This window comes from Dendrobates tinctorius, unplaced genomic scaffold, assembly GCF_039654945.1.
Source record: "Dendrobates tinctorius isolate UK_male_01 unplaced genomic scaffold, ASM3965494v1 ptg000236l, whole genome shotgun sequence".
NCBI lineage: Eukaryota > Metazoa > Chordata > Amphibia > Anura > Dendrobatidae > Dendrobates > Dendrobates tinctorius.
In genome coordinates this window covers 611,720-755,898 of record NW_027361903.1, presented here as the reverse complement: position 1 = coordinate 755,898, position 144,179 = coordinate 611,720, and the positions used below count along the sequence as shown (strand labels likewise).

The 144,179-nt window shown below is 48.6% G+C and overlaps 2 protein-coding genes across 2 annotated transcripts; both read right to left on the bottom strand.

The window, feature by feature from the left end:
• Window positions 1–27,682: 27,682 nt before the first annotated feature.
• Window positions 27,683–31,096, bottom strand: LOC141060365 (uncharacterized). The gene has a single exon (XM_073556572.1). The coding sequence runs from the start codon at window positions 31,094–31,096 to the stop codon at window positions 29,723–29,725; it is 1,374 nt and encodes a 457-aa protein (XP_073412673.1). The 3' UTR covers window positions 27,683–29,722.
• HSPA12A (heat shock protein family A (Hsp70) member 12A) lies at window positions 31,027–130,108 on the bottom strand. The gene is made up of 12 exons (XM_073556571.1): window positions 129,986–130,108; window positions 94,429–94,517; window positions 88,001–88,128; window positions 77,925–78,111; window positions 57,626–57,730; window positions 57,401–57,517; window positions 47,298–47,448; window positions 46,666–46,752; window positions 44,255–44,359; window positions 42,105–42,363; window positions 33,403–33,506; window positions 31,027–32,679 (listed from the first exon to the last, which is right to left on the bottom strand). Exons 1-12 carry the CDS (start codon window positions 130,011–130,013, stop codon window positions 32,045–32,047), a joined length of 1,995 nt encoding a protein of 664 aa, XP_073412672.1. The 5' UTR covers window positions 130,014–130,108; the 3' UTR covers window positions 31,027–32,044.
• Between the last annotated feature and the right edge of the window lie 14,071 nt (window positions 130,109–144,179).

Below are 144,179 nucleotides of genomic sequence, written 5' to 3'. Positions count from 1 at the left end.
TACTACACCCGATACCCCAATACTGAGCAGCTGCTGCCGTATGTGTCCCTATTACTACACCCGATACCCCAATACTGAGCAGCTGCTGCCGTATGTGTCCCTATTACTACACCTGATACCCCAATGCTGAGCCACTGCTGCCATATGCGTCCCTATTGCTGCATCTGATACCCCAATACTGAGCAGCTGCTGCATGTGTCCCTATTACTCCACCTGATACCCCAATACTGAGCCACTGCTGCCGTATGCGTCCCTATTACTGCATCTGATACCCCAATACTGAGCAGCTGCTGCCGTATGTGTCCCTATTACTACACCAGATACCCCAATACTGAGCAGCTGCTGCCGTATCGGGTGTAGTAATAGGGACACATACGGCAGCAGCTGCTCAATATTGGGGTATCGGGTGTAGTAATAGGGATACATACGGCAGCAGCTGCTCAGTATTGGGGTATCAGGTGCAGTAATAGGGACACATACCCCAATACTGAGCAGCTGCTGCCGTATGTGTCCCTATTACTGCACCTGATACTGCACCTGATACCCCAATGCTGAGCCTCTGCCGTATGTGTCCTTATTACTGCACCTGATACGGCAGCAGCTGCTCAGTATTGGGGTATCAGGTGCAGTAATAAGGACACATACGGCAGCGGCTCAGTATTGGGGTATCAGGTGCAGTAATAGGGACACATACGGCAGCAGCTGCTCAGTATTGGGGTATCGGGTGTAGTAATAGGGACACATACGGCAGAGGCTCAGCATTGGGGTATCAGGTGTAGTAATAGGGACAAATACCCCAATACTGAGCAGCTGCTGCCGTATGTGTCCCTATTACTGCACCTGATACCCCAATGCTGATCCTCTGCCGTATGTGTGTAATGTGCAGTAATAGGGACGCATATTGCAGCAGAGGCTCAGTATTGGGGAATCAGGGGCAGTAATAAGGACACACGTCAGAGGCTCAGTATTGGGGTGTCAGGGGCAGTAATAAGGACACATACGTCAGAGGCTCAGTATTGGGGTATGTGTCCTTATTACTGCCCCAGACACCCCAATACTGAGCCTCTGCTGCCGTATGCGTCCCTATAACTGCATCTGATACCCCAATACTGAGCCACTGCTGCCGTATATGTCCCTATTACTGCATCTGATACCTCAATACCGAGCCACTGCTGCCGTAGGTGTCCCTATTACAACACCTGATACCCCAATACTGAGCCTCTGACGTATGTGTCCTTATTACTGTCCCTGATACCCCAATACTGAGCCTCTGACGTGTGTCCTTATTACTGCCTCTGATTCCCCAATACTGAGCCTCTGCTGCCGTATGCATCCCTATAACTGCACCTGATACCACAATGCTGAGCCGCTGCTGCCGTATGCGTCCCTATTACTGCATCTGATACAGCAGAGGCTCAGTATTGGGGTATCAGATGCAGTAATAGGGACGCATACGGCAGCAGTGGCTCATCATTGAGGTATCAGATGCAGTTATAGGAACACATACGGCAGCAGAGACTCAGTATTGGGATATCAGGGGCAGTAATAAGGACACATACATCAGAGGCTCAGTATTGGGGTATCAAGTGCAGTAATAGGGACGCATACGGCAGCAGAGGCTCAGTATTGGGGTATGTGTCCCTATTACTGCACCTGATACCCCAATACTGAGCAGCTGCTGCCGTATGTGTCCCTATTACTCCACCTGATACCCCAATACTGAGCCTCTGCTGCAGTATGCGTCCCTATTACTGCCCCTGATATCCCAATACTGAGCCTCTGCTGCCGTATGTGTTATGATTGAGTCACCGAGGAGGAAAAAACAAAACACAAGCTCGGCCCAGAAAATCAGAGAAGTTGGAAACTAGCGGATTGCAGACCCCTAATCCTATCACACAACTAGCAGTAGCCGTGAAGTGTTCCTACTGTGATCCTAGACACCTCGTCACAGCCGGAGATCTACATAAACCTAAAGAGAGAAAAGGGAAAAACTGACTGCCCCAGAGCAGACCCCCAAAGCAGTAGGCAGCCCCCAACATATAATGATGGTGAAGCAAGATGAAAACACTAACACAGATAGAAAGATAGGTTGAGCAAACAATGGGCCCCAAGCTAACTAAAAAGGACAGGACAGAAAAGCTGCTGTCTGCAATCCGAGAAAACCCTGCTAAAAAATATTACCAACACAACTGATAAGCAAAAAGGACCCTGAAGTCACTAGTCTTCAAACCCTATATCAGCACTCAGAATATTCTGGAAGCAGAGCAAAAGAGAACACTAATAAAGGAAAAAGAATCCAGCACACCCCCGGCCGGGGATGGCTGAACTCCAAAAAACAAAGTAAATAAAACCAAAACTAATAAGTTCAATAGCAGAGCAAAAACTTATCTTTGGGAAGCAGGAATCAGACTGGTCTCCAAGAATCCAGCAGAGAAATCACCAGCCACTCAGAAGGGCGTCGGCTGCCTTATATCCAGTCTGAAGTTCCCGTTACCCAGTCACCATCCACCAGATCAGGTGTTTGGTTTCTTTCATCTAAATCAGCCTCACTACCTTCCTTCACCAGAAGAGGGAGATCCTCGGACACAAAAGATGAATGAACAGATGAGCTCACAACACGTATGCGTCCCTATTACTGCATCTGATACCTCAATGCTGAGCCACTGCTGCCATATGCGTCCCTATTACTGCATCTGATACCCCAATACTGAGCCTCTGCTGCCATGTGTCCCTATTACTGCACCTGATACAATACTGAGCCGCTGCTGCCGTATGTGTCCCTATTACTGCACCTAATACCCCAATACTGAGCTGCTGCTGCCATGTGTCCCTATTGCTGCACCTGATACGGCAGCGGCTCAGTATTGGGATATCAGGTGCAGTAATAGGGACACATACGGCAGCAGCGGCTCAGTATTGGGGTATATGTCCCTATTACTACACCCGATACCCCAATACTGAGCCGCTACTGTCATGTGTTCCTATTACTGCACCTCATACCCCAATACTGAGCCACTGCTGCCGTATGTCCTTACTGCACCTGATACTCCAATACTGAGTCGCTACTGTCATGTGTCCCTTTTTCTGCACCTGATACCCCAATACTGAATACCTGCTGTCGTATGTGTCCCTATTACTACACCCGATACCCCAATACTGAGCCGCTACTGTCATGTGTCCCTATTACTGCACCTGATACCCCAATACTGAGCCGCTGCCATATGTCCCTATCAGGTGCAGTAATAGGGACACATACGGCAGCAGAGGCTCAGTATTGGGGTATGTGTCCCTACTACTGCACTTGATACCCCAATCCTGAGCCGCTGCTGCCGTATGTGTCCCTATTACTGCACCCGATACCCCAATACTGAGCCTGTTGTGAGTTCATTCTCTGGTTCACCAGTTGTGAGTGCTCCTTCCAGACTCCTTCTGGTGGCAACAGGAGGTAGAGGCTGATTTGATCGGTGGAGATCTGCCACCTGAGAATGAGGATGACGATTGGACCTCAGGAGTCTCAGATTGGATTTAAGACAGCCGACACCCTATTCAGTTGCTGATGATTCCTTCTGGCTTGTCAACTCTTGGTTTTCAGCTCTGTTCCAGTCATCTAGAGCTAAGTTTTCCTGCTAATGTTCACACTTGATTTTGTTGGTCTATTCAGTTTTTAGTGTGGTCAGCCAGCCCCGGCTGGGGGCTGTGCTGAATTTCCACTCTTATTTATCAGTATTTTGCCTATTTGATTTTTGTTCCTTACTAGTTCGGTCTCTTTTTGCTCTGTCTCAGAATATTTGAGTGCTGATATAGTGGGAGAAGTCTAGTGACTTAAGGGTTAATTTTGCTATCAGAAGTGTTGGACATTATTTTTGTAGGGTTTCTTGCTGGTTGCAGTGTCTTTTCTTTCCTTTCTAGTTAGTTTGGGCCCCATCATTTGCTCAGCCTATTTTCCTGCCTGTGTTTGTGCCTTCATTTTTTTCACCATCAATACATGTGTGGGGGCTATCTATTCCTTTGGGGTCTGCTCTGGGGCAGTTAGTCTTCCCCTTTTTCATGCTTCAGGCTTATTTAGTCTTCCGGCTGTGACGAAGCATCTAGGAACATCATAGGTACTTTCCACGGCTGCTGCTAGTTGTGATAGGATCAGGGGTCTGCAAACTGCATAGTTACCAACCTCTCTGGTTTTCTGTGACTTAGCTTGTTTTACTTTTTTCTCCTTGGTGACCCATTCATAACATGAGCCGCTGCTGCCGTATGTGTCCCTATTACTGCACCTGATACCCCAATACTGAGCCTCTGCTGCCGTATGTGTCCCTATTACTGCACCTGAAACCCAATACTGAGCCACTGCTGTCGTATGTGTCCCTATTACTACACCTGATACCCCGATACAGAGCAGCTGCTGCCGTATGTGTCCCTATTACTACACCTGATACCCCGATATTGAGCAGCTGCTGCTGTATGTGTCCCTATTACTGCACCAGATACCCCAATACTGAGCCACTGCTGTATGTGTCATTATTGCACCCGATACTGAGCCGCTGCCATGTGTCCCTATTACTGCACCTGATACCTCGATACTGAGCCGCTGCTGCCATGTGTCCCTATTACTGCACCTGACACCCCAATACTGAACCGCTGCTGCCATATGTGTCCTTATTATTACACCTGATACCCCCAATACTGAGCCGCTGCTGTCATGTGTCCCTCCCTATTACTGCACCTACTGTGTGGTCTCTAGATGGCAAAACAACCCTCTAAAATATAGTAATACCGTATGCAAGTGCCTTAGAAAAACAGTGCCCACATTGTGCCCTTTAGAAACCTAGAAAGTAATAATGCCCTCTGTGTGCCCCCTTTGGCATTCACAGTAACCTAAATTCCCCTATAACAATACTTGCCCACTTTACATTTAATTGTCCTGTTTCTCCCCCCTGTCCAACTTCCCTCTACACAGTATGATGACCCCTCACTGTATAACACCACCCACACAGAATACTGACCATTTGACGCCATAAAACAGTTTGGGGGGCTGCTAACACTGTACGATGGCCCCGTCACAAATCTCCACACTGTATGATGGCCCCCTAGATAGCCTCCATATAGCATAATACACCAGACAGTCCTCAATAAAAGGAAATGCTCAAGGAAATGCTGTAGATATAGTATATCTTGACTTCAGCAAAGCATTTGACAAAGTCTCTCATAGAATCCTTATTGAAAAAATGATTAAGTATGGAATGGACAAGGCAACTGTTAGGTGGATTCATAACTGGCTTAGTGATCGGACCCAAAGAGTGGTCGTAAATGGCTGCACATCCAGTTGGAAGAATGTCTCAAGTGGGGTACCACAGGGCTCTGTCCTGGGCCCTGTATTGTTCAACATCTTTATCAACGATTTAGATGAAGGAATTGAGGGTAAACTGATTAAATTTGCTGATGACACAAAGCTAGGAGGGATAGCTAATACTAGAGAAGCGAGAGAGAGGATTCAAAAAGATTTAAATAAACTGGAGAAGTGGGCAGCAACTAACAGAATGGTTTTTAACAGGGAGAAATGCAAAGTACTACATCTGGGCAATAAAAATGGAAAAAGCATATATAGAATGGGAGGAATAGGGCTAAGTGACAGCACATGTGAAAAAGACTTGGGTATACTAATAGATCACAGACTGAATATGAGTCAACAGTGTGATGCAGCAGCAAAAAAGGCAAATGCAATTCTAGGATGTATTAACAGAAGCATACAGTCTAGATCACGTGAAGTCATTATTTCCCTCTACTCCTCTTTGGTCAGACCTCATCTGGAATATTGTGTCCAGTTTTGGGCACCACATTTTAAAAAAGACATCAACAAACTGGAGCAAGTTCAGAAAAGAGCGACCAGAATGGTGACCGGTCTGCAAACCCTGTCTTATGAGGAAAGGTTGCAGGATTTGGGAATGTTTAGTTTGCAAAAGAGAAGAATGAGAGGAGACTTAATAGCTGTCTACAAATATCTAAAGGGCTGTCACATTGTAGAAGGATCAACTTTATTCTCATTTGCACAAGGAAAGACTAGAAGCAATGGGATGAAACTGAATGGGAGGAGACACAGATTAGATATTAGAAAAAACTTTTTGACAGTTAGAGTGATCAATGAGTGGAACAGGCTGCCACGAGAAGTGGTGAGTTCTCCTTCAATGGAAGTCTTCAAACAGAGGCTGGACAGACATCTGACTGGGATGATTTAGCGAATCCTGCTTTGAGCAGGGGGTTGGACCAGATGGCCCAGGAGGTCCCTTCCAACTCTACGATTCTATGATTCTATTATAGTACAGTATAATGCACCCCCCCATAGGCACTCTATATAGTATAATACACCCCCCCAAGCAGAGTCTATATAGTAAAATGCATCCCCCATAGGCAGACTATATAGTATAAAGCACTCCCCATAGGCGGACTCTATACCGTTTAATACACCCAGCAGGCAGACTCTATATAGTATACTGCACCTCCCATTGGCAGCACTATATAGTATACTGCACCTCCCATAGGCAGACTCTACATAGTATAAAGCACCTCCCGTAGGCAAACTCTATATAGTACCAGCTGTAGAGCCCGGCGCTGCCCGGGCATAGTAACTAACTGTGGTTAGATACAGCAAATTATAATTATCCTCCATCCCATAGTCCCGTGCCCATATACCCATCATACATATCCACGATCCCATAGGCCCGTGCCCCTATACCCATCATACATATCCTCCATCCCAGTCGAGTGCCCATATACCCATCACACATCCTCCATCCCATAGTCCCATGCCTATATACCCATCATACATATTCACCATCCCATAGTCCAGTGCCCATATACCCATCACACATCCTCCATCCCATAGTCCGTGCCCATATACCCATCATACATATCCGCCATCCCATAGTCCCGTGCCCATTTACCCATCATACATATCCTTCATCCCATAGTCCAGTGCCCATATACCATCACACATCCTCCATCCCATAGTCAACCATTATGACATCATGAGCGGCGGGGCTTGTAACCTATGATGACAGCGGCGCCAATGCAACCATTATGACATCATAATGAGGGGCGGGGCTTGATACACACACACACTTCCCCCATTATGTAGATAGGGCAAAATTGTTTGGTGAATTGGAACGTGCAGGGTTAAAATTTCGCCTCACAACATAGCCTAGGACGCTCCCGGGGGCCAGACGTGTGACTGTGCAAAATTTTGTGGCTGTAGCTGTGACAGTGCGGATGCCTATCCCGGACATACACACATGCATACATACATACACACACTTGAGCCTTATATATTAGATAATACACCCCACCAGAGGCAGACTCTATATAGTATAATGCACCTCCCGTAGGCAGACTCTATATAGTATAATGCACCTCCCATAGGCAGACTCTATATAGTATAATGCACCTCCCATAGGCAGACTCTATATAGTATAATGCACCTCCCGTAGGCAGACTCTATATAGTATAATGCACCTCCCGTAGGCAGACTCTATATAGTATAATGCACCTCCCATAGGCAGACTCTATTGTATAACACCCCCCCCCCCCAAAAAAAAAAAAAAAAAATAACTCTCTTCTTCCTCCGCTGTTGTGAGTGCCCGCACATCTCCAGATAGCGGGCGCCGAGTAACAACGTCATCGCGACCCCTGTCCGTGTCTGCATCATGGAAGTCAGACGTTGAGAGTGGGAATGATGGGAGAGAGAGCATAACTCTCCCACTCTCATCAATGCAGTCAACTGTATCGGCATCCAGCCGATACAGTTAAACTTGCGATGATAAGCTGGGGCCCCATAGTGGCCCGGTGGCCGAGCAGGGAGATCGATTCTCCCTGCTCTACTGCAGAAAATAACTGTATAGGTGAACTGTGCCCTCCCCCTCAGTAGATACGCTACTGGTGGTGCCTATAATACTGTATGAAGGACCATGTGGTGGCCATAATACTGTGCGGAGGACAATATGGTGCCCATAATACTGTATGGAGGACGGTGATGGCAATTATACTGTATGGAGGACCATGTGGTGCCCATATTACTGTACAGAGGACCATGTGGTGCCCATATTACTGTACGGAGGACCATGTTGGATATTACACTGTATGGAGGACCATGTGTCACCTATTACTGTACAGAGGACTGTTACGGAAATGTATATGTATTTCATCTAGATCTCACTTGCCTGCTACAGGCTATATGCTATATACTCATGTACTCTTATATACTCATATGCACACAGATACATATTCACAGCTTGAACTTTGTAACTAGTTGGTGGAAATGACCTGCTACCCCCCCCCCATGAGCCAGTCTGGGGAGCTGATATCTCATGATAGCATTGTCCTGTGACATTTGTCCCAGACATACAGAAGAGGAAGTTAGGCCAGATGGTCCAAGCCGATATTGGAGTCTTGCTGACATTGTAAGACAAGGGACAGTAAATCATCTGATGTTTAAGTCACCTCAGGTCGGACACCCATATATGTTCATGTATTTAAACTGACCAATTAGATAAGAAGTTCAGCCTTTATGTTGATGAGTAACCACTCCTTTCTGTACGAACTGATAAAAACCATGAATGTGAATAAACTTCCAGAGTTTTGCTGGAATGGATAGCTACTAACTAGGCTTAGCGTCTTTCCTTCCTTGAGTGCTCAATAAGACTCTGTCTAATCAGGACAGGCTGCAGCACACACAGATATATCTATATCAATCAAAAATCTATGACAGGACCATGTGGCACCCATATTACTGTACGGAGGACTTTTATGAATGGGTCACCGAGGAGGAAAAAATAACACAAGCCAAGTCTCAGAAAACCAGAGAGGTTGGTAACTATGCAGATTGCAGAACCCTGATCTTACCACACAACTAGCAGCAGTCGTGGAGCGTACCTACGATGATCCTAGACGCCTCATCACAACCGGAGAGCTACATAAGCCTAAAGCAGGAAAAGAGGAAAACTAACTGCCCCAGAGCAGACCCCAAAGGAAAGACAGCCCCCCACATGTATTGACGGTGAAACAAGATGAAAACACAAAGGCAGAAAAATAAGCTGAGCAAACGATGGGGCATGACTAACTAGAAAGGACAGGAAAAGAAAGACACTGTCTGCAATCTGCCAAAAACCCTACCAAAATAATGTCCAACACTTCTGATAGCAAAATTAACCCTGAAGTCACTAGACTTCTCCCACTATATCAGCACTCTGAAATATTCTGAGACAGAGCAAAAAGAGGCCAATCTAATAAGGGACCAAAAGGCAAATACAGATAAATAGGAGTGGAAATACAGCACAACCCCAGCAGGGGCTGGCTGACCACAAAAAACTGAATTGACCAACAAGAGCAAGTGTGAACAATAGCAAAAACAAACTTAACTTGAGAAGACTGGAACAGAGCTGAAGTCCAAGAACTGAGAAGCAGACTGAATCACCAGCACCAGGATAGGGCGTCGGCTGTCTTATATCCAGTCTGATACTCCAGAGATCCAATCGTTATCCTCATCATCAGGTGGCAGATCACTACCAATAAACCAACCTCACTACCTCCTGTCACCACCAGAGGGAGAACGGAAGGAGACCTCTCAACTGGTGGAGCAGAAAATTAGTTCACGACAGTACCCCCCCCCTTGAGGAGGGGTCGCCGAACCCTCATCCATGCCACCAGCCCGATCAGGATGGGCCCGGTGAAAAGCACGAACCAATTTATTGGCATGAATATCAGAGGCAGAGACCCAAGAATTATCCTCCTGGCCATAACCCTTCCATTTGAACAAATACTGGAGTCTCCGTCTAACCAAACGAGAATCCAATATTTTCTCTACCTCATATTCCACATTGCCTTTAACCAATACAGGGTCAGGAGGTGCCGCCACAGGAACTACTGTCTCAAACCTCTTCAACAGTGACCTGTGAAATACGTTATGGATTTTGAACGTAACTGAAGAGCCAATCGAAAAGAAACAGGATTAAGAATCTCCAAAATCTTATAAGGTCCAATAAATCTTGGCTTAAATTTTGGAGATGCAACCTTCATAGGAATATTCTTAGATGACAACCAAACCATATCACCCACTTTAAACCGGGGACTAATGGTCCTATGCCGGTTGGAAAAACGCTGGGCCTTTTCCTGAGAGAGTGACAACTTATCAACCAATTGGTCCCATATCTGCTGCATTCTCACAACCACAGTGTCCACACCTGGGCAGGACGAAGATTCCACTTGCCCTGAAGAGAATCGAGGATGAAACCCAAAATTAAAGACAAAGGGTGACAGAGTGGCAGAACTAGCTCTATTGTTCAGCGCAAATTCGGCCAAGGGCAAAAATGAGACCCAATCATCTTGATCAGCAGATATAAAACATCTTAAATAAGACTCCAGGGTCTGGTTTGTTCTCTCAGTTTGCCCATTGGTCTGGGGATGAAACGTTGAGAAGGATAACTAATTTCCCAGACTGGAACAAAATGCTTTCCAGAATCTGGAAACAAACTAGACCCCTCTATCGGACACAATGTTCTCAGGAATCCCGTGTAACCAAATCACCTGTTGTAAAAACAAGGGTACCAACTCAGCAGAAGATGGCAACTTTGGGAGTGGTACAAGATGGACCATCTTCGAAAATCTATCACAAATCACCCAGATAAGTCATTCTCTGAGCCAGGAAGATCAGAAATAAAATCCATTGAGATATGGGTCCATTGCCTCTTGGGCACCGGCAGGGGGATCAGCAACCCACTAGAACGAGAACAGGGTTTAGACCGAGAACAAGTCCCACAGCACTGTACAAAATTCCTGACATCATGAGACAAGGCAGGCCACCAAAACGACCGACTCGCCAAATCTCTGGTACCAAAAATACCTGGATGACCAGCCAATGCGGAGCAATGGACTTCAGACATCACTCTCTTTCTCCACTGGTCAGGAACATACAATCTTCCCATAGGGCAACGCTCAGGTTTATCCTCCTGAAATTCCTCCAGGGCGCGTCTCAAATCGGGCGAAATGGCAGAAAGAACTACCCCCTCACCTAGGATATTAGTAGGCTCGGTCACATTAAGAGAATCAGCAAAGAAACTCCTAGAAAGGGCATCTGCCTTAACATTCTTAGTGCCCGGAAGAAAAGAGACCACAAAATTAAAACGCGTGAAAAACAAGGCCCATCTAGCCTGTCTAGGATTCAAGCGTTTGGCCGACTCCAGATAAATCAGATTCTTGTGATCGGTGAGGACCACAACTTGATGTTTAGCTCCCTCCAACCAATGTCTCCACTCCTCAAATGCCAATTTCATGGCCAGCAATTCCCAATTCCCCACGTCATAGTTGCGTTCAGATGGGGAGAACTTTCGAGAAAAGAAGGCACAGGGATTCATCTTAGAAGTCACAGGGTCTTTTTGGGACAAAACAGCTCCTGCACCAATCTCAGAAGCGTCTACCTCCACCTGAAAAGGAAGTGAGACATCAGGTTGCCGTAAAACTGAAGCTGAATTAAATCTCCGCTTAAGCTCCTGAAATGCTGAGACAGCCTCAGGAGACCAATTCAGCACATCAGCTCCCTTCTTGGTCAGATCAGTCAGTGGTTTGACAATACTAGAAAAATTACCTATACATTTACGATAGAAATTAGCAAAACCCCAAAACTTCTGGAGAGCCTTCAAAGAAGTAGGCTGCGCCCAATCATAAATGGCCTGTACCTTGGACGGGTCCATTTCAATAGTCGATGGAGATAAAAGAAATCCCAAAAATCAAATCCTCTGTACACCAAAGAGGCATTTCGATCCCTTAACAAACAGGGAATTCTCCCTCAAAATCCGGAACACAGTCCGGACATGTTCCACATGGGAATCCCAATCACTAGAAAAGATCAAAATATCATCCAGATAGATGATCAAAAACTTATCCACAAAGTCTCGGAAAATATCATTCATAAAGAACTGGAAGACAGAAGGGGCATTAGTGAGCCCAAAAGGCATCACCAGGTACTCAAAATGTCCCTCCGGAGTTTTAAACGCCGTCTTCCATTCATCCCCGTGCTTGATGCGAATAAGATTATACGCCCCCCTGAGGTCAAGCTTAGTAAACCAGCAGGCACTCTTAACTCTGGAGAATAAATCAGACATCAGAGGTAACGGGTACTGATATTTAACCGTCATCTTGTTAAGGGAACGATAATCAATACACGGTCTTAATGAACCATCTTTCTTGGCCACAAAAAAAAAAACCAGCGCCTAAAGGTGACGAGGATGGTCTAATATGACCCTTCTCCAATGACTCCTTTATATAGGATCGCATAGCATCATGCTCGGGTACTGATAAGTTGAAAAGCCGACCCTTGGGAAATTTACACCCAGGCATCAACTCAATTGCATAACTCCTAAGAGGAGGCAAAGACGCAGACTTACTCTCACTAAATACATCATAAAAATCAGCCAGATAATCAGGAATATCATGCGACTGAGGAGAGGTGGAGAAACCAGGAGCGTCCCTAAGAACACACTGACAACCCCAACTCACCACAGACACAGATTTCCAATCCAAAACTGGGTTATGAGTTTGCAACCAAGGAAAACCCAGAACAATAGTATCATGCAAATTATGCAGCACCAAAAATTTACAATTTTCTTGGTGGTCTGGGGCAACTCGCATTATCACCTGGGTCCAATACTGAGGTTTATTCTCTGTCAAAGGAGTAGCATCAATACCCCTCAAAGGAATAGGCGTCCGCAGAGGCGTCGTGGACAAACCACAACGTTTAGCAAAGTCCAAATCCATCAGACTCAACGCTGCTCCTGAATCCACAAAAAGCCTTAGTGGAAAATGTTGACAAGGAGCAGATCAGAGTAATTGCCAAAAGAAACTTAGGTTGTACACTGCCAACAGCAAATGTGTGTGCAAAACATTTCTCTCGTTTAGGGCAGACAGAAATAGTATGAGAGGCGTCTCCACAGAAAAAACACAACTTATTACGCCTTTTAAACTCCCGACGTTGCGCCCTAGACAAAACCCCATCACATTGCACAGGTTCAGACATTTGTTCAAAAGGTGGCAGCGCCTCCCGTGTAGTTTTACGTTCCTGTAAACGCCGATCAACTTGAATGGCTAATGACAGAGCCATCCAGACCAGAGGGAACAGGAAATCCCACCATAACATCTTTTACAGTCTCTGATAAACCCTTCCGAAAAAGAGCTGCCAATGCACTATCATTCCAGGTAGTAAGGACCGCCCACTCTTGGAATTTTTGACAGTATAACTCTGCAGAATCCTGACCCTGGTCTAATGCCAACAGGCTTCTCTCAGCTTGATCAACGGCATTAGGTTCATCATACAACCCCAAGGCTTGAAAAAATGCATCCACATTAGTCAGAATAGGATTTTCAGGTGTCAGAGAAAAACAAACAAAGGCAGGAAAATAGGCTGAGCAAACGATGGGGCCCGACTAACTAGAAAGGAAAGGAAAGACAGTCTGCAATATGCCAAAAACCATACCAAAATAATGTCCAACACATCTGATAGCAATATTAACCCTGAAGTCACTAGACTTCTCCCACTATATCAGCACTCTGAAATATTCTGAGACAGAGCAAAAAGAGGCCAATCTAATAAGGGACCAAAAGGCAAACACAGATAAATAGGAGTGGAAATTCAGCACAACCCCAGCAGGGGCTGGCTGACCACAAAAAACTGAATTGACCAACAAGAGCAAGTGTGAACAATAGCAAAAACAAACTTAACTTGAGAAGACTGGAACAGAGCTGAAGTCCAAGACCTGAGACGCAGACTGAATCACCAGCACCAGGATAGGGCGTTGGCTGTCTTATATCCAGTCTGATACTCCAGAGATCCAATCGTTATCCTCCTCATTAGGTGGCAGATCACTACCAATTAAACCAACCTCACTACCTCCTGTCACCACCAGAGGGAGAACGGAAGGAGAACTCTCAACTGGTGGAGCAGAAAATGAGTTCACAACAGAGGACCATGTGGCGCCCATATTACTGTATGGAGGACTACACTGTCTGGTTTCAGAGCTATTTATCACTCATGTAATGTAAGTGAAATCTTTGGCATTGTACTGTACCTATTATCTGTGCATCCTGAATCGTGGTATGTGTTAAGGGGCCACTGAGACTGTTTCAATCAGAGCCACAAAAACCTGGAGCCGGCCCTGCCTCTGCCCTTCTATGGTTCTATGAGGCCAAAGTTGTCAGAGATGGATAGAAAACAAGCTGGTGGGACGGTGCAGATAATTGGCCGCCCTGGCGCCCCGGGATTTGGTTTTTGCAGTCATTCTGTACTGACAGAGATCCTTTACCTGCAAATTACAATGCGGACCACCTGGGCGTTTATGGTCTACTAGCTGAAGAGCCCGGCGCTGCCCGGGCATACTAACTATGGTTAGTTATAGCAAAATATAATTATCCTCCATCCCATAGTCCCATGCCCATATACCCATCATACATATCCACTATCCCATAGGCCCATGCCCATATACGCATCACACATCCTCCATCCCATAGTCAACCATTATGACATCATGAGGGGCGGGGCTTGACGTCCACACACTTTTTCCCCATTATGTAGATAAGGGCAAAATTGTTTGGTGAATTGGAACGCGCGGGGTGTCACGGGGTCCTTCTCTGGTATCGCACAGAGCAAGCGAAGAGTGAACAATTCCAAGACCTTTATTCAGGCAAAAATACGAAAAGGTCCATATTCAGTCCACCACACAAAGGATAAGATAGTCCAGAATCAGGATAAAATGTCCAGGGAACGAGATTCCAAAACTCTAGCACCAGTGGATAAAATGGGTCCTTCTCTCTCTGAAGTGCTGTCTGTGCACGATCCTGTCCACACCGGAACTGACTTGCCCAGCTCCTGTTCTCTCTCCACCCCCTTCCTTGTCCAGGGAAAGTGAAACAAGTTGGGGCGGTTTCCAGGCCTCCCAGAGGAGAACAAAGGGCCTTAGGGATTAATGCACTACAGGGGGGTCATCAAGAGACAGATACAGTGAGGCTGTAGACTTACAATGTAATAAGAAAAACACTGTGAAAATAACTGTAATAGAAAAATAGAATATACAAAAAATGACATCCACATAACATCACACCATCACAACCTCCCCCCCCAGTAAGTGAGCACGCCATGAGGTCTACACAGACATCTGGCCTGCTCACTTTAGTCCACATTGCTCAGTTATTTATAGCTCCTTGTACGGTGGCAGGGGTAGGTCGGCCTGGGGAGCTTATGGTTCTTCTTGTCGAGACAGTCCATCAGCATTCTGGTGTTGGCTTCCCCGCTTGTATTGGATGGAGAAGCTGTAAGGTTGTAAGGACAAGCTCCACTGCAGCAATCTTCCATTGTCCCCTGATACGCGATTCAGCCATGTGAGGGGGTTGTGGTCTGTAACGATTGTAAAGTCTCTGCCATACAAGTATGGCTGCAATTTTTTTAGCGCCTATACGATGGCAAGGCACTCCTTTTCAATAGTGGCATAGGCAACTTCCTGATCCAGTAGTTTCCGACTGGCAAAAGCAACAGGATGTTCTTCTCCGGCGGCGTTCACTTGGCTAAGTACTGCCCCAATCCCAAAGGTGGATGCTTCTGTCTGCACGAGGAACCTGCATTTGTAATCCAGGGCAGCCAAGACAGGAGCAGTGACGAGGGCAGTCTTTAACGCTGAAAAGGCATCCTCGCATGCCGTCGTCAACGTCACATTCCTAGGCATGTTCTTGCGGGTCAGGTCGTTTAGGGGCTTGGCCAAGGTGCTGAAGTTAGAAACAAATTTGCGATAGTAACTAGCAGTTCCTAAAAATGCAAGTACCTGCTTTTTAGTCTGGGGTCTACACCAGTTGCTAATGGCTTCCACCTTGGCAGGCTCAGGCCTTAGTGTCCCACCCCCTACTCTATGCCCGAGGTACTGCACCTCAGCCATCCCTATTTGGAACTTATCAGGGCGAATGGTCAGTCCTGCAGTAAGGATACAGTACAGCACTATGCAAGTGTTTAAGATGTTCCTCCCAGGTTGTGCTAAAAATGGCAATGTCGTCTAAGTAAGCACAGGCAAAGTCCTGACATTGTTGTAACAGTCGATCCACCAGTCTCTGGAAAGTAGTGGGGGCAGTTTTCATCCCAATGGGCATTCCCAGGAACTCATAAAGCCCAAACGGAGTAATGAAGGCTGAGCGCTCCCGAGCGTCCTCCGTTAGGGGTGTCTGCCAGTACCCCTTGCTCAAGTCTAACAAATTGGGCACTGGCCAGACGATCCAATAGATCATCAATCCTGGGCATGGGATAAGCATCACTCTTGGTGGCATCATTTAGTCGTCTGTAATCAACGCAGAATCGTGTTGTACCATCCTTCTTGGGGACCAGGACGACAGGAGAGGCCCAAGAACTGTGAGATGGCTGAATAACTCCCAGCTGTTTCATCTCCTCCAGTTCATTCTTTATCATGCTTTGAACAGCCTCTGGAACCCGGTAGGCAGCCTGCTGGATGGGGCGTTGTCCGGGGGTTTCCACATGGTGACTGGTGAGAGTAGTCTTCCCCGGCTTTGAGGAGTAAGCAGCAGCCCTCGGCCTTAGTACGGCGACAATATCGTCCTTTTGTATATCCGATAAGTGGGAGCGCAGGGGCACTTGTTCCAGTGATCCTCCCGCTTGGGCAACCTGGAGATCTGGGAGATACTCGTCGGCGGCATCACTAGGGGGGTGGCAGACAGAAAGAACAGGCAGAGATCGGTCGTGGTAGTCTTTCAGCATGTTAATGTGGACGGTTTTCTGTCGTCGACCACTAGAGTCCAGGGCAATAACAGTGTCATTAATTTTCTTGACAACCTGATAAGGGCCTTCCCACACTGCTTGAAGCTTGTTGGCAGGGGAAGCAGTAATCATGAGCACTTGCTGTCCTTCCATAAATACCCGGGTCCTGGCATTACGGTCATACCAGGTTTTTTGTCTGGACTGGGCCATTCGCTGATGTTCTTTAGCGAAGGTAGCTAGCTGGGCGAGACGGTCTCTGAGCTCTAGAACATAGGGAACGATGGGCATTCCAGTATCTGAGATGTCTCCCTCCAAATGTTCTTTCAGAAGAGTGAGAGGCCCACGGACCTTCTGGCTAAACAGTAGTTCGAAGGGAGAGAACCCTGTGGACTCTTGGTGAACCTCCCGATAGGCGAAGAGATGTGGCAGGTACTTTTCCCAGTCTTTTTCAACGTCAACAAAAGCCCTCAGCATATTTTTTAGGGTCCCATTAAAGCGTTCACATAGTCCGGTGGTATGGGGTGGTGCGAATGGCTCAAACACCACAGGTATGCCATAGGGACTGGACCAGATCTGACATGAACTGAGTGCATTGATCCGACAATCTTTCACTAGGAAACCCTACCCGGGTAAAGATGGTAACAAGGGCCTCGGCTACCTTTACTGCTGTAATACTGGACAGGGCCACAGCTTCAGGATACCTAGTGGCATAGTCCACCACGGTCAGGATATATTTTTTTTCCCTGACCTGCTGGGGTGGGCCAGAGGACCTATGATGTCGGCTACACCTTGAAATGGTCCCTACACTCCTAACATTCCCTATACAGGCTCCTCACCTGTCGCCGCACGCGTGCCTAAATACCCTAGCTCGCCCTAAACCTAAACCCTCACTAGGGAATAGGTGCGGAGACTAATCCCACCACTGCACTAGAACACACATCTTGCAAAAGAGAAGACTGAGAGGAGACTTAATAGCTGTCTACAAATATCTAAAGGGCTGTCATATTGTAGAAGGATCAACTTTATTCTCATTTGCACAAGGAAAGACTAGAAGCAATGGGATGAAACTGAATGGGAGGAGACACAGATTAGATATTAGAAAAAACTTTTTGACAGAGTGATCAATGAGTGGAACAGGCTGCCACGAGAAGTGGTGAGTTCTCCTTCAATGGAAGTCTTCAAACAGAGGCTGGACAGACATCTGACTGGGATGATTTAGCGAATCCTGCTTTGAGCAGGAGGTTGGACCAGATGGCCCAGGAGGTCCCTTCCAACTCTACGATTCTATGAATAAGAATGCAGTCCAGTAACAGGATAAGACGAGCACTGGAGACGGATCCCCATCCAGAAAAGCCAGTGGTTGGTGTGGTATGATGAAGAGATGGCGATTCTGGACCCCGGCGTCTCTCAGGAGTACAAGGAGGAGGCTGCCCGTCGGGCACAGTGGAGACAAGCAATGGAGCTTGAAAAAGGGAGTAACACAATGTGGAGTGTAACCCCAACAATCCGGGAGCCTGTACGGATCACCCGGACAGAGTTTAAGCCATTTGATGAGGCTTCCGGAGATGTGGAGGGGTTCTTCAAGGACTTTGAGCAGCAGTGTGCTGTGATGGAGGTGCCCCACTCTAGCTGGATGCGTTTGTTAGTGGGGCTCCTGAACGGAAGCATGGCGGAGGCTTACCGAACCATTGATGCACTGCGGAATCGGGATTATAACATTGTAAAGCGGACTATCCTGGATTACCATGCTATCACCCCAGACTCATATAGGGCCAAGTTCCGAGACCTCCCATGCACCACGGGGGGATCGTTTAGGATGTATGCACATAAGATGTCCGAGGCATGTCAGAGATGTCTGGAAGCAGAAAACGCCTTTACTGTGGAAGATGTTATACAGGCGTTCCTTATAGAACAATTTGTTGCCAAGTGCCCTGCAGAGGTACGGGAATGGGTCCGGGAGCGCACGCCGTGTACTGTGCATAGAGCTGCAGCCCTGGCCGATGAAGCCCTTACTATCCGGCCGCAATGGAGGAGGCTTCTGGACAATGTACCACGGCCTGCTCCCGTTCCCCGTCCCCCTCCAATTATATCTGCCCTTCCACCTAGTCGCAAGCCGATGACAATCACGCCTCACAATCCTAGGCCCCAACAGTTCCGACCACGACCTGGGGGTATCACAGAGAGGAGGTGTTATGGGTGTGGGCAACCTGGACACTTGCAGTCTGGCTGTCCCTCCAGGATTCGGAGGGAGCCCCACGCAGCCCTACCTCGTCCAGTGCATCTGGTACACTCCACCACACCTGAGGAAGAGCTACCACCACCCCCACCAGAGTGGACCACCGACCATGGCACCATAGATACCCCTTCTGGAATGTACGGACTCCGGCCTCTGTCCTTAAGCTACTCAGAGCAACGGCAACGCCACCTGCAGGATGTCTTTATTGATGGATACAAAGTGTCAGGATTTAGAGACTCGGGGGCATTCTTGACTATCGCTGACCCCCGTGTGGTTCAACCCGAGGCAATTTACCAGGGTCTGGGAATTCCCATTGTCCTGGCGGGGGGTGCCCGCAAATATATACAGCGAGCTTCTGTGCGTTTGGATAATGGTTGTGGAGAAAAACTATGTTGGATTGGAGTTATGGGAGGACTTCCTGCAGATATCCTCCTTGGGAACGACATTGGGGAGTTACAGTGCCAATTTGTGGGAGCAGTCACCCGACTACAGGCCCTTCAAGCACTACGTCATCCGGACCCCACCGCGGAGCAACCACCACGAACCGCATCAGAGTCGGTAAGCAATTCTTTTGCTGCTACTACATTGGGAGAGTCTTGGGACAGAGAGGAGTTTAGGAGAGAAATAGAGGGTGACACTACCTTAGCAGCCCTTAGGCGAAAGGCAGAAACTGGGCACATGGGAGAAAATGGGGATGGCTTCACTCGAGAAAAACGGACTGTATTATCGTGTAACAAAGGGCAGTGACCAGGGCAACCCTGATGCAACGACCAGGCAACTCATTGTCCCTCAGAAGTACAGGGCACAGCTACTTCAACTGGCCCATGATATCCCCTTGGCTGGGCATCAAGGGAGAAAAAGGACTGAAAAGAGACTCACCCAAAGTTTTTACTGGCCGGGCATCTCGCAGTCGGTAGCCCATTATTGTCGCACCTGCGATGTGTGCCAGCGAATGCGGCATCCAGGAGCTCGACAAAAGGTACCCCTGCAATCCCTGCCCATAATTGAGGAACCATTTCAACGTGTAGCCGTCGACATCATAGGTCCTCTGGCCCACACCAGCAGGTCAGAAAAATATATATTCTGACCGTGGTGGACTATGCCACTAGGCATCCTGAAGCTGTGGCCCTGTCCAGTATTACAGCAGTAAAGGTAGCAGAGGCCCTTGTTACCATCTTTACCCAGGTAGGGTTTCCTAGTGAAATATTGTCGGATCAAGGCACTCAGTTCATGTCAGATCTGGTCCAGTCCCTATGGCATACCTGTGGTGTTTGAGCCATTCGCACCACCCCATACCACCCGCAGACCAGCGGACTATGTGAACGCTTTAATGGAACCCTAAAAAATATGCTGAGGGCTTTTGTTGACGTTGAGAGACTGGGAAGAGTACCTGCCACATCTCCTCTTCATCTATCGGGAGATTGCCCAAGAGTCCACAGGGTTCTCTCCCTTCAAACTACTGTTTAGCCGGAAGGTCCGTGGGCCTCTCACTCTTCTGAAAGAACATTTGGAGGGAGACATCTCAGATACCGGAATGCCCATCGTTTCCTATGTTCTAGAGCTCAGAGAGTCTCGCCCAGCTAGCTACCATCGCTAAAGAACATCAGCGAATGGCCCAGTCCAGACACAAAACCTGGTATGACCGTAATGCCAGGAACCGGGTATTTATGGAAGGACAGCAAGTGTTCATGATTACTGCTTCACCTGCCAACAAGCTTCAAGCAGTGTGGGAAGGCCCTTATCAGGTTGTCAAGAAAATTAATGACACTAACTATGTTATTGCCCTGGACTCTAGTGGTCAACAACAGAAAACCGTCCACATTAAACATGCTGAAAGACTACCACGACCGATCTCTGCCTGTTCTAGCTGTCTGCCACCCCCCTAGTGATGCCGCCAACGAGTATCTCCCAGATCTCCTCCAGGTTGCCCAAGCGGGAGTATCACTGGAACAAGTGCCCCTGGGCTCCCACTTATCAGATATACAAAAGGACGATATTGTCACCGTACTAAGGCCGAGGGCTGCTGCTTTCTCCTCCAAGCCGGGGAAGACTACTCTCACCAGCCACCATGTGGAAACCCCCGGACAACGCCCCATCCAGCAGGCTGCCTACCGGGTTCCAGAGACTGTTCAAGGCATGATAAAGAACGAACTGGAGGAGATGAAACAGCTGGGAGTTATTCAGCCATCTCACAGTTCTTGGGCCTCTCCTGTCGTCCTGGTCCCCAAGAAGGATGGTACAACACGATTCTGCGTTGATTACAGACGACTAAATGATGCCACCAAGAGTGATGCTTATCCCATGCCCAGGATTGATGATCTATTGGATCGTCTGGCCAGTGCCCAATTTGTGAAGACGTTAGACTTGAGCAAGGGGTACTGGCAGACACCCCTAACTGAGGACGCTCGGGAGTGCTCAGCCTTCGTTACTCCATTTGGGCTTTATGAGTTCCTGGGAATGCCCTTTGGGATGAAAACTGCCCCCGCTACTTTCCAGAGACTGGTGGATCGACTGTTACAACAATGTCAGGACTTTGTATACAAAAACACTTGGAGTAAAGACATCCACCAAGAAGAATAATTAAAATAGTTTTATTCTCAAAGATTCATGAGAATGCCATCACAGCCCCCGACGAAGGGGCTACACGTGTGGCATACTAATCAGCTATGGGTAAGCGATTTTGAATGGTTTCCAATATGTGGCCTCCAAATTGAGATTTTGAGCTATTATGCTGTGACGGTTTACTACTGAGTGGGGGTCACTATGTGGGATGTTTTGGATATTTTAGAGTAAGACTTGAAGCACTGGCACTTTATTCATATCTATATATCCAATATACACTTTTTACTCCATTGCTCTTAGTATTGCTGCATGGGTGTTTTTTCTGCACCTGAATTCTTCATCATATGGAGCTCTTTAATCATGTGACCCGTCTTTATGTGTTTCTTGTTTAAATCATGAATCTTTGAGAATAAAACTATTTTAATTATTCTTCTTGGTGGATGTCTTTACTCCAAGTGTTTTTGTATACAAGGTATTGGGAGTTATTCCACAGCTAGGGCATGTAATGGGGTGGTCACCATGGGTCAGGGCCACCTATAATCATATGTTCACTGCCCTTGAAATCTTGTTTGCTAATGTCAGGACTTTGCCTGTGCTTACTTAGACGACATCGCCATTTGTAGCACAACCTGGGAGGAACATCTTAAACACTTGGGCATAGTGCTGGACTGTATCCTTACTGCAGGACTGACCATTCGCCCTGATAAGTTCCAAATAGGGATGGCTGAGGTGCAGTACCTCGGGCATAGAGTAGGGGGTGGGACACTAAGGCCTGAGCCTGCCAAGGTGGAAGCCATTAGCAACTGGTGTAGACCCCAAACTAAAAAGCAGGTACTTGCGTTTTTAGGAACTGCTAGTTACTATCGCAAATTTGTTTCTAACTTCAGCACCTTGGCCAAGCCCCTAACCGACCTGACCCGCAAGAACATGCCTAGGAATGTGACGTGGACGACGACATGCGAGGATGCCTTTTCAGTGTTAAAGACTGCCCTCGTCACTGCTCCTTTCTTGGCTGCCCCGGATTATAAACGCAGGTTCCTTGTGCAGACAGATGCATCCACCTTTGGGATTGGGGCAGTACTTAGCCAAGTGAACGCCGCCGGAGAAGAACATCCTGTTGCTTTTGCCAGTCGGAAACTACTGGATCGGGAAGTTGCCTATGCCACTATTGAAAAGGAGTGCCTTGCCATCGCATGGGCGCTAAAAAAATTGCAGCCCTACTTGTATGGCAGAGACTTTACAATTGTTACAGACCACAACCCCCTCACATGGCTGAATCGCGTATCAGGGGACAATGGAAGATTGCTGCGGTGGAGCTTGTCCTTACAACCCTACAGCTTCTCCATCCAATACAAGCGGGGAAGCCAACACCAGAACACCGATGGACTGTCTCGACAAGAAGAACCATAGGCTCCGCAGGCCGACCTACCCCTGCCACTGTACAAGGAGCTATAAATAACTGAGCAATGTGGACTAAAGTGAGCAGGCCAGAGGTCTGTGTAGACCTCATGGCGTGCTCACTTATTATGGGGGGGGGGGAATGTCATTATTGTATATTCCTATTTTTCTATTACAGTTATTTTCATAGTGTTTTTCTTATTACATTGTAAGTCTACAGCCTCAATGTATCTGTCTCTTGATGACCCCCCTGTAGTGCATTAATCCCTAAGGCCCTTTGTTCTCCTCTGGGGGGCCTGGAAACTGCCCCAACTTGTTTGACTTTCCCTGGACAAGGAAGGGGGTGGAGAGAGGACAGGAGCTGGGCAAGTCAGTTCCGGTGTGGACAGGATCGTGTAAAGACTGCATTTCAAAGAGAAGGACCCATTTTTATCCTCTGGTGCTAGTTTTGGCATCTCGTTTCCCTGGACATTTTATCCTGATACTGGACTGCATTCTTATTCTGGACTATCTTATCCTTTGTGTGGTGGACTGAATATGGGCCTTTTCGTATTTTTGCCTGAATAAAGGTCTTGGAATTGTTCACTCTTCGCTTGCTCTGTTGATTGTGTGATACCAGAGAAGGACCCGTGACAACCGGCCCTGCCTCTGCCCTTCTATGGTTCTATGAGGCCAAAGTTGTCAGAGATGGATAGAAAACAAGCTGGTTGGACAGTGCAGATAATTGGCCGCCCTGGCGCCCCGGGATTTGGTTTCTGAAGTCATTCTGTACTGACAGAGATCCTTTACCTGCAAAGTACAATGCGGACCACCTGGGCGTTTATGGTCTACTAGCTGAAGAGCCCGGCGCTGCCCGGGCATACTAACTGTGGTTAGTTATAGCAAATTATAATTATCCTCCATCCCATAGGCCCGTGCCCATATACCCATCACACATCCTCCATCCCATAGCCCTGTGCCCATATACCCAACATACATCTTCCTTCCCATAGTCAACCATTATGACATCATAATGAGGGGCGGGGCTTGACGCGCACACACTTTTTTCCCTATTACGTAGATAAGGGCAAAATTGTTTGGTGAATTGGAACGCGCAGGGTTAAAATTTCACATCACAACATAGCCTATGATGCTCTCGGGGTCCAGATGTGTGACTGTGCCTAATTTTGTGGCTGTAGCTGCGACGGTGCGGATGCCAATCCCAAACACACACAAACACTTGAGCTTTATATATTAGATGGGTGGTCCAGAAGAACCTGAAGCTTTCAGGACAACTATTTAAATCATTGTTGCATTTGGCTTTAATAATTTGCACCTCTTGCCTTCTATAGTGTCTGAGTTATTGGCTGCAAAATGAGTTAACTGAAAATCTGTCAGTGAGCTCATTATCAAACCATGTTCACACGTTTAGCATTTCTAAGCCAAAATCAGGCGCGGTGATGAGTTTCTATGATACTCTTCCTCACTTACATCTCCACAGACACAAGGCTGTAAGTTCAGGTTTGGCCTCCCGAGGTCAGTCCGGGCATTACCGTTACTCCAGACACGCGCCATGATGTGACGGATCCCGGTGCGGGGCAGCACAACTGACAATTCACAAAACAAGTGGAAAAGACGAACTTTTACCAAAGTTTTCAAGTTAAACTGGACACGATGACCGAGGTTGCAGAGCGGAAGAAAATGCTACCTGACGCGCGCTGTGTGGACCGGTGGTCAGTATCGAGGGCTGACAACCTGACGTGCGCTGTGTGGACCGGTGGTCAGTATCGAGGGCTGACAACCTGACGCGCGCTGTGTGGACCGGTGGTCAGTATCGAGGGCTGACAACCTGACGCGCGCTGTGTGGACCGGTGGTCAGTGTCCGGGGTTGACAACCTGACACGCTGTGTGGGCTGGTGGTCAGTATCGGGGCTGTCCTAATACAAGGCACATCACTCCGAGTATGGATACTGGGTGCACAGAAAAAGGGTACCAATCCCAATACTATATAAAAATAGAAAAACTGGCACTCCCAATTGCAGAGAAAAGAAATTTTCGTTTTATTCACAGCTTTAATTTTCCACAAGACATGTAATCTTATATATCGTTTCTGTCCTTACACTGGACCTTCTTCAGACTAGATGCCATGTAACAGAAACAAAAAAAAGATACAAAATATTATCAATACCTGAAATAAATGACAGACATTATCAATAAAACTGGTTTCCTTAATCGAACAAGAACCAATTAAGTCACATCAGATATAGTGCCGCATAGACTAACAAGTTGCTCACAAATGAGTCAAACAATACAATAGATAAACAATAGATTATTCCCATGGTAAGGCTTATATGCCGTTTAGTCTTTTCAGTATTTTATACATTCTGATTTTTTGCTTTTTATATATTTTCAGATTTTTAGTTAGTTTTATTTTTGCTTTTTTGACAAAATTTTTTTTTTACTATTGCATATTGAGTACTTGCTTACCCCTCCTATTGATATCATGAGTGCAGTAATCATTTATTAACTAGTATTACTCTATTTAACCATACTAGGGTGTCTCCAGTATTTCCTATTGATGCTTTTATACAATTTTTTTTCATTTTTTTCACTTGTCATATTTGGTACATATAATGGTAAACTCGTGTCTGATATGCTATATCAATGTACTGCTTTATTATTCCTGTATCAATTTTCTACTGTGATTATGTAGTTATGATATTTTCTTGTATGCTGTGGTTGATGTATTGTTTGACTCATTTGTGAGCAACTTGTTAGTCTATGCGGCACTATATCTGATGTGACTTAATTGGTTCTTGTTCGATTAAGGAAACCAGTTTTATTGATAATGTCTGTCATTTATTTCAGGTATTGATAATATTTTGTATCTTTTTTTTGTTTCTGTTACATGGCATCTAGTCTGAAGAAGGTCCAGTGTAAGGACAGAAACGATATATAAGATTACATGTCTTGTGGAAAATTAAAGCTGTGAATAAAACGAAAATTTCTTTTCTCTGCAATTGGGAGTGCCAGTATCGGGGCTGTCAACCTGACGCGCGCTGTGTGGGCCGGTGGCCAGTATCGGGGCTGTCAACCTGACGCGCGCTGTGTGGGCCGGTGGCCAGTATCGGGGCTGTCAACCTGACGCGCGCTGTGTGGGCCGGTGGCCAGTATCGGGGCTGTCAACCTGACGCGCGCTGTGTGGGCCGGTGGCCAGTATCGGGGCTGTCAACCTGACGCGCGCTGTGTGGGCCGGTGGCCAGTATCGGGGCTGTCAACCTGACGCGCGCTGTGTGGGCCGGTGGCCAGTATCGGGGCTGTCAACCTGACGCGCGCTGTGTGGGCCGGTGGCCAGTATCGGGGCTGTCAACCTGACGCGCGCTGTGTGGGCCGGTGGCCAGTATCGGGGCTGTCAACCTGACGCGCGCTGTGTGGGCCGGTGGCCAGTATCGGGGCTGTCAACCTGACGCGCGCTGTGTGGGCCGGTGGCCAGTATCGGGGCTGTCAACCTGACGCGCGCTGTGTGGGCCGGTGGCCAGTATCGGGGCTGTCAACCTGACGCGCGCTGTGTGGGCCGGTGGCCAGTATCGGGGCTGTCAACCTGACGCGCGCTGTGTGGGCCGGTGGCCAGTATCGGGGCTGTCAACCTGACGCGCGCTGTGTGGGCCGGTGGCCAGTATCGGGGCTGTCAACCTGACGCGCGCTGTGTGGGCCGGTGGCCAGTATCGGGGCTGTCAACCTGACGCGCGCTGTGTGGGCCGGTGGCCAGTATCGGGGCTGTCAACCTGACGCGCGCTGTGTGGGCCGGTGGCCAGTATCGGGGCTGTCAACCTGACGCGCGCTGTGTGGGCCGGTGGCCAGTATCGGGGCTGTCAACCTGACGCGCGCTGTGTGGGCCGGTGGCCAGTATCGGGGCTGTCAACCTGACGCGCGCTGTGTGGGCCGGTGGCCAGTATCGGGGCTGTCAACCTGACGCGCGCTGTGTGGGCCGGTGGCCAGTATCGGGGCTGTCAACCTGACGCGCGCTGTGTGGGCCGGTGGCCAGTATCGGGGCTGTCAACCTGACGCGCGCTGTGTGGGCCGGTGGCCAGTATCGGGGCTGTCAACCTGACGCGCGCTGTGTGGGCCGGTGGCCAGTATCGGGGCTGTCAACCTGACGCGCGCTGTGTGGGCCGGTGGCCAGTATCGGGGCTGTCAACCTGACGCGCGCTGTGTGGGCCGGTGGCCAGTATCGGGGCTGTCAACCTGACGCGCGCTGTGTGGGCCGGTGGCCAGTATCGGGGCTGTCAACCTGACGCGCGCTGTGTGGGCCGGTGGCCAGTATCGGGGCTGTCAACCTGACGCGCGCTGTGTGGGCCGGTGGCCAGTATCGGGGCTGACAACCTGACGCCCGCTGTGTGGGCCGGTGGTCAGTATCGGGGCTGACAACCTGACGCGCGCTGTGTGGGCCGGTGGTCAGTATCGGGGCTGTCAACCTGACGCGCGCTGTGTGGGCCGGTGGTCAGTATCGGGGCTGTCAACCTGACGCGCGCTGTGTGGGCCGGTGGCCAGTATCGGGGCTGTCAACCTGACGCGCGCTGTGTGGGCCGGTGGCCAGTATCGGGGCTGTCAACCTGACGCGCGCTGTGTGGGCCGGTGGCCAGTATCGGGGCTGTCAACCTGACATGCGCTGTGTGGGCCGGTGGTCAGTATCGGGGCTGCCACCATTACAGAGCACAGACGCCAGGTTTCGTTCTGCGGGTTTATTGGTGCAGGGTTTGGCGCAGGAGGATTTTCCGCTGCTTCGTTATCTGACGCTTCAATCGTCTCCGGAAACAAAACAGATTCAGCGGAAGTTTCTAAGCAAGAGAGAGAATATTGTGGTTTTGACGCCCCGAGAGGGCGAGTCTGGGGCGACGGCAGCGCACGGCCGCCCGGCAATCACTACAGCAGGGATTCTTCTTGCATAATTCTACAATTTTGTATCAGAATTAAAAAAATCAGCAAAATATAAATTACAGCAAAATCCAGAGCAAAGTACAGAAAGCGAGATCTGTACAATATATATAAATATACAAAACCAAAGAGCGCCCCCGCCAGGACGCAGCCGGAACTGAGAACGGAGCAGCCAAGACCCAGGGAGCAAATCACAGTCCAGAAGGCGAAACGTCTGGGAAATTGTGCAAATCTCCAGGTAAAGCGATGAAACGCGGAAATCCTCTACTGGTCCTGTACAGTTTATCAAAACTTATCCTCCAGTCACCTCCAGAGCTGCAGTCACTAGTCTGCTGTTACATTGTGTTTTATCCTCCAGAGCTGCACTCACTATACTGCTGTTACATCATGTCTTATCCTCCAGTCTCCTCCAGAGCTGAACTCACTATACTGCTGTTACATCATGTCTTATCCTCCAGTGCTGAACTCACTATACTGCTGTTACATCATGTCTTATCCTCCAGAGCTGAACTCACTATACTGCTGTTACATCATGTCTTATCCTTCAGTGCTGAACTCACTATACTGCTGTTACATCATGTCTTATCCTCCAGTCACCTCCACAGCTGCAGTCACTATTCTGCTGTTACATCATGTCTTATCTTCCAGTCACCTCCAGAGCTGCACTCACGATACTGCTGTTACATCGTGTCTTAGGGTCCCATTACACAGAGCGACGCTCCAGCGATCGCGACAATGATACGACCTGTAAGGATCGTTGGTGCGTCGCTATATGGTCACTAGTAAGCCGTCAAACCGGCAGATCTACTCAACGACGCAGCAACGATCCGGCGGTCGTTGGGACCTTGTCACACAGCAGCGATTCTGACGACTCAGACCTCGATAGCGTGAGTTCTGAGTCGCCAACGAGGTCGCTCGTTATGGTGTAAAACACAGTGATGCATGCCGGCCAGCGGGACACGAACGATCAAAAAATGGCCTAGGACATTCGAGCACGATCAGCGATATCGCAGCGGGGGGCGGTCGCCGCTATATGTCACACGTAGCGAGGTCGCTGTTGCGTCACAAAACCTGTGATGTTTCAGCGATCTCGCTATGTGTGACATACCCTTTATCCTCCAGAGCTGCAGTCACTATTCTGCTGTTACATCATGTCTTATCCCCCAGTCACCTCCAGAGCCGGAGTCACTATTCTACTTTTACATCATATCTCATCCTCCAGTCAACTCCAGAGCTGCAGTCACTATTCTGCTGTTACATCAGGTCTTATCCTCCAATCACTTCCAGAGCTGCATTCACTATTCTGCTGTTACATCATGACTTATCCTCCAGTCAACTCCAGAGCTGCAGTCACTATTCTGCTGTTACATCATGTCTTATCCTCCAATCACTTCCAGAGCTGCATTCACTATTCTGCTGTTACATCATGTCTTATCCTCCAGTCACCCCCAGAGCTGCAGTTATTGCTTATAGTAGACACTGCTATTACAGGTCACCTGAGCTCCCACAATGCTTTGCACTGCATTGCGGCCTATAGTAGCATGCCTAGTACTAACACTACGCCTCCCACAATGCACTATGGCAGAGCAGTCATTGTCCCTGTGACATGATGTTCTGCAGCCCAGAGCTGTCAGGATAACTGTTGCAGCTTTGGATGGAACTGGAGAAGAGGATGTGATTTAGGATCAGTACAGGAGAAGGAAAGGATTTACAAAAACAAAAGAAAGAAACAAAAAGATAAAAACAGAACCTGCCACATTAAGGCAGGGCGACCGGACGCGGAGATGGGATCGGGCGAGACCGGGGGATGGGACCGGGGATTGGGATGGGGCCTAGCGAGGGGATAGAACTGGGCGCAGGGATGAGACCAGGATATGAGACCAGGAGAGACCGGGGGACGGGATAGGCACAGGAATTGGGATGGGGCGAGGGGATGAGATTGGGGTATGGGACAGGGCGTGGTGATGAGACTGGTGGATGGAACCAGGCACGAGAATGGAATGGGGCACAAGGATGGGACCAAGGGAGGGAATGAGACCAGGGGAGGGGCTGAGACTGAGGGATGGGACCAGGGGAGAAGCGATGGGACTGTGACTGGGACGGGGCGAGGAGATGCGACTGAGGATTGGGATGAGATTGGGGGATGGGACTGGGTGCGGTGATGGGAAGGGACGAGGGGACGAGGGGATGAGGATGGGATGGGGCATGGTGAAGGGGCAGGGCGCGGGGATGGGACCGGGAACAGGGATTGGTATGGGTCGAGGGGATGAGACCGGGGGGGATGGGACGGGACTGGGTATGGTGATGGGGCCGGGTGAGACCAGGGGAGGGAATGAGACTGGGGGATGGGACTGGGCGCTGTGATGGCATGGGGCGGGGGGATTGGCACTTGACGGGCGTGAGGGTGGGACAGGGCGAGGGGATGTGACCGGTGGATGGGACAGAGCAGAGATGGGATCAGGCATGGAGACTGCCCCATACCAAGGGGATGGGACCAGGGATTGGGATGGGGCAAGGAGATGGGGCCTGGCGAGGGGATAGAACTGGGCGCAGGGATGAGACCGGGGTATGAGACCAGGAGAGACCGGGGGATGGGATGGGACCAGGCAAGACCGGGGGACGGGATAGGCACAGGAATTGGGATGGGGCGAGGGGATGGGATTGGGGTATGGGACTGGGCGCGGTGATGTGACAGGGCGTGGTGATGAGACTGGTGGATGGAACCAGGCACGAGAATGGAATGGGGCACAAGGATGGGACCAAGGGAGGGAATGAGACCAGGGGAGGGGATGGGGCAGAAGTGATGGGACTTTGACTGGGACGGGGCGAGGAGATGGGACGAGATTGGGGGATGGGACTGGGTGCGGTGATGGGAAAGGACGTGGGGATGAGCATGGGATGGGGCATGGTGATGGGACCGGCGTGGGGATGGGATCGGTGAAGGGGACAGGGCGCGGGATGGGACCGGGCACAGGGATTGGTATGGGTCGAGGGGATGAGACCGGGGGATGGGACGGGACTGGGTATGGTGATAGGGCCGGGTGAGACCAGGGGAGGGAATGAGACTGGGGGATGGGACTGGGCGCTATGATGGCATGGGGCGAGGGGATTGGGACTAGACGGGCGTGAGGGTGGGACAGAGCGAGGGGATGAGAACGGTGGATGGGACAGAGCAGAGATGGGATCAGGCATGGAGATTGCCCCATACAAAGGGGATGAGACCGGGGGAAGGGACGAGGCGAGGGGATGGGGCCTGGCAAGAGGATTGGACTGGGTGTGGTGATGGGACGGCGCGAGGAGATTGGGATGGGGCAAGGGGATGAGATCTGGGGAAGGGAGGGGGCGAAGGGATGGGACTGGGCGCGGTGATGAGACCGATGGATGGGACAGGGAGGTGGGATTGGACCGGGAGCGGTGATGGGACCGGGTGAAGGATGGTGCCAGGAGAGGGAATGGGATCACACAAAGTTTTCCACATTTTTAGGGTGACCGTGTCTCTTTAATTGACTTATCCGATCCAATCTGCGGCCAAAACATGTTCTCTCTTGGCGTCCAGGGTGCGGGGGAGGAGCTGCGGATGTGGGGAAGCTGTGCTGTGAGAAGCGGGAGTCCATAAACAGTGAGGAGCGGTAAGGGCACAGCGTGGGAGGAGGTGCCATGCTACATCACTGCGGCTGGAGCCAGGACATGCTCGGAGCTGGCACACACCAGGTCCACTCGATCTGCCGAGGTGTCATTGTGTACGTGGGTCGCTCGGATACTTGTCCACAATGCCTGTGTATTCTCATGTGATGGAGGTGCGGGTGGGTCGCTGGCGGCAGCCAGAATTCTAGGAATGTGGTTTTGTCCTCGGCAGGGTGGATTTGGCGCCATTGTGTAATGGCCCCGTACGAGCCGATGACTGAGCGATGTCCTTGTTGGCATGGCGGCGGCTTCACTGCTGGCGCTTCCGGCCACATTCCGGTAATGATGGCGTCTCCGTAGGATAGTGCAGTAGTATAAGGCAGGACGTACGGTATGACCACCACATCCGCAGCAGACCCCATCGCTCACCTCGACCAGAGGAGCTGGTAGTGAAGAGCTCCTCTAAAGGACAGAGCTTGACTCGGTGCTGGAGGACAGTTGCAGGAAGGCGGAGGACAAGGGGGCGGAGTCTAATTTAAGAAATCAATGTTGACTTTGACACTTTTAGTGGTGGCAACGTCAATGGCGGTGGCCTTGATTTCAGTGTCCCCAAACTGCAGGATGGTCTGAATCTCCCTGCGGTTCAGGACGGGCGACCCCTCCACTCCTGTCAGGTCGAGCCTCAGTGTGCCGCACTTGCGCACCCCGGGGTCACTGATAAAGTTGGCACCTTCCATCTCGGAGCTGTAGATGTTGATGATGATCAGGAGCTGGCTGGGCTTGGCCGGGGTGTAGCTCCGTTTCACCGTCTCTCCCAGAGCTACAGACTGGTCGACGAGGATGAACTTATCGAAGATGTCGGTGCACCACCGTGTACCGTCCTTCACCAGGAGCTTCTCTGCCGGATGTTTACCCTCCACGTACCGGTTCAAGACCCCAACACCATACGTCATTGGAGAGCGGCGAACTTTAATGACTGCCGGATCCAGACCGAACAAGACGGCCCCTTTTAGGATGGTTAATCCCACATCATGGGGGATGATGACACGACACTGGTCTCCAAAGGCTTTCTGTACGGCCTGCTGCAACAAGGGGGACTCGGCAAATCCCCCGACCAAGAAGAGGAACTTCACTCCACTCAACTCTGGCTTCTGAAAGAGGTCCGCTGCAGGCCAGACAAGGAGAGGGGAGATGAATGGGACGAGAACTCGCAGGAATATAGATATACACAGATTACAGAGTGGGGGGCTCACCCTCAAAGGACAGCTGTGACCCCCCGGCTCCCCAATACCCAGGACACTCTGCCAAACTCTCAGGGGTTCTCAATGGGGAAAGCGGAATAAGTCCAAATGTACCTTCCCTCCAGACGCCTCTTCTCCTCCATCCCTCCCCTACACAGTCCTGTGTCCTCCTCCTCCCTCCAGACTCCTCTGTCCTCCTCTTCCCTCCAGACTCCTCTTCTCCTCCATCCCTCCCCTACACAGTCCTCCTCTTCTCCTCCATCCCTCCCCTACACAGTCCTGTGTCCTCCTCCTCCCTCCAGACTCCTCTGTCCTCCTCTTCCCTCCAGACTCCTCTTCTCCTCCATCCCTCCCCTACACAGTCCTGTGTCCTCCTCCTCCCTCCAGACTCCTCTGTCCTACTCCTCGCTCCAGACTCCTCTGTCCTCCTTCCAGGACTCCTCTGTCCTCCTTCCAGGACTCCTCTGTCCTCCTCCCTGCAGACTCCTCTGTACTCCTTGCTGTGTGGTCATATAATGGGTGACTGATATCAGCCGCCCTCTTATTACGCTCCAGCATTAAGACGCCGTGGTCTGGAGCGGACACTGGACTCCTGATGATGTCACCTATCGCTGGTTCTGTTCGTTTTCTGTTCAACTGGGACTTACACAAGTGCTGGATTATGTGGTCCACGGTGGGCTTGAACAGAGCGTTCATGGCGTCAGGATTCATCCGGAGCATTCCCTGAGAAGACCACTTCACAAAGTCCACACTGGGGAGGAAGAGACAACGGTGAGAGACAGCAGAGACATCACTACTCCCATCATCCCCGACCCCTGAGCTCACAATCTAATCTCCTATCACACAGTGTATCACTACTCCCATCATCCCCGACCCCGGAGCTCACAATCTAATCTCCTATCACACAGTGTATCACTACTCCCATCATCCCCGACCCCGGAGCTCACAATCTAATCTCCTATCACACAGTGTATCACTACTCCCATCATCCCCGACCCCAGAGCTCACAATCTAATCTCCTATCACACAGTGTATCACTACTCCCATCATCCCCGACCCCAGATCTCACAATCTAATCTCCTATCACACAGTGTATCACTACTCCCATCATCCCTGACCCCGGAGCTCACAATCTAATCTCCTATCACACAGTGTATCACTACTCCCATCATCCCCGACCCCAGATCTCACAATCTAATCTCCTATCACACAGTGTATCACTACTCCCATCATCCCCGACCCCAGAGCTCACAATCTAATCTCCTATCACACAGTGTATCACTACTCCCATCATCCCCGACCCCAGAGCTCACAATTTAATCTCCTATCACACAGTGTATCACTACTCCCATCATCCCCGACCCCGGAGCTCACAATCTAATCTCCTATCACACAGTGTATCACTACTCCCATCATCCCCGACCCCAGAGCTCACAATCTAATCTCCTATCACACAGTGTATCACTACTCCCATCATCCCTGACCCCGGAGCTCACAATCTAATCTCCTATCACACAGTGTATCACTACTCCCATCATCCCCGACCCCGGAGCTCACAATCTAATCTCCTATCACACAGTGTATCACTACTCCCATCATCCCCGACCCCAGATCTCACAATCTAATCTCCTATCACACAGTGTATCACTGCTCCCATCATCCCCGACCCCAGAGCTCACAATCTAATCTCCTATCACACAGTGTATCACTACTCCCATCATCCCCGACCCCGGAGCTCACAATCTAATCTCCTATCACACAGTGTATCACTACTCCCATCATCCCCGACCCCAGATCTCACAATCTAATCTCCTATCACACAGTGTATCACTACTCCCATCATCCCCGACCCCAGAGCTCACAATCTAATCTCCTATCACACAGTGTATCACTGCTCCCATCATCCCCGACCCCAGATCTCACAATCTAATCTCCTATCACACAGTGTATCACTGCTCCCATCATCCCTGACCCCGGAGCTCACAATCTAATCTCCTATCACACAGTGTATCACTACTCCCATCATCCCTGACCCCGGAGCTCACAATCTAATCTCCTATCACACAGTGTATCACTACTCCCATCATCCCTGACCCCAGAGCTCACAATCTAATCTCCTATCACACAGTGTATCACTACTCCCATCATCCCCGACCCCGGAGCTCACAATCTAATCTCCTATCACACAGTGTATCACTACTCCCATCATCCCTGACCCCGGAGCTCACAATCTAATCTCCTATCACACAGTGTATCACTACTCCCATCATCCCTGACCCCGGAGCTCACAATCTAATCTCCCATCACACAGTGTATCACTACTCCCATCATCCCTGACCCCAGATCTCACAATCTAATCTCCTATCACACAGTGTATCACTACTCCCATCATCCCCGACCCCTGAGCTCACAATCTAATCTCCTATCACACAGTGTATCACTACTCCCATCATCCCTGACCCCGGAGCTCACAATCTAATCTCCTATCACACAGTGTATCACTACTCCCATCATCCCTGACCCCGGAGCTCACAATCTAATCTCCTATCACACAGTGTATCACTACTCCCATCATCCCCGACCCCAGATCTCACAATCTAATCTCCTATCACACAGTGTATCACTACTCCCATCATCCCCGACCCCAGAGCTCACAATCTAATCTCCTATCACACAGTGTATCACTACTCCCATCATCCCTGACCCCGGAGCTCACAATCTAATCTCCTATCACACAGTGTATCACTACTCCCATCATCCCCGACCCCAGATCTCACAATCTAATCTCCTATCACACAGTGTATCACTACTCCCATCATCCCCGACCCCAGAGCTCACAATCTAATCTCCTATCACACAGTGTATCACTACTCCCATCATCCCCGACCCCAGAGCTCACAATCTAATCTCCTATCACACAGTGTATCACTACTCCCATCATCCCCGACCCCGGAGCTCACAATCTAATCTCCTATCACACAGTGTATCACTACTCCCATCATCCCCGACCCCAGAGCTCACAATCTAATCTCCTATCACACAGTGTATCACTACTCCCATCATCCCTGACCCCGGAGCTCACAATCTAATCTCCTATCACACAGTGTATCACTACTCCCATCATCCCCGACCCCGGAGCTCACAATCTAATCTCCTATCACACAGTGTATCACTACTCCCATCATCCCCGACCCCAGATCTCACAATCTAATCTCCTATCACACAGTGTATCACTGCTCCCATCATCCCTGACCCCGGAGCTCACAATCTAATCTCCTATCACACAGTGTATCACTACTCCCATCATCCCTGACCCCGGAGCTCACAATCTAATCTCCTATCACACAGTGTATCACTACTCCCATCATCCCTGACCCCAGAGCTCACAATCTAATCTCCTATCACACAGTGTATCACTACTCCCATCATCCCCGACCCCGGAGCTCACAATCTAATCTCCTATCACACAGTGTATCACTACTCCCATCATCCCTGACCCCGGAGCTCACAATCTAATCTCCTATCACACAGTGTATCACTACTCCCATCATCCCTGACCCCGGAGCTCACAATCTAATCTCCCATCACACAGTGTATCACTACTCCCATCATCCCTGACCCCAGATCTCACAATCTAATCTCCTATCACACAGTGTATCACTACTCCCATCATCCCCGACCCCTGAGCTCACAATCTAATCTCCTATCACACAGTGTATCACTACTCCCATCATCCCTGACCCCGGAGCTCACAATCTAATCTCCTATCACACAGTGTATCACTACTCCCATCATCCCCGACCCCAGAGCTCACAATCTAATCTCCTATCACACAGTGTATCACTACTCCCATCATCCCCGACCCCAGATCTCACAATCTAATCTCCTATCACACAGTGTATCACTACTCCCATCATCCCCGACCCCAGAGCTCACAATCTAATCTCCTATCACACAGTGTATCACTACTCCCATCATCCCCGACCCCGGAGCTCACAATCTAATCTCCTATCACACAGTGTATCACTACTCCCATCATCCCCGACCCCAGAGCTCACAATCTAATCTCCTATCACACAGTGTATCACTACTCCCATCATCCCTGACCCCGGAGCTCACAATCTAATCTCCTATCACACAGTGTATCACTACTCCCATCATCCCCGACCCCGGAGCTCACAATCTAATCTCCTATCACACAGTGTATCACTGCTCCCATCATCCCCGACCCCGGATCTCACAATCTAATCTCCTATCACACAGTGTATCACTGCTCCCATCATCCCTGACCCCGGAGCTCACAATCTAATCTCCTATCACACAGTGTATCACTACTCCCATCATCCCTGACCCCGGAGCTCACAATCTAATCTCCTATCACACAGTGTATCACTACTCCCATCATCCCTGACCCCAGAGCTCACAATCTAATCTCCTATCACACAGTGTATCACTACTCCCATCATCCCCGACCCCGGAGCTCACAATCTAATCTCCTATCACACAGTGTATCACTACTCCCATCATCCCTGACCCCGGAGCTCACAATCTAATCTCCTATCACACAGTGTATCACTACTCCCATCATCCCTGACCCCGGAGCTCACAATCTAATCTCCCATCACACAGTGTATCACTACTCCCATCATCCCTGACCCCAGATCTCACAATCTAATCTCCTATCACACAGTGTATCACTACTCCCATCATCCCCGACCCCTGAGCTCACAATCTAATCTCCTATCACACAGTGTATCACTACTCCCATCATCCCTGACCCCGGAGCTCACAATCTAATCTCCTATCACACAGTGTATCACTACTCCCATCATCCCTGACCCCGGAGCTCACAATCTAATCTCCTATCACACAGTGTATCACTACTCCCATCATCCCCGACCCCAGATCTCACAATCTAATCTCCTATCACACAGTGTATCACTACTCCCATCATCCCTGACCCCGGAGCTCACAATCTAATCTCCTATCACACAGTGTATCACTACTCCCATCATCCCCGACCCCGGAGCTCACAATCTAATCTCCCATCACACAGTGTATCACTACTCCCATCATCCCTGACCCCAGAGCTCACAATCTAATCTCCTATCACACAGTGTATCACTACTCCCATCATCCCTGACCCCAGAGCTCACAATCTAATCTCCTATCACACAGTGTATCACTACTCCCATCATCCCTGACCCCAGAGCTCACAATCTAATCTCCTATCACACAGTGTATCACTACTCCCATCATCCCTGACCCCAGAGCTCACAATCTAATCTCCTATCACACAGTGTATCACTACTCCCATCATCCCTGACCCCGGAGCTCACAATCTAATCTCCCATCACACAGTGTATCACTACTCCCATCATCCCCGACCCCGGAGCTCACAATCTAATCTATCACACAGTGTATCACTACTCCCATCATCCCTGACCCCAGAGCTCACAATCTAATCTCCTATCACACAGTGTATCACTACTCCCATCATCCCCGACCCCGGAGCTCACAATCTAATCTCCTATCACACAGTGTATCACTACTCCCATCATCCCTGACCCCAGAGCTACAATCTAATCTCCTATCACACAGTGTATCACTACTCCCATCATCCCTGACCCCGGAGCTCACAATCTAATCTCCTATCACACAGTGTATCACTACTCCCATCATCCCCGACCCCAGAGCTCACAATCTAATCTCCTATCACACAGTGTATCACTGCTCCCATCATCCCTGACCCCAGAGCTCACAATCTAATCTCCTATCACACAGTGTATCACTACTCCCATCATCCCCGACCCCGGAGCTCACAATCTAATCTCCTATCACACAGTGTATCACTACTCCCATCATCCCCGACCCCAGAGCTCACAATCTAATCTCCTATCACACAGTGTATCACTACTCCCATCATCCCCGACCCCGGATCTCACAATCTAATCTCCTATCACACAGTGTATCACTGCTCCCATCATCCCCGACCCCGGATCTCACAATCTAATCTCCTATCACACAGTGTATCACTGCTCCCATCATCCCTGACCCCGGAGCTCACAATCTAATCTCCTATCACACAGTGTATCACTACTCCCATCATCCCTGACCCCGGAGCTCACAATCTAATCTCCTATCACACAGTGTATCACTACTCCCATCATCCCTGACCCCAGAGCTCACAATCTAATCTCCTATCACACAGTGTATCACTACTCCCATCATCCCCGACCCCGGAGCTCACAATCTAATCTCCTATCACACAGTGTATCACTACTCCCATCATCCCTGACCCCGGAGCTCACAATCTAATCTCCTATCACACAGTGTATCACTACTCCCATCATCCCTGACCCCGGAGCTCACAATCTAATCTCCCATCACACAGTGTATCACTACTCCCATCATCCCTGACCCCGGAGCTCACAATCTAATCTCCCATCACACAGTGTATCACTACTCCCATCATCCCTGACCCCAGATCTCACAATCTAATCTCCTATCACACAGTGTATCACTACTCCCATCATCCCCGACCCCTGAGCTCACAATCTAATCTCCTATCACACAGTGTATCACTACTCCCATCATCCCTGACCCCGGAGCTCACAATCTAATCTCCTATCACACAGTGTATCACTACTCCCATCATCCCTGACCCCGGAGCTCACAATCTAATCTCCTATCACACAGTGTATCACTACTCCCATCATCCCCGACCCCAGATCTCACAATCTAATCTCCTATCACACAGTGTATCACTACTCCCATCATCCCTGACCCCGGAGCTCACAATCTAATCTCCTATCACACAGTGTATCACTACTCCCATCATCCCTGACCCCGGAGCTCACAATCTAATCTCCCATCACACAGTGTATCACTACTCCCATCATCCCTGACCCCAGAGCTCACAATCTAATCTCCTATCACACAGTGTATCACTACTCCCATCATCCCTGACCCCAGAGCTCACAATCTAATCTCCTATCACACAGTGTATCACTACTCCCATCATCCCCGACCCCGGAGCTCACAATCTAATCTCCTATCACACAGTGTATCACTACTCCCATCATCCCTGACCCCAGAGCTACAATCTAATCTCCTATCACACAGTGTATCACTACTCCCATCATCCCTGACCCCGGAGCTCACAATCTAATCTCCTATCACACAGTGTATCACTACTCCCATCATCCCCGACCCCAGAGCTCACAATCTAATCTCCTATCACACAGTGTATCACTGCTCCCATCATCCCTGACCCCAGAGCTCACAATCTAATCTCCTATCACACAGTGTATCACTACTCCCATCATCCCCGACCCCGGAGCTCACAATCTAATCTCCTATCACACAGTGTATCACTACTCCCATCATCCCCGACCCCAGAGCTCACAATCTAATCTCCTATCACACAGTGTATCACTGCTCCCATCATCCCTGACCCCAGAGCTCACAATCTAATCTCCTATCACACAGTGTATCACTGCTCCCATCATCCCCGACCCCAGAGCTCACAATCTAATCTCCTATCACACAGTGTATCACTACTCCCATCATCCCCGACCCCGGAGCTCACAATCTAATCTCCTATCACACAGTGTATCACTACTCCCATCATCCCCGACCCCAGAGCTCACAATCTAATCTCCTATCACACAGTGTATCACTGCTCCCATCATCCCTGACCCCGGAACTCACAATCTAATCTCCCATCACACAGTGTATCACTACTCCCATCATCCCTGACCCCGGAGCTCACAATCTAATCTCCCATCACACAGTGTATCACTACTCCCATCATCCCCGACCCCGGAGCTCACAATCTAATCTCCTATCACACAGTGTATCACTACTCCCATCATCCCCGACCCCAGAGCTCACAATCTAATCTCCTATCACACAGTGTATCACTGCTCCCATCATCCCTGACCCCAGAGCTCACAATCTAATCTCCTATCACACAGTGTATCACTGCTCCCATCATCCCTGACCCCAGAGCTCACAATCTAATCTCCTATCACACAGTGTATCACTACTCCCATCATCCCCGACCCCAGAGCTCACAATCTAATCTCCTATCACACAGTGTATCACTACTCCCATCATCCCCGACCCCGGAGCTCACAATCTAATCTCCTATCACACAGTGTATCACTACTCCCATCATCCCCGACCCCAGAGCTCACAATCTAATCTCCTATCACACAGTGTATCACTGCTCCCATCATCCCTGACCCCGGAACTCACAATCTAATCTCCTATCACACAGTGTATCACTACTCCCATCATCCCTGACCCCGGAGCTCACAATCTAATCTCCCATCACACAGTGTATCACTACTCCCATCATCCCCGGAGCTCACAATCTAATCTCCTATCACACAGTGTATCACTACTCCCATCATCCCCGACCCCGGAGCTCACAATCTAATCTCCTATCACACAGTGTATCACTACTCCCATCATCCCTGACCCCGGAGCTCACAATCTAATCTCCCATCACACAGTGTATCACTACTCCCATCATCCCTGACCCCGGAGCTCACAATCTAATCTCCCATCACACAGTGTATCACTACTCCCATCATCCCCGGAGCTCACAATCTAATCTCCTATCACACAGTGTATCACTACTCCCATCATCCCTGACCCCGGAGCTCACAATCTAATCTCCTATCACACAGTGTATCACTACTCCCATCATCCCTGACCCCAGAGCTCACAATCTAATCTCCCATCACACAGTGTATCACTACTCCCATCATCCCTGACCCCAGAGCTCACAATCTAATCTCCTATCACACAGTGTATCACTACTCCCATCATCCCTGACCCCGGAGCTCACAATCTAATCTCCTATCACACAGTGTATCACTACTCCCATCATCCCTGACCCCAGAGCTCACAATCTAATCTCCTATCACACAGTGTATCACTACTCCCATCATCCCTGACCCCAGAGCTCACAATCTAATCTCCTATCACACAGTGTATCACTACTCCCATCATCCCTGACCCCAGAGCTCACAATCTAATCTCCTATCACACAGTGTATCACTACTCCCATCATCCCTGACCCCAGAGCTCACAATCTAATCTCCTATCACACAGTGTATCACTACTCCCATCATCCCCGACCCCGGAGCTCACAATCTAATCTATCACACAGTGTATCACTACTCCCATCATCCCTGACCCCGGAGCTCACAATCTAATCTCCTATCACACAGTGTATCACTACTCCCATCATCCCTGACCCCGGAGCTCACAATCTAATCTCCTATCACACAGTGCATCACTACTCCCATCATCCCCGGGCCGGTGTCGGACTCACTTGCTCTTGCGGAGGGCGTGCTCCACACTGTGGCCTCGGAACTTCTTGTAGTAGTCGATGAAGGAGAAGGGCAGCGTGATGTTCAGGGGGTTGGTCCTGTCGGGCGCCGCTGCTCTTTTCCGCGACTCGAAGGCGATCATGAGGTCGACCCAGGCGGCCGGACGCTTCACCTTAAACTGCTCGATGAAATCATCTCCAAAGATTTTACACAGAAGTTTCTCAAATTCAAAGTCAACGCCGAGAGACCCGTAGGGGCCGCCTGTGAACGGACAGGGGTGTTAGGAGCGTCCGCTCATCCGGAACACAGCGACATGTAGAAAGCGGAATAATCTGGAAGCGCAGATACATGGACACAATACATCAGCCTGGAGTCCGGTGCCCGCTGGGAGGACGGGATCGGAAGCTCTGCCCGGAAGGCCTCATTGACAGGGAGGCAGCACGGCCCCACTACAAGCCAAGTCACGGGTCATTTACCCGCAGCACAGGGGGCAAGGGACCGTACACGTGTGTGGGTCTGTGAGAAACACGTGCAGCACACAGATGGCATCAGTACAGTGTGTGTACCGTCCGTGTGCCGGCCTCGTACCGTCCGTGTTAAACAGTGTAAAGTACAGGAGAAGCTTTGTCATTTCTTTATTTATCCATCTGTGAAAAATATTAGTGACTGATGGTAAAAACAGACACCCGGACCGTACACTGATGACACCCGCACCGTACACTGATGACACCCGGACCATACACTGATGACACCCGCACCGTACACTGATGACACCCGGACCGTACACTGATGACACCCGGACCGTACACTGATGACACCCGGACCGTACACTGATGACACCCGCACCGTACACTGATGACACCCGGACCGTACACTGATGACACCCGGACCGTACACTGATGACACTCGGACCGTACACTGATGACACTCGGACCGTACACTGATGACACCCGGACCGTACACTGATGACACCCGGACCGTACACTGATGACACCCGGACCGTACACTGATGACACCCGGACCGTACACTGATGACACCCGGACCGTACACTGATGACACCCGGACCGTACACTGATGACACCCGGACCGTACACTGATGACACCCGCACCGTACACTGATGACACCCGGACCGTACACTGATGACACCCGGACCGTACACTGATGACACTCGGACCGTACACTGATGACACTCGGACCGTACACTGATGACACCCGGACCGTACACTGATGACACCCGGACCGTACACTGATGACACCCGGACCGTACACTGATGACACCCGGACCGTACACTGATGACACCCGGACCGTACACTGATGACACCCGGACCGTACACTGATGACACTCGGACCGTACACTGATGACACCCGGACCGTACACTGATGACACCCGGACCGTACACTGATGACACCCGGACCGTACACTGATGACACCCGGACCGTACACTGATGACGTCCGGGCCACACGCTGATAATGTACTGTACGCTGACGACACCCAGACCCTACACTGACGACACCCGGACCGTGCGCTCACGACACCCGGACCGTGCGCTCACGACACCCGGACCGTGCGCTCACGACACCCGGACCGTGCGCTCACGACACCCGGACCGTGCGCTCACGACACCCGGACCGTACGCTCACGACACCCGGACCGTACGCTCACGACACCCGGACCGTACGCCAATGACGACACATGAACGCACAACGACACCAGTACCATTTTTCACGTACTTGTTTGAACCCAGAAGTGTGAATGAGGACATAAAGGAACATTTTCAGCCACTGACAGTGAACAGAAGTCTGGAAATAAAGTATATAAGATCTGTGAAGAACCCTGTTCAATAACGACCAGACACTGGCCCTTTATATGGACGGACCTGTAGTGAAGGGGCGTGGGGCTGACACGGACCGCCTGACAGCTGACATTAGGGGGCGATGATCACCTCCGATGCAAGTTACAGGAGGAGATGGAGGGATCGCTGACGTCATCCTTCAGGGGGCACACACAGAGGTGATGGGACCGATGGGACTGGGCCCAGAGAAGTCAGTGTTCACATCACTGTGCAGAGATCCGTTATAGGAGAAAACCGGCACAAGACCACCACACCGACTCCGCTCTGGATTCCCTCAGGACCCCAAACTACGTACCTGACGCCTTGTACAGCTCCTTCAGGTGACCTTCCGGTAAGCGGATCTGGTGGACGGTCAGGTCTACCGTGCCACCTCCACAGTCCACCACCACGTACCGATCCCCTGCGAAACATAGGACGTGAGTGGACCCCAGGGTGTGTAACAGACAGATACAGGACACGTGAGCGGAGGGAGAGGACCCCGGGGGAAACTGATACAGGACACGTGAGCGGAGGGAGAGGACCCCGGGGGAAACTGATACAGGACACGTGAGCGGAGGGAGAGGACCCCGGGGGAAACTGATACAGGACACGTGAGCGGAGGGAGAGGACCCCGGGGGAAACTGATACAGGACACGTGAGCGGAGGGAGAGGACCCCGGGGGAAACTGATACAGGACACGTGAGCGGAGGGAGAGGACCCCGGAGGTAACTGATACAGGACACGTGAGCGGAGGGAGGACCCCGGGGGTAACTGATACAGGACACGTGAGCGGAGGGAGAGGACCCCGGGGGTAACTGATACAGGACACGTGAGCGGAGGGAGAGGACCCCGGGGGTGACTGATACAGGACACGTGAGCGGAGGGAGAGGACCCCGGGGGTAACCGATACAGGACACGTGAGCGGAGGGAGAGGACCCCGGGGGTAACCGATACAGGACACGTGAGCGGAGGGAGAGGACCCCGGGGGTGACTGATACAGGACACGTGAGCGGAGGGAGAGGACCCCGGGGGTAACCGATACAGGACACGTGAGCGGAGGGAGAGGACTCCGGGGGTAACTGATACAGGACACGTGAGCGGAGGGAGAGGACCCCGGAGGTAACTGATACAGGACACATGAGCGGAGGGAGGACCCCGGGGGTAACTGATACAGGACACGTGAGCGGAGGGAGAGGACCCCGGGGGTAACTGATACAGGACACGTGAGCGGAGGGAGAGGACCCCGGGGGTAACCGATACAGGACACGTGAGCGGAGGGAGAGGACCCCGGGGGAAACTGATACAGGACACGTGAGCTGAGGGAGAGGACCCCGGGGGTAACCGATACAGGACACGTGAGCGGAGGGAGAGGACCCCGGGGGTAACTGATACAGGACACGTGAGCGGAGGGAGAGGACCCCGGGGGTAACCGATACAGGACACGTGAGCGGAGGGAGAGGACCCCGGGGGAAACTGATACAGGACACGTGAGCTGAGGGAGAGGACCCCGGGGGTAACCGATACAGGACACGTGAGCGGAGGGAGAGGACCCCGGGGGAAACTGATACAGGACACGTGAGCGGAGGGAGAGGACCCCGGGGGTAACCGATACAGGACACGTGAGCGGAGGGAGAGGACCCCGGGGGTAACTGATACAGGACACGTGAGCGGAGGGAGAGGACCCCGGGGGAAACTGATACAGGACACGTGAGCGGAGGGAGAGGACCCCGGGGGTAACCGATACAGGACACGTGAGCGGAGGGAGAGGACCCCGGGGGTAACCGATACAGGACACGTGAGCGGAAGGAGAGGACCCCGGGGGTAACTGATACAGGACACGTGAGCGGAGGGAGAGGACCCCGGGGGTAACTGATACAGGACACGTGAGCGGAGGGAGAGGACCCCGGGGGTGACTGATACAGGACACGTGAGCGGAGGGAGAGGACCCCGGGGGAAACTTATAAAGGACACGTGAGCAGAGGGAGAGGACCCCGGGGGTGACTGATAAAGGACACGTGAGCGGAGGGAGAGGACCCCGGGGGTAACTGATACAGGACACGTGAGCGGAAGGAGAGGACCCCGGGGGTAACTGATACAGGACACGTGAGCGGAGGGAGAGGACCCCGGGGGTAACTGATACAGGACACGTGAGCGGAGGGAGAGGACCCCGGGGGTGACTGATACAGGACACGTGAGCGGAGGGAGAGGACTCCGGGGGTAACTGATACAGGACACGTGAGCGGAGGGAGAGGACCCCGGGGGTAACTGATACAGGACACGTGAGCGGAGGGAGAGGACCCCGGGGGTAACTGATACAGGACACGTGAGCGGAGGGAGAGGACTCCGGGGTGACTGATACAGGACACGTGAGCGGAGGGAGAGGACCCCGGGGGTGACTGATACAGGACACGTGAGCGGAGGGAGAGGACTCCGGGGGTGACTGATACAGGACACGTGAGCGGAGGGAGAGGACTCCGGGGGTAACTGATACAGGACACGTGAGCGGAGGGAGAGGACCCCGGGGGAAACTGATACAGGACACGTGAGCGGAGGGAGAGGACCCCGGGGGTAACTGATACAGGACACGTGAGCGGAGGGAGAGGACCCCGGGGGTGACCGACAGACACAGTACACGTGAGCGGAAGGACAGGGATCATTTAGGGGTTTTTGCCCTTTTGTTGTGCGTTCCATAGAGACACCAGAGAAGACCCCAATAATCGCCCCTACCTTCCTCCAGCTCCGCCCACAACTCTCCAATTACGTTTTCCACCATGAAGATCCGGCTTTGCCTGTTCCGGCGCCCGTGGTCCTTAGCTGAAAGTAAAGAGAATCATCAACGTCTGCGGAGATGAAACCATCTGAGAGACAGAAATCCCGGGAGTCGGCATCTGGTAGAATGAGTGCGGAGAGACCTTCAAACCGAGTGCTGGTCCATAAGTCACTAACCACTGTTCTCCCCGTGTTTGCGTGGGTTTCCTCCGGGTTCTCCGGTTTCCTCCCACATTCCAAAGACATACTGATAGGGAATCTAGATTGTGAGCCCCATCGGGGACAGTGATGATAATGTGTGCAATCTGTAAAGCGCTGCGGAATATGTTAGCGCTATATAAAAATAAAGATTATTATTATTATTAACCACATGGGAGAACCGGACACTACACCACTGAGCAACAGTGGCCGGGACACTTAGCCACTGAGTACTAGAGCTTGGAGACCTTAACCACTTTTCAGTAGACAACTGGGCACTAAAACACTAAGAAACAGTGACCGGGACGCTTAGCCACCGAGCATTACCAGGGCCCTGGGCCGGATAGACGCCTCTGCTATATCCCCTTCCGGGGTGGAGTAGCGCACAGCACCTGGGTCGGTGGGGCTGATCCCGTTGATGGCGGCCTTGCTGCTCAGGTCGATCATCTGGTGGAGTCGCAGTTTGCGGCAGTAGATGGACGCCCCCTCAGGTTCCAGAGCGATGATCAGTTGTTCAGGGTTCTCTGGAGACACCATCCCGGCCTGCGAGACACCACAGCCATTACACTGTACACAGGGCAGCAACCACAATATCTTACAGGGGTCATGCAGAAGGAGATAAAGATGGCAGCTTTCCTCCATAATCAGTGCCCTCCAGTCCCAGGCTGGGTCTGGTGTTACCAGTCAGACTCTCAAGCAGCTGGACACAGACCGGAGCGGCACTGATTCTGCAGGAAAGCTGCCATGTTTTATAACCTTGATGAGGTTTTGTGCCTCAATCCGTGAGCTGAATATTAACGCTACGTCTGAGCAGAGTCATCGCTATGAGAAATCGTGTGGATTGTGAGCAACGCAGCGGCGGAGATATACGAAAAGCATCAGGTACGATTATTGGCATCGCTCACCCACGCGGCTCTGGTGCGACTATGATGGCAGCAACCAAGTGTGCCGGGAGCGCGAGCCGTTTACCAGCAAGAAATGAAGCTTCTCCCATCATTAGCAGGTCTCTACAATGAAAGGATTCGAGATAACGCTTCTACAGACCGTCGCAGAGCGCCACCGCCATTGTCCGGACCCCTGTGCCATAATCAGTGCAGCATCCATGGTTCCCAGATCATCGATCGGCCAAGGCCTGGGGCTCTGGAGGCAAGTGATCAGTGCAGCATCCATGGATCCCAGATCATCGATCGGCCAAGGCCTGGGGCTCTGGAAGCAAGTGATCAGTGCAGCATCCATGGATCCCAGATCATCGATCGGCCAAGGCCTGGGGCTCTGGAGGCAAGTGATCAGTGCAGCATCCATGGATCCCAGATCATCGATCGGCCAAGGCCTGGGGCTCTGGAGGCAAGTGATCAGTGCAGCATCCATGGATCCCAGATCATCGATCGGCCAAGGCCTGGGGCTCTGGAAGCAAGTGATCAGTGCAGCATCCATGGATCCCAGATCATCGATCGGCCAAGGCCTGGGGCTCTGGAGGCAAGTGATCAGTGCAGCATCCATGGATCCCAGATCATCGATCGGCCAAGGCCTGGGGCTCTGGAGGCAAGTGATCAGTGCAGCATCCATGGATTCCAGATCATCGATCGGCCAAGGCCTGGGGCTCTGGAAGCAAGTGATCAGTGCAGCATCCATGGATCCCAGATCATCGATCGGCCAAGGCCTGGGGCTCTGGAGGCAAGTGATCAGTGCAGCATCCATGGATCCCAGATCATCGATCGGCCAAGGCCTGGGGCTCTGGAAGCAAGTGATCAGTGCAGCATCCATGGTTCCCAGGTCATCGATCGGTCAAGGCCTGGGGCTCTGGAGGCAAGTGATCAGTGCAGCATCCTTGGATCCCAGATCATCGATCGGCCAAGGCCTGGGGCTCTGGAGACAAGTGATCAGTGCAGCATCCATGGTTCCCAGATCATCGATCGGTCAAGGCCTGGGGCTCTGGAGACAAGTGATCAGTGCAGCATCCTTGGATCCCAGATCATCGATCGGCCAAGGCCTGGGGCTCTGGAGGCAAGTAATCACTTTGATCCTCAGACCATCATCTGCTGAAGGAGCTGCCATTAGGGGATCTGCTACCGCAAAAGTGGTGCTGGACGACCTTAGGTGAGTGATGCATGTCTACTTCACATGATGCCTGCAAAAGGTAAGCCCATGCCACCACATAACGTCGTCCCACACTACTGCAAAACGTCGGCCCACGCCACCGCATAACGTCGGCCCACGCCACCGCATAACGTCGTCCCACACTACCGCTAAACGTCGGCCCACGCCACCGCATAACGTCGGCCCACGCCACCGCATAACGTCGGCCCACGCCACCGCATAACGTCGGCCCACGCCACCGCATAACGTCGGCCCACGCCACCGAATAACGTCGGCCCACGCCACCGCATAACGTCGGCCCACCCACCGCATAACGTCCCTCCTGCCATCTTCTTCCCTGAGGCCCAGCTCTGATGGTGGTGACAAAGGTCAGCATGGGTGGGTGGACTCCGACTGTGGGCGCAAGACCCCAACCACAATATGCTCTCTGTGCATACACAAGTGCTTCTCACAAAATGAATTTATTTCAGTTCTTCACTACAGACAGTGCCTCTCCTCTATTCTATAGTCATTACAGAGTGATCTATCTCACGGGTTTATTTCTGGTAATGTTGAGGATTATGGCTTACAGCCAATGAAAGCCCGCGGCTCCTGGATACCCGATGTTTACATTAGAAACCAGCGTCGCTGGTCCTGATCGCTGGGGCTGTCTATGTGACAGCAGCGATCGGCCTAACGATGTCCCAGCGACCCCATCATGTCGGATCGTTGGTCGGATCGCTGGGACATCGTTATGTGTAACGGGGGCTTATGGATAGATGCTAGTTAACTGCCGGCCATACATCGCCTACAAATACATATCTCCACTACGGGGGGTTACGCCCCTGCCCAGATCTTCAAGAACTTAACGGACGGAACGGATTGCGGTCCAGGATCCGTATCCACTCCCTCTCATCCCGAACCTCTTTAATCAGATTGTGGGAGCCACATGGTTTTCTAAACTGGATCTCAGGGAGCGTATAATCTAATCTGAATTATGGAGGGGGATTAGTGGATTCTTGGTTCGTCGGTCTCCTAATTATTTGGTACACTGGAGGGGTTACAGTCCTGAAGAGAGAATGTTGGCGCCGGCATCTGATGTCCATGCGGTCAGGTCTTTTCACGTCGCACACCCCGATAGACCCAGCACTGAGCTTCCAGGGGTCCCTCTTAGCAGGGGGGAACTGTAACAGGTTTACGCTGACCGAAACGGGCCAGTAGATCACGCTGTATAATTTCACATATTCCTGCAATGATCAGAAGCACTTCACCATCATATTAAAAAGTGCAGGTATCTGCTAGCAGTGTGGGGGTTAATCTGTTCCGTTGAGACCTCATGGAACTTTCCTGCTTTGATGGTTTCAGCTGTTCAGTGTTGGTCACTTCCCTCAGCTATATATAAGCCTAGTTCTGGAGGGGTTCGTTGTTAGGAGGGGTTTGGAGTTTTGTTCTGTTGCTTGATGATGTGTCTGTGTGCATATCCCCATCCTTTCCCATTTTGTTTTTCCTTCCTTTCCCTCCCGATGTTCCACTCTGCTGTTTATGAGTGCATATTTGTATGAGTGGCAGTTTTATTTATTCCTGCTAGGTCTTCCCTTGTTTGTCTGGTTTGTGTATTCTTATATACCACAACTCCCCACTTCCCTGGGTGGGGGAGGGGAGAGAGGAGGTCGGATTCAGGAGCTCCGCAAGATACGTAGCCCCGGAATCGTCACCATTAGAAATAATCTGGGGAGCAGGGAGTTATGGCACGCCGCGCTTTCAGGATAGAGGAGACCCTAGGCCCGAGATATCCAACAGCACAGACATGACAGCGCCATTCTCCAAATCACAGCGGTGGCGCCATTAACAGACCTTCCATGAGGGAATGTCGCACCGGTCCTAAACCCAGGATTGTGGTGTTGGGGTATAATATCTGGTAGTCAGAGCCCTCTAGCCTTAATAACCCTAAGGTCACTAAAAGCACGGCGTCATATTGATTTGTTGTGGACCCAGAGGTTCGGCCATTTCTCCAGAATTCAGAAGCCACATCCCAGCAAAACAACATGAGGCCCCATATTCCTCCTGTGAGGGCATGCACGGCCTGAACCTGCTCCCTTGGCTGCAGCGGCTCCGGACTTTTCGTCATTGGTCCATGATTACACAGCAGCTGCCGGCAGCATTTCCGGACTCGTCTCCATCAAGCACATCAGTGACGTCATTGGTCGGTGACTATACAGCAGCTGCCGGCAGTGTTGTCGGCCTTGTCTCCATCAGGGACGTCACTGACTTCACTGGAGCTGCCGGCTCAATGGAGCACATCGGGGACGTCATTGGTGGGTGATTACATAGGACCTGCCGGTGTTTCCGGACTTGTGTCCATTGAGCACATTGGGGACATTATTGGTTGGTGATCACACAGGAGCTGCTGGCAGCGTCTCTGGACTTGTCTCCATTGGGCACATCGGAGATGTCATTGGTCAGTGATTACACAGGATCTGACAGCAGCATGTCCAGGCTTGTCTCCATCGATCACATTGGGTACGTCATTGGTCAGTGATTACACGGGATCTGACAGCAGCATGTCCAGGCTTGTCTCAATCGATCACATTGGGTACGTCATTGGTCAGTGATTACACAGGATCTGACAGCAGCCTGTCCAGGCTTGTCTCCATCGATCACATTGGGTACGTCATTGGTCAGTGATTACACAGGATCTGACAGCAGCATGTCCAGGCTTGTCTCCATCGATCACATTGGGTACGTCATTGGTCAGTGATTACACAGGATCTGACAGCAGCATGTCCAGGCTTGTCTCCATCGATCACATTGGGTACGTCATTGGTCAGTGATTACACAGGATCTGACAGCAGCATGTCCAGGCTTGTCTCCATCGATCACATTGGGTACTTCATTGGTCAGTGATTACACAGGATCTGACAGCAGCATGTCCAGGCTTGTCTCAATCGATCACATTGGGTACGTCATTGGTCAGTGATTACACAGGATCTGACAGCAGCATGTCCAGGCTTGTCTCAATCGATCACATTGGGTACGTCATTGGTCAGTGATTACACAGGATCTGACAGCAGCATGTCCAGGCTTGTCTCCATCGATCACATTGGGTACGTCATTGGTCAGTGATTACACAGGATCTGACAGCAGCATGTCCAGGCTTGTCTCCATCGATCACATTGGGTACGTCATTGGTCAGTGATTACACAGGATCTGACAGCAGCATGTCCAGGCTTGTCTCAATCGATCACATTGGGTACGTCATTGGTCAGTGATTACACAGGATCTGACAGCAGCCTGTCCTGGCTTGTCTCCATCGATCACATTGGGTACGTCATTGGTCAGTGATTACACAGGATCTGACAGCAGCCTGTCCAGGCTTGACTCCATCGATCACATTGGGTACGCCATTGGTCAGTGATTACACAGGATCTGACAGCAGCCTGTCCTGGCTTGTCTCCATCGATCACATTGGGTACGTCATTGGTCAGTGATTACACAGGATCTGACAGCAGCATGTCCAGGCTTGACTCCATCGATCACATTGGGTACGTCATTGGTCAGTGATTACACAGGATCTGACAGCAGCCTGTCCAGGCTTGTCTCCATCGATCACATTGGGTACGTCATTGGTCAGTGATTACACAGGATCTGACAGCAGCCTGTCCTGGCTTGTCTCCATCGATCACATTGGGTACGTCATTGGTCAGTGATTACACAGGATCTGACAGCAGCCTGTCCTGGCTTGTCTCCATCGATCACATTGGGTACGTCATTGGTCAGTGATTACACAGGATCTGACAGCAGCCTGTCCAGGCTTGACTCCATCGATCACATTGGGTACGTCATTGGTCAGTGATTACACAGGATCTGACAGCAGCATGTCCAGGCTTGTCTCCATCGATCACATTGGGTACGTCATTGGTCAGTGATTACACAGGATCTGACAGCAGCCTGTCCTGGCTTGTCTCCATCGATCACATTGGGTACTTCATTGGTCAGTGATTACACAGGATCTGACAGCAGCATGTCCAGGCTTGTCTCCATCGATCACATTGGGTACGTCATTGGTCAGTGATTACACAGGATCTGACAGCAGCCTGTCCAGGCTTGACTCCATCGATCACATTGGGTACGTCATTGGTCAGTGATTACACAGGATCTGACAGCAGCATGTCCAGGCTTGTCTCCATCGATCACATTGGGTACGTCATTGGTCAGTGATTACACAGGATCTGACAGCAGCCTGTCCTGGCTTGTCTCCATCGATCACATTGGGTACGTCATTGGTCAGTGATTACACAGGATCTGACAGCAGCATGTCCAGGCTTGTCTCCATCGATCACATTGGGTACGTCATTGGTCAGTGATTACACAGGAGCTGCCGCAAGTGTCTATATACTTGTCTCCATTGAGCACATCATTGGTCGGTGATTACACAGGATCTGATGGCAGAGTGTTTGGGCTTGTCTCCATCTAGCACATCGGTTACATCATTGGTCGGTGATTACACAGGAGCAGCCGGCAGAACCTTCCTCAGACGACCATTAATGACCTCAGTGACAGCAGCTGAAGCCGGGATTCTGGACGCAGCTCACCTTGGAGGCCTCGGGTACAGGTCAGCGACGCCTCCGTCCGGTGAATTCCATCGTTCACTTCTCCTTCATGTGGTGGAGAGAGACGGCGCCCCGTGTCCTCTGTACAACGGTTTGTTGCCAAAAGGAAGCAATCACAGCTTGGCTTTCATTTACCAGAGCAGCCAATCACAGCTTGGCTTTCATTTACCAGAGCAGCCAATCACAGCTTGGCTTTCATTTACTAGAGCAGCCAATCAGAGCTTGGCTTTCATTCACCAGAGCAGCCAATTAGAGCTTGGCTTTCATTTACCAGAGCAGCCAATCAGAGCTTGGCTTTCATTTACCAGAGCAGCCAATCACAGCTTGGCTTTCATTCACCAGAGCAGCCAATCACAGCTTGGCTTTCATTCACCATAGCAGCCAATCACAGCTTGGCTTTCATTTACTAGAGCAGCCAATCAGAGATTGGCTTTCATTCACCAGAGCAGCCAATCAGAGCCTGGCTTTCAGTTTACCTCAGCAGTGCTGCGGAGCCTGCGGCCATGGCGCCTCCTGTGGCCGGAGCCTCTGCAGGGCGGCTGTGATGAGCTGGCGCAGTATGACGGACGCTGTCCACACAGAAGCGACCACAGAAACACGCGACCTCCCACTCCTGTAATAAGGCGTGAGCGTGCATGTGCAGAAGTGACAGAAAACCCTCAGACTAAGTGTTGGCTTGTTGTGTTCACTATAATAAAGTGTGACTCCTGATGATATCAGTGCGGTGATCCCTACTTCTCCGCAGACACTTCTCTCTTTATTTGTTACGGTGTTCGCTTATTTATATGCACTCAGTGATCCCACCGGAGTATATATTGAGGATGGCGCCGCTTATCCCTTTTACTCAGATATAATGGAGTCACCGCACAGATCAGTAGAAAAGTCACACGGGAAGCAACCGACGTGAGGCAAAGCCAGAGCGCGGGGCCCGGCTACAGGGATGGGGACTGGGGCTACAGGGATGGGGATTGTGGCTACGGGGACTGGGGCTACGGGGACTGGGGCTACGGGGACTGGGGCTACGGGGACTGGGACTACAGGGACTGGGACTACAGGGACTGGGGCTACGGGGATGGGGACTGGGGCTACAGGCATGGGGACTGGGGCTACGGGGACTGGGGCTACGGGGATGGAGACTGGGGCTACAGGGACTGGGGCTACGGGGACTGGGGCTACAGTGATGGGGATTGTGGCTACGGGGACTGGGGCTACGGGGACTGGGGCTACAGGGACTGGGGCTACGAGGACTGGGGCTACAGGGACTGGGGCTACAGGGACTGGGGCTACAGGGACTTGGGCTACGGGGACTGGGGCTACAGTGATAGGGATTGTGGCTACGGGGACTGGGGTTGCAGGGACTGGGGCTACAGGGATGGGGACTGGGGCTACAGGGACTGGGGCTGCAGGGACGGGGACTGGGGCTACAGGGATGGGGACTGGGGCTACGGGGATGGGGACTGGGGCTACGGGGACTGGGGCTACGGGGACTGGGGCTACGGGGACTGGGGCTACGGGGACTGGGGCTACAGGGACTGGGGCTACGGGGACTGGGGCTACGGGGACTGGGGCTACGGGGACTGGGGCTACAGTGATAGGGATTGTGGCTACGGGGACTACAGGGATGGGGACTGGGGCTACAGGGATGGGGACTGGGGCTACGAGGATGGCGACTGGGGCTACGAGGATGGCGACTGGGGCTACAGGGATGGGGACTGGGGCTACAGGGATGGGGACTGGGGCTACAGGGATGGGGACTGGGGCTACAGGGACTGGGGCTACGGGGACTGGGGCTACGGGGACTGGGGCTACAGGGACTGGGGCTACGGGGATGGGGATTGTGGCTATGGGGACTGGGGCTGCAGTGACTGGGGCTACGAGGATGGGGATGAGAATTGTGGCTACGGGGACAGGGGCTACACTGATTGTAGATCTGATATTCATCGCTGTTCTAGTTACTTTCTGCTGTTACTAATAGCATATAAACAGTGTATATATACACACACACACACACGGCATCCAGTGCAGCCTGTTGACTTGAAGCCTTTGTTTTTCATTCCACATGTTATTAACACCTGACGCCGCACGTTCCTGTCACAGCCGAGCAGGGAGCGAGGCGTACCACAGCGACCACGAGGCCGCTAACCCGGCGTACGAGGGTATAAACACATGCGCGTCTGACCGGGCCGGGTTATAATTCCCTCTGATCAGCTCAGATGTAACACTGAATTTGCACAGAAACTGAAACTGTCAATCGTCACCTCAAAGCAAGAACGTTCTTGGATTCCGCAAATAGTCAGGTGGCAGAGGCGACCCGTGGCACAAGACGGCAGAGGCGACCCGTGGCACAAGACGGCAGAGGCGACCCGTGGCACAAGACGGCAGAGGCGACCCGTGGCACAAGACGGCAGAGGCGACCCGTGGCACAAGACGGCAGAGGCGACCCGTGGCACAAGACGGCAGGGGCGACCCGTGGGATAACACGGCAGAGGCGACCCGTGGGATAACACGGCAGAGGCGACCCGTGGCACAAGACGGCAGAGGCGACCCGTGGCATAAGACGGCAGAGGTGACCCGTGGCACAAGACGGCAGAGGCGACCCGTGGCACAAGACGGCAGAGGTGACCCGTGGCATAAGACGGCAGAGGTGACCCGTGGCATAAGACGGCAGAGGCGACCCGTGGCATAAGACGGCAGAGGCGACCCGTGGCATAAGACGGCAGAGGCGACCCGTGGCATAAGACGGCAGAGGCGACCCGTGGCATAAGACGGCAGAGGCGACCCGTGGCATAAGACGGCAGAGGCGACCCGTGGGATAAGACGGCAGAGGCGACCCGTGGGATAAGACGGCAGAGGCGACCCGTGGGATAAGACGGCAGAGGTGACCCGTGGCGTAAGACGGCAGAGGAGACCCGTGGCACAAGACGGCAGAGGTGACCCGTGGCGTAAGACAGCAGAGGAGACCCGTGGCACAAGACGGCAGAGGTGACCCGTGGCGTAAGACGGCAGAGGTGACCCGTGGCACAAGACGGCAGAGGAGACCCGTGGTGTAAGACGGCAGAGGTGACCCGTGGCATAAGACGGCAGAGGTGACCCGTGGCATAAGACGGCAGAGGCGACCCGTGGCGTAAGACGGCAGAGGTGACCCGTGGCGTAAGACGGCAGAGGAGACCCGTGGCACAAGACGGCAGAGGAGACCCGTGGTGTAAGACGGCAGAGGTGACCCGTGGCATAAGACGGCAGAGGTGACCCGTGGCACAAGAAGGCAGAGGTGACCCGTGGCGTAAGACGGCAGAGGTGACCCGTGGCGTAAGACGGCAGAGGAGACCCGTGGCACAAGACGGCAGAGGTGACCCGTGGCATAAGACGGCAGAGGTGACCCGTGGCATAAGACGGCAGAGGTGACCCGTGGCATAAGACGGCAGGGGCGACCCGTGGGATAAGACGGCAGAGGAGACCCGTGGCATAAGACGGCAGAGGTGACCTGTGGCATAAGACGGCAGAGGAGACCCGTGGCATAAGACGGCAGAGGAGACCCGTGGCATAAGACGGCAGAGGTGACCCGTGGCACAAGACGGCAGAGGCGACCCGTGGCATAAGACGGCAGAGGTGACCCGTGGCATAAGACGGCAGAGGCGACCCGTGGCATAAGACGGCAGAGGTGACCCGTGGCGTAAGACGGCAGAGGTGACCCGTGGCATAAGACGGCAGAGGTGACCCGTGGCGTAAGACGGCAGAGGTGACCCGTGGCATAAGACGGCAGAGGCGACCTGTTGGGTCACTTTCCTGGAGACACATTTGAGAAGCCTCACCTTGTAGGCCGCCTGCCTCATGAATTGCTTTGCCGGCTGCTTCCAGATGGCGGGGACAGTGATGACCCATCGGACCTCACTGTTTTCCATCTCTTCTCCGGCCTGGTCACTCAGCTCCTGAAATCCAAAGAATATGGAAGATGAATCAGATTTCAGGGTCACGTCATTTTCTCCACACACGTCTGGACCCCTCCGCTCCCCGATCTGTACATGTGGCCTCCTCACCTTCAGAGCTTGTTCCTTGAAGTATCGCAGAGCAAAGGCGAAGATCTCCAGCGCCTTCACTCGCTTTCCATTAGCCGCTACAATATCCGTTTCCATCGTCAGGTCCTGAAAAGATGGAATAGAAATGATGATGTGTGCGACGGGTGTAATGTGTGTGCGACGGGTGTGACGAATGTGTGACATGTGTAATGTGTGTGTGATGTCTCATGTGTGACGGGATGTGTGTGACACCAGATGTCTGTGATGTCTGATGGGACATGAGTGTGTGAGGTGTGCAGCGTTGAGAGCATGTGACATGTGCGAGTGTGTGACATTTGTGGTGTGAGAGCATGTGACATGTGCGAGTGTGTGACATTTGTGGTGTGAGAGCATGTGACATGTAACGTATGTGGTGTGAAATGTGCATGTGACGTGTTGTGTCAGTATCGCACATGTGAGAGCATGTGACATGTGAAGTATGTGACATTTGTGGTGTGCGAGTTTGTGACATGTGCGAGTAAGTGATGTGTGAAATACGAGTATCTTACGTGTGAGCATGTGACATGTGCGAGTACGTGACGTATGACAGGCGAATGTGTGACATGTTGAAGTATTTGACCTGTGCGAGTATGCGACGTGTGTGAAATGTGAGAATATAGAACACGTGACAGGTCGTGTGATGTTTGACTTGACATGTGATGTATGTGATGTGTGACATGACAGTATGTGATATGTGATGTAAACTGTGTTCCAAATTATTATGCACAAAGCGTTTCGGAGTGATAAGGGTAGAATTGTTACTCATTGCTGGTGATGTGTGTCAGGGTCTTTATATCACTGAAAGCAATTGCAGAGACCTGTGCACATTAGTTTGGCCGGTGTGTCCAAATAAAGGCAAGACTACTGAAGAAGGCTGTTCCACATTATTAAGCAGCCGACATTTTTTTGCCAAAATGGGAAAGAAAAAGGATGTGTCGGCTGCTGAGAAGCCACAAATTGTGGAGTATTTAGGTGAAGGCACGACTACAATCAACATTGCCAAGACACTTCATCGTGATCATCGCACAGTCAAGAAGTATGTCGCTGATTCCCAGCACACACGTGTGTGTGCAGATAAGGAAACATTGAGGACTCTTTCCAACAGGCAATTGCGTCAGGTTAAAAAAGCAGCTGCAAAAATGCCTTGTCCTAGCAGCAGACGAGTTTTTGAAGCTGCTGGTGCCTCCAACGTCCCCCGAACAACAAGATGCAGGGTCCTTCAGAGGTTTGCAGCTGTGCGTAAGCCATCCTGTCCACCACCTCTATCCACTGCACACAAGCAGAAACGGCTCCAGTGGCCAAACGATACATGAAGACTGATGAGTGCCGTGCAACACTCGATGGTCCGGATGGATGGAGTGGAGGATGGCTGGTTGATGGACACCCCATGAAAACACGGCTAAGGCGCCAACAAGGAGGAGGTGGAGTAATGTTTTGGGCTGGAATCATGGGGAGAGAGATTGTCGGCCCCTTTAGGATCCCTGAAGGGGTAAAGATGAACTCCATAATCTATGTGGACTTTCTAGAACAGCACTTCCCGCCATGGTTCACGAGGAAGAACCGTGCTTTCCGCAGCAAGATCATTTTCATGCCTGATAATGCAGCGTCTCCTGCTGCAAATAACACATCTGCATCTCTGGCTGCTATGGGCATAAAAGAGGACAAACTTATGGTGTGGCCACCATCTTCCCCGGACCTCAACCCCACTGAGAACCTCTGGAGCATCATCACAAGGAGTGTCTATGATGGCGGGAGGCAGCTCACATCTAAGCCACAGCTCTGGGAGGGGATTCTGTCCACATGCAAAACAACTGAAGCACAAACCATCCAAAAACTGACAAATTCAATGGACGAGAGAGCTCAGAAGCTTCTTTCCAACAAGGGTCCTATGTGCAGATGTAACATCACCGAGAAGAAAGTTTTGACTTGAAAACTGTTTGATTTCATTCTGTAATACGCTGATAATGCTGATAACTCCACAACTCACCATTGTTTTGTTCAAAATAAAAAGGCCGAAAACTCTGCTGCGCATAATAATTTGGAACCTGCATTGTGAGAGTTTCTTATTTTTAGAAATATCCTGTTTTCATAGGCAGATTGTTCAAAAACATTGCAATTATACTAGAATATTAGATGACGGGAAAATAACAATGACTGCAATTCATAGAGGGAATTTACAGAAAATAGGAGGAAATATTTTCTGCATAATAACTTGGAACACAGTGTATTGGACATGAGCAGGCTGATGTGATATGACATGTGATGTGATGTCTGACGTGTGATGTCTGTGACGTGATGTCTGACATACAGTGTGTGACATGTGAAGCATGTAATGTATGTAACATGTAATTTATGTCATGTCTCGTGTGACTTACGTAACATGTAATGTCAGATGTGATGTATGTAACATGTATGTGACATGTAACGCCTGACATGTGATGTCCAACATGTGATTTATGTGACGTATGTGATGTTTGACGTGATGTCTGTAACATGTAATGTATGTGACGTGGGAGGTCTGTGACGTGGGAGGTCTGTGACGTGGGAGGTCTGTGACGTGGGAGGTCTGTGACGTGGGAGGTCTGTGTGATGTCTGATGTGGGAGGTCTGTGACGTGGGAGGTCTGTGTGATGTCTGATGTGGGAGGTCTGTGACGTGTGAGGTCTGTGTGGTGTCTGTGTGATGTCTGTGACGTGGGATGTCTGTGACGTGGGATGTCTGACGTGGGAGGTCTGTGACGTGGGAGGTCTGACGTGGGAGGTCTGTGTGGTGTCTGTGACGTGGGAGGTCTGTGACGTGGGAGGTCTGTGACGTGGGAGGTCTGTGTGAGGTCTGTGACGTGGGAGGTCTGTGTGATGTCTGATGTGGGAGGTCTGTGACGTGTGGTGTCTGTGTGATGTCTGTGACGTGGGATGTCTGACGTGGGAGGTCTGTGACGTGGGAGGTCTGTGACGTGGGAGGTCTGTGACGTGGGAGGTCTGTGACGTGGGAGGTCTGTGTGATGTCTGTGACGTGGGAGGTCTGTGTGATGTCTGTGACGTGGGATGTCTGACGTGGGAGGTCTGTGACGTGGGAGGTCTGTGACGTGGGAGGTCTGTGACGTGGGAGGTCTGTGACGTGGGAGGTCTGTGACGTGGGAGGTCTGTGACGTGGGAGGTCTGTGTGATGTCTGTGACGTGGGAGGTCTGTGACGTGGGAGGTCTGTGTGATGTCTGATGTGGGAGGTCTGTGACGTGTGAGGTCTGTGTGGTGTCTGTGTGATGTCTGTGACGTGGGATGTCTGACGTGGGAGGTCTGTGACGTGGGAGGTCTGTGACGTGGGAGGTCTGTGACGTGGGAGGTCTGTGTGATGTCTGATGTGGGAGGTCTGTGACGTGGGAGGTCTGTGTGATGTCTGATGTGGGAGGTCTGTGACGTGTGAGGTCTGTGTGGTGTCTGTGTGATGTCTGTGACGTGGGATGTCTGACGTGGGAGGTCTGTGACGTGGGAGGTCTGTGACGTGGGAGGTCTGTGACGTGGGAGGTCTGTGACGTGGGAGGTCTGACGTGGGAGGTCTGACGTGGGAGGTCTGTGACGTGGGAGGCCTGTGACGTGGGAGGTCTGTGACGTGGGAGGTCTGACGTGGGAGGTCTGTGACGTGGGAGGTCTGACGTGGTATGTCTGTGACGTGGGAGGTCTGTGACGTGGGAGGTCTGTGTGAGGTCTGTGACGTGGGAGGTCTGTGACGTGGGAGGTCTGACGTGCGATGTCTGTGACGTGCGATGTCTGAGGTGGGAGGTCTGTGACGTGGGAGGTCTGTGTGATGTCTGATGTGGGAGGTCTGTGACGTGTGAGGTCTGTGTGGTGTCTGTGTGATGTATGTGACGTGGGATGTCTGACGTGGGAGGTCTGTGACGTGGGAGGTCTGTGACGTGGGAGGTCTGTGACGTGGGAGGTCTGTGTGGTGTCTGTGACGTGGGAGGTCTGTGACGTGGGAGGTCTGTGACGTGGGAGGTCTGTGACGTGGGAGGTCTGTGTGAGGTCTGTGACGTGGGAGGTCTGTGACGTGGGAGGTCTGACGTGCGATGTCTAACGTGCGATGTCTGAGGTGGGAGGTCTGTGACGTGGGAGGTCTGTGACGTGGGAGGTCTGTGTGATGTCTGTTGTGGGAGGTCTGTGACGTGTGAGGTCTGTGTGGTGTCTGTGTGATGTATGTGACGTGGGATGTCTGACGTGGGAGGTCTGTGACGTGGGAGGTCTGTGACGTGGGAGGTCTGTGACGTGGGAGGTCTGTGACGTGGGAGGTCTGTGTGGTGTCTGTGACGTGGGAGGTCTGTGACGTGGGAGGTCTGTGACGTGGGAGGTCTGTGACGTGGGAGGTCTGACATACAGTGTGTGACATGTGAAGCATGTAATGTATGTAACATGTAATTTATGTCATGTCTGGTGTGACTTATGTAACATGTGATGTCTGATGTGTGATGTATGTAACATGTGATGTCTGATGTGTGATGTATGTGTCATGTGATGTCTGATGTGTGATGTATGTAACATGTGATGTCTCATGTGTGATGTATGTAACATGTGATGTCTGATGTGTGATGTATGTAACATGTGATGTCTGATGTGTGATGTATGTTACATGTGATGTCTGATGTGTGATGTATGTAACATGTGATGTATGTGTCATGTGATGTCTGATGTGTGATGTATGTAACATGTGATGTCTGATGTGTGATGTATGTATCATGTGATGTCTGATGTGTGATGTATGTAACATGTGATGTATGTAACATGTGATGTATGTAACATGTGATGTCTGATGTGTGATGCATGTAACATGTGATGTCTGATGTGTGATGTATGTAACATGTGATGTCTGATGTGTGATGTATGTAACATGTGATGTATGTAACATGTGATGTATGTGTCATGTGATGTCTGATGTGTGATGTATGTAACATGTGATGTATGTGTCATGTGATGTCTGATGTGTGATGTATGTAACATGTGATGTCTGATGTGTGATGTATGTAACATGTGATGTCTGATGTGTGATGTATGTAACATGTGATGTATGTAACATGTGATGTATGTAACATGTGATGTCTGATGTGTGATGTATGTAACATGTGATGTCTGATGTGTGATGTATGTAACATGTGATGTCTGATGTGTGATGTATGTAACATGTGATGTATGTAACATGTGATGTATGTAACATGTGATGTCTGATGTGTGATGCATGTAACATGTGATGTATGTGTCATGTGATGTCTGATGTGTGATGTATGTAACATGTGATGTCTGATGTGTGATGTATGTAACATGTGATGTCTGATGTGTGATGTATGTAACATGTGATGTCTGATGTGTGATGTATGTAACATGTGATGTCTGATGTGTGATGTATGTAACATGTGATGTCTGATGTGTGATGTATGTAACATGTGATGTCTGATGTGTGATGTATGTAACATGTGATGTCTGATGTGTGATGTATGTAACATGTGATGTCTGATGTGTGATGTATGTAACATGTGATGTGTGATGTGTGATGTATGTAACATGTGATGTCTGATGTGTGATGTATGTGTCATGTGATGTCTGATGTGTGATGTATGTAACATGTGATGTCTGATGTGTGATGTATGTAACATGTGATGTCTGATGTGTGATGTATGTAACATGTGATGTCTGATGTGTGATGTATGTAACATGTGATGTCTGATGTGTGATGCATGTAACATGTGATGTATGTGTCATGTGATGTCTGATGTGTGATGTATGTAACATGTGATGTCTGATGTGTGATGTATGTAACATGTGATGTCTGATGTGTGATGTATGTAACATGTGATGTCTGATGTGTGATGTATGTAACATGTGATGTCTGATGTGTGATGTATGTAACATGTGATGTCTGATGTGTGATGTATGTAACATGTGATGTCTGATGTGTGATGTATGTAACATGTGATGTCTGATGTGTGATGTATGTAACATGTGATGTCTGATGTGTGATGTATGTAACATGTGATGTCTGATGTGTGATGTATGTAACATGTGATGTCTGATGTGTGATGTATGTGTCATGTGATGTCTGATGTGTGATGTATGTAACATGTGATGTGTGATGTATGTGACATGTGATGTCTGATGTGTGATGCATGTAACATGTGATGTCTGATGTGTGATGTATGTGTCATGTGATGTCTGATGTGTGATGTATGTAACATGTGATGTATGTAACATGTGATGTCTGATGTGTGATGTATGTAACATGTGATGTCTGATGTGTGATGTATGTAACATGTGATGTCTGATGTGTGATGTATGTGACATGTGATGTCTGATGTGTGATGCATGTAACATGTGATGTCTGATGTGTGATGTATGTGTCATGTGATGTCTGATGTGTGATGTATGTGTCATGTGATGTCTGATGTGTGATGTATGTGTCATGTGATGTCTGATGTGTGATGTATGTAACATGTGATGTCTGATGTGTGATGTATGTAACATGTGATGTCTGATGTGTGATGTATGTAACATGTGATGTATGTGTCATGTGATGTCTGATGTGTGATGTATGTAACATGTGATGTCTGATGTGATGTATGTAACATGTGATGTCTGATGTGTGATGTATGTAACATGTGATGTATGTGTCATGTGATGTCTGATGTGTGATGTATGTAACATGTGATGTCTGATGTGTGATGTATGTAACATGTGATGTCTGATGTGTGATGTATGTGTCATGTGATGTCTGATGTGTGATGTATGTAACATGTGATGTCTGATGTGTGATGTATGTAACATGTGATGTATGTAACATGTGATGTCTGATGTGTGATGTATGTAACATGTGATGTATGTAACATGTGATGTCTGATGTGTGATGTATGTAACATGTGATGTATGTAACATGTGATGTCTGATGTGTGATGTATGTAACATGTGATGTCTGATGTGTGATGTATGTAACATGTGATGTCTGATGTGTGATGTATGTGTCATGTGATGTCTGATGTGTGATGTATGTGTCATGTGATGTCTGATGTGTGATGTATGTAACATGTGATGTCTGATGTGTGATGTATGTAACATGTGATGTCTGATGTGTGATGTATGTAACATGTGATGTCTGATGTGTGATGTATGTAACATGTGATGTCTGATGTGTGATGTATGTAACATGTGATGTATGTAACATGTGATGTCTGATGTGTGATGTATGTAACATGTGATGTATGTAACATGTGATATCTGATGTGTGATGTATGTAACATGTGATGTATGTAACATGTGATGTCTGATGTGTGATGTATGTAACATGTGATGTATGTGTCATGTGATGTCTGATGTGTGATGTATGTAACATGTGATGTATGTAACATGTGATGTCTGATGTGTGATGCATGTAACATGTGATGTATGTAACATGTGATATCTGATGTGTGATGTATGTAACATGTGATGTATGTGTCATGTGATATCTGATGTGTGATGTATGTAACATGTGATGTATGTGTCATGTGATATCTGATGTGTGATGTATGTAACATGTGATGTATGTGTCATGTGATGTCTGATGTGTGATGTATGTAACATGTGATGTATGTAACATGTGATATCTGATGTGTGATGTATGTAACATGTGATGTCTGATGTGTGATGTATGTAACATGTGATGTAACATGTGATGTCTGATGTGTGATGTATGTAACATGTGATGTATGTGTCATGTGATGTCTGATGTGTGATGTATGTAACATGTGATGTATGTAACATGTGATGTCTGATGTGTGATGTATGTAACATGTGATGTATGTGTCATGTGATATCTGATGTGTGATGTATGTAACATGTGATGTATGTGTCATGTGATGTCTGATGTGTGATGTATGTAACATGTGATGTATGTAACATGTGATATCTGATGTGTGATGTATGTAACATGTGATGTCTGATGTGTGATGTATGTAACATGTGATGTAACATGTGATGTCTGATGTGTGATGTATGTAACATGTGATGTATGTGTCATGTGATGTCTGATGTGTGATGTATGTAACATGTGATGTATGTAACATGTGATGTCTGATGTGTGATGTATGTAACATGTGATGTATGTGTCATATGATGTCTGATGTGTGATGTATGTAACATGTGATGTATGTAACATGTGATGTCTGATGTGTGATGTATGTAACATGTGATGTATGTGTCATGTGATATCTGATGTGTGATGTATGTAACATGTGATGTATGTAACATGTGATGTCTGATGTGTGATGTATGTAACATGTGATGTCTGATGTGTGATGTATGTAACATGTGATGTATGTGTCATGTGATGTCTGATGTGTGATGTATGTAACATGTGATGTATGTAACATGTGATATCTGATGTGTGATGTATGTAACATGTGATGTATGTAACATGTGATGTCTGATGTGTGATGTATGTAACATGTGATGTATGTGTCATGTGATGTCTGATGTGTGATGTATGTAACATGTGATGTATGTAACATGTGATGTCTGATGTGTGATGTATGTAACATGTGATGTATGTGTCATGTGATGTCTGATGTGTGATGTGTGTAACATGTGATGTCTGATGTGTGATGTATGTGTCATGTGATGTCTGATGTGTGATGTATGTGTCATGTGATGTCTGAAGTGTGATGTATGTAACATGTGATGTCTGATGTGTGATGTATGTAACATGTGATGTCTGATGTGTGATGTATGTGTCATGTGATGTCTGATGTGTGATGTATGTAACATGTGATGTCTGATGTGTGATGTATGTAACATGTGATGTCTGATGTGTGATGTAACATGTGATGTCTGATGTGTGATGTATGTAACATGTGATGTCTGATGTGTGATGTATGTAACATGTGATGTCTGATGTGATGTATGTAACATGTGATGTCTGATGTGATGTATGTAACATGTGATGTCTGATGTGATGTATGTAACATGTGATGTCTGATGTGTGATGTATGTAACATGTGATGTATGTGTCATGTGATGTCTGATGTGTGATGTATGTGTCATGTGATGTCTGATGTGTGATGTATGTAACATGTGATGTCTGATGTGTGATGTATGTAACATGTGATGTCTGATGTGTGATGTATGTAACATGTGATGTCTGATGTGTGATGTATGTAACATGTGATGTCTGATGTGTGATGTATGTAACATGTGATGTATGTAACATGTGATGTCTGATGTGTGATGTATGTAACATGTGATGTATGTAACATGTGATGTCTGATGTGTGATGTATGTAACATGTGATGTCTGATGTGTGATGTATGTAACATGTGATGTCTGATGTGTGATGTATGTAACATGTGATGTATGTGTCATGTGATGTCTGATGTGTGATGTATGTGTCATGTGATGTCTGATGTGTGATGTATGTAACATGTGATGTCTGATGTGTGATGTATGTAACATGTGATGTCTGATGTGTGATGTATGTAACATGTGATGTCTGATGTGTGATGTATGTAACATGTGATATCTGATGTGTGATGTATGTAACATGTGATGTATGTGTCATGTGATGTCTGATGTGTGATGTATGTGTCATGTGATGTCTGATGTGTGATGTATGTAACATGTGATGTCTGATGTGTGATGTATGTAACATGTGATGTCTGATGTGTGATGTATGTAACATGTGATGTCTGATGTCTGATGTGTGATGTATGTAACATGTGATGTCTGATGTGTGATGTATGTAACATGTGATGTCTGATGTGTGATGTATGTAACATGTGATGTCTGATGTGTGATGTATGTAACATGTGATGTCTGATGTGTGATGTATGTAACATGGGATGTATGTAACATGTGATATCTGATGTGTGATGTATGTAACATGTGATGTATGTAACATGTGATGTCTGATGTGTGATGCATGTAACATGTGATGTCTGATGTGTGATGTATGTGTCATGTGATGTCTGATGTGTGATGTATGTGTCATGTGATGTCTGATGTGTGATGTATGTGTCATGTGATGTCTGATGTGTGATGTATGTAACATGTGATGTCTGATGTGTGATGTATGTAACATGTGATGTCTGATGTGTGATGTATGTAACATGTGATGTCTGATGTGTGATGTATGTAACATGTGATGTCTGATGTATGTAACATGTGATGTCTGATGTGTGATGTATGTAACATGTGATGTCTGATGTGTGATGTATGTAACATGTGATGTATGTAACATGTGATATCTGATGTGTGATGTATGTAACATGTGATGTATGTAACATGTGATGTCTGATGTCTGATGTGTGATGTATGTAACATGTGATGTCTGATGTGTGATGTATGTAACATGTGATGTCTGATGTGTGATGTATGTAACATGTGATGTCTGATGTGTGATGTATGTAACATGTGATGTCTGATGTGTGATGTATGTAACATGTGATGTATGTAACATGTGATATCTGATGTGTGATGTATGTAACATGTGATGTATGTAACATGTGATGTCTGATGTGTGATGCATGTAACATGTGATGTCTGATGTGTGATGTATGTGTCATGTGATGTCTGATGTGTGATGTATGTGTCATGTGATGTCTGATGTGTGATGTATGTGTCATGTGATGTCTGATGTGTGATGTATGTAACATGTGATGTCTGATGTGTGATGTATGTAACATGTGATGTCTGATGTGTGATGTATGTAACATGTGATGTCTGATGTGTGATGTATGTAACATGTGATGTCTGATGTATGTAACATGTGATGTCTGATGTGTGATGTATGTAACATGTGATGTCTGATGTGTGATGTATGTAACATGTGATGTATGTAACATGTGATATCTGATGTGTGATGTATGTAACATGTGATGTATGTAACATGTGATGTCTGATGTGTGATGCATGTAACATGTGATGTATGTGTCATGTGATGTCTGATGTGTGATGTATGTGTCATGTGATGTCTGATGTGTGATGTATGTAACATGTGATGTCTGATGTGTGATGTATGTAACATGTGATGTCTGATGTGTGATGTATGTAACATGTGATGTCTGATGTGTGATGTATGTAACATGTGATGTATGTAACATGTGATATCTGATGTGTGATGTATGTAACATGTGATGTATGTAACATGTGATGTCTGATGTGTGATGCATGTAACATGTGATGTATGTGTCATGTGATGTCTGATGTGTGATGTATGTGTCATGTGATGTCTGATGTGTGATGTATGTAACATGTGATGTCTGATGTGTGATGTATGTAACATGTGATGTCTGATGTGTGATGTATGTAACATGTGATGTCTGATGTGTGATGTATGTGACATGTGATGTCTGATGTGTGATGTATGTAACATGTGATGTCTGATGTGTGATGTATGTAACATGTGATGTCTGATGTGTGATGTATGTAACATGTGATGTCTGATGTGTGATGTATGTAACATGTGATGTGTGATGTATGTAACATGTGATGTCTGATGTGTGATGTATGTAACATGTGATGTATGTGTCATGTGATGTCTGATGTGTGATGTATGTAACATGTGATGTCTGATGTGTGATGTATGTGTCATGTGATGTCTGATGTGTGATGTATGTGTCATGTGATGTCTGATGTGTGATGTATGTAACATGTGATGTCTGATGTGTGATGTATGTAACATGTGATGTCTGATGTGTGATGTATGTAACATGTGATGTATGTAACATGTGATGTCTGATGTGTGATGTATGTAACATGTGATGTCTGATGTGTGATGTATGTAACATGTGATGTATGTGACATGTGATGTCTGATGTGTGATGTATGTGTCATGTGATGTCTGATGTGTGATGTATGTAACATGTGATGTCTGATGTGTGATGTATGTAACATGTGATGTCTGATGTGTGATGTATCTAACATGTGATGTATGTAACATGTGATGTCTGATGTGTGATGTATGTAACATGTGATGTCTGATGTGTGATGTATGTAACATGTGATGTATGTGACATGTGATGTCTGATGTGTGATGTATGTAACATGTGATGTCTGATGTGTGATGTATGTAACATGTGATGTATGTGACATGTGATGTCTGATGTGTGATGTATGTAACATGTGATGTCTGATGTGTGATGTATGTAACATGTGATGTCTGATGTGTGATGTATGTAACATGTGATGTATGTAACATGTGATGTCTGATGTGTGATGTATGTAACATGTGATGTATGTAACATGTGATGTCTGATGTGTGATGTATGTAACATGTGATGTATGTGTCATGTGATGTCTGATGTGTGATGTATGTAACATGTGATGTATGTAACAAGTGATGTCTGATGTGTGATGTATGTAACATGTGATGTCTGATGTGTGATGTATGTAACATGTGATGTCTGATGTGTGATGTATGTAACATGTGATGTCTGATGTGTGATGTATGTGACATGTGATGTCTGATGTGTGATGTATGTGTCATGTGATGTCTGATGTGTGATGTATGTAACATGTGATGTCTGATGTATGTTACATGTGATGTATGTGTCATGTGATGTCTGATGTGTGATGTATGTCATGTGATGTCTGATGTGTGATGTATGTGTCATGTGATGTCTGATGTGTGATGTATGTAACATGTGATGTCTGATGTGTGATGTATGTAACATGTGATGTCTGATGTGTGATGTATGTAACATGTGATGTCTGATGTGTGATGTATGTAACATGTGATGTATGTAACATGTGATGTCTGATGTGTGATGTAACATGTGATGTATGTGACATGTGATGTCTGATGTGTGATGTATGTAACATGTGATGTATGTGACATGTGATGTCTGATGTGTGATGTATGTAACATGTGATGTATGTAACATGTGATGTCTGATGTGTGATGTATGTAACATGTGATGTCTGATGTGTGATGTATGTAACATGTGATGTATGTAACATGTGATGTCTGATGTGTGATGTATGTAACATGTGATGTCTGATGTGTGATGCATGTAACATGTGATGTATGTAACATGTGATGTCTGATGTGTGATGTATGTAACATGTGATGTCTGATGTGTGATGTATGTAACATGTGATGTCTGATGTGTGATGTATGTAACATGTGATGTCTGATGTGTGATGTATGTAACATGTGATGTCTGATGTGTGATGTATGTAACATGTGATGTCTGATGTGTGATGCATGTAACATGTGATGTATGTAACATGTGATGTCTGATGTGTGATGCATGTAACATGTGATGTATGTGTCATGTGATGTCTGATGTGTGATGTATGTAACATGTGATGTCTGATGTGTGATGTATGTAACATGTGATGTCTGATGTGTGATGTATGTAACATGTGATGTCTGATGTGTGATGTATGTAACATGTGATGTCTGATGTGTGATGTATGTAACATGTGATGTATGTGACATGTGATGTCTGATGTGTGATGTATGTGTCATGTGATGTCTGATGTGTGATGTATGTAACATGTGATGTCTGATGTGTGATGTATGTAACATGTGATGTCTGATGTGTGATGTATGTAACATGTGATGTCTGATGTGTGATGTATGTAACATGTGATGTATGTAACATGTGATGTCTGATGTGTGATGTATGTAACATGTGATGTATGTGACATGTGATGTCTGATGTGTGATGTATGTAACATGTGATGTATGTGACATGTGATGTCTGATGTGTGATGTATGTAACATGTGATGTATGTAACATGTGATGTCTGATGTGTGATGTATGTAACATGTGATGTCTGATGTGTGATGTATGTAACATGTGATGTATGTAACATGTGATGTCTGATGTGTGATGTATGTAACATGTGATGTCTGATGTGTGATGCATGTAACATGTGATGTATGTAACATGTGATGTCTGATGTGTGATGTATGTAACATGTGATGTCTGATGTGTGATGTATGTAACATGTGATGTCTGATGTGTGATGTATGTAACATGTGATGTCTGATGTGTGATGTATGTAACATGTGATGTCTGATGTGTGATGTATGTAACATGTGATGTATGTAACATGTGATGTCTGATGTGTGATGCATGTAACATGTGATGTATGTGTCATGTGATGTCTGATGTGTGATGTATGTAACATGTGATGTCTGATGTGTGATGTATGTAACATGTGATGTCTGATGTGTGATGTATGTAACATGTGATGTATGTGTCATGTGATGTCTGATGTGTGATGTATGTAACATGTGATGTCTGATGTGTGATGTATGTAACATGTGATGTATGTGTCATGTGATGTCTGATGTGTGATGTATGTAACATGTGATGTCTGATGTGTGATGTATGTAACATGTGATGTCTGATGTGTGATGTATGTAACATGTGATGTATGTGTCATGTGATGTCTGATGTGTGATGTAACATGTGATATCTGATGTGTGATGTATGTAACATGTGATGTCTGATGTGTGATGTATGTAACATGTGATGTCTGATGTGTGATGTATGTAACATGTGATGTCTGATGTGTGATGTATGTAACATGTGATGTCTGATGTGTGATGTATGTAACATGTGATGTCTGATGTGTGATGTATGTAACATGTGATGTCTGATGTGTGATGTATGTAACATGTGATGTCTGATGTGTGATGTATGTAACATGTGATGTCTGATGTGTGATGTATGTAACATGTGATGTCTGATGTGTGATGTATGTAACATGTGATGTCTGATGTGTGATGTATGTGTCATGTGATGTCTGATGTGTGATGTATGTAACATGTGATGTCTGATGTGTGATGTATGTAACATGTGATGTCTGATGTGTGATGTATGTAACATGTGATGTCTGATGTGTGATGTATGTAACATGTGATGTCTGATGTGTGATGTATGTAACATGTGATGTCTGATGTGTGATGTATGTGTCATGTGATGTCTGATGTGTGATGTATGTGTCATGTGATGTCTGATGTGTGATGTATGTAACATGTGATGTCTGATGTGTGATGTATGTAACATGTGATGTCTGATGTGTGATGTATGTGTCATGTGATGTCTGATGTATGATGTATGTGTCATGTGATGTCTGATGTGTGATGTATGTGTCATGTGATGTCTGATGTGTGATGTATGTAACATGTGATGTCTGATGTGTGATGTATGTAACATGTGATGTCTGATGTGTGATGTATGTAACATGTGATGTCTGATGTGTGATGTATGTAACATGTGATGTCTGATGTGTGATGTATGTAACATGTGATGTCTGATGTGTGATGTATGTAACATGTGATGTATGTGTCATGTGATGTCTGATGTGTGATGTATGTGTCATGTGATGTCTGATGTGTGATGTATGTGTCATGTGATGTCTGATGTGTGATGTATGTAACATGTGATGTCTGATGTGTGATGTATGTAACATGTGATGTCTGATGTGTGATGTATGTGTCATGTGATGTCTGATGTGTGATGTATGTAACATGTGATGTCTGATGTGTGATGTATGTAACATGTGATGTCTGATGTGTGATGTATGTAACATGTGATGTCTGATGTGTGATGTATGTAACATGTGATGTCTGATGTGTGATGTATGTAACATGTGATGTATGTAACATGTGATATCTGATGTGTGATGTATGTAACATGTGATGTATGTAACATGTGATGTCTGATGTGTGATGCATGTAACATGTGATGTATGTGTCATGTGATGTCTGATGTGTGATGTATGTAACATGTGATGTATGTAACATGTGATGTCTGATGTGTGATGTATGTAACATGTGATGTATGTGTCATGTGATGTCTGATGTGTGATGTATGTAACATGTGATGTCTGATGTGTGATGTATGTAACATGTGATGTATGTAACATGTGATGTCTGATGTGTGATGCATGTAACATGTGATGTCTGATGTGTGATGTATGTAACATGTGATGTCTGATGTGTGATGTATGTAACATGTGATGTCTGATGTGTGATGTATGTAACATGTGATGTATGTGTCATGTGATGTCTGATGTGTGAAGTATGTAACATGTGATGTCTGATGTGTGATGTATGTAACATGTGATGTCTGATGTGTGATGTATGTAACATGTGATGTCTGATGTGTGATGTATGTGACATGTGATGTCTGATGTGTGATGTATGTGTCATGTGATGTCTGATGTGTGATGTATGTAACATGTGATGTCTGATGTATGTTACATGTGATGTATGTGTCATGTGATGTCTGATGTGTGATGTATGTCATGTGATGTCTGATGTGTGATGTATGTGTCATGTGATGTCTGATGTGTGATGTATGTAACATGTGATGTCTGATGTGTGATGTATGTAACATGTGATGTCTGATGTGTGATGTATGTAACATGTGATGTCTGATGTGTGATGTATGTAACATGTGATGTATGTAACATGTGATGTCTGATGTGTGATGTATGTAACATGTGATGTATGTGACATGTGATGTCTGATGTGTGATGTATGTAACATGTGATGTATGTGACATGTGATGTCTGATGTGTGATGTATGTAACATGTGATGTATGTAACATGTGATGTCTGATGTGTGATGTATGTAACATGTGATGTATGTGACATGTGATGTCTGATGTGTGATGTATGTAACATGTGATGTATGTGTCATGTGATGTCTGATGTGTGATGTATGTAACATGTGATGTCTGATGTGTGATGTATGTAACATGTGATGTATGTAACATGTGATGTCTGATGTGTGATGTATGTAACATGTGATGTCTGATGTGTGATGCATGTAACATGTGATGTATGTAACATGTGATGTCTGATGTGTGATGTATGTAACATGTGATGTCTGATGTGTGATGTATGTAACATGTGATGTCTGATGTGTGATGTATGTAACATGTGATGTCTGATGTGTGATGTATGTAACATGTGATGTCTGATGTGTGATGTATGTAACATGTGATGTCTGATGTGTGATGTATGTAACATGTGATGTATGTAACATGTGATGTCTGATGTGTGATGCATGTAACATGTGATGTATGTGTCATGTGATGTCTGATGTGTGATGTATGTAACATGTGATGTCTGATGTGTGATGTATGTAACATGTGATGTCTGATGTGTGATGTATGTAACATGTGATGTCTGATGTGTGATGTATGTAACATGTGATGTCTGATGTGTGATGTATGTAACATGTGATGTATGTGACATGTGATGTCTGATGTGTGATGTATGTGTCATGTGATGTCTGATGTGTGATGTATGTAACATGTGATGTCTGATGTGTGATGTATGTAACATGTGATGTCTGATGTGTGATGTATGTAACATGTGATGTCTGATGTGTGATGTATGTAACATGTGATGTATGTAACATGTGATGTCTGATGTGTGATGTATGTAACATGTGATGTATGTGACATGTGATGTCTGATGTGTGATGTATGTAACATGTGATGTATGTAACATGTGATGTCTGATGTGTGATGTATGTAACATGTGATGTCTGATGTGTGATGTATGTAACATGTGATGTATGTAACATGTGATGTCTGATGTGTGATGTATGTAACATGTGATGTCTGATGTGTGATGCATGTAACATGTGATGTATGTAACATGTGATGTCTGATGTGTGATGTATGTAACATGTGATGTCTGATGTGTGATGTATGTAACATGTGATGTCTGATGTGTGATGTATGTAACATGTGATGTCTGATGTGTGATGTATGTAACATGTGATGTCTGATGTGTGATGTATGTAACATGTGATGTATGTAACATGTGATGTCTGATGTGTGATGCATGTAACATGTGATGTATGTGTCATGTGATGTCTGATGTGTGATGTATGTAACATGTGATGTCTGATGTGTGATGTATGTAACATGTGATGTCTGATGTGTGATGTATGTAACATGTGATGTATGTGTCATGTGATGTCTGATGTGTGATGTATGTAACATGTGATGTCTGATGTGTGATGTATGTAACATGTGATGTATGTGTCATGTGATGTCTGATGTGTGATGTATGTAACATGTGATGTCTGATGTGTGATGTATGTAACATGTGATGTCTGATGTGTGATGTATGTAACATGTGATGTATGTGTCATGTGATGTCTGATGTGTGATGTAACATGTGATATCTGATGTGTGATGTATGTAACATGTGATGTCTGATGTGTGATGTATGTAACATGTGATGTCTGATGTGTGATGTATGTAACATGTGATGTCTGATGTGTGATGTATGTAACATGTGATGTCTGATGTGTGATGTATGTAACATGTGATGTCTGATGTGTGATGTATGTAACATGTGATGTCTGATGTGTGATGTATGTAACATGTGATGTCTGATGTGTGATGTATGTAACATGTGATGTCTGATGTGTGATGTATGTAACATGTGATGTCTGATGTGTGATGTAACATGTGATATCTGATGTGTGATGTATGTAACATGTGATGTATGTAACATGTGATGTCTGATGTGTGATGTATGTGTCATGTGATGTCTGATGTGTGATGTATGTAACATGTGATGTCTGATGTGTGATGTATGTAACATGTGATGTCTGATGTGTGATGTATGTGTCATGTGATGTCTGATGTGTGATGTATGTGTCATGTGATGTCTGATGTGTGATGTATGTAACATGTGATGTCTGATGTGTGATGTATGTAACATGTGATGTCTGATGTGTGATGTATGTGTCATGTGATGTCTGATGTGTGATGTATGTGTCATGTGATGTCTGATGTGTGATGTATGTGTCATGTGATGTCTGATGTGTGATGTATGTAACATGTGATGTCTGATGTGTGATGTATGTAACATGTGATGTCTGATGTGTGATGTATGTAACATGTGATGTATGTAACATGTGATGTCTGATGTGTGATGTATGTAACATGTGATGTCTGATGTGTGATGTATGTGTCATGTGATGTCTGATGTGTGATGTATGTGTCATGTGATGTCTGATGTGTGATGTATGTGTCATGTGATGTCTGATGTGTGATGTATGTGTCATGTGATGTCTGATGTGTGATGTATGTAACATGTGATGTCTGATGTGTGATGTATGTAACATGTGATGTCTGATGTGTGATGTATGTAACATGTGATGTATGTAACATGTGATGTCTGATGTGTGATGTATGTAACATGTGATGTCTGATGTGTGATGTATGTGTCATGTGATGTCTGATGTGTGATGTATGTGTCATGTGATGTCTGATGTGTGATGTATGTGTCATGTGATGTCTGATGTGTGATGTATGTAACATGTGATGTCTGATGTGTGATGTATGTAACATGTGATGTCTGATGTGTGATGTATGTGTCATGTGATGTCTGATGTGTGATGTATGTAACATGTGATGTCTGATGTGTGATGTATGCAACATGTGATGTCTGATGTGTGATGTATGTAACATGTGATGTCTGATGTGTGATGTATGTAACATGTGATGTCTGATGTGTGATGTATGTAACATGTGATGTCTGATGTGTGATGTATGTAACATGTGATGTATGTGTCATGTGATGTCTGATGTGTGATGTATGTAACATGTGATGTCTGATGTGTGATGTATGTAACATGTGATGTATGTGTCATGTGATGTCTGACATGCGATTTGTGACGTGTGGTCTATGACGTGTGATGTCTGTGACGTGTTGTGTCTGACGTGGGAGGTCCGTGACGTGGGAGGTCTGTGTAGTGTCTGTGTGATGTGTGAGGTCCGTGACATGGGAGGTCTGTGATGTGTAATGTATGGGATGTCTGTGACGTGGGAGGTCTGTGACGTGGGAGGTCTGTGATGTGTAATGATGGGATGTCTGTGACGTGGGAGGTCTGTGGGATGTCTCTGACGTGGGACGTCTCTGACGTGGGAGGTCTGTGTGGTGTCTGTGTGATGTCTCTGATGTGGGAGGTCTCTGACGTGGGAGGTCTCTGACGTGGGAGGTCTCTGACGTGGGAGGTCTCTGACGTGGGAGGGCTGAGACGTGGGAGGGCTGAGACGTGGGAGGGCTGAGACGTGGGAGGGCTGAGACGTGGGAGGTCTGAGACGTGGGAGGTCTGAGACGTGGGAGGTCTCTGACGTGGGAGGTCTCTGACGTGGGAGGTCTCTGACGTGGGAGGTCTGAGACGTGGGAGGTCTGTGACGTGCAGTGATTGCGGTCTTGTGTGGAATCCGCCGTGGGTCTTGTAGATTCCGCCCGCACACATTGATCACTGCTCACCGTGCTGCTGTGCAGCTTCATCTTGAATTTCTCGAAGTACAGCCATTGCTTGGACTCGCTGGGGTCCAGGTCGTGGTAAAAATCCCGGGCGGCAAATCCAAAACTGTGGAACTTCCTGTCTGGTGTAAGGAGCATGGTGGTCGGGGTCTTCTGGTTGGACACTCCGGGGTCTCCACCTTCCCATCTCCTGCAGGAGGATATCTGGTCATCACATGACTGTGGGACTCCCACCTGATCTTCACTCTCTCACCAACATCTCTGCTTGCTGTCAGTGACCGAGAACATTGCTGCTTAAATCCAGAGGCCGAGTCCATAAAGAGTGAGAACTGCGCGGAGGACGCGGTGTGACAATAATAGATGAGATCGGAGAAAGCCGCTTCTCCTGGAGGACGGATTATACACTCCTGAGAAAGAGCCATGTAAGGAGCATGGAAAAAGTCTCACAGTGCAGCTCACCCGCGAGGACCGCAGCTCACCGCGAGGACCGCAGCACACCCGCGAGGACCGCAGCACACCCGCGAGGACCGCGGCTCACCCGCGAGGACCGCGGCTCACCCGCGAGGACCGCGGCTCACCCGCGAGGACCGCAGCACACCCGCGAGGACCGCAGCACACCCCGAGGACCGCAGCACACCCGCGAGGACCGCAGCACACCGCGAGGACCGCAGCTCACCCCGAGGACCGCAGCACACCCGCGAGGACCGCAGCACACCGCGAGGACCGCAGCTCACCCGCGAGGACCGCAGCAAACCCGCGAGGACCGAAGCAAACCCGCGAGGACCGCAGCACACCCGCGAGGACCGCGGCTCACCCGCGAGGACCGCGGCTCACCCGCGAGGACCGCGGCTCACCCGCGAGGACCGCAGCACACCCGCGAGGACCGCAGCACACCCCGAGGACCGCAGCACACCCGCGAGGACCGCAGCACACCCCGAGGACCGCAGCTCACCGCGAGGACCGAAGCAAACCCGCGAGGACCGAAGCAAACCCGCGAGGACCGAAGCAAACCCGCGAGGACCGCGGCTCACCCGCGAGGACCGCGGCTCACCCGCGAGGACCGCAGCTCACCGCGAGGACCGCAGCACACCCGCGAGGACCGCAGCTCACCCGCGAGGACCGCAGCTCACCGCGAGGACCCCAGCACACCCGCGAGGACCGCAGCACACCTGCGAGGACCGCGGCTCACCACGAGGACCGCAGCTCACCCGCGAGGACCGCAGCTCACCCGCGAGGACCGCAGCTCACCCGCGAGGACCGCAGCTCACCCGCGAGGACCGCAGCAAACCCGCGAGGACCGCAGCTCACCCGCGAGGACCGCAGCTCACCCGTGAGGACCGCAGCACACCCCGAGGACCGCAGCTCACCCGCGAGGACCGCAGCAAACCCGCGAGGACCGAAGCAAACCCGCGAGGACCGCAGCACACCCGCGAGGATGGATTACACATTACTGAGAAAGATCCATGTAAGGAGCATGGAAAAAGTCTCACAGTGCAGCACCGCGAGGACCACAGTTCACCCGCGAGGACCGCAGCTCACCCGCGAGGACCGCAGCTCACCGCGAGGACCGCAGCTCAACCGCGAGGACCGCAGCACACCCGCGAGGACCGCAGCACACCCGCGAGGACCGCAGCACACCCGCGAGGATGGATTACACATTACTGAGAAAGATCCATGTAAGGAGCATGGAAAAAGTCTCACAGTGCAGCACCGCGAGGACTGCAGCTCACCCGCGAGGACCGCAGCACACCCGCGAGGACTGCAGCTCAACCGCGAGGACCGCAGCTCAACCGCGAGGACCGCAGCACACCCGCGAGGATGGATTACACATTACTGAGAAAGATCCATGTAAGGAGCATGGAAAAAGTCTCACGGTGCAGCACCGAGCTCACCGCGAGGACCGCAGCGAGTCATGCTCCCCAGCTCTTCATGGTGAGCGGTCACCTCTGACCACTGCTCATGCTGATGAACAAATGTTGCACAGGAGGATCACAGCACAGGACACTAGGGATTCTTTCAGCTTCTGACAGGTGAGGGATATTGTTTTTTTTTGTATTTGTTTGTTTACAGAGGACAATGGCTTCAGGGGATTAAGTGTTAACCCCTTCGTGACTGAGCCAATTTTGACCTTAATGACAAAGCCAAATTTTTGAATTCTGATCAGTGCCACTTAATGTGGTTATACCTCTGGAACACTTCAACAGATCCCGGTGAGTCTAAGACTGTTTTTTTCATGACAAATTGTACTTTATGACCGTGGTAACATTTCTTTGATATGACTGGCATTTATTTGGGAAAATATTAGAAATTTGGTGAAAATTTTGCAATTTTCAAACTTTTATTTCTTATGCCCTTAAAGTATTGAGTTATGTCACACAAAATAATTAATAAAAACATTTCCCTCATGTCTACTTTACATCAGCACATTTTTGGAAACATCTTTTTTTGTTAGGAAGTTATAAGGGTTAAACGTTGACCAGCGATTTCTCATTTTTACAACACCATTATTTTTAGGGACCACATCACATTTGAAGTGACTTTGAGGGGTCTATATGATAGAAAATACCCAAAAGTGACACCATTCTAAAAACTGCACACCTCAAGGTGCTCAAAACCACATTCAAGAAGTCTATTAACCCTTCAGGTGCTTCACAGGAGCTATGTGGAAGGAAAAAAATGAACATTTAAAGGGAACCTGCCACCCCCCCCAGGCGGTTTTAAGTAAAAGAGCCACCTTGTGCAGCACTAATGCTGCATTCTGTCGAGGTGGCTCTGTTACTTAGCGTCCCTTCCACCGCAGAAATAATCTTTTATAAAATTGTTGCAAAATACCTGAATTTTGACAGAGGGGCAGGTCATTCCCCCTCTGACAAACGCCTCGCATCCATTACTCATTTCTTGTTTGGCGCCGCATCCTCAGTTTTCTTTGGAAACGCTGGCGCCTGCGCTGTACTATATCTTCTTGGACATGCGCAGTTAGCGCTGCCCGACGTGCCCGCGCTCTCAGATCATATCCTGGCCTTCATATCACGCGGCCAGAGATCCCGCCCCGCAGTCGCTTATGATTTATTCACACTGCGGGGCTGGGAATCTCAGGCATGAGAGCCGCAGAGAACTACTGCGCATGCCCGAGATTCCCAGCCCCGCAGTGTGAATAGATCATAAGCGGGCGGGATCTCTGGCCGCGTGATATGAAGGCCAGGATGTGATCTGAGAGCACGGGCATGCCGGCCAGCGCTAACTGCACATGCACACGAAACTATAGTACAGCGCAGGCACCAGCATTTCAAAAGAAGCTGCAGAGGCGGCGCCAAATACGAAATGACTGATGGATGCGAGGCGTCTGTCAGAGGGGGAAAGACCTGCCCCCCTGTCAAAATTCAGGTATTTTTGAACAATTTTAAAAACTATTACTTCTGCGGTGGAAGGGACGCTAAGTAAAAGTGCCACCTTGACAGAATGCAGCATTTATATATTACTAAGCGCTCAACGGAGAGCGCAGGATAAATGTGAGATGAGCATTATTCCAATTTTTGGGAGGTAGAATGAACAAATAGCCAGCAGTAAAAGAATAGTTCTTATGTCTATTTTTGTGGGGTTCGCAGTGCCATATAGGTGATGAGGCAGATTTATTTTTCAGGTCAGTGCGATTACAGCAATACCAGATTTATAAAGGTTTTTTTAGGCTTTGTTGCCATCACACAATAGAAATGCTTTTTTATAAAAAGTGAGGGCGTTTTGTCGCCACATTGTGTAACTTTTTTTATTTTTTGGCGAATAGAGCTGTATGAGGGCTTATTTTTTGCGGGACGAGTTGATGATTTTTTTGGTGCCAGTTTGAGGCACATAATATTTTTTGATTGCTTTGAATGAACAAAAACCAGCAATTCAGTTATTGTTTTTATTTTGTTTGCTTTCTTTGCGCCGTTCACCATGCAGTAAAAGTGAGAAGACGGATTTGTTTGTTGGGTCGGTGCGATTACAGCGATACCACCTTTACATAGTTTATGATTTCTACACACACTAAATACAATATTTTAGCAAAATGAATTTGTTTTGCATCCTCGTATTCTGAGAGCTGTAACTTTTTAATTTTTTTTGCCAAATGAGCCATCTCAGGGCACGTTTTTCTGTGGGACAGTTTGGTGTTTTCATTTACATAACTTTTTTTTTACATATGACTTTTGATCGCTTTTTATTCACTTTTTTGTGAGTCACTATAATGAAAGAGCGACATTTTTGGCTTTTTTTTACGGTGTTCGGCAAATAAATAACGTGCCAGTTTTATGGAGCGGGTCGTTCCGGACGTGGCCATACCAGTTATGTGTACATTTATTATTACTGCTTTATCAGAAACGTTTAGAATTGCAAAACGGATTTTAGTGACTTGTGTGCACATTTGTGTGTGTTTTTTATTTTTTTTTTCACACTTTCACTGTGGGACACGTATGATTTGTACTTTAATCACTGGTCTCATACACTGCTGTACTGCAAGTGCATGAGAGCAGTCAGTGTCTGCTCATATGATCACATGACCTTAGGGTACCATGGCTCATCGCGTGGGGTCTGATGGTTACTATGGGGGTCTTGTGACCCCCTTATAAGAACTTAAATACCGCTGTCACTATCGGCAGCGGTATTTAAGGGGTTAATCGGCCCCGATCGGTTGCAAAACCAATTGGGCCTGATACTGCAGAGTGTCAGCTGACACCCGCGGGAATCACAGCTGATCGGCGGAGCCATTCTCTTATTCCTCAGCGCCATTATAAAGTGTGTCGGTGGTCGTTAAGGTCTTACATTTACACTTGAATACAACTCTCAACATTGTCCCGCACTGATCGCAGTCAAGAGACAATGATGTGAGCTGTCTTCAGCTCCCGGCGCCTGAGAACAGCGCAAATTGTGCCGGCTTTACTCAAGCTAAGGTACATGTAATACTGAGGCACATGTATGCCACGCGTAAGAAACACATGGACATGGATCTCTCTGGTATTGGTCTTTCCAGTAGCAGAAATATCAAGAGGTGTGAAAGAGCTCTAAGGAGCAGGAGGAGTATGGGGAGGAGCTAGAGGCCAAGCTCCACCCTCCTCCATAGAATCTCATCAGTACCAGCAGTCATCGCCCATGTAAAGAGCAGGATGGGGAGGAGCTACAGGCCAAGCTCCACCCTCCTCCATAGAATCTCATCAGTACCAGCAGTCATCTCCCATGTAAGGAGCAGGATGGGGAGGAGCTACAGGCCAAGCTCCACCCTCCTCCATAGAATCTCATCAGTACCAGCAGTCATCTCCCATGTAAGGAGCAGGATGGGGAGGAGCTACAGGCCAAGCTCCACCCTCCTCCATAGAATATCATCAGTTCCAGCAGTCATCTCCCATGTAAGGAGCAAGAGGAGGAGGAGCTAGAGGCCAAGCTCCACCCTCCTCCATAGAATCTCATCAGTACCAGCAGTCATCGCCCATGTAAGGAGCAAGACAAGGATGAGGAGGAGCTACAGGCCATGCTCCACCCTCCTCCATAGAATCTCATCAGTATCAGCAGTCATCGCCCATGTAAGGAGCAAGAGGAGGAGAAGCTAGAGGTCAAGCTCCACCCTCCTCCATAGAATCTCATCAGTACCAGCAGTCACCGCCCATGTAAGGAGCAAGAGGCGGATGAGGAGGAGCTACAGGCCAAGCTCCACCCTCCTCCATAGAATCTCATCAGTATCAGCAGTCATCTCCCATGTAAGGAGCAAGGGGAGGAGGAGCTAGAGGCCATGCTCCACCCTCCTCTATAGAATCTCATCAGTATCAGCAGTCATCTCCCATGTAAGGAGCAGGATGGGGAGGAGCTAGAGGCCATGCTCCACCCTCCTCTATAGAATCTCATCAGTATCAGCAGTCATCTCCCATGTAAGGAGCAAGAGGAGGAGGAGCTAGAGGCCAAGCTCCACCCTCCTCCATAGAATCTCATCAGTACCAGCAGTCATCTCCCATGTAAGGAGCAGGATGGGGAGGAGCTAGAGGCCAAGCTCCACCCTCCTCCATAGAATCTCATCAGTACCAGCAGTCATCTCCCATGTAAGGAGCAAGGGGAGGAGGAGCTAGAGGCCAAGCTCCACCCTCCTCCATAGAATATCATCAGTTCCAGCAGTCATCTCCCATGTAAGGAGCAAGAGGAGGAGGAGCTAGAGGCCAAGCTCCACCCTCCTCCATAGAATCTCATCAGTATCAGCAGTCATCGCCCATGTAAGGAGCAAGAGGAGGAGAAGCTAGAGGTCAAGCTCCACCCTCCTCCATAGAATCTCATCAGTACCAGCAGTCACCGCCCATGTAAGGAGCAAGAGGCGGATGAGGAGGAGCTACAGGCCAAGCTCCACCCTCCTCCATAGAATCTCATCAGTATCAGCAGTCATCTCCCATGTAAGGAGCAAGGGGAGGAGGAGCTAGAGGCCATGCTCCACCCTCCTCTATAGAATCTCATCAGTATCAGCAGTCATCTCCCATGTAAGGAGCAGGATGGGGAGGAGCTAGAGGCCATGCTCCACCCTCCTCTATAGAATCTCATCAGTATCAGCAGTCATCTCCCATGTAAGGAGCAAGAGGAGGAGGAGCTAGAGGCCAAGCTCCACCCTCCTCCATAGAATCTCATCAGTACCAGCAGTCATCTCCCATGTAAGGAGCAGGATGGGGAGGAGCTAGAGGCCAAGCTCCACCCTCCTCCATAGAATCTCATCAGTACCAGCAGTCATCTCCCATGTAAGGAGCAGGATGGGGAGGAGCTAGATGCCAAGCTCCACCCTCCTCTATAGAATCTCATCAGTATCAGCAGTCATCGCCCATGTAAGGAGCAAGAGGAGGAGGAGCTAGTGGCCATGCTCCACCCTCCTCCATAGAATCTCATCAGTACCAGCAGTCATCTCCCATGTAAGGAGCAGGATGGGGAGGAGCTAGAGGCCATGCTCCACCCTCCTCTATAGAATCTCATCAGTATCAGCAGTCATCGCCCATGTAAGGAGCAAGAGGAGGAGGAGCTAGAGGCCATGCTCCACCCTCCTCCATAGAATCTCATCAGTATCAGCAGTCATCGCCCATGTAAGGAGCAAGAGGAGGAGGAGCTAGAGGCCAAGCTCCACCCTCCTCCATAGAATCTCATCAGTACCAGCAGCCATCTCCCATGTAAGGAGCAAGGAGGAGGAGCTACAGGCCAAGCTCCACCCTCCTCCATAGAATCTCATCAGTATCAGCAGTCATCGCCCATGTAAGGAGCAAGAGGAGGAGGAGCTAGTGGCCATGCTCCACCCTCCTCCATAGAATCTCATCAGTACCAGCAGTCATCGCCCATGTAAGGTGCAGGATGGGGAGGAGCTAGAGGCCAAGCTCCACCCTCCTCCATAGAATCTCATCAGTACCAGCAGTCATCTCCCATGTAAGGAGCAGGATGGGGAGGAGCTAGATGCCAAGCTTCACCCTCCTTCATAGAATCTCATCAGTACCAGCAGTCATCACCCATGTAAGGAGCAGGATGGGGAGGAGCTAGAGGCCAAGCTCCACCCTCCTCCATAGAATCTCATCAGTACCAGCAGTCATCGCCCATGTAAGGCTGTGTGCACACGCTGCAGATTTTGCTGCGGTGTACAGTACCATGATTCCCTATGGGAATCAAAAACCGCAGTGCAGACGGTGCGGAATTTTCCGCGCGGATTATCTGCGGTTTTCAATCCGCAGAAAGAATTGACATGTCAATTCTTTCTGCGGATTCCCCTGCGGTTTGCCATCTCCTCCATTGAGGAGATGAAAAACCGCAGGGCAAAACCGCAGAGCAATCCGCAGGTAAAACCGCAGGTATTTTGACCTGCGGTTTCACCTGCGGATTGTACAAAATCCGCGCGGATGAATCCGCACAAAATCCGCAGCGTGTGCACACAGCCTAAGGAGCAAGAGGAGGATGAGGAGGAGCTACAGGCCAAGCTCCACCCTCCTCCATAGAATCTCATCAGTATCAGCAGTCATTGCCCATGTAAGGAGCAAGAGGAGGAGGAGCTACAGGCCAAGCTCCACCCTCCTCCATAGAATCTCATCAGTACCAGCAGTCATCGCCCATGTAAGGAGCAGGATGGGGAGGAGCTAGAGGCCAAGCTCCACCCTCCTCCATAGAATCTCATCAGTACCAGCAGTCATCGCCCATGTAAGGAGCAGGATGGGGAGGAGCTAGAGGCCAAGCTCCACCCTCCTCCATAGAATCTCATCAGTACCAGCAGTCATCTCCCATGTAAGGAGCAAGAGGAGGATGAGGAGGAGCTACAGGCCAAGCTCCACCCTCTTCCATAGAATCTTATCAGTACCAGCAGTCATCTCCCATGTAAGGAGCAGGATGGGGAGGAGCTAGAGGCCAAGCTCCACCCTCCTCCATAGAATCTCATCAGTACCAGCAGTCATCTCCTTTTTCAGTAACTGTTCACTGAATATAGATTTTACCGGTGAATTGAGAATTTAGGGAATGACTGAAAGAAGCAGATTTCTCGGATAAGATATATTACACAGCTTTTTATTTTCCCGAGCATCACTGATTTATTATTTAAGGGTTTGTTCAAATACTGCGTTTTTCAAAAGGTTTAAAACAAAACAAAAAAACCCAACGCTTCACTTCACAGTTCAGGCAAAGTGAAGGAGACTTCAGACATCTCACGCACAGGCTGGATGTGGTTTGCGGATTTGAACCCTTGAAGCGTTTTCTTTTTTACCCCTGACGCACCAATTCTTTCTCTGCTTTTCAACCATTCAAATGCACGGGAAAAGAAACAGGAATTTTACCCAGAAAATCTGCTGTAAGTTCTCTTCTCACAGCTGAGGTTTGGGACATTGTTACATTGTCGCAGTCTGAGATTGTCTGGGCTGGAAACAAACTATCAAGAGAGACTGTGCCCCTGAATGTCCACCCTGCGTGTCTGTAACAAACCCTCAGCTGTAGGAAGTCACCTCAGAGGGGGTATACACCACGACTCAACTTACTGACAAGAAGCAGAGATCTTAAAGGAAGGAAATGAGACACCGTCCATGAAAAACTGCGGGACCCTTCATAACACTGATAGCACCGGCCCATCCCTGGAGGTTACAGCCGGAGACTGTACCGCGGTGTCATCCCTGGAGGTTACAGCCGGAGACTGCACCGCGGTGTCATCCCTGGAGGTTACAGCCGGAGACTGCACCGCGGTGTCATCCCTGGAGGTTACAGCCGGAGACTGCACCGCGGTGTCATCCCTGGAGGTTACAGCCGGAGACTGCACCGCGGTGTCATCCCTGGAGGTTACAGCCGGAGACTGCACCGCGGTGTCATCCCTGGAGGTTACAGCCGGAGACTGCACCGCGGTGTCATCCCTGGAGGTTACAGCCGGAGACTGTACCGAGGTGTTATCCCTGGAGGTTACAGCCGGAGACTGTACCGAGGTGTTATCCCTGGAGGTTACAGCCGGAGACTGTACCGCCGTGTCACTGCCATATGTCTGACTCACCTGCCGCTGCCATTACACAACCACCCGGACAACGCGGCTCATTAATAGCTTTCAATTGATTTTCTGGAGAATGCGGCAATCACATGCGGCTCCTCGGCAGAAGTAAATCAGAGATAAGTGCTGCCCAAACGTTGACAATGGTTGGGCGGGTGAATCAACTATCACCCCACAGGCGTGGCCTCCGCAGGCCATCACGCTCACAGATAGGCCGGGGTCACACTACCGTGTGTGATGCGGGAAAGCCACACGAGTGTCTCGCATCAACACTCGGCTGCATGTATTTCTATGCAGCGCATGCTCCGGTCCGAGTGTCAGCGGCAGCGCCGGGTGTTGATGCGAGAAGCTCGTGTGACTGTCCCACATCACACACGGCAGTGTGGTCCCGGCCATAATCTGGCACTGTGAAGATCTCTCCAGTAAGAGCCGACATTCCCATTACTATCTACAGAGGAGCCATTCTCATGGTGGACAGAGGCCGGAAGAGAATTCAGGGCGACCATCTGTCCGGGCAGCGGTGCCAGATGGGCTGCAGATACTGGAGACGCGATGTAGAGGGGATAAAGTATGTGCCCCCCGTGGATATTACCTCATGATGTGGATGCATTCCGGCTCTTTGGAGAAGGCAAACGCGTAACCGCTGGATGTGGTGCCAAAATCAACGGCAACGACTACAGAGAAGGCCTGCTCCTCCGCCGAACCGCTCTCCGAGTCTTTCTGTAATAAGAGGGGACAAGGAAGGGTTAACCCCGGTGTGACTGGAGGCTGCAGTTATCATATGGCCGTTATACAAGGAGAGAATCGCTCGGTCAAGCTGCAGCCACGTCATGTCCTATCCTCCAGTCACCTCCAGAGCTGCAGCAACATCATGTCCTATCCTCCAGAGCTGCAGTCACATCATGTCCTATCCTCCAGTCACCTCCAGAGCTGCAGCAACGTCATGTCCTATCCTCCAGAGCTGCAGCCACGTCATGTATTCTCCAGTCACCTCTAGAGCTGCAGCCACGTCATGTATTTCCCAGTCACCTCCAGAGCTGCAGCCACGTCATGTATTTGCCAGTCACCTCCAGAGCTGCAGCCACGTCATGTATTCCCCAGTCACCTCCAGAGCTGCAGCCACGTCATGTCCTAACCTCCAGTCACCTCCAGAGCTGCAGTCACATCAAGTCCTATCCTCCAGTCACCTCCAGAGCTGCAGTCACTATTCTACTGTTACATCATGTGGTGTACTGCCAATGGCGGCAGACAACATGGCCTCTATGGGGCCGTGAATCGGGGGGATGGAGGCCCGGTGCTACAATCGGCACCAGGCGCCTGCCTCGCACCACACTTTCATCTGTCTCGGCATCCTGGACCCGTCCGCCATCATTCTCTGTCTGATGTCACAGCGCAGCACCACAATGACGTCACTACAGAAGACGAGCTGCGGAGACCGGAGAATAGAACGGGGACATGGGGGCAAATTTATCTCCTAAATCAGTGAGAGTATAATGTCATTACATTACATGGAGGGCTATGTGGGGGGCCATTACATTACATGGAGGGCTATGTGGGGGGTCATTACATTACATGGAGGGCTATGTGGGGGGTCATTACATTACATGGAGGGCTATGTGGGGGGTCATTACATTACATGGAGGGCTATGTGGGGGGTCATTACATTACATGGAGGGCTATGTGGGGGGTCATTACATTACATGGAGGGCTATGTGGGGGGTCATTACACTACATGGAGGGCTATGTGGGGGGCCATTACACTACATGGAGGGCTATGTGGGGGGCCATTACACTACATGGAGGGCTATGTGGGGGATCATTACATTACATGGAGGGCTATGTGGGGGGTCATTACACTACATGGAGGGCTATGTGGGGGGCCATTACACTACATGGAGGGCTATGTGGGGGGCCATTACACTACATGGAGGGCTATGTGGGGGGCCATTACACTACATGGAGGGCTATGTGGGGGGCCACTACATTACATGGAGGGCTATGTGGGGGGTCATTACATTACATGGTGGGCTATGTGGGGGGTCATTACACTACATGGAGGGCTATGTGGGGGGCCATTACACTACATGGAGGGCTATGTGGGGGGCCATTACACTACATGGAGGGCTATGTGGGGGGCCATTACACTACATGGAGGGCTATGTGGGGGGTCATTACATTACATGGAGGCTATGTGGGTGGTCATTACATTACATGGAGGCTATGTGGGGGGCCATTACATTACATGGAGGGCTATGTGGGGGGTCATTACATTACATGGAGGGCTATGTGGGGGGTCATTACATTACATGGAGGGCTATGTGGGGGGCCATTACACTACATGGAGGGCTATGTGGGGGGCCATTACACTACATGGAGGGCTATGTGGGGGGCCATTACACTACATGGAGGGCTATGTGGGGGGCCATTACATTACATGGAGGGCTATGTGGGGGGTCATTACATTACATGGTGGGCTATGTGGGGGGTCATTACATTACATGGAGGGCTATGTGGGGGGTCATTACATTACATGGTGGGCTATGTGGGGGGTCATTACACTACATGGAGGCTATGTGGGGGGCCATTACATTACATGGAGGCTATGTGGGGGGCCATTACATTACATGGAGGGCTATGTGGGGGGTCATTACATTACATGGAGGGCTATGTGGGGGGTCATTACACTACATGGAGGGCTATGTGGGGGGTCATTACATTACATGGAGGGCTATGTGGGTGGTCATTACATTACATGGAGGGCTATGTGGGGGGTCATTACACTACATGGAGGGCTATGTGGGTGGTCATTACATTACATGGAGGGCTATGTGGGGGGTCATTACATTACATGGAGGGCTATGTGGGGGGTCATTACACTACATGGAGGGCTATGTGGGGGGTCATTACATTACATGGAGGCTATGTGGGGGGTCATTACACTACATGGAGGGCTATGTGGGGGGTCATTACATTACATGGAGGGCTATGTGGGGGGTCATTACATTACATGGAGGGCTATGTGGGGGGTCATTACATTACATGGAGGGCTATGTGGGGGGTCATTACACTACATGGAGGGCTATGTGGGGGGTCATTACACTACATGGAGGGCTATGTGGGGGGGTCATTACATTACATGGAGGCTATGTGGGGGGTCATTACACTACATGGAGGGCTATGTGGGGGGTCATTACATTACATGGAGGGCTATGTGGGGGGTCATTACATTACATGGAGGGCTATGTGGGGGGTCATTACATTACATGGAGGGCTATGTGGGGGGCCATTACACTACATGGAGGGCTATGTGGGGGGTCATTACACTATATGGAGGGCTATGTGGGGGGTCATTACATTACATGGAGGGCTATGTGGGGGGTCATTACATTACATGGAGGGCTATGTGGGGGGTCATTACATTACATGGAGGGCTATGTGGGGGGTCATTACACTACATGGAGGGCTATGTGGGGGGTCATTACATTACATGGAGGGCTATGTGGGGGGTCATTACATTACATGGAGGCTATGTGGGTGGTCATTACACTACATGGAGGGCTATGTGGGTGGTCATTACATTACATGGAGGCTATGTGGGGGGCCATTACATTACATGGAGGCTATGTGGGTGGTCATTACATTACATGGAGGCTATGTGGGTGGTCATTACATTACATGGAGGCTATGTGGGTGGTCATTACATTACATGGAGGCTATGTGGGGGGCCATTACATTACATGGAGGCTATGTGGGGGGCCATTACATTACATGGAGGCTATGTGGGGGGTCATTAAATTACATGGAGGCTATGTGGGTGGTCATTACATTACATGGAGGCTATGTGGGTGGTCATTACATTACATGGAGGCTATGTGGGTGGTCATTACATTACATGGAGGCTATGTGGGGGGCCATTACATTACATGGAGGCTATGTGGGTGGTCATTACATTACATGGAGGGCTATGTGGGGGGCCATTACATTACATGGAGGGCTATGAGGGGGGTCATTACATTACATGGAGGGCTATGTGGGGGGTCATTACATTACATGGAGGGCTATGTGGAGGGTCATTACATTACATGGAGGGCTATGTGGGGGGTCATTACATTACATGGAGGGATATGTGGGGGGTCATTACATTACATGGAGGGCTATGTGGGGGGGCCATTACATTACATGGAGGGCTATGTGGGGGGTCATTACATTACATGGAGGGCTATGTGGGGGGTCATTACACTACATGGAGGGCTATGTGGGGGGCCATTACACTACATGGAGGGCTATGTGGGGGGTCATTACATTACATGGAGGGCTATGTGGGGGGTCATTACATTACATGGAGGGCTATGTGGGGGGTCATTACATTACATGGAGGGCTATGTGGGGGGCCATTACACTACATGGAGGGCTATGTGGGGGGTCATTACATTACACGGAGGGCTATGTGGGTGCCAATATACAGTGTGGAGATTTGCTTGTGATTCATCATACTTTGCCGGGGGAGTGAAGGTGGAATACAGTAGGATCATGATACTGTGCAGGAATTCAGTATGGGGGGCATCATACTGTGTTTAGGGGCCACTTGCCTTATACTTTATGGGTGCAATGAAAGGGGGATGTAGGCTTCAATAGGAGAATTACTGTAAGTGATGCACAGCGGTGAGACCTGCTCTTCTGTAACCCTGCAAAATATTGTTTCTATCTTTTTTTAAGGCGTCGGGGGGTGGTGGATGCATGATTTCTATGCAAGTCCCTAATCATGTCTTATCCTCCAATCACCTCCAGAGCTGCACTCACTATTCTGTGGTTACATCGACTGTTTTCTAAGCGCCTATAATTTACTGGTAGTCAGACTTTTGCAGGCAGCTCTGGTAGTGACTGGAGTAGGACATGATGGATCCCAGTACTGGGAGGGGAAGGACACAGGGCAGCAGTGCCATTAATTCTGGGGTCTCCGTGCAGCAGGTCTATGATGGGGCTACGATCCCCCGATTTCTGAGGGGCAGTGATGGGATCAGGAGCGGCTCGCCATGATGGAGTCAGGGCTCGAATTAATCAGATAATAATAATAATAATTTTTATTTATATAGCGCCAACATATTCCGCAGCACTTTACAATTAAGCGGGGACATGTACAGACAATAAATTCAATACAAGTTAAGACAATTCAAACAATGACATTAGGAGTGAGGTCCCTGCTCGCAAGCTTACAATCTACAAGGAAATGGGGGGACACAGTAGGTGATGAAAAATCCGATTCATTCGGACCAATGTAACCCTGTGCGTCCGCTCTCAGCTGCGCTTTATTCCTGCTCCTATTGGATAGCGATCAGACAGATAAAGAAAATAGAGAAAAGAACTGGAGCTTGCAGAATTCGGATCGCACGCACCCATATAAGAGTCCGAGATATCACCCGAGTGCAGCGAGATTCCCACCGACGCCGGCAGCAGAGGCGAAATCACTTCTCCGTCTCCCCCGCAGCTGTGCGGGAACATCTCACGGGAGACGATTGGAGCGCAGAGCACGGACGCGCGGATCACGCTCCCAGCAGAGCACGGACGCGCGGATCACGCTCCCAGCAGAGCACGGACGCTCGGATCACCCTCACAGCAGAGCACGGACGCTCGGATCACGCTCCCAGCAGAGCACGGACGCTCGGATCACGCTCACATCAGAGCACGGACGCGCGGATCACGCTCCCAGCAGAGCACGGACGCTCGGATCACGCTCCCAGCAGAGCACGGACGCTCGGATCACGCTCACATCAGAGCACGGACGCTCGGATCACGCTCCCAGCAGAGCACGGACGCTCGGATCACGCTCACAGCAGGGCACGGACGCTCGGATCACCCTCACAGCAGGGCACGGACGCTCGGATCACGCTCACATCAGAGCACGGACGCTCGGATCACGCTCCCAGCAGAGCACGGACGCTCGGATCACGACCGCAGCAGAGCACGGACGCTCGGATCACGCTCACAGAAGGGCACGGACGCTCAGATCACGCTCACATCAGAGCACGGACGCTCGGATCACGCTCCCAGCAGAGCACGGACGCTCGGATCACGCTCACAGCAGAGCACGGACGCTCGGATCACGCTCCCAGCAGAGCACGGACGCTCGGATCACGCTCACAGCAGGGCACGGACGCTCGGATCACGCTCACATCAGAGCACGGACGCTCGGATCACCCTCACAGCAGGGCACGGACGCTCGGATCACGCTCACATCAGAGCACGGACGCTCGGATCACGCTCACAGCAGGGCACGGACGCTCGGATCACCCTCACAGCAGGGCACGGACGCTCGGATCACGCTCACATCAGAGGACGGACGCTCGGTTCACACTCCCAGCAGAGCACGGACGCTCGGATCACGACCGCAGCAGAGCACGGACGCTCGGATCACGCTCACAGAAGGGCACAGACGCTCGGATCACGCTCACATCAGAGCACGGACGCTCGGATCACGCACCCAGCAGAGCACGGACGCTCGGATCACGCTCACAGCAGGGCACGGACGCTCGGATCACGCTCACAGCAGGGCACGGACGCTCGGATCACGCTCACAGCAGGGCACGGACGCTCGGATCACGCTCACAGCAGGGCACGGACGCTCGGATCTTGCTCACAGCAGGTCACGGACGCTCGGATCACGCTCACAGCAGGGCACGGACGCTCGGATCACGCTCACAGCAGAGCACGGACGCTCGGATCATGCTCACAGCAGAGCACGGACGCTCGGATCACGCTCCCAGCAGGGCACGGACGCTCGGATCACGCTCCCAGCAGAGCACGGACGCTCGGATCACGCTCACAGCAGGGCACGGACGCTCGGATCACGCTCACAGCAGGGCACGGACGCTCGGATCACGCTCACATCAGAGCACGGACGCTCGGATCACGCTCACAGCAAAGTCGGAGCAGAGTGTCATTACCATCTTGTATCGGATGGGATTCGCTAGAGAGACTCCGGCCGTATACACCTCCACAATATGTGATAAAATCGTCACTTACTGCAATGATATGTGATGGGGACAGCGGTGTAATCCCCGGATCCCCCAAACTTCGTGCTGGTGACGAGTAGGCGGAGGTGGAGACCCTCTCTGCAAGAAAGAAGATAAAGCGTCAGCTCTTCTGCCTCCAACTGGTGACCAGTGCAGAGAAGCGGACACCCCATGTTCCCCGTACAGAGGACGCTCTGCCAGGAACTCGGGGCTCGCCCAGACAATAGACCACACAAAAACAACTCTACCAATGGCTCACTGCACGAGGAGGAGAGAAACGAGATCACTAAACCCAAACTCCTGTCACATCCAGCAATAAAGACTGCAGGAAGTGCAAGAAAAGCTGGGCGATAACAGAGAGCAATAGACTGTAGGTCTTTTATTATTATAAAATACTTCACGACATTTCAAACGACACACATTACATTACTGATCCTGAGTAACATCCTGTATTATACGCCAGAGCTGCACTCACTATTCTACTGGTGCAGTCACTGTGTACATACATTACTGATCCTGAGTTACATCCTGTATTACACTCCAGAGCTGCACTCACTATTCTGCTGGTGCAGTCACTGTGTATATACATTACATTACTGATCCTGAGTTATATCCTGTGTTATACCCCAGAGCTGCACTCACTATTCTGCTGGTGCAGTCACTGTGTACATACATTACATTACTGATCCTGAGTTACATCCTGTATTATACTCCAGAGCTGCACTCACTATTCTGCTGGTGCAGTCACTGTGTACATACATTACATTACTGATCCTGAGTAACATCCTGTATTATACTCCAGAGCTGCACTCACTATTCTGCTGGTGCAGTTACTGTGTACATACATTACATTACTGATCCTGAGTTACCTCCTGTATTATACTCCAGAGCTGCACTCACTATTCTGCTGGTGCAGTCACTGTGTACATACATTACATTACTGATCCTGAGTAACATCCTGTATTATACTCCAGAGCTGCACTCACTATTCTGCTGGTGCAGTTACTGTGTACATACATTACATTACTGATCCTGAGTTACCTCCTGTATTATACTCCAGAGCTGCACTCACTATTCTGCTGGTGCAGTCACTGTGTACATACATTACTGATCCTGAGTAACATCCTGTATTATACTCCAGAGCTGCACTCACTATTCTGCTGGTGCAGTTACTGTGTACATACATTACATTACTGATCCTGAGTTACCTCCTGTATTATACCCCAGAGCTGCACTCACTATTCTGCTGGTGCAGTCACTGTGTACATACATTACATTACTGATCCTGAGTTACATCCTGTATTATACTCCAGAGCTGCACTCACTATTCTGCTGGTGCAGTTACTGTGTACATACATTACATTACTGATCCTGAGTTACCTCCTGTATTATACTCCAGAGCTGCACTCACTATTCTGCTGGTGCAGTCACTGTGTACATACATTACATTACTGATCCTGAGTTACATCCTGTATTATACCCTAGAGCTGCACTCACTATTCTGCTGGTGCGGTCACTGTGCACATACATTACATTACTGATCCTGAGTTACCTCCTGTATTATACCCCAGAGCTGCACTCACTATTCTGCTGGTGCAGTCACTGTGTACATACATTACATTACTGATCCTGAGTTACCTCCTGTATTATACCCCAGAGCTGCACTCACTATTCTGCTGGTGCAGTCACTGTGTACATACATTACATTACTGATCCTGAGTTACATCCTGTATTATACCCCAGAGCTGCACTCACTATTCTGCTGGTGCAGTCACTGTGTACATACATTATATTACTGATCCTGAGTTACCTTCTGTATTATACTCCAGAGCTGCACTCACTATTCTGCTGGTGCAGTCACTGTGTACATACATTACATTACTGATCCTGAGTTACATCCTGTATTATACTCCAGAGCTGCACTCACTATTCTGCTGGTGCAGTCACTGTGTACATACATTACATTACTGATCCTGAGTTACATCCTGTATTATACTCCAGAGCTGCACTCACTATTCTGCTGGTGCAGTCACTGTGTACATACATTACATTACTGATCCTGATTTACATCCTGCATTATACCCCAGAGCTGCATTCACTATTCTGCTGGTGCAGTCACTGTGTACATACATTACATTACTGATCCTGAGTTACATCCTGTATTATACTCCAGAGCTGCACTCACTATTCTGCTGGTGCAGTCACTGTGTACATACATTACATTACTGATCCTGAGTTACATCCTGTATTATACTCCAGAGCTGCACTCACTATTCTGCTGGTGCAGTCACTCTGTACATACATTACATTACTGATCCTGAGTTACATCCTGTATTATACTCCAGAGCTGCACTCACTATTCTGCTGGTGCAGTCACTGTGTACATACATTACATTACTGATCCTGATTTACATCCTGCATTATACCCCAGAGCTGCATTCACTATTCTGCTGGTGCAGTCACTGTGTACATACATTACATTACTGATCCTGAGTTACATCCTGTATTATACTCCAGAGCTGCAGTCACTATTCTGCTGGTGCAGTCACTGTGTACATACATTACATTACTGATCCTGAGTTACATCCTGTATTATACTCCAGAGCTGCACTCACTATTCTGCTGGTGCAGTCACTGTGTACATACATTACATTACTGATCCTGAGTTACATCCTGTATTATACCCCAGAGCTGCACTCACTATTCTGCTGGTGCAGTCACTGTGTACATACATTACATTACTGATCCTGAGTTACATCCTGTATTATACTCCAGAGCTGCACTCACTATTCTGCTGGTGCAGTCACTGTGAACATACATTACTGATCCTGAGTTACATCCTGTATTATACTCCAGAGCTGCACTCACTATTCTGCTGGTGCAGTCACTGTGTACACACATTACATTACTGATCCTGAGTTACATCCTGTATTATACCCCAGAGCTGCACTCACTATTCTGCTGGTGCAGTCACTGTGTACATACATTACTGATCCCGAGTTACCTCCTGTATTATACTCCAGAGCTGCAGTCACTATTCTGCTGGTGCAGTCACTGTGTACATACATTACATTACTGATCCTGAGTTACCTTCTGTATTATACTCCAGAGCTGCACTCACTATTCTGCTGGTGCAGTCACTGTGTACATACATTACATTACTGATCCTGAGTTACATCCTGTATTATACTCCAGAGCTGCACTCACTATTCTGCTGGTGCAGTCACTGTGTACATACATTGCATTACTGATCCTGAGTTACATCCTGCATTATACCCCAGAGCTGCATTCACTATTCTGCTGGTGCAGTCACTGTGTACATACATTACATTACTGATCCTGAGTTACATCCTGTATTATACTCCAGAGCTGCAGTCACTATTCTGCTGGTGCAGTCACTGTGTACATACATTACATTACTGATCCTGAGTTCCATCCTGTATTATACTCCAGAGCTGCACTCACTATTCTGCTGGTGCAGTCACTGTGTACATACATTACATTACTGATCCTGAGTTACATCCTGTATTATACTCCAGAGCTGCAGTCACTATTCTGCTGGTGCAGTCACTGTGTACATACATTACATTACTGATCCTGAGTTACATCCTGTATTATACTCCAGAGCTGCAGTCACTATTCTGCTGGTGCAGTCACTGTGTACATACATTACATTACTGATCCTGAGTTCCATCCTGTATTATACTCCAGAGCTGCACTCACTATTCTGCTGGTGCAGTCACTGTGTACATACATTACATTACTGATCCTGAGTTACATCCTGTATTATACTCCAGAGCTGCACTCACTATTCTGCTGGTGCAGTCACTGTGTACATACATTACATTACTGATCCTGAGTTATATCCTGTATTATACCCCAGAGCTGCACTCACTATTCTGCTGGTGCAGTCACTGTGTACCATCATTACATTACTGATCCTGAGTTACCTCCTGTATTACAGTGGGGCAAAAAAGTATTTAGTCAGTCAGAAATAGTGCAAGTTCCACCACTTAAAAAGATGAGAGGCGTCTGTAATTTACATCATAGGTAGACCTCAACTATGGGAGACAAACTGAGAAAAAAAAAATCCAGAAAATCACATTGTCTGTTTTGTTTTCATTTTATTTGCATATTATGGTGGAAAATAAGTATTTGGTCAGAAACAAGCAATCAAGATTTCTGGCTCTCACAGACCTGTAACTTCTTCTTTAAGAGTCTCCTCTTTCCTCCACTCATTACCTGTAGTAATGGCACCTGTTTAAACTTGTTATCAGTATAAAAAGACACCTGTGCACACCCTCAAACAGTCTGACTCCAAACTCCACTATGGTGAAGACCAAAGAGCTGTCAAAGGACACCAGAAACAAAATTGTAGCCCTGCACCAGGCTGGGAAGACTGAATCTGCAATAGCCAACCAGCTTGGAGTGAAGAAATCAACTGTGGGAGCAATAATTAGAAAATGGAAGACATACAAGACCACTGATAATCTCCCTCGATCTGGTGCTCCACGCAAAATCCCACCCCGTGGGGTCAGAATGATCACAAGAACGGTGAGCAAAAATCCCAGAACCACGCGGGGGGACCTAGTGAATGAACTGCAGAGAGCTGGGACCAATGTAACAAGGCCTACCATAAGTAACACACTACGCCACCATGGACTCAGATCCTGCAGTGCCAGATGTGTCCCACTGCTTAAGCCTGTACATGTACGGGCCCGTCTGAAGTTTGCTAGAGAGCATTTGGATGATCCAGAGGAGTTTTGGGAGAATGTCCTATGGTCTGATGAAACCAAACTGGAACTGTTTGGTAGAAACACAATTTGTCGTGTTTGGAGGAAAAAGAATACTGAGTTGAATCCATCAAACACCATACCTACTGTAAAGCATGGTGGTGGAAACATCATGCTTTGGGGTTGTTTCTCTGCAAAGGGGCCAGGACGACTGATCCAGGTACATGAAAGAATGAATGGGGCCATGTATCGTGAGATTTTGAGTGCAAACCTCCTTCCATCAGCAAGGGCATTGAAGATGAAACGTGGCTGGGTCTTTCAACATGACAATGATCCAAAGCACACCGCCAGGGCAACGAAGGAGTGGCTTCGTAAGAAGCATTTCAAGGTCCTGGAGTGGCCTAGCCAGTCTCTAGATCTCAACCCTATAGAAAACCTTTGGAGGGAGTTGAAAGTCCGTGTTGCCAAGCGAAAAGCCAAAAACATCACTGCTCTAGAGGAGATCTGCATGGAGGAATGGGCCAACATACCAACAACAGTGTGTGCCAACCTTGTGAAGACTTACAGAAAACATTTGACCTCTGTCATTGCCAACAAAGGATATATCACAAAGTATTGAGATGAAATTTTGTTTCTGACCAAATACTTATTTTCCACCATAATATGCAAATAAAATGAAAAAAAAACAGACAATGTGATTTTCTGGATTTTTTTTTCTCAGTTTGTCTCCCATAGTTGAGGTCTACCTATGATGTAAATTACAGACGCCTCTCATCTTTTTAAGTGGTGGAACTTGCACTATTGCTGATTGACTAAATACTTTTTTGCCCCACTGTATACCCCAGAGCTGCACTCACTATTCTGCTGATGCAGTCACTGTGTACATACATTACATTACTGATCCTGAGTTACATCCTGTATTATACCCCAGAGCTGCACTCACTATTCTGCTGGTGCAGTCACTGTGTACATACATTACTGATCCTGAGTTACCTCCTGTATTATACTCCAGAGCTGCACTCACTATTCTGCTGGTGCAGTCACTGTGTACATACATTACTGATCCTGTATTATTCTCCAGAGCTGCACTCACTATTCTGCTGGTGCAGTCACTGTGTACATACATTACTGATCCTGAGTTACCTCCTGTATTATACTCCAGAGCTGCACTCACTATTCTGCTGGTGCAGTCACTGAGTACATACATTACATTACTGATCCTGAGTTACATCCTGTATTATACCCCAGAGCTGCACTCACTATTCTGCTGGTGCAGTCACTGTGTACATACATTACATTACTGATCCTGAGTTACATCCTGTATTATACCCCAGAGCTGCACTCACTATTCTGCTGGTGCAGTCACTGTGTACATACATTACTGATCCTGAGTTACATCCTGTATTATACCCCAGAGCTGCACTCACTATTCTGCTGGTGCAGTCACTGTGTACATACATTACATTACTGATCCTGAGTTACATCCTGTATTATACTCCAGAGCTGCACTCACTATTCTGCTGGTGCAGTCACTGTGTACATACATTACTGATCCTGAGTTACATCCTGTATTATACCCCAAAGCTGCACTCACTATTCTGCTGGTGCAGTCACTGTGTACATACATTACATTACTGATCCTGAGTTACATCCTGTATTATACCCCAGAGCTGCACTCACTATTCTGCTGGTGCAGTCACTGTGTACATACATTACTGATCCTGAGTTACATCCTGTATTATACTTCAGAGCTGCACTCACTATTCTGCTGGTGCAGTCACTGTGTACATACATTACTGATCCTGAGTTACATCCTGTATTATACCCCAGAGCTGCACTCACTATTCTGCTGGTGCAGTCACTGTGTACATACATTACTGATCCTGAGTTACCTCCTGTATTATACTCCATAAGACATACTGTATATGGGAATAACCTATAAATACAACCTATCCAAATATGCCAATGATGAATAATTAAAAGTGATAATTACTGGGTAAATTGTAGTAGTGCTCCTGGTGGCCCCTAAAGCCCCCGTTACACACTGCGATATCGCTAGCAATATCGCTGTAAAGTCACCGATTTTGTGACGTTGCAGCGATATTGCTAGCGATATCGCTGCATGTGATACTTACCTCCGACCGGCTCCCCCGCTGGTTATCGCTGATCGCGCGAGAAGCTGCTGGATCATTCCTCGTCGTCAGCTTCCCGCGGCGCTTCCTGCTGTGACGACGAGTGACGCGTGGAGCCGGGCCGGAGGACGCAGGATCGCCGCGTCTGACAGGTAAGTAGCGATCCCCGTCCCCTGCGATGTCGCTGGTGAGATCTGCCTGAGTGGCAGCTCACTAGCGACCACCTAGCGATTCACCAGCGATCCTGACCGCGTCATATCGCTGGTCGGGATCGCTGGTGAGTCGCTAGGTGTAACGGTACCCTAACCCCGACGCGCGTTTAGCTGCTTGGAGATATTGGGTTTCTTTGCCTTGGCCCATCTCCAATATACCCTTGTGTTGCCATACACATGGACTGAATTTTACTGTATTTTACCTTGTTGATGTGCAGCTTTACTTTGATATTTAATGTGATTTTTCATGTGGGGTTGGGTAATGAGAATCTATTACAACTAAACTGCTCAATATTTGCTTATATATTGACATATGCACATGGGAGCTGTTCTATGAATAGGCACTATTTTTAGGGTCAACTGCAATATACTATGATCTGCTTTATATCATTTTGGTTTTGTTAATTCATAGCCCATTGTGTTGTATTACCTATGACCCCTCTTGGAGTTCTATCTTGCAGTAGTGTACTCCAGTGTCCCCTAGACGGAATTTTGCTTTTTATATGTTTTTTTTTAATGCTGATCAAATATAATTATGTTTTATATTCTAATTATTGGGATCTCTTCTTTGTCCTGTATGCACTTAATATGGGATTGGCTGTTGCATAAGGGACCTGAAGGTAAACTAATCATATTTGCCGATGATCCAAAGCTAGGAGGTATAGCCAACACTAGAGAAGATTAAGGATTAAGAAGGATCTAGATGCTTGAACAATGGGCAGCGACTAATAGAATGGAACATTCATACAATAGAAAATTACATGGAGGAAAAGAACTAAGCAACAGCACGTGTGAGAAAGACTTGGGTATATGAATAGATCACAGACTGCACATGAGTCAACAGTGTGATGCAGCAGCAATAAAGGCATACACAGTTCTAGGATGAATTAAGAGAAGCACAGGGTCTAGATCACGTGAAGTAATTATCCCCCTCTACTCCTCCTTGGTCAGGCATCATCTGGAATACTGGGTCCTGTTCTGGGCTCCATATTTTAAAAAAAAAGACATTGAAAAACTGGAGCAAGTTAGGAGAATAATTACCAGGATGGTAACCGGACTGCAAAGTATGTCCTTCGAGGGACCAGAGCTGTGGAGTCTGAGTCGGAGACCATTTTGGTGGAGTCAGAGTCAGTATAAAATGGAACGACTGCATCTCTTAAAATATATAATAAATTGGGTACAGTAGTTCAATGCAGTTTGTTGGGAATACTTGTTTCATAGGAATTTGGCAAAGTTATGAAATGTCCTATAAATGTCTGTCCTATTCCTGATCTCAGGTGTAGACTTTTAGCTGAGATGAATCTGTGCTGCAGTTTATGATCATGATAAGTAGTGAAGCTCCTCCTCTACAGATAAGGGGAAAAAATAAACACACAGGGAAGGAATGCCTACATTCAACTCAGAACTTCTGGAGTGAACAGGAGAGCTGGATTAAGGTAAGTACTTCCTAAAGCATATCTAAACTTTCAATAAACTGTGCATAAGTCAATAGTCCAGTATATGTTGTCTCTGTATGATGAGGTTTTAGTTTGTTTTTCCTCTTAGCTCATGTTTGGAGAAATTAGCTGCTCTGATGACTTATATACACTATACATAGAATATAAGGGGAAAAACTGTTTTTTAACATCTCAAATTCAGAAATACAGTAACAGGATCGATGAGGAGGACATATTTGTGTGTGTGTGTTCTGGAATATGACTCAGCACCAACATGCTCCCTCTCTCCCTCTTCACAGACTGTAAAGAAATATGATGTGAATCATTTAGTGAGCTGTACCCTGAGACAAGCCTGACATTGAAAGCTCAGAGTAAAGCTAACAACGTGTTTTACAAACTTTATACTAATCTGTCCTATTGATTTATGCAATGATTCTTTAATTTCTATCCTAAATCATACAGTGCATGATTCCTTATTCTTGCATGAATTACAATAAACCTTTTTTACAGGACAAAATTTTGAGAGCAAATTTACATAATTACAAAAAGTCCAAGAAGAACCTTATGAAATCAGCTGTATTTGAGCATTTCATAGTGACTCAAGATAAAAAAAACATTATTTCTCTCAGTGTATAAGTGCCCCAGATGAAAAATGCTGTGATGCCAAAATCAGTGCATACTCAGGCAGTGGTAAAAATGCTCCTTCAAGAGCTTCCAATCTAAAAAGACATTTACAACGCTGCCACCCAGAAGTTTACAAAGCTGTGATTGAAAAAGACCACAGCAGTACCAAGAAACCAGAGACCAGGCTAAGGAGGAGTGAAGAGCATCTGAAACATCAGTTACGAGATGTTTTATGACAAAGTTACTGTAACAATTACAGCAGATGTGTGTAAAAGACAGCTCATCGACCTTGTTGTGAAGGACGGTGTACCATTATCATTACAGCTTAATGGAGAAATGGCCGCAAACTTGGTGTTTCTCTGGAAAGAGAAAGTATTAGAAAATTAGTGATTGAAGAAGCCCTTAACCAAAAGGAAGATCTTAAAAAGACTCTCAAGAGATGCTTTGTGTTCCTTAAAATTAATGCCTGCATACGTCACAGTGACCTATTTTGCAATCAACGTTCGATGTGTTTGTGGCATAAAGATACTAAAGCTCATCAGAGCAGCCAGTTTCTCCAGACCTTAGTGGAAAAAGTTCTGCAGGATTATGAACTCACAAAAGAACAGGCTCTTGACATTGTAACTGATAATGCTTCAAACATAAGTACAATTACACTGATGAATGAGAATAATGAAGGTGAACGGCAGCTAGAAGAACGTTTCACATTCAGTATGCTGGAGACGGAAGGCCACAGGCGTGTTCCCATAACGGAGGAAAAGATATTACTACAGAAGAACAGTAAAATGATTCTTTACAATTAGATGATCTTGTAGAAGCTGCTCCACGCCTTTTCCTATTCATCACATGCGCTGGGTTGTGCACACACTGCAGCTGGCAATAAGAGACAGTCTGCAAGAGGGACATGCTGGAACTCTGATTAGCAATGTGAGGAAATTGGCTATTGCTGCCAGAACCCCTAAAATTGATTCCATCTTGAAGACGTGCTGGAAAAGGGGCAATTGTGGATCAAGCCACTCGGTGGGGCAGCACTTATGTAATGATTGAGCGACTGCTTGAGCTGAAACCCTTCCTTGTAGATATGGCCGACCCTCAGGTAACACTACATGAAGGTCAATGGACACAGGTGGCTGAATTGAAGGAATTGCTTCATCACACCATTTAGTGTGACTAAAAAGTTACAAGCTGAGGATTTAACTCCTGGCATTTTTATAAAGGAGTGGAAGAACTTGCTATTTTGTCTGTCCCAAAGAGGAGGTTTAATCGCAGATGGTATTTCTGCTTCAATGAAGAGAGACACAGCTATTAGAAAATAAAATTCTTCTGGCAGCTGTTTATGTGGACCCGAGTCACTAAAGGAAAAGCTCTGATTGAAGTAGCAGTTAGGATGAGTGGCCTACAGGAGGGTTCCCCAACTCCAGTCCTCAAGGCCCACCAACAGGTCATGTTTTCAGGATTTCCCTTGTATTGTACAGGTGATGCAATTATCGCCTGGGCAATACTAAGGAAATACTGAAAACATGATCTGTTGCTGGGCCTTGAGGACCGGAGTTGGGGAACCCTGGCCTACAGGACGGCCAAGAGCAAGAGGACTTGGGTCCTGCTAATGCTGCTGCTGCCATACCTTCATCCTCGTCAGATGAGGAGTTTGATTTTGACAAGTATTTGGATGACATGGAGCAGGCAAAGCGTTGCCGCAAGGAAAAAGATTCCACTCCCATAGAAAACAGATTGACCAGATTTCAGCAAAATTTGTCACTTGCTCGCAAAGTAGAAGACTTCAATCATTCATCAAAACTGACTATGCACGAGGCAATTGCTCTACACCCTGACCTTGTTAGAGATGTTCCCGTGTGGTCACTGTTTTACCACCAACCCAAGTTACTGTAGAGAGGTTGATGTTAGTGTAGATGTGAGGTCATCTATGAAGGAGGATCTGATGGAGGCGATACCATTTCTCAGAGCAAATTCATAGACTGCACTCATGCTATTCAGTACGTTTTTGTTGAAAACTGTTTTTTTCCCCGCTTACTGCATAGAGTATAATACATTTGTTCTAAAGTTGTATTCCATTAACCCCTTATCGACCGCCAATACGCCCTTTAACAGCTGTCATTAAGGGTACTTAAACCACAGCGTCGTGAATTCAGGCGTTGGACCGCTCTGACCTTTCCTGGCGCCTGCACACTGCAGTACTTTGACCTCAACAGGGCAGAGAAAGTGCGCCTGCGCAGGAGCGCAGCATGAAGCAAGGAGGAGGACGTCATCTCTAGAAGATGGGAGGCGCTGGACAGGACCACGACACCCACCGCACCCGCCCCCTCCGGTGAGTATAATCTAACTTGTTTTTCTTATCTTTCAGGTTACATCGGGGGCTTACCTACAGCATTACAGAATGCATTACAGAATGCTGGAGATAAGCCCCTGATGGCGGTGCCAGCAGCTGATAAGGGAATCTTTCACCCCATTTTACGCCTTAATGTACCTACAATAAAAACTACAGACTCATTCTTTGTAGGTGGGAAAACTTGCAAAATCGGCAGTGTGTCACATACTTATTTTGTCCACTGTATATACAGTAGCAAAGCTAGGTAAGAAGGTTAAATCCCAGCTGTGCAGGGTTTGATTAGAGGCACCTGCATAGCTTTTTACTAGAAGCAGGAAGTAGGTTCACCATGTAAGCAGTGTGCCAGGGACTGAGAAGGGTGCAGATTATGCTGGGAGCTGCAAGGACCGTTTGCTGCAGACTAAACTGACCCTGATGAAGCGCCAGGAATGGCAAACGGGTGAGAGACTGTGGTCTGTGTGTGGGAAGAGAGGTGATGAGACCTCTTGGTGTGGATTTCTCTAACAGCTGGAGATTTCTCTGAAAAGGTGAGCCCCATGTGCCTGGATATGGACAGCTTGTTTTTTTCCCTGGAGAAAAGCTGTCCGTTTTCCGTTCTGTTGGAAGTTTATGCAGTTCAATAACCCTCCCTGTGTGAATGCTACCAGCTGCCTGAAAGAGAGGAAATGTCTACAATAATACATTTCTCTCGATATATCACTGTATATAATACACAGCTCTGGCAAAAATTAAGAGACCACTGCAAAAATGTTCAGTTTGTCTGATTTTTCTCTTTATAGGTATATTTTTTATTAAAATGTAAATTGCTCTATAAACTACTGACCACATGTCTCCGAATTTCCAAGCAATAAATTTTGTATTTATTTTCAAAAAATGAGAAATGGTCAAAATCAAAAAAAAAAATGCAGAGTGCTTGTAGACCTCAAATAATGCTAAGAAAACAAGTTCATAATCATTTTAAACTGTAAAGCGCTGCGGAATATGTTGGCGCTATATAAAGATTATTATTTAGAAACAACGATACTAATGTTTTACCTCAGGAAGAGTTCAGAAATCAATATGTTGTGGAATAATCATGATTGTTAATCCCAGCTTTCTTGCGTCTTGGCTGCTTTCCAAAAGTTTTTCACACTGCTTTTAGGTGACCTTATGCCACTCCTGGTACAATAATGTAAGTTCTTCTTTGTTTCATGGCTTGTGTGGGCGAAAACGACTCTCCACTGACCGGGATGACCGTCATCTTATTCAAATGTCACTCAGCAACCGCAGGATGACATCAAGTGACCTACAAAAGGAATGGCAAATGGCAGCTGGCGTGAAGTGCACGGCAAGAACAGTTCGTAACAGGCTCCTAGAGGCAGGGCTCAAGTCATGTAAAGGTAGAAAAAAGCCTTTCATCAATGAGAAGCAAAGGAGAGCCAGGCTGACGTTTACCAAAGACCATAAGGATTGGACCATAGAAGACTGGAGTAAGGTAACCTTCTCTGATTTTCAGCTTTGCCCAGCACCTGGTCATCTAATGGTTAGACGGAGACCTGGAGAGGCGTACAAGCTACAGTGTCTTGCACCCACTGGTGGAGGATCGGTGATGATCTGGGGAGGCTTCAGCAAGGCTGGAATTGGGCAGGTTAATCTTTGTGGAGGATGTATGAATCAAGCCGCAGACAAGGTTATCCTGGAAAAACAGCTGATTCCTTCTGCTCAGGCAATGTTCCCCAACTCTGAGGACAATGCGCCATGCCACACAGCTAGGTCATCAATGTGTGGATGAAGGAGCACCACATCAAATCCCTGTCATGGCCGCCCAATCTCCAGACCTGAACCCCACTGAGAACCTCTGGAATGTAATCAGGAGGAAGATGGAGAGTCACAAGCCATCAGACACAGAAGAACTGCTGACATGTGTGTACCAGGAGCGGCATAAGGTCACCCAGAAGCCGTGTGAGAGACTGGAGGAAAGCAGCCAAGACGCAGGAAAGCTGGGGTTAACAATCATGGGGATTCCACAGAATATTGATTTCTGAACTCTTCCTGAGGTAAAACATTAGTATTGTTCTTTCTAAATGATTATGAACTTGTTTTCTTTGCATTAATTGAGGTCTGAAAGCAATAGTTTTTTTTGACCATTTCTCCTTTTCAGAAAAAGAAATTTAGTGCTTGGAAATTTGGAGACATGTGGTCAGCAGTTTATAGAATAAAAGAGAAATTTACATTTTACTCACAAATATAAAGAGAACAATCCGACAAGGTGAACATTGGGAAGTGGTGTCTTGATTTTTGCCAGAGCTGTATATACATATACACACACTGTGAGGCAGTGACCGGTGTCACCAGTAGGGGTCGCTGTTCGTTCTCCCCTGGATGCGCACGAAGATGTATTGAGGCCGTGGGGGTGCACTGCAGTCACAGGCATAGCTGGAATTGCAATTGTTCGGCAGAACTGTGAAAACGTGCTCTGGGTTGTTGTGTTTTGAAACAGATTGCAGGATGATAGTCGTGTAGTCCGTTTCATTCCAAGCTGGGTTTTCCATGTGGCTGAAGTCCACAGATTCCAGTTAAAATCCCTGCAGTAAAGGATATGGGTGTGTCAGGGCCAGAGTCAGTGGGTGCTTGCTAGTGTGCAGAGCAGTCGGCGTTGCAGAGCTCCACCTGTATGAGGCGACACAGGTCAGCGGAGCCAAAACGGCCAAGGCAGCGGAATAGCCTGGCACACACCGCATATGCAGCGGAGCAGTCGCCCACGGCAACAGTCTCAGAGGCTGCAAATTGAAGGATATTGTGTACTGTGGAAAGCTGTGAGTAAAGAGACATTGACACGGCGGTGCAGACACCTACAGCAACAGGTCATGAAGGTAGACTGGCCTGTTTAGGGACTGTGTAATCCAGAGGATATGCGCCCGGCTGCAATCTGGAGGATACTGGGAACTATGTAGTGCTGTGAACTAGATACTAATGCTATGCACTTGTGCGAACGGAACATTAATGCTATGCACTCGTGCGAACGGAACATTAATGCTATGCACTCGTGCGAACAGAACATTAATGCTATGCACTCGTGTGAACGGAACATTAATGCTATGCACTCGTGTGAACGGAACATTAATGCTATGCACTCGTGTGAACGGAACATTAATGCTATGCACTCGTGTGAACGGAACATTAATGCTATGCACTCGTGTGAACGGAACATTAATGCTATGCACTCGTGTGAACGGAACATTAATGCTATGCACTCGTGCGAACAGAACATTAATGCTATGCACTCGTGTGAACGGAACATTAATGCTATGCACTCGTGTGAACGGAACATTAATGCTATGCACTCGTGTGAACGGAACATTAATGCTATGCACTCGTGTGAACGGAACATTAATGCTATGCACTCGTGTGAACGGAACATTAATGCTATGCACTTGTGTGAACGGAACATTGAGGCTAAGTGCACACGTACCGGAACTCTCGCGGAAATTACCGCGAGAATTCCGGAATTCCAGTCCGCGGGAAAATCGCATTTTAAATTCCCGCGATTTTCCCGCGGAAAAACTAGCGTTTTCCAAGCTATCTGTAGCATCGCTTGGAGAACTGATTGACAGGTTGGTCACACTGGTCAAACACAGTGTTTGACCAGTGTGACCAACTTTTTACTACTGAGGCCGCCTATGCGGCCTCAGTAGTAAAAGATAGAATGTAAATAAAAAATACTGTTATTCTTACCTTCCGACGTCCCGCGCATCCGTTCCCAGTAATCCTTTGCGAAAATGCCCGCGATGACGTCCATTCTCGCGGGATCGCGATGTCTTGCGGTAATTCGTGATGACGTCGCGCGAATGACCGCGAGACTTCGCGATTCCGCGAGATCGGACGCCATCGCGGGCATTTTCGCAAAGGCTTACTGGGACCGGGAGCGTGGAGAGAGGCGGGAAGGCTGCGCGGGACGTCGGAGGGTGAGAATAACAATATTTTTTATTTTTAATTCTATTTTTGCAGGGATATGGTGCCCAGAGCCCGGAGGACAGTGTCCTCTCCTCCGGACCGTGGGTACCATCCGCAAATGTTCTGCTTACTTTCCGCATGTTGTGCACAGCCACATGCGGGAAATAAGCGGAACAATGCATTCCTATGGGTGCGGAATCGCCGCGATTCCGCAAATTAATGAGCATGCCGCGGTAAAAACCGCAGCATTAGCACAGCATTGCGGAATCCCATAGGAATGCATGGGATGCTTATTTTTCGCATTTTCGCGGCAAAATCGCGCGGTTAAAACCGCCGCGAAAAAAACACCGCGTGTGAACTCAGCCCCTGTCTCACTAAGCAATCTCGGTAGCGAGATCGCTGCTGAGTCACAACTTTTGTGACGTAACAGCGATCTCACCAGCGAGATTGCTGTGTGTGACAGCGATCAGCGAGCGGCCCCCCTGCCGGTATCGCTGATCGCTGGAAGAAACCTCTGGACATTTCTTTGGTCGCTGGTCTCCCGCTGGCCAGCACGCATCGCTGTGTGTGACAGGCAGGAGACCAGCGATCAGGTGTAAAAAAATAATAAAAAAAAATAAAAAATATAGTTATTCTCACCTTCCGACGTCCTGTTCAGCCATCCTGCCTCTCTCCTTCATATCGGTGTCGGGATCGCTGGTGAGTCGCTTAGTGAGACGGGGCCTTAATGCTATGCACTCGTGTGAACGGAACATTAATGCTATGCACTTGTGAGAACTGAACATTAATGCTATGCACTTGTGAGAACTGAACATTAATGCTATGCACTTGTGTGAACTGAACATTAATGCTATGCACTTGTGTGAACTGAACATTAATGCTATGCACTCGTCAGAACTGAACATTAATGCTATGCACTTGTGAGAACGGAACATTAATGCTATGCACTTGTGAGAACTGAACATTAATGCTATGCACTTGTGAGAACTGAACATTAATGCTATGCACTCGTCAGAACTGAACATTAATGCTATGCACTTGTGAGAACGGAACATTAATGCTATGCACTTGTGTGAACTGAACATTAATGCTATGCACGTGTATGAACTGAACATTAATGCTATGCACTTGTGAGAACTGAACATTAATGCTATGCACTTGTGAGAACTGAACATTAATGCTATGCACTTGTGAGAACTGAACATTAATGCTATGCACTTGTGTCAACAGAACATTAATGCTATGCACTTGTGTCAACAGAACATTAATGCTATGCACTTGTGTCAACAGAACATTAATGCTATGCACTTGTGAGAACTGAACATTAATGCTATGCACTTGTGAGAACTGAACATTAATGCTATGCACTTGTGTGAACTGAACATTAATGCTATGCACTTGTGTGAACTGAACATTAATGCTATGCACGTGTATGAACTGAACATTAATGCTATGCACTTGTGAGAACTGAACATTAATGCTATGCACTCGTGAGAACTGAACATTAATGCTATGCACTCGTGTGAACGGAACATTAATGCTATGCACTTGTGTCAACAGAACATTAATGCTATGCACTTGTGAGAACTGAACATTAATGCTATGCACTTGTGAGAACTGAACATTAATGCTATGCACTTGTGAGAACTGAACATTAATGCTATGCACTTGTGTGAACTGAACATTAATGCTATGCACTTGTGAGAACTGAACATTAATGCTATGCACTTGTGTGAACTGAACATTAATGCTATGCACTTGTGAGAACTGAACATTAATGCTATGCACTTGTGTGAACGGAACATTAATGCTATGCACTTGTGAGAACTGAACATTAATGCTATGCACTCGTGTGAACGGAACATTAATGCTATGCACTCGTGTGAACGGAAAATTAATGCTATGCACTCGTGTGAACGGAACATTAATGCTATGCACTTGTGAGAACTGAACATTAATGCTATGCACTCGTGAGAACTGAACATTAATGCTATGCACTTGTGTGAACGGAACATTAATGCTATGCACTTGTGTGAACGGAACATTAATGCTATGCACTTGTGAGAACTGAACATTAATGCTATGCACTTGTGTCAACAGAACATTAATGCTATGCACTTGTGAGAACTGAACATTAATGCTATGCACTTGTGAGAACTGAACATTAATGCTATGCACTTGTGAGAACTGAACATTAATGCTATGCACTTGTGTCAACAGAACATTAATGCTATGCACTTGTGAGAACTGAACATTAATGCTATGCACTTGTGTGAACTGAACATTAATGCTATGCACTTGTGTCAACAGAACATTAATGCTATGCACTTGTGAGAACTGAACATTAATGCTATGCACTTGTGAGAACTGAACATTAATGCTATGCACTTGTGTCAACAGAACATTAATGCTATGCACTTGTGAGAACTGAACATTAATGCTATGCACTTGTGAGAACTGAACATTAATGCTATGCACTTGTGAGAACTGAACATTAATGCTATGCACTTGTGAGAACGGAACATTAATGCTATGCACTTGTGAGAACTGAACATTAATGCTATGCACTTGTGTCAACAGAACATTAATGCTATGCACTTGTGAGAACTGAACATTAATGCCATGCACTTGTGTGAACTGAACATTAATGCTATGCACTTGTGAGAACTGAACATTAATGCTATGCACTTGTGAGAACTGAACATTAATGCTATGCACTTGTGAGAACTGAACATTAATGCTATGCACTTGTGTGAACTGAACATTAATGCTATGCACTTGTGAGAACTGAACATTAATGCTATGCACTTGTGAGAACTGAACATTAATGCTATGCACTTGTGTGAACTGAACATTAATGCTATGCACTTGTGTGAACTGAACATTAATGCCATGCACTTGTGAGAACTGAACATTAATGCTATGCACTTGTGAGAACTGAACATTAATGCTATGCACTTGTGAGAACTGAACATTAATGCTATGCACTTGTGAGAACTGAACATTAATGCTATGCACTTGTGTGAACTGAACATTAATGCTATGCACTTGTGAGAACTGAACATTAATGCTATGCACTTGTGAGAACTGAACATTAATGCTATGCACTTGTGTGAACTGAACATTAATGCTATGCACTTGTGTGAACAGAACATTAATGCTATGCACTTGTGTCAACAGAACATTAATGCTATGCACTTGTGAGAACTGAACATTAATGCTATGCACTTGTGTGAACTGAACATTAATGCTATGCACTTGTGAGAACTGAACATTAATGCTATGCACTTGTGAGAACTGAACATTAATGCTATGCACTTGTGAGAACTGAACATTAATGCTATGCACTTGTGTGAACGGAACATTAATGCCATACACTTGTGTGAACTGAACATTAATGCCATGCACTTGTGAGAACTGAACATTAATGCCATGCACTTGTGAGAACTGAACATTATTCTATGCACTTGTGTGAACTGAACATTAATGCTATGCACTTGTGTGAACGGAACATTAATGCTATGCACTTGTGTCAACAGAACATTAATGCTATGCACTTGTGAGAACTGAACATTAATGCTATGCACTTGTGTGAACGGAACATTAATGCCATACACTTGTGTGAACTGAACATTAATGCCATGCACTTGTGAGAACTGAACATTATTCTATGCACTTGTGTGAACTGAACATTAATGCTATGCACTTGTGTGAACTGAACATTAATGCTATGCACTTGTGAGAACTGAACATTAATGCTATGCACTTGTGTGAACTGAACATTAATGCTATGCACTTGTGAGAACTGAACATTAATGCTATGCACTTGTGAGAACTGAACATTAATGCTATGCACTTGTGAGAACTGAACATTAATGCTATGCACTTGTGTGAACTGAACATTAATGCCATGCACTTGTGAGAACTGAACATTAATGCTATGCACTCGTGTGAACGGAACATTAATGCTATGCACTTGTGAGAACTGAACATTAATGCTATGCACGTGTATGAACTGAACATTAATGCTATGCACTTGTGAGAACTGAACATTAATGCTATGCACTTGTGAGAACTGAACATTAATGCTATGCACTTGTGTGAACTGAACATTAATGCTATGCACTTGTGAGAACTGAACATTAATGCTATGCACTTGTGAGAACTGAACATTAATGCTATGCACTTGTGTGAACTGAACATTAATGCTATGCACTTGTGAGAACTGAACATTAATGCTATGCACTTGTGAGAACTGAACATTAATGCTATGCACTTGTGAGAACTGAACATTAATGCTATGCACTTGTGAGAACTGAACATTAATGCTATGCACTTGTGTGAACTGAACATTAATGCTATGCACTTGTGAGAACTGAACATTAATGCTATGCACTTGTGAGAACTGAACATTAATGCTATGCACTTGTGTGAACTGAACATTAATGCTATGCACTTGTGTGAACTGAACATTAATGCTATGCACTTGTGAGAACTGAACATTAATGCTATGCACTTGTGAGAACTGAACATTAATGCTATGCACTTGTGAGAACTGAACATTAATGCTATGCACTTGTGTGAACTGAACATTAATGCTATGCACTTGTGAGAACTGAACATTAATGCTATGCACTTGTGTCAACAGAACATTAATGCTATGCACTTGTGAGAACTGAACATTAATGCTATGCACTTGTGTGAACTGAACATTAATGCTATGCACTTGTGAGAACTGAACATTAATGCTATGCACTTGTGTGAACTGAACATTAATGCTATGCACTTGTGAGAACTGAACATTAATGCTATGCACTTGTGAGAACTGAACATTAATGCTATGCACTCGTGTGAACGGAACATTAATGCTATGCACTTGTGAGAACTGAACATTAATGCTATGCACGTGTATGAACTGAACATTAATGCTATGCACTTGTGTGAACTGAACATTAATGCTATGCACTTGTGAGAACTGAACATTAATGCCATGCACTTGTGAGAACTGAACATTAATGCTATGCACGTGTATGAACTGAACATTAATGCTATGCACTTGTGAGAACTGAACATTAATGCTATGCACTTGTGTGAACGGAACATTAATGCTATGCACTTGTGTGAACGGAACATTAATGCTATGCACTTGTGAGAACTGAACATTAATGCTATGCACTTGTGTGAATGGAACATTAATGCTATGCACTCGTGTGAACGGAACATTAATGCTATGCACTCGTGTGAACGGAACATTAATGCTATGCACTTGTGTTGATACGAGTTGGACTTTTAATGCTGTGAAGGAAACTTATTAAAGCAGCGCTGCTTACGCCTGCCCTAGGGCTCACTTCAGACCCCACACTGGAAAGACAGCCATAAACATTGGTGACCAATCCTTTGTCAAAAGGCCCTACGCTGAAAAGACGGCAACGAATCCTAGAGACGAGTTATATGCCATCAGTGCCTGAAAATCTATTAAAGGGTCTGCTCTTCCCCTCTATTTGCCTTTCTTACATACTCACCTGCAACCAAGTAACCCCATGATTAAGACCCGGGAGGGTCGAAACGTCGGGTTTTTCAGTTACTCTGAATTCAGTTTTTTTCATGGCATTCTTTACGGCAAATTCTGTTGAATTGTGAATACACTTGTTATTTACTTTTGCAAAACTTTCTATTTGAGTGTGCTGTGACTTTCAATATTTGATTTTTTTCCGGCTCTACGGTCCATTCCACCAGCACCTCGCTTCTTATGACTTGGGTGCACACCATTCTCCTCTCATTGCTGTCTCAGTCGCACAACTGGATTGGTGGAAGAAGGAACCAGCGGCCCCCTCCTCCACCATTGTATTTGTCACAAAAAATAGGAATTATTTTCCAGGGTTCTGGGGCACAACTGGAGCTGGCCTACGCCTCCTCCTCCCACCACTGGTTTCTGTAGGACCAAATCCTGCATGCTGCCCCCGCTCTTAAGGCCCCATCTCACATAACGAGATCCTTAGCGAGATCGCTGACGCATCACCGATTTTGTTACGCAACAGGGATCTCACTACATGTGACACGCAGCAGCGACCGGCCCCCCGCTGGATATCGCTGATCGTGTTAGAACATCCCAGGCCATTTTCTGATCGTTGGCGTCCCGCTGGCCATCATGCATCGCTGTGTTTGATGCCGACGAGCGACCTCGTTGGCAACACAGAACTCAGGGACGCAGGCGCGAGTCGTCAGAATAGCTGCTGTGTGACAAAGTCCCAACGAGCGCCGATCGCTGCTGCATCGCTGGTGAGAGCTGCCTGTTTGACAGCTTACTAGCGACCATTTAGCGACGCACCAGCAATCCTGACCAGGTCGTATTGTCAGGATCACTGGTGCGTGGCTTAGTGTAACGGTACCCTAAGTCTGTGAATTTCCACCCCCCTCCCTTCAAGCAAATGGTCAGCTTGGAACGCCGAGTTTTATTGCCTGCCTGGGCTAGCAAAGCGGAATGTGTTTTTCCCACCAAAAAACTCTGTCTTTTAAGCAAAACATTCCAAATCAAATTCAATAATACACATTAATCCCAGAAACATGAAAATTAGATTCCCAGGTCCTGGGCACTTGGGGTTACACATGGCAGCGTTTTGAGGCATTTAGGGCCATCAGGAACCTGGGAGATGAATTTCTGCCCACGAGCAAATCACAGACACACCATGTGTGGACTCTAAAAAACGGTAAAATTTCGAGGGAAAAAATAATGCCAATATCTTTGGCCTGAGAGCTTCCAGGCCAAAGATATGAAGAAAAGGAGTTATTGATAACTTTCGAAGATATGTGTCCCCCAGAAAACAGCCCATATGTGAGGTCAGCAAGGACGGAGTTCTTAGTTTTATGGCCAAAGCATAAAAAAGAACGTCCATCTTTGGCTTTCATTCAGAGCCAGGAGAGACAGCCGATCACCATGCTGTGGTACGGGATCAATTCTTTGGGATCTCTCCTCCCCTTTATAGACACGTCATAAATGTGACTGAGATTTAGTAAGTTTCGTAATTTTATCCCATTTATTTCATAACCGTTTATACTTATTTGTGTATTTGTGTTTTGTCTCTTTTGTATTTATCATTCTTTTTATCTTTTGTAAACGCTGCCGATTCTTCCGGAATAAAATTATAAATTTGCTAGCTTCGTTCTTCTTGTTCTATGAGTGATCCGCCATGTTCTCCGCACAAATTCACACTACTAAACGGGTGTCCGATCCACCTATAAGAGGTCGGTGGTGACAGCATAGTTTTCGTAGTTATGCGGTGTTGAGGAGTTGATGGTGACTGGATCGAGGTATATATCTATATGTTCCTGTCAGGAACCGGTGGTATATATACATGCCGTCACATCACATGCCGCAATGTTAGACAAAGATTAATCAGCTGAGCTCATTTTCTTAACCTCTGTCAATACCCTTATTGGTCAACAGGGTAAGGGGGCGCCAGAGAGCTGCAAGTTCCTGATAGTATTTACCACTATCTGTATCCTGAGGAATGATGGACGGGGAAGGGCACGCTGCTTTCAGCCCTTCGACTGTTTCAGTCTGCGGACCGGACTGGAACAACCACAGGCCCTGATACAACCTGCAGGCCGCACTTTGTCCAGGTTTGCTCTAGACCCCTGTGTTGCCCTCCCTCTCCTACTCTGGTTTTACTCAACGTTATGGGGACCTCCGTGTTACTGTGGAACATGCCGGAATTCTTTATACTGTGGAGCAACTTATAGTCTTTGGATGCAGCTTCCTGAATTTGCAATTAACATTTCCCAGAATTGATCAAGGTTCTGAGCCCACCACAGCGTTCAGAAGAGACAACCCTCCACCCCCACAGCAGCGGCAGACGGGAACGTGGGAGAAACATAATTAAGAGTCTCCGTACAGCAACGAAAAGTGGGGAAGAAAGGAGGAAAACTAGAGGGCAGCAGGAAAGATGAGGTGAAGAGGGGGAGCAGGAAAGATGAAGGGAAGAGGGGGAACAAGAAAGATGAAGGGAAGCAGGAAAGATCAAGGAGGAGCAGTAAAGATGAAGTGAAGAGGGGGAACAGGGAATAGGAAGTAAGTAGGAAGGGAAAAGGGAGCAGGAAAGAGGTGGGGAAGCAGGGAAGAGTAAGCAGAAAATATGAAGGAAAGAGGGGGAACAGGAAAGATGAAGGGAAGAGGGGGGAACAAGAAAGATGAAGGGAAGATGGGGAACAAGAAAGATGAAGGGAAGATGGGGAACAAGAAAGATGAAGCAAAGAGGGGGAACATGAAAGATGAAGGGAAGAGGGGGAGCAGGAAAGATGAAGTGAAGAGGGGGAACAAGAAAGATGAAGTGAAGAGGGGAAACAAGAAAGATGAAGTGAAGAGGGGGAGCAGGAAATATGAAGGGAAGAGGGGAACAGGGAATAGGAAGTAAATAGGAAGGGAAAAGGGGAACAGGAAAGAGGAAGGGAAGAAGGGGAGCAGGAAAGAGGAGGGGAAGAAGGGGAACAGGAAAGGTGAATGGAAGAGGGCGAACAGGGAATAGGAAGTAAATAGGAAGGAAAAAAGGGGAGCAGGAAAGAGGAGGGGAAGAGGGGGAGCAGGGAAGAATGAGCAGGAAATATGAAGGGAAGAGGGGGAACAGGGATTAGGAAGTAAGTAGGAAGGGAAAAGGGGAGCAGGAAAGGAGGGGGGAACAGTAAAGATGAATGGAAAAGGGGGAACAGGGAATATGAAGTAGGAAGGCAAAAGGGGAACAGGAAAGAGGAAGAGGGGGAGCAGTAAAGATGAAGGGAAGAACAGTAAAGATGAAGTGAAGAGGGGGAGCAGGGAAGAGTGAGCAGGAATAGGAAGTAAATAGGAAGGGAAGAAGGGGAGCAGGAAAGAGGAACAGAAGAGGAAGAGGTGGAGAGAAAGCAGTGAATAGGAAATAAAGAGGAAGGGAAGAGGGGAAGCAGGGAAACGAAGAAAAGAGCAGGGAAGTGGAAGTAAAGGAGGAGCAGAAAAGACTAAGGGAAGAGGGTGAGTGGGAAAGAGAAAGGGAAGAGCGAGGTCAGGAAAGGAAGAGGAGAAACAGGGAAGAGGGGGAGAAGAAAAAGGAAGTTGGAGAGCAGGAAAGATGAAGGGAAGAGGGGGAGCAGGGAACAGAAAGAGGGCGAGCAGAAAAGAGGAAGGAAAAAGGAACGCAGGAAAGAGAAAGGGAAGAGCGGGGGCAGGAAAGAGGAGAAAAGGATGAAGGGAATAGGGGGAGCAGGGGAGAAGAGGAAAAAGAAAGAGGGGGAGCAGGGAATAGGAAGCTGAGGAGGAGGAAAGATGAAGGGAAGTGCGGGGGCAAGAAAGAGGAAGGGAAAAGGAAGAGGAGAGGAAGAGGGGCACAGAGAACAGAAAGAGGGGGAATAGGGAAGAGGAAGAGAGGAGAGAGAGAGTGAGCAGGAAAGAGGAAAGGAAGACTGGGAAAGTGGAGGAGCAGAAAAGAGGAAGGGAATATTACGGAAAATGAAGGGAGCAGGAAAGTGGAAGAGGGGGAGCAGAGAACAGAAAGAGGGGGAATAGAGAAGAGGTAGGGAAGAGGGGGCGCAGAGAAGATTGGATCAGCAGTGAGTTAGCGTTACGGTGCGTACCTTCTCTTCGGCTAGGCTGGGATATACAGACATAAACCTGTCGTCACTTGTCTACAAAGCAAGTTGGGTGAGAAATCACAATTCATCCTTATTAATTCCACAAATCTGAAGTGTAAAAAGTCAGAACTACCATTCTCTCCTTGATGTGCAGCGAGTGTTGCCTCTCATAACACTGCAGCATTGTCAGCCATTTTTAGATTTTACACTTTTTAACCCTTTCATTCATTTGATGGCTATACGTCTCATCTACTCTTGACTCGCACAGATTTATTAGAACACTTATGATCTTTCACCGTCTCAGATGGAAGATCACCTATTGTATCTGTCACACTGGTTTTGTGCACATTACTAGCACAGCCCTCAAAACATCAGCTGTGGAGGAGCGTGCACGTCTGTCGCTCTGCAGGGGGACGGCGTCACTACGACCCCCGGTGACTGCCTGCAGGTCCTCACCCACTGAGGGGGCTGTCCAGAGAGGAGAAAGTCCTGCTCACCATATAATAGGTCAGATAAGTGAGGCCGACGCTGCAGGCCCCGATGAGTTTCTTCACTGACTCGTCATTCATGGCTCCACTGCTACAAAGCGACAAACGATTTTTGTATTCTGCTCTCCTGCAAACAGCTGTACACACCACCGCTCCCTGGACCCTGTGAGATAGAGGCGGCCAGCATCTCGCTTTCCCTGAAGTCACAGCTGAGCTTTAAGATTCTGGGTGGAGGCTGCACCATCTCCTGTATAGAAAGCTGCGCAGGCACGCGCCATGTCCAAACCGCTGCACCAATGCTTCCACTCTGCGCCGGCCCCCGCACCTCCTCTGCCGGCCCCCGCACCTCCTCTGCCGGCCCCCGCACCTCCTCTGCCGGCCCCCCGCACCTCCTCTGCCAGTCTCTGGACCACCTCAATGCTCTGCCAATTTCTGCCAGTCCCTGCACCTGCTACAGTGGTGGCCAAAAGTATTGACACCCCTGCAATTCTGTCAGATAATACTCAGTTTCTTCCTGAAAATGATTGCAAACACAAATTCTTTGGTATTATTATCTTCATTTAATTTGTCTTAAATAAAAAAACACAAAAAGAATTGTCCTAAAGCCAAATTGGATATAATTCCACACCAAACATAAAAAAGAGGGGGGACAAAAGTATTGGCACTGTTCGAAAAATCCTGTGATGCTTCTCTAATTTGTGTAATTAACAGCACCTGTAACTTACCTGTGGCACCTAACAGGTGTTGGCAATAACTAAATCACACTTGCAGCCAGTTGACTTGGATTAAAGTTGACTCAACCTCTGTCCTGTGTCCTTGTGTGTACCACATTGAGCATGGAGAAAAGAAAGAAGACCAAAGAACTGTCTGAGGACTTGAGAAACCAAATTGTGAGGAAGCATGAGCAATCTCAAGGCTACAAGTCCATCTCCAAAGACCTGAATGTTCCTGTGTCTACCGTGCGCAGTGTCATCAAGAAGTGTAAAGCCCATGGCACTGTGGCTAACCTCCCTAGATGTGGACGGAAAAGAAAATTGACAAGAGATTTCAACGCAAGATTGTGCAGATGTTGGATAAAGAACCTCCACTAACATCCAAACAAGTTCAAGCTGCCCTGCAGTCCGAGGGTACAACAGTGTCAACCCGTACTATCCGTCGGCATCTGAATGAAAAGGGACTGTATGGTAGGAGACCCAGGAAGACTCCACTTCTTACCCCGAGACATAAAAAAGCCAGGCTGGAGTTTGCCAAAACTTACCTGAAAAAGCCTAAAACATTTTGGAAGAATGTTCTCTGGTCAGATGAGACAAAAGTAGAGCTTTTTGGGCAAAGGCATCAACATAGAGTTTACAGGAGATAAAAAAAAAGAGGCATTCAAAGAAAAGTACACGGTCCCTACAGTCAAACATGGCGGAGGTTCCCTGATGTTTTGGGGTTGCTTTGCTGCCTCTGGCACTGGACTGCTTGACCATGTGCATGGCATTATGAAGTCAGAAGACTACCAACAAATTTTGCAGCATAATGTAGGGCCCAGTGTGAGAAAGCTGGGTCTCCCTCAGAGGTCATGGGTCTTCCAGCAGGACAATGACCCAAAAGACACTTCAAAAAGCACTAGAAAATGGTTTGAGAGAAAGCACTGGAGACTTCTAAGGTGGCCAGCAATGAGTCCAGACCTGAATCCCATAGAACACCTGTGGAGAGATCTAACAATGGCAGTTTGGAGAAGGCACCCTTCTAATATCAGGGACCTGGAGCAGTTTGCCAAAGAAGAGTGGTCTAAAATTCCAGCAGAGCATTGCAAGAAACTCATTGATGGTTACCGGAAGCGGTTGGTCGCAGTTATTTTGGCTAAAGGTTGTGCAACCAAGTATTAGGCTGAGGGTGCCAATACTTTTGTCTGGCCCATTTTTGGAGTTTTGTGTGAAATGATCAATGTTTTGCTTTTTGCTTCATTCTCTTTTGTGTTTTTTCATTTAAGACAAATTAAATGAAGATAATAATACCAAAGAATTTGTGTTTGCAATCATTTTCAGGAAGAAACTGAGTATTATCTGACAGAATTGCAGGGGTGCCAATACTTTTGGCCACAACTGTACCTACGGTGCCGGTCCCAGCACTACCTTTGCCTTCTGTGCCACTGGCTTTTTATGAGCAGGCCTCATCATTTAGTACTCAGACATCGGCAGATGATATTGGGAGGCTTATGTTCCGCCCCAGGACACTCAGTCAGGGCGAGGGTTGGTTTTCGGACAGGCCCCAATGCTGGAGGCTTGTTTCCCGCATATTGGTCCCATTGTTCGTCAGTTCCCGTCTTGGAGATGCCGGGCTTCTGTGCTGGGGTTATTCTCCTGGTCTGGAGCAGATCTGGGGCCCCTTATGCTCCGACATCCACCGTGACGCCATTACATGCAGTAGGGAGGGACATCACCACCTTACAGGAGGGGAAGATGCCACCAGGACGCTGTGCTGGATCGGGGCACTTAGGACTTGGGAGAGGCCACAATAAATGAGGGCAAAAGAGCCACAGTGCCGTCCTGCTCACATGGGGAGGCTCTGATGTAGAACTACAAATCCCAGCACAAGCGTCAGTGCACTGCCCACAGTGCAGGCGGCTGATGAGGGTCATAGCCCAGCTCCACCCTGGAGAGAAGGGTCCCAGCAGTGGAAAAGCTCAGCGTCTTCATGTCATAATGGAGGAGAGGCGCAGATGGAGGCATCGACCTTCATGTCCAGAGAGAGGTCGCGAGTCCCCAGAGAACAAGGAGAGCAGCGCATCCTGCCCGGATACATGGGGCGGAGAGGAGGGAATCATGTGCAAGAATATCTGCAGTAGATAGAAAAAGTCTACACGCCCTGGGGAAAAAAAAAAAACAGGGCATTGACACGAAGAATCATTTCAGGACTTTTTATTTCCCTTTAATGTCGCCACAATCACAACATCAAATCCACTGAGAAATAAACGGACAACTCTTCAAAAGAGATAAAGTCGCAAAACAATGTGGTTGCAGAAATCTGAACACCCCTACACTAATACTTTGTTGCAGTCCCTGTGAATTTCTGGCGGCATTCAGTCTGTTTGGGTCGGGAGGGGGCACATCTAGAATTGGCGACCATTGCCGGCTTATCAGTGCAGCAGTTCCACATCTCTCAGATTGCGGGGACATCTCCCGTGTACGGCGCCCTCTTCAGGACACCACAGATTGCGGGGACATCTCCTGCGTACGGCGCCCTCTTCAGGTCACCACAGATTGCGGGGACATCTCCCGTGTACGGCGCCCTCTTCAGGACACCACAGATTGGGGGACATCTCCTGTGTACGGCGTCCTCTTCAGGTCACCACAGATTGCGGGGACATCTCCCGTGTACGGCGTCCTCTTCAGGACACCACAGATTGGGGGACATCTCCTGTGTACGGCGTCCTCTTCAGGACACCACAGATTGGGGGACATCTCCTGTGTACGGCGTCCTCTTCAGGACACCACAGATTGCGGGGACATCTCCCGTGTACAGCGCCCTCTTCAGGACACCACAGATTGGGGGACATCTCCTGTGTACGGCGTCCTCTTCAGGTCACCACAGATTGCGGGGACATCTCCCGTGTACGGCGTCCTCTTCAGGTCACCACAGATTGCGGGGACATCTCCCGTGTACGGCGCCCTCTTCAGGACACCACAGATTGCGGGGACATCTCCCGTGTACGGCGTCCTCTTCAGGACACCACAGATTGCGGGGACATCTCCCGTGTACGGCGTCCTCTTCAGGTCACCACAGATTGCGGGGACATCTCCTGTGTACGGCGCCCTCTTCAGGACACCACAGATTGCGGGGACATCTCCCGTGTACGGCGTCCTCTTCAGGACACCACAGATTGCGGGGACATCTCCTGTGTACGGCGCCCTCTTCAGGACACCACAGATTGCGGGGACATCTCCCGTGTACAGCGTCCTCTTCAGGACACCACAGATTGCGGGGACATCTCCCGTGTACGGCGTCCTCTTCAGGACACCACAGATTGCGGGGACATCTCCCGTGTACGGCGCCCTCTTCAGGACACCACAGATTGCGGGGACATCTCCTGTGTACAGCGCCCTCTTCAGGACACCACAGATTGCGGGGACATCTCCCGTGTACGGCGCCCTCTTCAGGACACCACAGATTGCGGGGACATCTCCCGTGTACGGCGCCCTCTTCAGGACACCACAGATTGCGGGGACATCTCCCGTGTACGGCGCCCTCTTCAGGTCACCACAGATTGCGGGGACATCTCCCGTGTACGGCGCCCTCTTCAGGACACCACAGATTGCGGGGACATCTCCCGTGTACGGCGCCCTCTTCAGGACACCACAGATTGCGGGGACATCTCCCGTGTACGGCGCCCTCTTCAGGACACCACAGATTGCGGGGACATCTCCCGTGTACGGCGCCCTCTTCAGGTCACCACAGATTGCGGGGACATCTCCCGTGTACGGCGCCCTCTTCAGGACACCACAGATTGCGGGGACATCTCCTGTGTACGGCGTCCTCTTCAGGACACCACAGATTGCGGGGACATCTCCTGTGTACAGCGCCCTCTTCAGGACACCACAGATTGCGGGGACATCTCCTGTGTACGGCGCCCTCTTCAGGTCACCACAGATTGCGGGGACATCTCCTGTGTACGGCGCCCTCTTCAGGTCACCACAGATTGCGGGGACATCTCCTGTGTACAGCGCCCTCTTCAGGTCACCACAGATTGTGGGACATCTCCTGTGTACGGCGCCCTCTTCAGGTCACCACAGATTGCGGGGACATCTCCTGTGTACAGCGCCCTCTTCAGGTCACCACAGATTGTGGGACATCTCCTGTGTACGGCGCCCTCTTCAGGACACCACAGATTACAGGGACATCTCCTGTGTACAGCGCCCTCTTCAGGACACCACAGATTACAGGGACATCTCCTGTGTACAGCGCCCTCTTCAGGACACCACAGCCCCTTAGTTCAGGTCTGGGCTCGGACACTCGGGAACTTCCATCTTCTACTAATGAAGCTGTTCTCTTGGTGATTTGTAGGTCACTTAGGGTTGTTCTGACTGAAAGGAGAAATTTCTCCTCATCGACAGCTATATACAGAGGCCGTAAGGTTATGATGTTAAATTGACTGATATTTATTCTGTCCATAATCCCCTCCCCCTTGGCTAAAGACAAAGATTCAGCTGTCAAAAACCAGCCTGAGATTACAATGCTGCCCCCACCATGCCTCACTGTGGGGATGGTGGTCTTCTGGTTATAACTGATGCCTGTTTTCTGCGTTCTGGGTGTCACAGGGTTACCGCGACAGTGTGGAGCCAGAACACCACAGCGTCTGATTGCTCTTACTCCTACACAGAGAAGAAGCACTGCGCCTTTATTTAAAATGTGTTTATTTCTTATGGCAGAACAGGGGTTAATCGGCCATGTTGGAAATCCCTGTGCTCACAGCTGTGCTCGGTTAGCCACTCCTTTCCCCTTTATAGTCTGGGCTCCGCTACTCATCCATGCTAGCATTTGCTGCATGGCTAACGGTGTGAGAGGAGCACATATGAGGCGAGTTGGAGGAGTTATTAGTGACTGTTGCTTGGTTTGTATGTGTAGTAATTCCCTATCCTTCTCTATTTTGGTTTATTCCCCATCCTCCACGCCCTGGTGCATTCCTCTGTGATATGTGAGTGAATATTTTGTATGCCTGGAGTTTTCTGTTAACACTTGTCTGTGTTGCCCTGTTTGTCGGGTTGGCGTACTGCGGTGCACAGTAGCGCCCCTCATCCCTGGGTGAGGGAAAAGGAAAGACGGAGGGCTGACTCAGGAGATAAGGTAAGGACGGAGACCCCAGCATCTTCACAAGTATCCCAGGGAGTAGGGCGAGCTAGGGCGCCCCCTAGTGTTAGGGACAGGGAAGGAGCCCCTGGTCCCGGGTCACCCCACAGCTGTGTCGTGACACTGGGATTATGGCTGCAGAGTTACCCCTTGGTCTCAGACAGGCACATACCATTCTCTTTGTAAGAAAACTTTCTGTCTTCTCCCCGACAGGCCGGACATATGAAGAACACGGGAGATTGTGGTCACATGTAGGGCACAGTCAGGACTGGCCAGAATTCCTGCAGCTCCTTTAATGTTGCTGTCGGCCTCGTGCAACCTCCAGGGCTGATTTCCTTCTTGTCTATTCATCAAATTTTCAGGAATGTCCAGTTATTGATAAATTCACAGATTTCAGACCCTCCTTCATGACGTCTTCACAGTGTCTATAGTAGATCTGATGCCTGGAAAAGGTCTTTGTCCCTTCTCTTGACTAACAACTTTCCACAATGAGATCCTCTGCTGTGTTGTCAGCTGTTAGCGGACCAGAAAATGTCAGGAAAATCCTCCGAGAGCAGCAACACTTTCTCTGGAGTTAATGAGAATCGCTGTAAATGATGGCGGCTGTCAGGGATTTACTTGTCTATCCCACTTTCCAGTTCCGGTTAGGAACTTGCAGCTCTCTGGCGCCCCTCTTACCCTCAGGTCAGTCAGGGAACAACACCTAGGATAAGTAGTCACAAGAAAGGCTGCCTTGCTGTGTACTGGCTATTGGGCACCCTGCAGTGAGGGCGGTATGTATATTCCCAGTCTCGGCCTGGAAGTACACACATAAACCTCCGTTCCGTCACTGCCAGGGTCTCCCAAATCCCCCAGAAAACTTTGCTGCCATCAGCTCCTCATTCGACATGAAAAAACAATATTGGGTCAGGAGCCCACCCACAGGGTAGCGTAATTTGGCACGGAGGTCGTGGCGGTTCGTTCTTAGAGCAAGGAAAACGAAATATCGGGAGTGTTTACAAAAATACAAAAGATGTTACAAACGAAACAAGATACAGTATATACAGACAGAAATAAAGAGGATTAAAATGTGAACTTATATCAGTCACTGATAAGCCGTGTGCATGACGGGGGAGACAACTTCCTAATCGAGCATCCTAGATTTATACCTTTCCCTTGCTGACCTCATTGGGAGGGGGGCTGAGCTAGAGGATATACGCCCCCTTCTAAAGAGTACTTAGAAACTTCTATTTGTCATAACTGGGTGGAACCCCTGTCGTCTCTTTCCGAGGTTATCAGTTTTCTTATTACGACATTATCTTTCATTCAAGACCAGACGTGTCCGGGTGATGCGGGTGGCCAGAAATCCATTTCTCGGTTTCTGGTGGCCGCCCTAACCTACAAAACGCTGCTGTGGGTAACTTTATTTATGCAGATTCTAAAAATATAAGTTTCCTGTCTCTAGGCTTAGTGTGAGTTATTAAATTCAGGTTTGAATAAACCAAGGACACGTGCGCTAAACCTTGACTTCTGGCTTGAGCCAGGCAGAGGAGGAAGCATACCACATCCTGCTGAGATACACAGGACAAAGAAGGAGAAAGCGTACCACATCCTGCTGGGATACACAGGACAAAGGAGGAGAAAGCATACCACATCCTTCTGGGATACACAGGACAAAGGAGGAGAAAGCGTACCACATCCTGCTGGGATACACAGGACAAAGGAGGAGAAAGCGTACCACATCCTGCTGGGATACACCGGACAAAGGAGGAGAAAGCGTACCACATCCTGCTGGGATACACCGGACAAAGGAGGAGAAAGCGTACCACATCCTTCTGGGATACACAGGACAAAGAAAGAGGAAGCGTACCACATCCTGCTGGGATACACAGGACAAAGAAGGAGGAAGCGTACCACATCCTGCTGGGATACACCGGACAAATAGGATCATATACTGCCCACATATATAGGAATGAGGATGGCAGCATGTCCTGCTCAGCTACACAAGTATCACTTCCTGCCCAGATACATAAATAGGATGGATGACAAAGTATCACAACCTGTCTGGAAACAAGGACAGAGGAGAGGAGCATCTCATCCTGCTTAGATACAGCATCATATCCTGCCGCAACCAGCTTCTGTATGGTGGAGGGGGGGGGATATAATGTCCTGTATGGTGGAGGGAGGATAGATATAATGTCCTGTATGGTGGAGGGGGGGATATAATGTCCTGTATGGAGGAGGGAGGATATAATGTCCTGTATGGTGGAGGGAGGATATAATGTCCTGTATGGTGGAGGGGAGGATATAATGTCCTGTATGGTGGAGGGGAGGATATAATGTCCTGTATGGTGGAGGGGGGGATATAATGTCCTGTATGGTGGAGGGGAGGATATAATGTCCTGTATGGTGGAGGGGAGGATATAATGTCCTGTATGGTGGAGGGGGGGATATAATGTCCTGTATGGTGGAGGGGAGGATATAATGTCCTGTATGGTGGAGGGGGGATATAGTGTCCTGTATGGTGGAGGGGGGATATAGTGTCCTGTATGGTGGAGGGAGGATATAATGTCCTGTATGGTGGAGGGAGGATATAATGTCCTGTATGGTGGAGGGGGGATATAATGTCCTGTATGGTGGAGGGGAGGATATAATGTCCTGTATGGTGGAGGGGAGGATATAATGTCCTGTATGGTGGAGGGGGGATATAGTGTCCTGTATGGTGGAGGGAGGATATAGTGTCCTGTATGGTGGAGGGAGGATATAGTGTCCTGTATGGTGGAGGGAGGATATAATGTCCTGTATGGTGGAGGGGAGGATATAATGTCCTGTATGGTGGAGGGGAGGATATAATGTCCTGTATGGTGGAGGGGAGGATATAATGTCCTGTATGGTGGAGGGGGGATATAGTGTCCTGTATGGTGGAGGGGGGATATAGTGTCCTGTATGGTGGAGGGAGGATATAATGTCCTGTATGGTGGAGGGAGGATATAATGTCCTGTATGGTGGAGGGGGGATATAATGTCCTGTATGGTGGAGGGGGGGATATAATGTCCTGTATGGTGGAGGGGGGGGATATAATGTCCTGTATGGTGGAGGGGGGATATAATGTCCTGTATGGTGGAGGGGGGATATAGTGTCCTGTATGGTGGAGGGAGGATATAATGTCCTGTATGGTGGAGGGAGGATATAGTGTCCTGTATGGTGGAGGGAGGATATAATGTCCTGTATGGTGGAGGGAGGATATAATGTCCTGTATGATGGAGGGGGGGATATAATGTCCTGTATGGTGGAGGGGAGGATATAATGTCCTGTATGGTGGAGGGGAGGATATAATGTCCTGTATGGTGGAGGGAGGATATAGTGTCCTGTATGGTGGAGGGAGGATATAGTGTCCTGTATGGTGGAGGGAGGATATAATGTCCTGTATGATGGAGGGGGGGATATAATGTCCTGTATGGTGGAGGGAGGATATAGTGTCCTGTATGGTGGAGGGAGGATATAATGTCCTGTATGGTGGAGGGAGGATATAGTGTCCTGTATGGTGGAGGGAGGATATAGTGTCCTGTATGGTGGAGGGAGGATATAGTGTCCTGTATGGTGGAGGGAGGATATAATGTCCTGTATGGTGGAGGGGGGATATAATGTCCTGTATGATGGAGGGGGGGATATAATGTCCTGTATGGTGGAGGGGAGGATATAATGTCCTGTATGGTGGAGGGGAGGATATAATGTCCTGTATGGTGGAGGGAGGATATAGTGTCCTGTATGGTGGAGGGAGGATATAATGTCCTGTATGGTGGAGGGAGGATATAGTGTCCTGTATGGTGGAGGGAGGATATAATGTCCTGTATGGTGGAGGGGGGGATATAATGTCCTGTATGGTGGAGGGGGGATATAATGTCCTGTATGATGGAGGGGGGGATATAATGTCCTGTATGGTGGAGGGGAGGATATAATGTCCTGTATGGTGGAGGGGGGATATAGTGTCCTGTATGGTGGAGGGGGGATATAATGTCCTGTATGGTGGAGGGGGGGATATTTGCCCCCTGTTCTCCTCCTGCGCACTGCGGCCGCACCCTCCCTGCAGGAGACAGTCAGCAGGTAGGAGACACGTGCGATCTCACTGACAGCGGCCGCTCCTGGGTCCCGGGATCTCCTGCCCTCGGGGCGGACACAGAGCAGCATCTCCCGGGACATCGCACCGTTATCACCGCATCGCGGCCCCGCCCGACATCCCCGGCGCCACCGTCCTACCTGCAGCCTGGACCTCCCGCACCGACATGATGAGAGGCAGAGCCTGCAGTGACTGCGGCGGAGGAGAAAGGAGGAGGAGACTGAGGAGAAAGGAGGAGGAGACTGAGGAGAGCCCCCCACCCGGCACAGCTCAGGACTGCGGCTGCCGCCCCGCACGACCCCGACAGAGGCACACTGACGTATAGTGACGTCACCAGTGTAGAATATAACTGACTACTACCCCTAATATCCCACATCATCCCGTCAGCCAGAGCTACCGGACTACTACCCCTAACATCCCACATCATCCCGTCAGCCAGAACCACCGGACTACTACCCCTAATATCCCACATCATCCCGTCAGCCAGAGCCACCGGACTACTACCCCTAATATCCCACATCATCCCGTCAGCCAGAGCCACCGGACTACTACCCCTAATATCCCACATCATCCCATCAGCCAGAGCCACCGGACTACTACCCCTAATATCCCACATCATCCCATCAGCCAGAGTCACCGGACTACTACCACTAATATCCCACATCATCCCGTCAGCCAGAGCTACCGGACTACTACCCCTAACATCCCACATCATCCCGTCAGCCAGAACCACCGGACTACTACCCCTAATATCCCACATCATCCCGTCAGCCAGAGCCACCGGACTACTACCCCTAATATCCCACATCATCCCGTCAGCCAGAGCCACCGGACTACTACCACTAATATCCCACATCATCCCATCAGCCAGAGCCACCGGACTACTACCCCTAATATCCCACATCATCCCATCAGCCAGAGCCACCGGACTACTACCCCTAATATCCCACATCATCCCGTCAGCCAGAGCCACCGGACTACTACCACTAATATCCCACATCATCCTATCAGCCAGAGCCACCGGACTACTACCCCTAATATCCCACATCATCCCGTCAGCCAGAACCACCGGACTACTACCCCTAATATCCCACATCATCCCGTCAGCCAGAGCCACCGGACTACTACCCCTAATATCCCACATCATCCCGTCAGCCAGAGCCACCGGACTACTACCACTAATATCCCACATCATCCCGTCAGCCAGAACCACCGGACTACTACCCCTAATATCCCACATCATCCCGTCAGCCAGAGCCACCGGACTACTACCCCTAATATCCCACATCATCCCGTCAGCCAGAGCCACCGGACTACTACCACTAATATCCCACATCATCCTATCAGCCAGAGCCACCGGACTACTACCCCTAATATCCCACATCATCCCGTCAGCCAGAGCCACCGGACTACTACCACTAATATCCCACATCATCCCGTCAGCCAGAACCACCGGACTACTACCCCTAATATCCCACATCATCCCGTCAGCCAGAGCCACCGGACTACTACCACTAATATCCCACATCATCCCGTCAGCCAGAGCCACCGGACTACTACCACTAATATCCCACATCATCCCATCAGCCAGAGTCACCGGACTACTACCCCTAATATCCCACATCATCCCGTCAGCCAGAACCACCGGACTACTACCACTAATATCCCACATCATCCCGTCAGCCAGAGCCACCGGACTACTACCCCTAATATCCCACATCATCCCATCAGCCAGAGCCACCGGACTACTACCCCTAATATCCCACATCATCCCATCAGCCAGAGTCACCGGACTACTACCCCTAATATCCCACATCATCCCATCAGCCAGAGTCACCGGACTACTACCCCTAATATCCCACATCATCCCGTCAGCCAGAACCACCGGACTACTACCACTAATATCCCACATCATCCCGTCAGCCAGAACCACCGGACTACTACCACTAATATCCCACATCATCCCGTCAGCCAGAGTCACCGGACTACTACCCCTAATATCCCACATCATCCCATCAGCCAGAGCCACCGGACTACTACCCCTAATATCCCACATCATCCCATCAGCCAGAGTCACCGGACTACTACCCCTAATATCCCACATCATCCCGTCAGCCAGAACCACCGGACTACTACCACTAATATCCCACATCATCCCGTCAGCCAGAGCCACCGGACTACTACCACTAATATCCCACATCATCCCGTCAGCCAGAGCCACCGGACTACTACCACTAATATCCCACATCATCCTATCAGCCAGAGCCACCGGACTACTACCACTAATATCCCACATCATCCCGTCAGCCAGAGCCACCGGACTACTACCACTAATATCCCACATCATCCCGTCAGCCAGAACCACCGGACTACTACCCCTAATATCCCACATCATCCCGTCAGCCAGAGCCACCGGACTACTACCACTAATATCCCACATCATCCCGTCAGCCAGAGCCACCGGACTACTACCACTAATATCCCACATCATCCCGTCAGCCAGAGCTACCGGACTACTACCCCTAATATCCCACATCATCCCGTCAGCCAGAGCCACCGGACTACTACCCCTAATATCCCACATCATCCCATCAGCCAGAGCCACCGGACTACTACCCCTAATATCCCACATCATCCCATCAGCCAGAGTCACCGGACTACTACCCCTAATATCCCACATCATCCCATCAGCCAGAGCCACCGGACTACTACCCCTAATATCCCACATCATCCCATCAGCCAGAGCCACCGGACTACTACCCCTAATATCCCACATCATCCCATCAGCCAGAGCCACCGGACTACTACCACTAATATCCCACATCATCCCATCAGCCAGAGCCACCGGACTACTACCCCTAATATCCCACATCATCCCGTCAGCCAGAGCCACCGGACTACTCCCCCTAATATCCCACATCATCCCGTCAGCCAGAGCTACCGGACTACTACCCCTAATATCCCACATCATCCCGTCAGCCAGAGCCACCGGACTACTACCCCTAATATCCCACATCATCCCGTCAGCCAGAGCCACCGGACTACTACCCCTAATATCCCACATCATCCCATCAGCCAGAGCTACCGGACTACTACCCCTAATATCCCACATCATCCCATCAGCCAGAGCCACCGGACTACTACCACTAATATCCCACATCATCCCATCAGCCAGAGCCACCGGACTACTACCACTAATATCCCACATCATCCCATCAGCCAGAGCTACCGGACTACTACCCCTAATATCCCACATCATCCCATCAGCCAGAGCCACCGGACTACTACCCCTAATATCCCACATCATCCCATCAGCCAGAGCCACCGGACTACTACCCCTAATATCCCTCATCATCCCGTCAGCCAGAGCCACCGGACTACTACCCCTAATATCCCACATCATCCCGTCAGCCAGAGCCACCGGACTACTACCCCTAATATCCCTCATCATCCCGTCAGCCAGAGCCACCGGACTACTACCCCTAATATCCCTCATCATCCCGTCAGCCAGAGCCACCGGACTACTACCCCTAATATCCCTCATCATCCCGTCAGCCAGAGCCACCGGACTACTACCACTAATATCCCTCATCATCCCGTCAGCCAGAGCCACCGGACTACTACCCCTAATATCCCACATCATCCCGTCAGCCAGAGCCACCGGACTACTACCACTAATATCCCACATCATCCCGTCAGCCAGAGCCACCGGACTACTACCACTAATATCCCACATCATCCCGTCAGCCAGAGCCACCGGACTACTACCTCTAATATCCCACATCATCCCGTCAGCCAGAGCCACCGGACTACTACCACTAATATCCCACATCATCCCGTCAGCCAGAGCCACCGGACTACTACCTCTAATATCCCACATCATCCCGTCAGCCAGAGCCACCGGACTACTACCCCTAATATCCCACATCATCCCGTCAGCCAGAGCCACCGGACTACTACCACTAATATCCCACATCATCCCGTCAGCCAGAGCCACCGGACTACTACCACTAATATCCCTCATCATCCCGTCAGCCAGAGCCACCGGACTACTACCCCTAATATCCCACATCATCCCGTCAGCCAGAGCCACCGGACTACTACCACTAATATCCCTCATCATCCCGTCAGCCAGAGCCACCGGACTACTACCACTAATATCCCACATCATCCCGTCAGCCAGAGCCACCGGACTACTACCTCTAATATCCCACATCATCCCGTCAGCCAGAGCCACCGGACTACTACCTCTAATATCCCACATCATCCCGTCAGCCAGAGCCACCGGACTCCTACCCCTAATATCCCACATCATCCCATCAGCCAGAGCCACCGGACTACTACCCCTAATATCCCACATCATCCCGTCAGCCAGAGCCACCGGACTACTACCCCTAATATCCCACATCATCCCATCAGCCAGATCCACCGGACTACTACCCCTAATATCCCACATCATCCCGTCAACCAGAGCCACCGGACTACTACCCCTAATATCCCACATCATCCCGTCAACCAGAGCCACCGGACTACTACCCCTAATATCCCCAGGAGATTATCTCGGACCAGGGTACCCAGTTTACAGCATAGGTGACCAACCAACTGTGGAAGCTGTGCGGCGTAAAGTCCATTAGAAGCGCCCCGTACCACCCGCAAACCAATGGGTTTTGTGAACGCTTTAACGGGACATTAAAACAGCTCATTGGGACTTTTACCAGGACCTACAGGGACTGGGACAAATTCTTGCCACACCTCCTGTTTGCCTATCGGGAGGTGCCCCAAGAATCCACGGGGTTCTCCCCGTTCGAGGTGGTATACGGGAGACGGGTAAGGGGACCCCTAGACTTAGTGCTGGAACACTTGGAAGGGGAGGGCCTCATAGAAGGGGTACCTATTGTACCCTATGTGCTGGAATTCCGGGACCGCCTACAGGAGCTGACTCAGGCTGTATGTGAGAACATGCAGGCGACCCAGCGGCACCAGCGCGTATGGTACGATCGGAGGGCCAGAGAGCGCACTTTGGAAATAGGACAGAAGGTCCTGGTGTTACAGCCCACTAAGCAGAATAAGTTTCAAGCTGCATGGCAGGGGCCCTACCAGGTAGTGGGGAAAATAGCCGACACAACCTATAATGTCGCCGATTGTGACGACCCCAGGGTTATCCGCATGTTCCACATGAATATGCTGAAGCCCTACCGGGAGCGCCCTGAAGAGGTAGTGGCCATCTGTGCACCTGAAGCAGAGGATTTAGCCGGACTCACCTTGCCTGATGTCTTAGGGGAGAGGACTCAGTCTAAAACATGGGACCAGGTATACTTGGGAGAAGACCTAGGTGCCCGGGAGAGACAGCAGGCGGAGGCATTGTTGAGGCTGCGACAGAGGATGTTTTCAGAGAGACCGGGGTACACTCGCCTGGCACACCACAAGGTTGAGACCCAGGATCAGACCCCCCTGCAACAAAACCCCTTCCGTGTCCCTGAGTCTGTACGAGAGGGGATGCGACAAGAGATACAAGAGATGTTGCCTTTAGGGGTCATTGAAGAGTCAGATAGTCCCTGGGCAGCCCCCGTAGTGTTAGTGCCCAAGAAGGATGGGACTACACGGTTTTGTGTAAACTATCGTAAGCTCAATGAGAAAACAGTGACGGATGCATACCCCATGCCACGTGTGGATGAGTTGTTAGACCGGCTGGCAGGGGCAAAATATTTGACCACCATCGATCTATGCAAAGGCTACTGGCAGATTCCCCTTAGTCCTGACGCTATTCCCAAGTCGGCATTTGTCACCCCGTTTGGCTTATTCCAGTTTCGAGTTATGCCATTCGGGATGAAGAATGCCCCGGCGACCTTCCAAAGGCTGGCTGACCGGCTTCTGGATGGTCTCCAGGACTATGCTTGTGCCTACCTGGACGACATCGCCATCTACAGTGCGACATGGGAAGAGCATCTAAATCACTTAGCGACAGTATTGGACAGGATCCACCAGGCCGGAATCACCCTGAACCCAAACAAGTGTCACGTGGGCAAAGCAGAGGTTCAGTATTTAGGGCATTGGGTGGGAAGTGGGAAACAGCGACCAGAACCAGCAAAGATTGAGGCCATAGCCAAATGGCCCATGCCACGCACTAAAACCCAGGTCATGGCGTTTCTAGGGACAGCGGGGTATTACAGGAAATTTGTTCCCAATTGCAGCAGCGTAGCCAAGCCCCTCACTGATTTGACCCGTAAGAGCCAACCCCGCCAGGTAACCTGGACCTCAGAGTGTGAGGAAGCCTTCCGCCAACTAAAGGACGCCCTCACCAATACCCCTCTATTGGCCGCACCCGATCCAACTACACGTTTCCTTGTTCACACAGACGCTTCTATGTTTGGATTGGGGGCAGTACTGAGCCAAGTCGGGCCGGACGGCCAAAAACACCCGGTAGCTTACCTGAGTCGGAAACTACTGCCCCGTGAAGTAAGCTATGCGGCCATCGAGAAGGAGTGCCTGGCGGTAGTATGGGCCCTCAAGAAGTTGCAACCATATTTGTATGGACGACAGTTTTCACTCCTAACGGACCATAATCCCCTAGTCTGGCTTAATCGGGTCTCCGGAGACAATGCCAGATTGCTGCGGTGGAGTTTAGCCCTACAACCTCTGGACTTCACCATCCACTACAGACCCGGCAAACAAAACGGTAACGCCGATGGACTAAGTCGACAAACGGAACTTGTACCAACCCCATAAACTTCGGTCATCCCCAAACCGATCCGTTGAGGATCAGACTGTGTATGCCGATCACGTCGCTGAAAAGGGGAGCGGTGTTACAGAACCTCCAGCACCCCGAATATGTTGTGCAGTTATATGTATATATAATAGGTTCCATGTGAGATGCATGTCCCTAATGTATCAGCAGTGTCCGCCCTCCCCCCACCTTTGTAATTCCTGCAGTAAACATCCGCAGGCTCCGGCCACCTGTGGCTTTTGTAATGCATGTCTGGCCTGACGCTTGTCTATTGGCCGGCCCTCTGTATCTGGGTGATATATTCTGTGTCCTGTGAGTAAAGTGTTGTCAGACTGGAAATACATGGGGAAGCAGTGATCTTTTATATGCGCCCATGCACTCAGAGGAATTCCAGCCAGCGTCCTTCATTCAGACTCCAGCCAACGCAGAGCGGACCTCCGAAAACACGGGGTGGTCCTGAAAGCGGTACCCCAGCTTGGAAGTCCCAGTTACAGGGTCAAAAGCCAGTCGGAAAGCGTGGTATCAGAAACGGAAAAACCAGAAGCAGAGTCCAGAGATCAAGCCGGGTCATACACAAGTCCAGGAAATCAGGGGGCAGGAGGAACACAGGTCAGAGGCACTAGCTTGGAAGCTTGCAGTATAGCTGATGCTGGCCTACAGAGGACTTAAATAGCCCAGCCAACCCCAGAACGAAGCAGAGGGGATTAACCCCCGAATGACCAGTCAAAAGAGAAGACCGCAGAAAAACTCTGGACTGGATTATGACAGTACCCCTCTCTCAATGGGGGGCCTCAGGACCCCCAGGCTTCCCTGGACAACGAGCGTGAAAGGCCCGGACCAACCGATCCGCATGGACCGAACGCGTCGGCACCGACGATCGGTCCTTGGGACCTTAACCTTTTCAATGGACCAAGTACTGAAGTGAACGGCGGAGCATACGATAATCCACCACCCGTTCCACCTCATACTCGGTCTGGCCAATTACCACAACAGGCAGCGGAAGCGAAGGAGACTCACAGGAAGGCACCGACGGCTTCAGAAGCGCCTTATGGAGTACATTGGGGATCCGCAACGACGGAGGCAAGCGCAGATGGAAGGCCACAGGTTTAACCACCTCTAAAATTTCTTAAGGGCCAATAAACTTGGGACCCAACTTTGCAGAAGGAATCCTCAATCTAATATTCTTGGTGGATAACCATACCTTATCCCCCACCTGGTAGACTGGCCCCACCGAACATAGTTCATCCACAAAAAAATTTATACTTGCCCTGAGCCTCCCCAATGTTTCTCTGAACCTCCCCCCAGAAGTCCCCCAACTGCAAAAAGGCCAAATCAGCCCCTGGACACCCCGAATCCAGCTGGGAAAACTCACCAAAGAGGGTGAAACCCATAGCTGCAGAAGAACAGGGAAGTACCAGTGGACTGATTGACACGATTATTGAACGCAAACTCTGCCATGGGTACCGCAGAGCACCAATCATCCTGTCTGGACGTAGCAAGACATCACAATATCTGCTCCAAAGACTGATTAGTCCTTTCAAGAAAACACAAAATTACAAATTTGCAAAAATACTCTGCAGTAAAAATTTGATTAGTCCTTTCAGTCTGACCGTTGGTCTCGGGATGGTAGGCCGATGAAAAGGTCCGAATGATACCCAGCCTTTTACAAAACGCCCTCCAGAATTTTGCCACAAATTGCACCCCTCTATCAGACCCCACACTGACAGGCACACCATGCAATTGGACCACATGCTCAATGAACAGTTTTGATAGAGTCTCAGCATTAGGGAGGCCTGCCAAAGGTATAAAATGCACCTGTTTGCTGAACCTATCAACAACCACCCAGATCATGGTTTTGCCATTAGAGGGAGGAAGATCAGTGATAAAATCCATGGACAGATGAGTCCACGGTCTATCTGGAATTGGCAATGGCACCAATTCCCCGGCCGGTTACGAGAGGATTTAGCGTGGGCACAAATTTCACAGGAGGACACAAAGCCAGTGGTCTGAAAGTAATTGAAAAATGGGGGGGGGGGGGGGGGGGGAAGTGACGACCTTGCCTGTCTCGGAGTCAGATGTTTGGCGGACTCGATGTTCGACAGGTTCTTGTGATCCGTAATGACAGTGATACGATAGACAGCCCCCTCCAAAAAATGCCTCCATTCTTCACATACCAATTTAATGGCCAATAGCTCACGGTTACCCACATCATAATTCCTCTCAGCAGAGGAAAGTTTTCTCGAAAACAAAAGCACAGGGCTTTAAGTTAGTCAACGTGGTGGGCCCCTGGGACAACACAGCCCCACTCCCACCTCTGAGGCATCCACCTCTACGATAAATGGTTTAGATAAATCAGGATGAATCAATACGGGGGCGGTAATGAAACAGTTTTTTAAAGAAGAAAACGCTGCCACAGCTGGAGCTGACCAGTTTTTAAGATCAGCCCCCTTCCGAGTTAAATCTGTGAGGGGTTTGACAATCTGGGAAAAACCCTTAATGAAATTTATAATAATTGGCAAAACCCACAAAACACTGAAGACCTTTGCGATCTCTGGGTTGCACCAAATCCACCATAGCCTGTACCTTCCTAGGGTCCATACGAAACCCCTCAGCAGACAAGATGACCCCTAGGAAGGACAATTCCTGAGCAAAGAATGAACATTTCTCTGGTTTAGCTAATAGTGAGTTCTCCCTAAGCCTCTGAAGAACCGCACGGCGGTGGCCCATGTGACTCTGTTTATCAGAAGAATATATAAGAATGTCATCCAAATAAATAACCATGAAACGCCCAATACAATCTGAGAAAACATGATTCATGAAATTTTGAAATACTGCTGGCGCATTAGTCAGGCCAAAGGGCATAACCAAATTCTCAAACAGGCCCTCAGAGGTGAAAAATGCAGTTTTCCTACTCATCCCCCTCCCACATACGGGTGAGACTGTATGCCCCCCTGAGGTCCAACTTAGAGAACCACTTGGCCCCTGACAATTGATTGTACAAATCGGGTATAAGTGGAAGGGGATAAGTGTTTCTAATAGTGATTTTATTAAGTTCTTGAAAATCGAGGCATGGGCGTAAACCACCATCCATTATCTTCACGAAAGAGAACAGTGCGGCCACAGGAGAGACAGATGGCCGAATGTGGCCCTTACGCAGGCTTTCAGAGATATACTCCTTCATAGCAGCCTGCTCAGGGGTGGAGAGATTGTACAGACGGGCTTTGGGCAATTTGGCACCGGGAGTAAGATCCACAGCACAATCGAAAGGACGGTGTGGTGGTAGAACCTCAGCCTCCTTTTCGGAGAGCACATCCTCAAAGTCCTTCAGGAAATTCTGGGGAAGAAAATAAATGAACGGAACGTACAGCTTGTTTTCTCATCAATCCTCCCAGTCGATGGTCATGGCATTAGAAGATGGAATAGGATACTAGAGGTGAACAACTGGCTACGACGGTGGTGCAGGCAGCAAGGATTTGGATTCTTGGACCATGGTGTGAATTACCTCTACGATGGACTTCTCGCAAGAGGTGGGATACACCTCACAAAACCTGGGAAACACACATTCGCCATAAGACTTGCCACACTCATCAGGAGGACTTTAAACTAGAAGAAGAGGGGATGGGAGGAAAAACAGCCGACAAGAACATGCAGCAGACGGACAAACTAATCAAGGATACTAGATGTGGTACAGAGGACCCAAGACAGGGCACTCAGAAGGAAGCTAAGAAAAAGGAAGCAAAACTTCTTTCCTGCATGCTGACCAACGCAAGGAGCCTGACCAATAAGAGTGAAGATCTGGAGTGGGTAATGTATGAGGAAAAATACGACCTAGTAGGAATAACTGAGACATGGTTAGACGACAGCTATGACTGGGCGGCTAACTTGCAAGGATATGATTTGTTTAGGAGGGATCGTGAAAAAAGGAAAGGGGGCGGAGTCTGTCTATATATAAAGTCCACTTTAAAGCCCACACTAAGAGAAGATATACAAGAGGGAAATGAAGAGGTGGAGTCTCTATGGGTGGAGATACAAGGAGAGAAAAGTAATAAAATCCTCATAGGGGTTTGTTATAAGTCACCAAATATAACAGAAACCACTGAGAATGTATTATTGAAACAAATAGACAAAGCAGCAAATCCCAATGAGGTGATTATTATGGGGGACTTCATCTACCCCGACATAGACCGGGAAACCGAAACCTGCGGATCTCAGAAAGGAAACCAATGTCTGTCAGTGACCGAGGATAATTATCTGTCACCACTTGTGCAGGGCCCAACTAGAGGGACGGCCCTTCTGGACTTAATGTTAAGCAACAGGCCGGATAGAATAACAGAAGTCCGAGTCGATGGCACCGAGGGAACAGTGACCACAATATAACACAATTCCACTTGTCCTTCAGTAAGGTGCCCTGGAAGGGGGCTACGAAAACGCTGAATTTCAGGAAAGCAAAGTCTGATCAGCTTAGAGAGGACCTTCACCGAATTGATTGGGACAATGTCCTCAAAAATAGGAGCCCAGAAAATAAATGGGAAATATATAAATCAGTTTTACACACCCACTGCGAGCTAGCCATACCGTACAGAAATAAAAGGGCTAGGAGCAGGAGAACACCAATGTGGCTAAATAAGAGTGTAAAAAGGGCAATAACAAGAACAAGGCATTTAGGAAGCTAAAACAAGAAGGCAATGAAGAAGCATTAAAAAGTTATAGAGAAAAACATAAAATCTGTAAAAAACAAATACGTTTAGCAAAAGTGGAAACTGAGAGACTCATTGCTAAGGAAAGTAAAACAAACCCCAAACTATTCTTTAATTCTATAAACAGTAAAAGGATTAAAATTGATGGTGTCGGCCCTTTAAATGACAATGAGGGTGAAATCATAGAGAGCGATGTGGGAAAAGCAAATGTTTTAAATACTTTTTTCTCAACAGTGTTCACACAGGAAAAGGATTTGCCAGGGGAAATGCAGAGTGATGATGTAAACTCCCCATTAAGTATTACCGGCCTAACCCAGGAAGACGTGCAGAACCGCCTTAGGCTACTTTCACACTTGCTTTTTTTTTGCAGCTCGTTTTTCCCACAAAAAAACGCTGTTAGAGTGTTAGCGACTCCTGGAGTGGACCCTCTGGGTCGCGGCACCAACCCTCCCAGGGCGAGCTAGCCTAGTGAGGACCACCCCCTATACAGGGAGTGTCAGGAGCAAGCCCCAGGGGATACGATACCACGACTGCTGGCACCAGGCGGCCGGCTCACAGGAGATACGAGACTGTGTGACTGGAGGGTGCAGGATACTAGGGAACACAGGAGAGTACACGGGAGTGCGCTGAGTACAGGGTAGTGTTAGACGGGTACACGTGGGCACATAAGGCGTGTAGCAAGTAACAGAACACAGGAATAGAGTGAATGCCAGGAGGCACGGCGGAGCATGAAGAAACAAGGGTTCAGAGCAAGTGCTAGGAGCACCACAGAATAGCAGACAGAGCAGAGGACCTGAGAACAGCGCACAGCCAGGCTGGGACACAGCTGACCCAGCCAGGAAGCACAACAATAATCAGGCACCTCCCCTAGGGGGAGGTCGTCTGATATAGCACATGACTACTACTGGTTCCGGGTCAGGACCTAGCCAGAAAGCACATGACCACAAGTGGTTCCGGGTCAGGTCCTCCAATACCATAGAGAGGACCGAGCCCTATACAGCACTGACAGGAGCGCGCAAGCGCAAACGTGGCATGGAGGAGGAGACCCGGGGACGAGAGTTGCGCGTGCGCACCCGACGGGGACCCCTGAGGGACCGCCGTACCGGAGGGAGTGACGTCGGGGCCGAAGCCCCGCCTCCTTGTGAGCGCGGCATAACAGTACCCCCTCCTTTAAGCCCCCTCTCTCTAGAACTGGAAAATAGCACCTTGACACTAGGAGCGGGATCCAGACACTTCCTAACTGCATGAGGACCAATGAGATCCAGAGTCTCAATACGAGAAAATTCGGTCTCCTGCCATACCCTGGAGAACTCCACGGACAGAGAGTCGGAGGCAGGTATCCCCGAGACAGGTCGAACCGGCAGAGGCACACAGACATGCTTGGAGGCCGAAATGGTGGTGCAGTCATTGGAAGTCAATTCATCCTTAGGAGGCGAGCAGTCGGAGGATGGTTGCTTGGGAAGTTTCTTCTTGGCACACGATGGGCAAGCAGCCACGAAGTCTTTGACGTCCTGAGCAATAGACGGCCACCAGTAATCGTGGGATAAACGGGAGAGTGTCCTCTTGGCACCAACATGACCGGCAGCCGGAGAAGAATGTCCCCAGGATAACACACCTTTACGGTTACCTTTAGACACAAAGGTCTCCCCTGGACGCTGGGGCGTCAACTTGACAGAAGCCACGGTAATTACCTTGGGACGGTCACTTGACGGAGGTGGAGACTGACTCTCAGCCCCCCTGTTGATAATGTCACAAGTCACAGACCGGTTGCTTGAATGATGTGGAGACTGACTCTCAGCCTCCTTCTCGACAATGTCACAAGTCACAGACGGAATGCTTGACGGATGTGGAGACTGACTCTCAGCCTCCTTCTCGACAATGTCACAAGTCACAGACGGAATGCTTGACGGATGTGGAGACTGACTCTCAGCCTCCTTCTCGACAATGTCACAAGTCACAGACGGGATGGTGGACGGCGGACCTATAACCGTCGAAGACGAGCAAGCAGGGTTCTTCGGATGAATGAACAGCAGGCAACTCTTTTGACAGGACGGTCCCCAACGGAGTATATCACCAGATTGCCAGTCCAGGGTCGGCCCATGAATACGTAACCAAGGAAGTCCAAGAAGAAGGGTATGAGGCGAAGTCGGCAATACGTAGAAGGAGATCCGCTCCCGATGACATGTGCCAATCTGCAACTCAACTTCCTCAGTGACCTGGTTAACGGTGTCCTGCAAGGGCTTATCGTCGACCGGAACTACTGACCTAGGAGACTCCAGGGATCTGACAGGGATGCGAAACTTCTTAACTGCCTCGAGACTAATAAAGTTACCCACTGCGCCAGAGTCCACAATAGCTTTCACAGTAAAAGTCTTGAAACCAAAATTCAGGGAGACAGGCACGGTCAGGGGTAGGGAGGAATCACATACACTTGGGGAGACCTCACTTAACAGTCCCAGGCGGAGAGACTTCCCCGGTCTCTTGGGACATGAGCGTAGAAAGTGGGAGGCATCCCCACAATAGAAACAGAGCCCTTGTGCCTGCCTTTTCACACGACGCCGTTGAGCTATCTGGAGGCGATCCACCTGCATAGGGTCAGGTACCGGATCTGCCGCAGATAACTCGGGTGACGGATGAGAAAAACTGCGAGTGGACGAAGAGAGGCGAGAGGACCCTCTCTCTCTGGCTGACTCGCGGGTGCGCTCCTGGAAGCGCAAATCAATGCGTGTCGCGAGAGAGATAAGATCCTCCAAATTGGTAGGGGTATCTCGGCCCGCCAGTTCGTCTTTGATCCGACCGGACAGACCACGCCAAAAGGCCCCTACGAGGGCATCATTATTCCAACCTAGCTCAGAGGACAAAGTGCGAAAACATATCGCGTATTGTCCAACCGATAGAGAACCTTGAAGAAGA

Excerpts from the sequence above, each read along its gene's own strand:
- HSPA12A (XM_073556571.1), bottom strand. The coding sequence starts at position 130,013 with ATGTCGGTGCGGGAGGTCCAGGCTGCAG. Across the intron at positions 46,753-47,297 it reads GATCAGCCCCACCGACCCAG|CTAAGGACCACGGGCGCCGG; the intron begins GTGCTGTGCGCT and ends CTTTACTTTCAG. Across the intron at positions 44,360-46,665 it reads GTGGGCGGAGCTGGAGGAAG|GGGATCGGTACGTGGTGGTG; the intron begins GTAGGGGCGATT and ends TATGTTTCGCAG.
- LOC141060365 (XM_073556572.1), bottom strand. The coding sequence starts at position 31,096 with ATGGGGCAATCTCCATGCCTGATCCCATCTCTGCTCTGTCCCATCCAC.